This window comes from Buteo buteo, chromosome 22, assembly GCF_964188355.1.
Source record: "Buteo buteo chromosome 22, bButBut1.hap1.1, whole genome shotgun sequence".
NCBI classification, from domain to species: Eukaryota; Metazoa; Chordata; class Aves; order Accipitriformes; family Accipitridae; genus Buteo; species Buteo buteo.
The window spans coordinates 22,485,005-22,606,900 of record NC_134192.1 but is presented as its reverse complement, the minus strand read 5'-3'; the positions used below and the strand labels follow the sequence as shown (position 1 = coordinate 22,606,900).

At 38.5% G+C, this 121,896-nt stretch overlaps 3 protein-coding genes across 10 annotated transcripts; 2 read left to right on the top strand and 1 right to left on the bottom strand.

Moving 5' to 3' along the window:
- Positions 1-801: 801 nt before the first annotated feature.
- Positions 802-40,285, top strand: APOOL (apolipoprotein O like). Of its 2 annotated transcripts, XM_075054346.1 has the most exons (18): positions 802-845; positions 7,108-7,212; positions 7,823-7,942; positions 9,504-9,558; positions 10,478-10,576; positions 11,737-11,828; positions 14,108-14,194; positions 15,844-16,000; positions 17,711-19,964; positions 22,330-22,454; positions 23,974-24,149; positions 27,187-27,346; positions 28,780-33,955; positions 35,034-35,173; positions 37,202-37,320; positions 37,686-37,779; positions 39,676-39,821; positions 39,917-40,285. In XM_075054346.1, exons 1-9 carry the CDS (start codon positions 834-836, stop codon positions 17,806-17,808), a joined length of 825 nt encoding a protein of 274 aa, XP_074910447.1. In that variant the 5' UTR covers positions 802-833; the 3' UTR covers positions 17,809-19,964; positions 22,330-22,454; positions 23,974-24,149; positions 27,187-27,346; positions 28,780-33,955; positions 35,034-35,173; positions 37,202-37,320; positions 37,686-37,779; positions 39,676-39,821; positions 39,917-40,285. The 2 variants fall into 2 exon arrangements, with proteins under 2 accessions (XP_074910447.1, XP_074910446.1); XM_075054345.1 differs by having other exon boundaries at positions 39,676-40,285.
- Positions 39,688-69,905, top strand: ZNF711 (zinc finger protein 711). Of its 7 annotated transcripts, none has more exons than XM_075054336.1 (9): positions 39,688-39,821; positions 50,597-50,701; positions 52,262-52,792; positions 60,007-60,165; positions 63,560-63,706; positions 64,309-64,446; positions 65,849-65,896; positions 66,474-66,617; positions 67,084-69,905. In XM_075054336.1, exons 2-9 carry the CDS (start codon positions 50,623-50,625, stop codon positions 68,259-68,261), a joined length of 2,424 nt encoding a protein of 807 aa, XP_074910437.1. In that variant the 5' UTR covers positions 39,688-39,821; positions 50,597-50,622; the 3' UTR covers positions 68,262-69,905. The 7 variants fall into 7 exon arrangements, with proteins under 7 accessions (XP_074910437.1, XP_074910439.1, XP_074910438.1 ...); XM_075054338.1 differs by lacking the exon at positions 39,688-39,821 and adding an exon at positions 42,701-42,919; XM_075054337.1 differs by lacking the exon at positions 39,688-39,821 and adding an exon at positions 47,101-47,683.
- A 5,930-nt stretch (positions 69,906-75,835) lies between these two features.
- POF1B (POF1B actin binding protein) lies at positions 75,836-97,591 on the bottom strand. The gene is made up of 15 exons (XM_075054343.1): positions 97,109-97,591; positions 91,123-91,161; positions 90,541-90,642; positions 88,472-88,687; positions 87,017-87,147; positions 85,917-85,944; positions 84,839-84,913; positions 82,081-82,173; positions 80,974-81,087; positions 80,647-80,799; positions 80,421-80,531; positions 79,642-79,770; positions 79,304-79,377; positions 78,850-78,964; positions 75,836-77,034 (listed from the first exon to the last, which is right to left on the bottom strand). Exons 1-15 carry the CDS (start codon positions 97,589-97,591, stop codon positions 77,029-77,031), a joined length of 1,869 nt encoding a protein of 622 aa, XP_074910444.1. The 3' UTR covers positions 75,836-77,028.
- Positions 97,592-121,896: the final 24,305 nt, after the last annotated feature.

The following is a 121,896-nucleotide window of genomic DNA, read 5'->3' as shown; positions in this document are numbered from 1 at the left end:
TAGGCAATGAACATTAGGTTTCTTTTTTTCCCCTCTTTTCAGATGAGTTCTGTGTGAATTACTGTAACCGGCTGCGTTTTTTCTATCACAGATTAACTTGTTAACTTTTTGTGTGTCTACAACGAAAATTTATGAATGGAAAACTTCACTGTGTGTTGCTCACTGGGCATATACCTCATGGTACATTGCACAGACGTGTAAGTTGTAAGTTGCACTGCAACATTAAAAAAGGAACATATTGCTCTTTTTTCAAAGATACTAACTTATTTAAGAGATATAGTCTGTACATTATTAAAAAGAACATTTATTCTTCCTAAATTCAAACAAAGCTTTTGTTTTGGGGGAAAAAAAAAAAAAAAGTCGTAAACTTCAGTTGTAAATTTGGACTTCAATAAACGAGTTACCTGCACTTAAATTTTGCCTACGTTCTCTCATCCCCGTAATTACGAAGCGCGGCGAGTGCCGGCCGCCGATCTCCCCCGGCCCAAGCGGAGGCAGGTCGCGGGGGATTCTCCCTCCGTTCCACCTTTTAAAATGGCGACACTTGGGATTTGCGCTTTTCTGACTGAAAACAGAGCGGGTACTCCGGTATTCTGGAGGAGGTGTCGGGGGGGGGGGACGACGACGAGACGGCGTTCCCTGAGAGCTAAAAGGAAGACAAATAAACGGAGAACCAGACGTGAGCTCGCCACAGGACCGAGGACTCCGCCGCTGACCCGGGCTGTCCCTGTCCCCGTCCCGGGCCCCTCCGCCCTGAGGGCCCCGCCGGGCCCGCCCCCCGCGCCGGCCGCTCGTCCCTTCCCTCTCGCCGTCGGCGCGGGGCGGTCGCTAACATGGCGGCGAAGGTGAGTGAGTGCCGCCTTGCGTGAGGGAGGGCGGTGCCGCGGCGGCTCCCTCGGCTTTGGGTTTCCCCCTCCCGCTGACAGCCACCCACGGTCTCGGGGGGGGGGAAGCCGGGAGACGCCCCGTGGGGTCTCTCGCGGCTCCGCCAGCCCCCGCGGGAGCTCCCAGAAGAGCGCGGCCCGCCCGGCAGGCTCGCGTCCTGTCAGAGCCGCACTGCCGGGCCGGCAGCTCCGCGCCTCGCCGGGCACCCCGCCGGCTGAGGAGAGGGAAGGAGCCCCTTCTGCCGGCGGGTCACACGCGGAACTGGCCGGTCGGGGGGGTCGGGAGGCGGGCTGGGAGTGCGCGGGGTCCGCAGGGCGGGAAGCGGGTAGGCCCGCCGGGCTCTTCGGGGTGGTGTTGCCCCGGCCCGCGCTGGTGGTCACCCCGCACGGCCCTTCCCCGGGGCTGGACTCGGTGTTGGTTCCGCAACTGCTCTACTCCGGCGTGGGAGGGGGATTGACTAGATGGTCGTAGTTCCTCGGAGCGGGGACGTCCCTTCAGCCTGTAACCGAGGGCTCAGTTGAAGGGGGAGTAGGAAAGTAAGAGGTCTCAGAACTGCTTTCTCCGTTGCAGAACTTGAGGTAGAAAGGGCTGGTCCAAGACGGTGGTTAAGTCGTACAGCAGGGAATAAAAGAAGTATTTCTCTTCTGGTTGTTCTTCATCTGATTACAGCTTCTGAAACGCCTTCTGCTCCTTACTCGGGAGATGAGATAGCAAGATACTCGTTCGGTAGTAGCATTGTGAAGTGTGGTGATGTTATAAAGCAGTAAAACAAGGGTGTTAAAATAATGCTCTTGGAGACCAACGGGGTCATAAGTATCAAAAATATCTTTAATTGTAGAGGTACTACAGTGTCTTTAAACAGGGAAGAAAAGTGTGCCTGTAAAGAGTTAGGCTTTCTCTCAAATACTTAGGTTTTCCAGTTTTTGTAGTCAAATCGATGAATAGGTTGCTCTCACATGAATCTTCATTTAAAATATGTACATATCTGCAAAGAAAAAGATGATGCAAATGAGGACAGCCAAAGGAATGAAAATGGAGCATTTTATCTTAGTTATGAGACAAGTACATGAAAAAAGAAACCTTATTTGGCTTCACTGTATGCCTAGGTGATCGTGAAGTAGTGTATAGTTTAGTACATAAATTTGAGTAATTCAGTACCTTTAGTGAAGTGACAGAAGTTTGTGCAAGTTTTACTCTTCTTAAGTTTTCACTCTCTGTGGGTTACCATCTGGCAGACAAAGATGAAAAACAAATCTGTGGGGTGTCAGTAAGTTGAGGTGAAGTGGAAGGATGCTCTGTTCCACTTGTGTGCCGTTTTTTTGTAGTTGTCACTAGAGATTTATAAAGAAATACATATCCAAATTAAAGTACTGGATTTGGCCTAGAAACTTCTGACAATTGTCACATCTCATGTAACTTCTGGGAAAAATAAAAGAGTCTGAGACAGTTTTCTGTTCTACCTCAAGACATGTAAGCGGTAGCAGGAAACCATAAACCCATGCCTCTTATTCCTTGAGGAACAGCTCTCCACTGAAAATATGACATGCAGTAGCTGCTAAAATTTTAATCTTATTTTAATCTGGCTAGTAGATTCTGATTTTGTGGTAGAGAAGGCATGGCATATATATATACACACACATACATGCATCAGGTTTTTGCATATAGCCTACTCCTTTGATTACCTGTTTTTGTTTTGAGGCTTGTTCCTACCTTCAAGGCAAGTTTCCTTATTTGTGCTCCAATTCTTGAAGCAAGTATCCAGAATTTACAGAGTTTCAGTTAGAAACAATACTTAATGTCTTGGAGATTAGCATAAATTAAATATATGTTGTTATTATGCTTTAGTTTGTATTCTGCATCTTTTGAGTTGAAGATAGTGAATTCTTTTTAGTGATGTAGCTTTTAATTTTTTTTTATAGAATCTGTATTTTTGATCTTTGATAAGATTCTAACGCTTTGACGTAGATTGTTTGAAATGCAAAGACTTAAAGCCAAAATTATCTGGGTACATGTGACAGTTTTATATTTTGATTAGTTTTACTCTAGCTCTACTAATAAAAGGCATAGCTGTAACAATTTTCTGCTAGAGAGCATATAATACGTTTCTTCAGCAAATAATTGCTGTTCAGTCTTCCCATCAAAAATAATGCCGTATCTGTTAGTCCGCACTATTTAGTGCTTTGAAATAACCAGGGTGCTTTTTATGCCTGTGAGAAGAACCAGCGTATGCGTGGTACATATTGCAGCGTGATGCCAGTGTCAGTAGCATGGCACTGGTATTAGTGGATATCTTCTCTTACCATTGACCTCCACTCCCTGTCCAGAGCATTGCGGCTGATAATGTCTAATATCTGTAATTCTGGTGATGTTTAGATCTATGTTCATGTTGAATTTGTCTCCAGAACATGTCATCTGGGCTCACGGCTTTATGGCTGCTGGTATTTACGTCTGTTGCCATTAGGGATTGAGTGATTTTTCTTTTGTTAGTTTCATAGGGCTTAGGTCAGAGCATTAATTCAGATAAAAGCAGAACTAGTAGTAAAATGCAGAGCAGCTGTTGAACTATTTCAATTAAAAAAAAAAAAGTAAAATATTTCCTGAATTCATTAAAGAACATTTTTGGTTTTGAATCAGTTACTGACTGATGTTCTGGAGTCATTCTACTGGTTGACCATGCAATTCTGGCATTTTTTACAGCTCAAGCTTGTTGCAGATGTTTTTCTCTGTACTTCTCTCTTAGTCTTTGATATAATTACATGATCCTGCCATTTCTTAATTCTCAATAACTTCTTTTAGAAGACTTCATAGGTAAAATATCTTTTAATTTCTTTAACTAAACAGTGGATGATTTTCCTTGTTTTAATATGTAATATCCTTTGAAGTAATTTTAATAAAAAATTTTAATAATAAGAAACAACTTAGTTAATTGAGGTATTTTTAATATACCTAGTCATTAGATAAAGGAAGAGGATAGGCAACTCAATGTAGTGAAGCCTCTTTTTATGTAGTCAAGGTGATGTTGCTTTTCCTTCACCCCAGTTCTTTGTGATTTCAGTGGAAAAGAGTGAAACCTTCTTGGAATAATTGTGCCAGCATAAATGTTAGATAGTACAGCTGTTCACTTGGATTTTAAAATATTTATGCATTTGTCTTCAGGCATCCAAAAGTAAAGCAATTACTGTCAGTCAGGAATTGGACCACTTTCATTGTTCCTGGTATAACTTTCTCTTTTACATTTAGCACAATATACTCCGTTGTGACTCTTTAAAACAAATTAATCAAATTTGTTAAGTGAACAATATAACATTTTCATGCTTTCTCACTTCTCCCTTTTAAATTTTATTTTCCTTCTGGTATCTACTGAAAATTGGTATGTTGTCGTGGTAGCATCTTGTGCTGAAATAAGCCATCTGAATTACAATACGTTTTAAACAGTTTTCTTTAATAATTCTTCAAAAATGCAGGCTTTTTTTGAGGTTGGATGTCCCTTTGTAGATAATCTCCTGTAGCTCAGACTGTGGCATTTTGCTCTAAGCACCGCTATCAGAAAGACAGTTACTGTCTTAATTGGTTCATATTTTGATTAGTGCCATCCTCTCTCACCTATTTTCTGTGTCCTGGGGCTGTTCAGTGCTAGGACAGCTGCTCTCCTGTGCTGGGCACAGCTGAGACAACAGAGCCTCTTGGTGACTTTTTCTGCTGAGGTGGTCATGTTAGGCACTGAAAAGCCAAATGGCAAGTAGTCCTCTGTATAGCAGTTGTAACCTAAGTTGTACTAAGTGTGTTAGATCATTGATGTTTAATGTTAAATAACATTATATGTTAAACCTTTTGTCAACATGTGACTAACTGAATTTTTTCACAATGCTGGTCAACACACATGATATCCACGTGGCTGTATTTTCACATCTGTAGGACTTTTCTCTCTAGGTTTCTGGAAGTGGTACCACCTTCCATCTTCCTTCTGACTGTGTCCGCGCTTGCCAGAATAGCTAGGTCAACGTGGGAAAAACACGGTTCTTTAGTAACATAATTTTTGGTATCTCCCCCTCTGCCCCACTCCAAATCCAGACATGGTGTTAACTTGCAGGGTGTCTGCTCTTGCACCTGTGTGCGTGTAAACCCTCCCTCCGTCCCCAGGTGAGGAAATGGGCGACAGCTATCCCAAGTTCTTGCCTTTGAGTCACTGCCCTGCCTGTCAGCCTCTGTGGGAAAAGGAGCTCGCTCAGCCTCTGCTTTTGTGCTGTCCTCGTCTCCCCTGGCTGGGACTCCCAATGCAGCAAGTTCCTCGGAGTTGTATCCCCAGCTTTCATCTAGTGGCCATGTCTAGCAGTTCTGTATCAGTGCCCCCCGGGCCTCTTATACTTCATCTGCAAAGGTAAAGTAGTTTGGGGTGTCACTGTTGTAAATTAAGAGAATAGTACATGCTGGTCAGCATGGTTGCGTTTACAGTGATGGCTTTGCCAGCTGAGGGTTGCCAGCCTAGCTGTGCTGGAGTCGCGGGGGTTTTTGACGCTTCCAGCTGACATAGCTGTGTTACAAAAATGTTGTAATGTCAGCCTGGCCTGAAGAGAAAAAGAGGTGGGGTTCTGTTTCTCGAAGCAAAATGAGCTCAGTCCTATGCATTTTCCTACTGTTTCTATATTGAAGAAAAGCGTGAAATAAATAGTAGCCACTAGCAGACTTTTAGGACGGTGCTGTAATTACGCTGACAGGAAGGTTTTATGCTCCAAGAAGAGGGAAGGGGCACATTGGCTGTATGTTAAGAGCAGGAAAACTATATATTAATAGACCGTTACTGTAGAGAAACCTTAAGTAACCCTTCTTCCCCTTAGCCCCCCATGCGAAAAAATGCAAGTGAAGAATCATTTTTAGCTTTATCCTACAGCTTTCAGCTCTGGCATTGTCGGCTTGCCCCTTCTTTCATAACAGTCCTCTCTCTCTTCATAGCAGTGTCCTCCTTTGTTCTCCTATGGCTTTGTGTTTCGTTGTGATTGTATGATCTGAAGGTTTTGCTATGATGATAGCATGGTTTAGAAGTGATAGTGTTTTGCTGTCTTGAGTAGTTTAATCTGCATGTGATTGATGTCTGATGAACCTGAGCTAATTCAGGGTGGTGCTTTTGCCTTTATTCATGTTTATTTTGTTTTCACTATTATAACTAAACACTATGGAGCAAATCCTGCTCTTTTGACAGGGTATTTCCAATTGAAAGCTGAGGTAACAATGAGGATATAGTGGAGTTTTATACTAGGGATTTAAGGTATTTCCCCAAATCAAGTTGTTTTTTCCCTGCTTTTCTATTTTTCTGACACTCTACCACCATCATCTCTATGCAGATCCTGGGAACATTTTTCATACTTTAAAAATAAGTTTCAAAAATGTTTCAGGTGAAGAACATAACAGAAAAGTCTTTATTGATATAGAAGAAACTATAATCTACCAAAGTCGCAGATGCTTTAACATGTTGTGGCAAGTTTTTTTAATATATGGCATGCCAGCACGCTTAATGCCACTTCTGATTGGAATCTTAAAGCAGTAATTTACAGAAGTTCACGTATTTGAGTTTAAACTTCGTGTCATATACGATGTTTTCTTTCCAAACTAATGTTCTAAGTAGACATCAAGCTATCATGACTAAACCCGTATTCCTGTAGTTTACTTTGTAACATATGTGATCCCAAAGGTTAAGCAGGTGATTCTTAATTCCAGTTATTGCTATGTATTTTCATTTATTGTTGACATGCAGTTATTCCAAACAGACAGTAGTTGAACCATTCTATGAATTGGACAGGAGATGGTGTTTTTCTGATGTCATGTTAGTCATAAATGTAAATAAAATAGAGGTGCTTTTTGCTGAAACAAGAAAGTCATTCATTGACTTGGACTACCTGTATGTTGAATAGATTAGAACTTAAATTTACCTTAAGGGATGACGGAAGCATCAACATGGCTTTGGACACAAAATTCTTCCTGATATTTTAGTCATAACCGCTGGTAGTGGTGATCTCTAGCTTTTTCTTTACCATTGTAATTTGAGAAAATCTTTGTCTAAGACAGAAGAGGTTTCTGAAAAGTATGCTATTTTAAAAAAGTTTTTACAAGTGACATGTTTAATTCCATATTTGATCAAGCATAACACAAAAGTAAAATCCAGATTTTACTGGAGTGAATTTTTTATATCTGCATTAAGACTCCCTTTTTTTCATCTGTCTGGCCCAGGTGGCAAAGCTGGCAGCTGTTTCTTCTGGTCTGCCATTTGCATGTATTACTGTATATGCAGCAACAGAAAAGGAATCAAAAGGTCAGCTGGTGAAGCCAAATCAGGTAAGAATCTTGCTGTTTGTCAGTCTTTAAAATAATACTAGAAGAATCTGCAGAATACCATCTCTTTCCATTGAATTATATTACCCAGTAAAATACATAGCTAAGTAATATGTGATAATAAAAATTACCTCCTAAATAACTGAGCACTATGGCACAAATAAAACACGAATTGTTACACTAGTTAGTAAAGTTTTATCTCATTTTCATAATTACATTATGTCCAGACCAAAGCCAGAAAAGGTAAAGAGTATAGTACTTACTGATAATAATAGTCTTTTTCTATTGTACAATTTCTAGTAATACATTTGTGCATCTTCCAACTATTCTTGCTCATGCTTTTTCAGAATGCAAGATATTTTTATCATACTTAGTAATTCTACTTCTTAGAACCTATATGATACTTTCAGTTTTCATTTCTAAAGAATTAACCTGTAGTCACACTTGTGTAAAGTAATTTTGTTAATATAAAAGAGCGTAATTCAGTACAGAGGTTTTATTTGCTGTAACGGGAACACTAAGGATTTGCAGTCTTGAAAAACACTATTCAGTGTAAATACTAATCAGTATACAAAGCTATCTCCCCACAGTACAGTTATGCTTTTCTTTCCAGCTTCCAATTTACTGTCCACCACCTCTGAAATCAAAATACATTGAAGAACAGCCTGGTCACTTGCAGAAGCAATTTTCTTCAGTAAGACAGGCAACCGGCCGCTATATTGGATGGTGCAAGGTAAGAAATACCTGCATCCAAAGTTTCCTGCAATTCCTGACAGCACTAGACCAAAACATTTTAAAACCAGCATGCTTCACCCTGGAGTTGTTTTTTTGCAGTTCCTTCTATTAGCAGACACCTATAATTAAAGATGCAAAAATGAACCCTTCTCTGCTGTGCTTGTAACAGGGAACCTGTGCATTCTCCCTGTTTTCCATATCAAAAGGCAGTGAGATCAAAGAGGTCCATTTCGGTCAATGCTGAACTGGATCTAGGCCAACCCACAATGTCAGGTTCAGAAGTATCTCTTGGTTAACTTCTACAGCAAGAGTTATGTAGGTAAATTCTTGCTAGCAGAACTTGACGGCATTTAGGAGTCTGAAATTCCAGGTACAGTTCACAGAGAGAGCAGGCTGCTTCCAAAGGGCGGGTTAAAAGACCTGATGTAGGTACTTTAGGAAAGACAAACTGAGTGCATCCAATGTAACTGTTAAAGCAGGCTGTTACTAACCAGTCATCAAAAATACCTTGCAACTCTGTTACTGAATACTCTAAGCATAGAAGAAAACGCCATGCCTGTCACCATTCTCTTTAACTGCTGGTAAAGGACAACTTTTTACTCTCGTTGTTAGTATAAGGCATTTTATGCTTGTACTTTTCTCTTACAAACAAAATAGATCCTATTATTTCAAAAAGGCAAGGAAATCAAAATATCTTCCTGTATTTTCTGTAAATTTTGATTCCACTGGTCTGTGAAAATTTTGTCAGTGACTGCGTTAACTGAAATAGTTGAGTTATAAATCTGTATCAAACTTTTCCATGCCCTTAATCAAGTGAGTGTTTCGGAGATTGACTAGCAGTGACCTCTGGTGGTACAAATTCTGTGTTACTGCAAACAAATGATTTCGGTGGCATGACTCAAGATGACATTCTTTTTCATTAATCTTCTAAAGAATGTGTATTTACTCAGTTTGCTTAGCTATCTGAGGACAATGATACCAATAATAGGCTAGTAGATTTTCTTCTGGATGAAGAAAAACTTGTGATTAAATAAATTGACTGATTTGAGGGGAGTAAAGCAAACTAGTTGAGCACACATCTTAAGCCAAATCAGTATTGCTTATCTTTAGCGAAACTGAGCACCATTTTTACAAATTAAAAGACAAAGTCAGTTTTACTGGGTAAGTCTCTCTAGGGAAGAGGAGATAGTATTTTATAGTTGAATTTTCTTCTGTTACACAGTTGTCATCCAGATGTTTTGCTACCCTGCAGTTTTGTTTCTGAGATGTCAATTCTGAAAGTGATCTTACTATATTAAAGAGATTTTTTAAAAATTAAATATGGATGGAAATTTTGAAAATATAAATATAGTAGTCAAAAAGGGGATGGATCTTAGCACAGCCTCTGTAGAAGTTCACCGATCTGGTTTGTGTGGTTTTAAAGTTACATAATACTTCCTTGTCTGACTGTGCTGAGCCATATGTATCAACCGAGTAGTTTTGTACTGAAAACATCTACTTTTGCAAAGATATGACATTTATTTTGCTGAGGATTTTTTTGTTTTGTTTTGTTTTTGTAGGATGCTTTTGTATTTGTTAAAAATGGAATAATGGATTCAATTCAATTTGGAAAAGGTAGGCGAGTCAAGTGCTTCTGAATTGAGCATTTTCTGTTGTTTCTCCTTGCAACTTAGAAAGGTGGTTGAAACAGCAAATTCTGTTTAGAGGGGGAAAGGGTGGAAGGGGAGTGCACCGGAATACTTTCCGCAAGTGTGGGGGGAAAAAAAACCTGGGACCACTGTTAATTCACTGTGGAGTTTCATTTCCATTCTCAAATGAGAGAAATGGCCAATTAAATAGTATTTTTCATTCCTTTGATTTTTAGCTTTGTTCTTAAGATCATAGTATCACAAAATCATTGAAGTTGGAATCTCTATAGATCCACAGATCATCTAGTCCAGTCACCTGCTAAAAGCAGGTCCAAGGCAGGTTGCTTACGTCTCTGTCCAGTCAGGTCTTGAACATCTCCAGGGATGGAAATTCCACAACCTGTCTTAATTATAACAATGGCTTCTTAATTCTAGCATAAGTTACAAGCAGGATTTGCATTCAAGCTCAGTATCAGAAACTATATCTAGAAGTTATTTTCCTTAAAAATAGTATATTGGGAGATACCAAAATATGCATTGTCTCATTTAATCTATGTTAACTCACAGTAAAATCAAAAGTTAAAACTATGCTTTCCTTTTCCTTTATTAAAGGACTAATATTTTACAAAACATAAAAAAGTACCTAAGGAGAAAAATTGTTAGCTTTGCTGCTGTGTTTTGAGGACCGTGATTCTCGTTCTATCTAACACAGGCTGCAGAGTGTGCACCTGGAAAATAAGGCATCTTCATTCATTAACAAAACAATCCAGTCTTGGACTGTTTTGAGTTTTGGATATTCGTAGTATTACTTTCATCTTTATTTCTCAAGTGGGAAATAAAATAAAAGGATTAATATTGAATTCCTATGCTTCTTTTTTTTCTTCCTCTTTTTTTTTAATTCTAAGATGCTTATGTTTACCTGAAGAATCCACCACCAGAATTTCTTCCCAAAGTTGGTGTAATTACAATATCAGGCTTAGCTGGCGTAGTGCTGGCAAGAAAAGGTAGGGGTTTTTTCCTTATTTTCATTACTGATGTGTTGAATATGTAGCATGTAGTAATTTTAGTGGTCAAAAGATTTTTCTGAAACATAGGCAAAAACCTATGCAACGAATATTATAAAAAAAATAAATCTTTCCTGATAAATTTAAGGGACGTTAATAAATATTTCTTTTAGAAGCTGGCTAAGACCTAATAGAGCAGGATTATATTGTCATTTTTAATGGTGGAATCAACAGAAGTTCAAAGGAGGACACTTGTTTTGAGTTTGTTCATTATTGGTTTTCAAAAACAGTGTGCGTATGGGAGGAAACTGGAGACAAATGGACAGGTAAGGTTACTGAATATAGCAAATACTAAGGGAATTTAGAGGAAAGAAGCTAAAGAATGTTGGCATTTGGCTAACAGGTACAAAAGAATACACATTGAAAGGCATGGTTTTGGCAGCTTTGAAGCCAAAATGGTAATTTAATAGATACAGCTGCCTCTCCTTTCCAGATAAATATTAGAGGGATAATACTTCACCTGCTAGAAAATATTGTACAGAAAATGTTTATCTATAACACCTGAGTGTGTGTCTATCTGAATATTTCACAAAGCAAATGGGTGAATCAAAATATTGGCAGATTTATAATAAAAACATTCTTATATCCCTGTTACTTTTGGTGGACAGATTTAAAAAAAAAAAAAGAAAAAAAAAAAAAGACTCAGGCTTGAGAATCTGTCATCAGGGCTCTTTGTCAACAAACAGGAACCTGAGCCTGGCCCAGCCGTTCTCGCGTTTGAACAAAGAGGTCCCAGTTTCCTGGCTCCTGGTGGCTCCAAATTCTGCCATCTCTGTCCTCAATAGAGCACGCATGGAGCTAGTAAAGAACCACAGCAGCTCCGAAGTGACACAGACGTTCTTCTCATTTTTCACAGTACTGGAAAATCTAATTTGGGATTATTTCTCATTCAAGAAACCAATATTCAGAATATCAGTATCTCCTGCAAACGTGACTGCACTGAAGTGTAATCACACCATGTATTTTTTCCTCCAGCCGTTATGGGGATAAGTTTGATGTAAACAATGGTTAAGTGTTAAACAATTGCTTTTAATTGATCCAACTGCTTAGCCTTACATTTCGTTAGTGTCTAATTATTTGAAATATTTGGCTTTATACAGATTCTAGATTTAAGAAAATTGCTTATCCTTTGGGACTTACTACTTTAGGAATTTCTGTTTGTTACCCAGCTCAATCAGTGGTAATCGCTAAGGTAAGTTTACTTGTCTATTAATATTAACAATGAATTTAGTCATAGCATTCCCATTTCACTTGAATTAAGTGTCATGGGACTGGGAGTCAGAATTCACATGCATATTCATTAAAACATATAATCCATCACAGGTGTTAATTGCATAACTATAAAAAATTAATAAACTGACTGAATTTAAAAATGCAGTTGTATAGCCTTTCAAATTTTAATCCTCATTTCTCAAATAAACGAAGATCATTGCTGAAATAAAAGTAAATAATAAATAAAGCTTTGCTGAACTTGATAGATGTGCAGTTTGAGATACTGTACAACTGCATCTCTTTTTAGAATTCCTTGTTTTCCAGTTACTGTCATCTTGCAGTTATTTACCTGATTAGAATTTGTCTTAGTTCTTTATGTAGAAAAAGAGAGCTATACTTAATATTTTGCATGCAAGAACTGTTTACATACAGTACTTTTCTACACAAAAAGTGAATTGAAAAGCAGGATATATAGTCTATATATCTGTTGTGGTTTCAGCTGGGATAGAGTTAATTGTCTTCCTAGTAGCTGGTATAGTGTTTTGAGTTCGGTATGACAAGAATGTTGACAACACACTGATGTTTTCAGTTGTTGCTAAGTAATGGTTAGACTAAGTCAAGGATTTTTCAGCTTCTGATGCCCAGCCAGCCAGAAGGCTGGAGGGGCACAAGGAGTTGGGAGGGGACACAGCCAGGGCAGCTGACCCAAACTGGCCAAAGGGCTATTCCACGCCATGTGACGTCATGCCCAGTATATAAACTGGGGGGAGTTGGCCTTAGGGGCATCACTGCTCGGGAACTAACTGGGCATTGGTTAGCGGGTGGTGAGCAATTGTATCGTGCATCGCTTGTTTTGTATGTTCCAATCCTTTTATTACTACTACTGTCATTTTATTATTGTTATTATTATTATCATTATTAGTTTATTCCTTTCTGTTCTAATAAGCCGTTCTTATCTCAACCCACGAGTTTCACTTTTTTTCTCAATTCTCTCCCCCATCCCACTGGGTGGGGGGGAAGTGTGCGAGCAGCTGCGTGGTGCTTAGTTGCTGGCTGCGGTTAAACTATGACAATATCTCTTCTTTCTCTATAGTTTTCCAGTGTTTCCCTGTTTAGAAAAGCACATACTGCTTTGTAAGAATTCTTTGTAGTTCCCTGACGAACTTTGCATTTATAGTTTCAAAACTGCCCTTCTATGTTAATCTGATGAGATAGGAAAATTAGTTTAGTTAGTTGTGTTTCGTTCTAGGACTTGCCAATCTTTAAGTTAAATGATCAGGTTTAAGTTTTGACAGAAAAACTTGTGCGACATTAACCTAAAATCTGATTGAAAAAATTACTATTTAAGGTCTAACTTTCCATTATGATGAATCAGTTGCTATTGTTATTAATTTTAGTGAGGTGGTTTTGTTTGGTATTTTTATACTTCCAGAGTACTTGGGAAGATATCACAAAGACCTACACTGTGGTTAAAATCTTTGGGCAATCTTATATTGCTAAACTGATATGTTGGTTTTTTTCTTATAGGCAAATCAGTGAGGATTACTGTTTCTCAAGAGGCAGTGGAATTTTTGGCTTATTGTCATAAAACTTAAATGTCAGGGTTGGAAGATGGAGAAATTAATAGGAATGCTACACTGTACGTTATGACCTATCTCAGGAAGCTAAATCCTTGTTTCCTATCTACTTACATTCTGTATCACCTTTTGCACAGTTTTTTGTAGTTGCAACTCTGAAGTATTCTGTTTCTACAGAGCATTTGTAAAGGTACTCCATAGTTACTGCAGTATTATAAAATTACTTTTCAAAAATAGACTGAAGGATTTGGCCATTTGTAAAGCAAAGCACTGCTCACTAACATGGGCCAGGTCATCTTTTGGGGCTTTTTCCTTTTGTGTTACTGTCTTTGATCATTTCCAACATAGTGAGACAAGTTTGGATCCTTTAAAGCTGCTGCTCCAGTCTGTTGTGCTAACACTGCCAAAACACTGTTTGCTGATCAGGTTTTGATTTCATTTTGAGTAGGTGGATGTAGCATGTGAATGCTACCTGTGGATTTCTAATACCAATTTAAACATTATTTAGGATTCGTTTGATGTAAGAGAAACATGCACTAGATCTTGAAAAGTAGATGATTAAAATGTCTTAGCATGGGGTCAAGCATGTTCTCATGCAAATAAGATGCATTTCATTTGAATAGTCTGTGTATCTTAGTATTTTTAAAGCTGTTGTTAAATTATGTTTTTTCTAAAAAAATAGGTAACAGGGAAAAAGTTATTTTCTGCAAGCCATCAAATCTATGAAGCTGTGCGATCACTATGGGCAAAAAAGGAAGATGGCACCAAGGTAGGCTTTCTGAAGTAATGACTGTAACTCATAAATTCAAAGGGAGAAAAAAGGAAATTAGAAGGCCAAGTACTATTCTGCTGATACTGTTTAAGATTACTAATTGTGTTAAGTGAGGCACAGACCCCGCCCTCTGATATTTTTGTAACTTCAGTGTTTAATTTATGTCTTATTTGTTATGCCTTTCAGACCAGTAGATCGCGAGATCCCCTGTGTAGTCCCACAATACATGCAAGATGCACAAGACTGACTTTCTCTTACAATTCATTTTTGATCTTGACAAAAATAATCCATTCTGATTCAAGCTTGGGTCCTAAGCAGACCACTGTATTTAAGATAAAGACACACAGAATGACAGTGGGTATGACTAGCTTAGTCTTAAACAGATCAGTGAAAGAAATTCCACAACCCTTCCAGGTAGCCTGTTTTAATTACCCTGTGATATAGATTGTCCTTGTCTGATTTTTTATTTTTTTTTTCCTTGTCCTGTCCTCATTGCAGCCATAGTGAATACATGGTCAGTAACCTCTTCATATTGACCTATTACGTATGGAAAATTTATCCTGGTTTTTGACATTATCTTCTCCCTAGTATAATCTTTTCTTATAGAGCAGGCTTTCCAACTCCTACGTAATTCTTGTTCTCCTCTGAGCTTTCTGTAGTTTCTCTCTCTCCTTTCTCTGTTTTTAGGGTTTTTTGTGTGTGGCTTGTGTTGTTTGGTTTTTTTAAGTGGTCAAAATAGAACATAGGAAACCAGCTGAGGCCTTGCCAGCCCTAAGTAAAGAGGAATATTAACAGCCTGTAAATTACATACGGAATTTGGGCTAGTACATCCCAGAGTTAAGCCTGGTTTTTCTGCAACCTGAAGGGGTTTTTCTCCAGTGGAAATTTTAAACCCTTGACAAAAGTAGTACTTCCCTGCATAAAATTCAGCTTTTCACAGTGATTGTTTGGGGTTTTTTTTCTCTTTTCAAAAGAAAATTAAAGTTTCCCAGTTATATTAACATTTAGAAGTATTTTGCTTTGACTTTATGGTGTTCATTTGTATGCAGTCCTCATCTTTGATTTCCACTGAGGTGCACAAATGGAATTCTGAGTTTTGAAAATGAGGTTCAGATAAATGTCATTAAATTGATAGTGAAACAAGAACTGATGTGGTAAAGATGGTTTCTATTAGCTTTATTTTTTTCTCTGAGTGAAGCCTGTTACCAAACCAATATACTATTTTTCATTACTAGGGTGTTACCATGATTTATCTTTCCATCTTCTGTTAACTAAGGGTAGTAAGTGTTCTGTAAAAATGAAATACTATTTCAGTCTGAAAATGAACAGTGACTTCCTTGTGAAGTACTTTGAGGGTCTCAGGTAAAAGCATAGTATCGCTTAAGTATATACTTGTGGCAAAATAAATTTCCTTACATGTGAATTTGAAGTTATTGTATCTGAACTGTGGGGTTCTTTCATGCATTTTATTTTTTCCAGCTGTGTCCCTTGAGTGCAGCTGACTTTACTCGTTGAATATCATTATATGATGTCATATCTGAAAATAATTTCATAAAAGATAAGCTTTCAGACTTGAAAGGTTTATTTCGCAATAATGTATTAAGCATATACCCATGTGCATTTTTTTATTAATGTTTGGTTCACAGCTGCAGCAAGAGTCAAAATCAGTTACGCAAGAAGATAAGAAAAAGAAAGAAATTTCTAGTACAAAACCTGAGTCTGCTATTGAGTCAAGATCATTTAACAGAACAGAATCTTCTCCAGTAGAGTCTTGGAGTAATACAGATCCAGTGCCTTTATCAGGTGAATTAAACATTTCAAGTGTAATCTTAGGGCAACTTGCAAATCCAATTACTTGACTTAATTTTGGAGTTACCCTTGCTTTAAAATGGAGCAGGCTGTCATAGCGTATTCTTGAGAATATATTGTACACACTGTCAGTTAATATATACTTCAGAGCCTCAGGGAGGTGATAATTTTCTCACTGTGGACCCTGTCACAGTATCAGAATTCTTATATATTTGTTGTTCTCTCTCAATAATGTTTTCTTTCATTCCATATAGTGTGGACCATATCCCATATTGTTAGCAATGAGATGATATCATCAAGTACTTCTGTTAAATGCCTACTTTAAATTACCCTTCTGTTGTTGGAATACTATAAGTGTAGTTTAAAGGATGACTGCTGGATTTTTGTGAAAACAGCTGATTTGAATTACTGTTCATTTTGCTGTACAGGTTCTGTATCTTCAGATATGTTAAAAGAGGAATGCGTAATTGACAAATGAAGCATTGGATTTATTTTGCTACTTTTTTTGCAGTGGTACTCTTTGTGCTTAAGTGGTTGAGCTAGTCAACTAGATCATGTAGCAGCATATTTAATGTACAAATATTTTGATAGGCCAATGTCTAAGAGAAATAGTAGAATTACCTGTTAAATGAGAACTAAATTTGTTTTAAAATATTGTTACCTTTGTAGGGGCAGTTTTCAGATTTTACTCGTCACTTAAACTTGCTTACTTTTTATTGTGTTCTTTACCAGAATATTTTTTTTTTCTGGAAAGCAAGCAGAACATATTTGGATGGGTTTTTAATTTTTTTTCCTTTATTTTCACTATAATACACATTCACACCTTCCTTTGCTTTGCACCTGTATTTTTTCTGATTTAGTTTGTGTAATGCTTTGATCTGTTTTTACATTCGCTTCAGGCCAGACTGTCTTTAATGGTTTTATATATCTTCTGTCTTTGCTTTCATGGTTGGAATTAGTTCATGTCCCTAATGCAGCCAAAAATATCCATGCCCTAAATTAATCTGTGTTTTCAGAGATGTTTATTTTCACTAATCCAAAAGGGGCAAAGCTTTCAGGAGAACATAGCACCCTTTGTTAAACCAACTGATGTAGCTGGAAAAGAAGCAGACTAGTAATCAGAGGCACAGTCCTAAAAAACCTGCCTTTATATTCTCTTCGATCCTCTGGAATTAAAGTATCATTAAAGTGTGAGGGCTCAACGTTTTAGTAAACTTAGTTCATTGTTTTTGGAAGTCATGAAGTGAAACTATGTAAGAGTGTTTGTCTTAATTTGGATTTCCTACCATCTGGCAGCAGCTTCAGGGAAGATACTGATGCAGTTGGTTTTGGGAGACAGCTGTGCTCCTGGGAGCAGTGGGGGAAGAAGGACTGGAGATTTTTTTTCCACATCCCAAACTTTCCCTTCCTTTCCATGTGTAGGGCAAAGCATCACTATTTCTTCTCTCACCCTGCTGTGTTCGGGAAGTAGTATTATAGAGAGTAGGAGGAAGACCTGCTCTCCATCCACTGCTGTAAGCTAATAATTACAACATGCCTTCATCGTCCTGTATCACTTACACAGTTTGAACTAGAACATATGTATTTTGATCTTTAGTAAGTGTTTGGTAATACAGTAATTCTCAAAATGTGTCAATAAGCTTTTTTTTTCTACAGCTCAAATGTGTATTTTTTTTAATTAAACTACTTTAATATCTCCCACAGGAACAGCGAAGAAACCAAAATTTAAGCCTGATCCAAAACTTATGGACCATGGTCAGTCCAGCCCAGAAGATGTGGATATGTACAGTACTAGAAGCTAAGACAAATCTGCTTACAAATCTTTACAAAGTATTACAGATGGGGGCGGGGGGAAGAAGGGAAGGAATAATCCTTACAATACATACTCCATGACGTATAATTTAATCAGGTATTTTCTTATATCCCAGTTTGTATTACTGACTTAGATGATTCTGTTCAGTGAATATTTCGTTTGTCACTTCTTGGAAGTAGTGAGAATTCACTTATTGTCAGTGTCATTAGTGAGACACTGAGAAAATGAGGTTTGTCAGTGTCTTCTCACAATGAGGTTTCTCTGTGCCAAGCTTGTTAATAAATGTCACTTTACAAAGGATATTTGAAAATGTAAAGATATCTCTATACCTCAGCTCAGATGTTCATTGATCTAAAAGAACAATGTGATGGGTGGGGTTGGCAGAGGCTTCTTTGTCTTTTTTCTTTCAGCTCTGGACTGAAGTGCAACTTCTTATTGGTCTGAGTACCTTTAAAAAGTCGGTTGTTAACATGATACAAATAGCGTTATCTTTAATGCTTCTATAAACAAGTCACTTTTTTTTTCATCACAAAGTCATTTGTTGTTTGCCTCTTTCACAAAGGTGAATGGAAACAACTTGTCCTGCATACTTCTTGTGTCTTTAAATATTATTTAAGTTGGGAAAAAACACACAACTGACCTCTAAAACATCCTTTATAGACTATGCATTAGTTTTCATGTATTTCTAATACTTTGAAGAACTGTATGCAAATTGCTTAACCCATGAAACTGATACTGTTTGAATTTATGTAGAATGCATTAGCAATGTTTAGGAAGATGGAAACCTTCTGTAGTTTTGAGGTTTAAAATGTTGACAAGTAATAGGCAAAAGTAATAGGCAGCCAACTTTTCTTTGCAGAAGTTTGTATGCAATACCCATTGATCTTGGTAGGATTTCTGTGAAATTCTGTCTTTTTTTCATAAGAATGAAATCAGAAATTGATTAAGTTTCCTAGGATGAAACTTTCAAACGCTGCTTTTATCACTGTTTGAATCACTATACTTCTGTTCATCCTCCATTTCTCTTCAAAACACTCTTGTAATGGTTGGAATAGATCTGGTGGTCTTCGAAGTGCAACTCATTATCAGTACACAGTGATAATCAGCCTGCTGCCTAGAGGTAATCTCATCTGCATCTGCTGTGGCACTTTCCTAGTACACAGACTGCAAATGGACACTGTGCTGGTAGTTTGTCCTTCGATCTGTTGAATTCAGTTACCTTTCAATTAATGAAAATATGTGCTTTGTTGTAAAGTTGAGGTGGGGAAGCAAGAACAAATTATACAAATAGGTAGTTTGGTTGGAAGACTTAAACCTGAAAAGAAATGCTGCTTCCTATTAATGTATTCTCAGCACGGGGATGTGAAGGGATATTTGCTCCTGTTCTCCATAAGAAGAGATTCATAACCTGATTCCTTCTTCTAAGGCTGCTGATGCAAAGGCAAATGACTAGTGAAATACAGGCAAACAGTATTTCTAGTGTCACTGTGGGGCTAGCAGAAGTTGTGAGGAGATACTGCACTATGGAATGTGCACAAGGCACAAATGATGAATGAGCAAAAGAATAAGTAAAGCTTTTATGATAGTTCCAAAACAGATAAGTATTGATGTTTTGGAATCCAAATTTCAGGCAAACTGTTGGACTTTGTTATACAGAGTCCAATGGAAGGTGAAGTCAGTAAATGTGAAGTTTAAAGAAGAAGAATTCTATTAGTTAAACTTGCTTGGGACAGCTGACTTGGAATTTAATGTGTTTTGTTTCTTTAATCATCTCTTAAGGCCCAGGAAGCTGTCAGAATTCAGGCAGCAATCAGAGGATATTAAAACAATCTTCACAGAGCTCCTGGACAAAACACATTTAGTGTTCCACCACAGAGAGAGGAGTAGAAAAATTAGATGGCTGGGCTTCATATACCATTTCCAGGGAAACAGATGAAGACATAAAGCAGGAAGTGAAAATGGTGAAGGAATAATCGTTTTCAAGTGCAAGACTGGGTGGCAGAAATTGTATTATCTATCTCCCTTTGATCAGATTCTGGATAAAAAATATAAAGGAAAAACCATCTGCTCTACTTCCTAGATTCTATTTAAATTCTGACTTATGTCCTTTGAGTGATAAGCTACCACAACAAGTCAGCAAGAAAGGTAAGATGATGCAGGTTTGCATGGATTTTGTAGGGATTTACTGTGGTGACGTTTTTTAGTACATGGTGGAAAACTATGCACAGGAATTAGTCTTCTGGGAGCAGGGAGAGAGGCTGCCTTGGATAGTGTTGTGGTTTAACCTCAGCTGGCAACTAAGCACAACGCAGCTGCTCACTCACTTACCCCCCCACCCAGTGGGATGGGGAAGAGAATTGGGGAAAAAAAGTAAAACTCGTTAAGGAACAAGCATGTCTGCGCTTTCCAGGCAAGAGTAGGCCTTAATGTCCTCTATCTGCAGTGCCAAAAGCTACTCTGGTCCTTTCCAAACTTTAAGGGTGTTACCACTCAAATCTCTTGATAGAAATGAAAGTGTCTGGTCTGCAAAAGGTACATTGGACTCCTTGGTGGTTAGGCAGTCAAGAATTAGATGTTTCATGCAAGCAGTTCGTATTACAACCCCTGATTTTACAAGAAGTTCGTGCTGTAGATAGACATGATACAGAAAGCTTTCCTTAGCTTGTATTTCGGTCTCAAATTACTTGTTGGGGCAAAATTGTAATAGAACTATACCTCAGAGTTAAATTGTTATTCAGAAGTCTTAGATACATTTTCTGGGACATAATTTAAAATTATTACTCCTACCCACTTTGATGAATGAACAGGATGAGGAATACAGTTCTAGAGTTCATAAAATGGTATCCCTGTGCTGTGTTGTTTCTTCTTGGTGGATGAGAGGAGTGAGCCAGCACAGGTTTATTCCAGTACAGGGTTTGCCTACTGCTGTCACTTCTTAGTTTAGTTTTTTTGTCGGTTGAGATTTCTCTTTCTCCTTCTTCTCTACAAGACAGAGTAGGGTTTTTTAGTTTGTTTTCTATCGACAGTTTTTGTTTAGTATCCCCATGCAGTTGAAAAGCTGGGACTAAAATTGGAGGCTTGAGGTTTGGCACTGAAACAGATACAGCTAAAGGTGACTGTTTCCCTATCTGCAGCCAAAGAAAATAGGACAAAAAAGTATGAAAACTTTCATATCCTGTCCTGGTATGTTCTTTGCTTTCAGAAAGACCATAATCAATCTCTCAGTATTTCTTTGTCCTGGAGCATAGATTTATTAGTAGTGGGAAGGAATTTTTTAGTAAAACCTGGAATATGATATATTATAATAGTTCTTTGCTAACATAAATTTCTATTAGAGTCAGTCATTGTCTTCTCCACCTGTGTGAGACACATGGTGGGAGAAATTTCTAGAGGTACCAAAAAAGATGCAGGTTATTATAGAGAAGTTTGGAATGTATTTGCTGAAATCAAGGCAGCCCAAATCACATTACTGATCTGCTCTCATACAAATATTGGAATGGTGACTGTGAATCTTTATTACTCAGCTGCCATTTTGTGAAGTGTTTCTCTGTCAAATCTAAAAAGGTGCCTGCCCTCTTCAGTTCAGACATCTGAACCTCCACGTTTTATATAATACTCTACAGATAGCTTGTTCTATTCTAGATAACTACAAGGAACTGTAGCCACATCTCTGTATTAATAATTTATAGTAAAGGTGCTATGCAATGGCTTTAAAAAAGCAAATTCAAATCTATGTTATGCCATGCTTGCGAGTCCTCATTGTAAATATATGTGCCTGACTTGATCTCTTGAAGATTTCAGACCCAGTATGCAAACCTGTTAAGCAATGAAAAATTAACATAAGTACACAGGAAAAATTGCATTGCAAGACATGGTTTTATTAATTTATAGTGAAACACTTTGAAATGCCTCTCAAATGTATCATTAATAGTCACTTAAAGTTTCTTTCATAATGCAATAATACAGTAACATAATAAAAGTAAGAATGTATACTGTAATTTTTATATGATGTAAGTTATATATTTGTGAAAAATCCAATGTCTTAAAGAACTGGGTCACATGATATTTTATAATATAGAAATAGTTATAATTTAATGCATGTTTTTTATTTATGATTGATTGTATTCGATATATAGAGATTTGGAACTTGTTGATACTAATTTTTTATTTGCATAAAACTGATTGTGATACTTTTATTTTGTCATATCGTTGTGAAGCACCTGAAAATAAAGGGTGATAAGATACTTTTAAAAAATTAAGTTTAACTTTTGTATGTTGTCTCATGCAAAATAGTTTGTTTGAAAAGTTAATTGGTAAACATGACTAAGTCACACCTGTTTCACTAATATTGGGGAAAAAAACTTCATGCCTGAAGTACTGAAACATACATTCCCAGAAGAAATCACTGAAGTAACGTGCAGGACATATTAATGCTTGGCATTCCATTGTTTATGCATCTTAAATTTTGAGAAGTGCTTCCATTTTCATTTCTTGGTAATTTCTTCTAAAGGTTGCTGTAGCTCAGAACTTGGAAAATGGCTTTTATCCGTACTGGAGGAATGACACACATTGTTAAAAGAATGAGGCAGATAGCAAATATGTTTACCTCAGTATGACTCCATGATAATCTTCCAGGTAAAGTAATTTGCCAGTCCAAGGGTCATAAATAATGTAACACCTGGTGTAACCTACAGTGTAACTACTTGAAAGAAGAGAAATCGTGTGAATAAGTAATGTGGCTATTGTAATGGCAGATTATCATTATGATTCTTGAATAAGTTAGGAAATATTGTAAAGATTTTTTTAATGCATCGTATAGTTATCTTTTAGTGAAAGTTTGGAGTATTTCTGAATTGCATTCAAATACAGAAAATGTGTTTTAAATCTAAAAAGAAAGTGGGGTCCTACAAAGCCTATACTTTTTAAAAAAGGAGCATTAGTATGCCCTAGATTGTGTGTAGTTTTTATTTTAAATTGCAGGGATTCTAAGAAGCAAAGCTCAGATATGTGCTGATGGTAAGCTACAGTCAAGAAAGACTGTAATTGAAACCATTGTAGAAGCTATCATCTTATTTATATTACCACAGTATTGCTGTGCTTGTCTTGTAGACCAGAGCAAGTGTACAAACCAAAATGAAATGCTAAGGAGAAGAAAAACTAAAAGTTGGAAAAATCTTGTCATTACAATAATTTTTTATTTGAAGAGACTTCTTTACATTTTAAAGTCTAATGTCCAAATCTATTTTGTGTTGCAAAAAAAATGAGTCTATCAGTACATACAAACAAATTGTAGGAGGAGAAGAGAAAGAAGAGGGAAATGGAAGTTTTATCGCTGACTCAAAAGTGGTGAAAGGGACATGTGTTTGGGAGTTCTGAGTTTACTGTGGGGCAGAGTCAGAACACCATTATTCAAGGTACAATTAGTTCTTTGCCCTTTCGTTTACGTGCTGTAGGAGATAGCTTTTACTGAAACAACTGAAATAAATTCCATGTGTTTCCCTTGCTGTGATCAGGTAATGGGTCTAAACTGAGTCTGTCATGGTTTTAAGTGTTGGTAATTTTTTTTGTGCTTTATTTGTAGCAGTCCTAATATCAATATTTGAGAAATACGTAGCTTGCTTTCTGTTTGCACCTCCCTCAGAACCTCTGCAACGTAAGGGGTAGTAGAAAGAGTGTTCTCCAAAGCCACCTTGAAGCAGATCTGAAATTAATTAAGATTAAAGATAATGAGCAGTTGACCAGCTTCCACTATTAATTTTCATCAGTAACTTTGCTTTAGTTATAGCTCTCTCTTTGAGGAAATAAAATTAGTCTAGGTGTAGTCTACCTAGACTGCAGTTGTAGAATGTATAACTTTGCACTTGATTTTGCTGTGTTCCAGAAACTAAGACAGTAAGAGAAAGAAATGGGTATGCTGTGAAATATAAAGCTAACAGCTGTTTAGGCCTATTGGCATTGGTTTTATTTGTTGTTACCTAAGTAGGCACTAAAAAGAGAAACCTACTGATGGCCTCTGCAGCTCTTCCATGGGCCATGCCAACAATGTAACAGAAAGTCAATAATTTGGGTTTTGTATCCACTTCGTTAAAACATCTCACCCAAGTAAAAACTGCAAATTACATTTTTGCATCTTTGTCTTAATCAAATTTAAAAGCCCTAGGTAAAGGTGTTTGTTTATCACACCCCCTGAAGTATGGGCACTCAGCAGCTGAGAGCTGGAACCAGAGGGGAAGTTCCCAGTCAACTAGAAGAACAAAGCATGTGTATGAACTGGTACTTCACGCTTCTGCCTTACATCTGAAGAAGGATCATGCAATTACCTTTACTGAGGTATATGTTAATTTCTCTGTTCTTGTTTAGTGTGATTCTGGGATGTGTTGTAAAGCAATCTTCTGGCAGGGCTGAGAATCAGTCTTATCCCCTGCTGTATAATTAAGTGCTGTTGGGCTTTCAGCCAAAGCAGTATTCTTTCAAGAATTTGCTAGGCATTGATTTTTAGAGATCGTTATTTATCCTTTGAAAAGTAAAGGATGAAGTTTACCTTTAGCTGTTAATGTAACTGTGTTTGGCATGTTTTCATAAGCAGCTAGTTCCTGTCAAATAAAGAAACCCATGTTGGGACTTTAACAGTTATGGAGAAATTGCAAGGGCACCATCCTAAAAACCAATGCTTGTGCTAACTTAAAAATCAACACAGTTATATTTCACCAACTTTGGGTGTATCCCCATTTCTTCCTGTAAGATTCTTCAGGATGATGAATCATTTGCGTAGAGGCCATCACATATTCAGGATCTTGTTGTGCAGTGAATATTGAGAATTTTTGAAGACTTTTTAAATAATAAAAAATCAAGATGACAGTTTGGGAGTGTGCTAAGATGTCAGTTTTTGTTGCCATTCATCCTTGCCAGAGGGGTATTTTCTGTTCTTTTCTCAGAAAGGAAACACAATTGCAAAAGAGAAAGGTTAACCAACAAAACTTAATGGTAGGGGCATACGATTACAGGATTCCTTCTTAGCTCCTGTCTCATACCTGTTAGTTAGCTTCAGGACCAGCGTGCCCTGCACACCCTTCTGAGGCTACATTCAGTCTCAAAGGGATGGAGAAACCCTTCTTTCCCTTTCTGTCTTTTGTAACTTGGCTGGGGCTGATGGTCAGAGAACATGTAGCAGCTGAGGCTACTTGCCCCACCCAGAGTCTTCTGAGTTTGTATTCCTCCTGTGCCCTACAACCTTCCTCCTAGGTTTACAGGCTTCCTGCTCATCAGACTGTATTTAAGACTGTTAAAACACTTTAAAAACTAAGTGTTCATTTCACAGTATGCCTTACCAAACTCCTGATGTCTAGCTTATTCATAGCTTTATAGAAATTGCCCAGGAAATAAATAATAGCAAATATTTTAATAATAAAAGAGATTAAATAATAGAGATTTGGTGTTCAACACCTTGTTCAGATCTCCATTTCTTCCTCCTACTCTCTTCTCCCTTAGTCCCGCAGTTTCTGAAGTCATTGGCATGGAGGAATAGGCTTGTCTCACCACTTACAAAAAATAATGGTTGTGTAAGGAGTAGAAAAGTAGCAGGAGTTTCCTTTGTGGGAGTTAGATAAACAGAGAAATACTGCGATGCCAGTCATCTGCAGGTAAACTTGCATAGATGCTTTTATATTGGAAAAACAATTCAGCAATGTGAGTATAAAATTGAGTACTGTGTGGGAGGTCCTGAGGGCAGATCAGCTCTGAAATTGCATAAACAAACATTTTAGGGAAAAAAAAGCCCTAACAAATACATCCCTTCCAGCCCAGAAGAGAGGAAGAATAGCAAAGAAATGCTGCTGTCATGGCACTTGCTGTTTTGTGTTTTCTATCTGTTCATCTTAAGACTGTAATGTTAGTGTGCACATTCCCTTTGTGTGGGTTTTCCTCATGTTTGGTGCTACTTTAGAGCTATTGCAAATGGGTAAAGGATATAGAGTAATTGGAGAAATAAATTCCTCCTTAGCTGTATTTGTTAAACTCTTCCTTCCTTGGAGGAGTTTTGCACTCAAGGTAGATGTATTTAATTTGTAAAATGAAGTAGTTATTGTACGCTTTTGCTGTTACTTATTTTGCATTCATCGGTAATGTTTATAATGGAATAAGGGTGTTTTCTCAATTTTTCTCCTCTTTTTTTTTCTTCTTCTTTGACCAAAACAATACTAAGTAATACTTCAAAGGGGTTAACTTTGATTAATTGAGGCAATCAGTGGGCTGTTGATATAATCCTCTGACACCAATGGTGTGCATTTGGAATCTTTCCTGTGCAATAAGGTTTCTAGTATGAACTATCACAAATAACTTAATTAGCTATCACTACTGTGTATTGTAATTGATAACGCTTGCTAAGATGAGTTTGAGTAAAGCTGGTTTTAAGTCAATCATTCTTGATTGAACCAAGGTCAAAATAACAGCTCAGCACAATGTGGTGAGTTTATGTTACAAACCCCTTTACTGTGGACTTAGATTTCTGCATGTAGTACATCAGTGGAAAGAACTTCCAAGGAGAGGGATAGGAGAATCCCTTTAGAATTTCATCTTTCTCAAGTCCCAGGGAAACAGAATAGCCAGTAAGTGTTGATGCAAAAAACAGCTGTTGCTACAAAGCGGGACAGTTTCTCTACTATTATACAAAATTACACACAAATACTCTATTCACAGTCTACATATGACTACATAGTCAGTGATCTAGAACTCGCATATAGGCATCACGCATAAATAGTAGTGCTGTCAACTAAAAACCAAAATAGCGTAGAAGTGTGCTTAACTACTTTTAAGTATACAGTTCAGTTCTAACACCAAATATTTGCATCACTGGATTGTGTTTATGTTTATAATATGCAAGCTGTATGTGGACCCGTAGAAACCGAAGTTTAAAAAATGCGGTGTAGGTCAACAAAACAGTCTTTATCCTGCCAGCTGAGTACAATTTCTTGTGTTACATACTCTGCTGTTTTTCTCTATTTTTTCCATGCAAAAGTCTCAAACTAATAGAGCTTTCATTACTTTTTTAGAAGATTGTTGCAAGTGATAGGTCAGAAAATCATGGGTTTCAGAGGTAAGAAGAGTTTAATTACTGTGAACATCAGGAGATTTCCTGGTTTTTAATTTAGCCATCTTAATTCATTCCAGTATTTACACATTACAAACAGCATTTTATGGCTTGAGATAAAAGTTTTTGTATTTAAGAGATTACCAAGACACAGCTTTCTAATATAGATAGGGGAAGGCTGCATTGAAGAGTAGTTTGAGAGAGTTTAGGATGACATTTGAAGCATATGTTTACATTTTTGATAGCTATCTACATTTTATGTGCTTATTTTCCCTGATACAGTTACTTGCATTTGGATTCTTGGCACTTCTGGAAGAAAAAAAAAGATCTTGAGAAGATTAAAAGTATTGCAGACCACAGAGAGGAGGACAGTCAAGGAGGAAAGGTGGGAAACAACAGTGTGAGGGACTCATGGAGGAAACTGATACCAACTTTTCCTGGGGTAGGTGAAAAGGGGAAATAAATTGGTAGTATGAAAAGAAGCCTTGGATTGCTGTGTGCGAGCTGTGAGCACATCTTACATTCCTAACTAACATTGTGGATTGTTTTAATAGTATAAATGACAACAAAATACTTTATCAGTAGCTGGGATAGCTGCTCACTTTGGTAATGGTGAACATGGAAGATTCTAGTAAGCCTTTAAAAAGTGATCTAGGGAAGGCAATATCATGGGAGAAGATGTCACATTCCTGCCTAGGATGTTTTCCTCCCTGTCATTCTTTGATGAGACACAGAAATTCAAGACAGCCCTGAGGTGTTACTGGGCAAATTTGAAAACAGCTTGTGGTGCAAACATCAAAGCCAGGCTTGGAAGAAAATGCTGTCAGCAAAGAATCAGAAACTTCCTGGTAGAAAGATAAACCTCTGGGATGTCACTTGGGATATTGACTTTCTCATTCCCTTCTCATTTTCACCTCATGATGTAGGGAAGAAAATGACCAGCAAGCACAGTTTAATATCTTCTCTGAAGTGTAGTCTAATAAAGCAATCCTTCTTTTTTAGTCTTCAAAATATGTTTGTGCGTGTTTTCCTATCTGGCTGCTTTTACCCAGAATTCATGTCCCCATTTTATGCAGTCAGATTTTTACCTTCTATCCTTTCTCTTTCTACAGGGATATATATACAGAAGGTATACTCTTTAAATGAAACTTGGAGAATTGGGTTTTTTGCCTATCAAAGCTTCTCCATCTGGTTCTGATCATTTCTTCCCTACCTGCCTTGGGGAATTTTATATTTAAAAAAAAAAAAAAATCTGAAAGAGAACTACAACTTTCATTTGTGTTATGTTTAGATATCACAAATTAAATGGCGCTGAGTTGAGTCAGTAGCAAAATCTTAATAAGAATTATCATTAAGTTGCAAGTAGTGGTCTTGATATAGTCAACACTATATGATTTGAAATACTTATTTCTCCTAGTTATAAACAAATGTTCTGGCTTGGTGCTAGAATATACTGAACTCCTTGTCCTGCTTGATACAAGGCTCCACTTAGCTTTTAACTTATGAATTACCTTCTCCAAAAATAGTAAGGTATATTCATTAAAGTGGGTATTTAGATCTTTTGCCTTTAAAATTTTTTAATCTAGGGGAAAAAAAACATGCTATGAAGTAAGTTTTTGTTTCAGTTACAGCAGTAGTAAATTGATCTGTTGTGCAATTATTTGTGGGGAACAGGCATCTTTTTACCTTTATATATGCAGATAAAAATATCTAAATAAAGCTGCACTTTGGACTGAAATGAATCTCAGTGTAATTCCACATTTGCAAAAAGAAAACAGGTTCAGGGAAGTTGGGACAGTGTAAGAATTACTTTTTTGATATTACTTATTTTTCATTCAAAATAATGTTGCTAAAAATTAATGTTTTCATTTGCAGATGTGATTACTTCAGAGTGGACTGGAAGGAGTATTGGTACATGGGCCCCAAATGTAACCACCATTGGAACACTCTAGATTTGATTTTAGTAACTATTCTTCCTGCAGTAGCACTGGTTATCATAGTTGTTGTAATATTTTACTGCGTCTACTATTGTAAAAATGAAAAAGCTGGGTAAGTTACTCTGGATGCAGTTAAAAAGTTTTTTATAATCAAAATGGAAGGAAAGCAAAAGAAGTCTGGTATTCTGATTATTTTTTAACCTCTGGATATTTAAATCAACAAGCTTGCCATATAGCATCCTCTGCCAAACTACTGTTTACGCAGTTTAAAACTAAATCAAAGCATCTTACCAGAGCACTTAACAGCTTTTTACTGCTGCGTGCAGAACGTCACTCTTAAGTCATTGCTTGTCTTCTTTAGGGCTAACCAGGCAAGCTTTAAAGATTGATAAGTACATTTACTACTTTAACTCTAGACTACCAAATCTGTCTTGCTGATTTGTTTGCTATTAAGGGTTGGCTTGCTTTCCACAAGTTTAAAAAAAAAAAAAAAAAAGGAAATAAGACCGATAAACTGACAAGAGTCTTGGCAATTAAACACTATGTCTCCCATTCTTTGGTGCTAGGCATTGGCAATTTGAGCTGGTTTTTTGCTTTCAACACTTTATCTTTTTTTTTTTTTTTTTCAATGATACCTGTCCCAAGTACATAGACAATATGTTTTTTTTTCTTCTTTCATTGAGGCCCATTAGTGTGTATCACTGGTACATCCTCTGTCGTAGAAAAATTGTATGATATGGCTGTTGAACCAATCTGCAGTACAAAAAGATTTGTCAAAACTATTGCTAATGCTCTAAATTCATGTTGTTCCCCCAACCAGGAACCAGACAAATCCTCCGTACCATGAAACACAACATAACCTCGCATTTACTGCTGAAATGGCTGGTAACTTGGGGCACATTTATCAGTAGTCGCCAAGGGTAAGAGATGTTGGCATGTGAGACGTATCACATGTTCCTAATTCTAGTGGAAGTCAGACATGATTTTGTGATTCAACAGAATGGTATACGAATAGCAAAAAAAAGGTAATCTGGTAAAATTAAAGGTAATCTGAGTTTAAAATCTTCTTTTTATTTGCCCAGTATTTGATTTCCAGGATCATCTAAATGCATGTGAGAAGGTGAAACTCTCCATCAAGGATGAAGTGAATCTAATTTGTATAGGAGAAAACAAAGAACTAGGGTTATTTTAAAAGGATGTTCAAATATTTCTTTTTAGGCCAGTTAGAAGACCAACATTAAGAAGAGAGGTAATTTGGATATGAGGTCAAGCCACATGCTATAACCTCTTCCCTTGTATCATCATTGTGCTGTTCCAGCTGCTGCGTGAGCTAGTTTCAGCCTGATCAGCTCATCAACTAGGTTGCTGAATGCTATTACTGGTACTAGTGCCTGTGCCAGGAAAGGGACGGGAGTACATAGCCAGAGGGCAAGAGTTTGGTATGCTGTTCAGACTTCAACCAATTTCAGCTTCGGAAAAGCCCTGCCTACAATTTCATTTGACTGTTTATTTGTTATACTTCACCAGAGGAAGGGTTGGCTATTTGTCTTGAAGGTTTTTTGTTTGTATGAGGATTGTCAGCAAAGTTCCAGGAGGATTTGTGTAGTGTTCATGTAAGAACAGGTAAAAGGTAGTGCTAGTAAGGTGACATGTTTTGCTGATGATACCATAGTACTTGGACTAGTCAAGAATAAGCCTTACTATGAGGAAGTACAGGAGGAGGATATTACAATGATTGACTGGACAAGAAAATGACAAATGAAATGTATTGTTTATAAATGCAAACTAATGCATGTAGAAAAGAAGTTTTAGCTTTGTGTACCTGGCAGTCATCTCTAAATGAGAAATTAGAACTTAGAAGGGGTGTATGGAGTATTGTTCTGTGAAAAAGTTTGTTTTGCTAGGGATTTTTGGGAGAAACTGAAAACAATACGAGGAACATTGTAATTATGCCTACATTTTGACTACTGAAAGTAATTTTGAGCACCCACCTCAGTGAGCAATGTAGTACGTCTAGAATTTCAGGGTCATCAGTACTGATTTCTGCATAAGGAAAGGTTGTGTGAGAAATTACTGTTCTCTGCTTTTAATGTAAGAACTAGGCAACGTCAAATAAAATCAGGCAGAAGTTTTAAACAAACAAACAGTGCTTTTTGATAAAGTGCATAATCCAGCAGTATGTGCTGACAGTGTAAATTAGCTTTTAAAAAGTAAGACATCTATTCAGGGAGGCAGAGGCGTTCAGATTGGATGTGTGCTTTCAGGTGGGTAACATCCTGGCTGTTCCACTTACTGGGCTGTGGTTCACACCTTGGAGCAGCCTGGGAGTGCACCAGTGGATTCCCTTCAGATTAACCAGAATATAAGCTTCAATCTCCAATGAACATTCAGTGCCCAGGCCAAACTAGACATATTCTGAAAAGCAAACCCTTCTGAAGCGCGTAGTGTCAGTGTGGGGTCCCACTTGTATTAGTCTACTTTATTTGCTGCTGCAAATGCAGCCACAGACTCCACTCCAGCTCAGTCAGTTAATGACTTTGATGCTGCTGGCTAGAAGTTGTTGATGTACTGGCAGTACTTCGGGTACTTACACTGTTTGCGTATTTTTTCTTTATGCTTCCATTACTGGCTGTTCTCGGTGTGTTAGGTGGCCTGACCCAGTCTCTTCCTATATTCTATTTCTATTTGTGCAAAAGTAAATTTTGCAAGTACGAGATGTGTCAGAGTACAGGTAGAGAGGCCTAGTAAAGATTTGATCCATGTTGGTTGCTTTGAAGACAAGAAATGGGGCTTATTTTTGTAATGAAGTTGTATGTAGTCACCAGCTGGTGCAAAGCAGCATAATTGCACAAATCAATTAAGACAAACCAGGTGGTACTAGCTGAGAATCTGACCCTTTGTGAATAAACACCACACAGTTCTGCAGGCCCAGAGTCTAAGGTTAAAACTTTATGAAAATGAGTAACGTTTCTTTCAAAGATATTTTATTCAATTGGAAGTGGAATGAAAAATCACGGAACAGGTTAAGTTGCAATAATGTGACCCTTCTTTCCTTTTCATGGTGTGAGCGATGCTGTTGAATGATGTTTTTGGAGCCTGGGGGGGGGATCAGTGTAGATGTCCAGAAGGATAGGGCTGTACCAAATGCATTGTTTATCTTTGTCATCTCTCAGCTGCATAATCTATGAATGATAGTACATAACTGCTTGTAGTACGTAACATCAGCATTGTTGGCAGAGTTCTAGCCCTATTTGTTTAAAATTTACTGCCTACAACTGTGTTAGGTTTGGGGCTAGAATATTTAACCATTTCCTGGTATATTATTTTTTTCTAGAAAGAAGAAACTCCCTAAATCAAATATGAAATTAATTTACCTGCATCACCTTTGTAATAGAATATTACACTGTGACCTTTACAACATTCCTGTGAGACAGAGTGTAGACAGAGGCATTTATAGGATTACAAAAGTAATCTGTGATGCAGCTGGGATTTGAGCTTTGGTCCCCAAAGGGCCAGATGCTGCCTTTTTGGCTAGGCTAATGCCCTGCCATGCCAATTTTTCTCCATTAGGCAAGATGCTCTTTATAGTAGAGATCACTGCTTGAACTAGTGGGTATCACAAAAAAAGATGGATAAATGCATTTCAAAAACAGAACGGGAAATGTGAAATACAGAGAAACATGAAAGGGATATATATTTGTGTGTGTGTGTGTGTGTTCGCTTCCTCATTCGGTACCTTAAGTGATTATTTTACATATTAAGGAGTGTATAGTGTCTGAGAAGAAGACATTGTAGGCTGTCACAGAAAAGAAAAGCAATTAATGTAGCCAGATACGTTATTTCCTGTTAAATATATTTGTAAAGTACTAGTATCTTGGAAATGCAGTGGGGAAAAAAAATGAGGCATGAGCCCACCTTCACCAGGAGATGGTGCTGTTTAATTTTTCACTAATTCTGAATTTCGTTCAACTGATGCTGTCATTTTCAAGGTGTGAATTACACCAAATCCTGCACACTTTGCTAGGGAAGAAAACCTACTGTAAAAGGAACTGCTCTGGGTAAGGGCTACAGTACTTACTACTTTGTCATGCTCCAGACTGCAAGTTGCAGCCCAGAGGCAGTCCGTGGGACGTTTCTGCCTGCCTCATCTCCTCACTAGATGCGGTGGTTGTGAAAACGTGAGCTTGTAAAAAGCCCGTTGTTAATTGTCTGAGCTTTTGCTTTCATGCCAACAAGGCAGGCCACTGCACATCTTTGCTCTGCACTCTGCAGAGCCCTCGCCAAAGCTCTCTGAGAGAGGCAGGAGAGGAAACTGAAATCTGCATCTGATCGCATCAGCTCCTGCAGATGAACTACCCTGAACGTTGCTTCTCTCCTGAGGGTACCTCGTTCTGAAAATTACTTCAGGTCATTATATGTTTAAACAAAGATACCTTTAGCAAATGAACGCCAATTGCTAGTTTTATGAACAATACAGAATATTTATTTTGTTTCTTCATTTTGTTTTGCTTCTTCCTCTATCATTATGTTTGGCAAGGCAGCAGCCTGTCTTTAAACCACAATATTCAGTTGATCTTAATTGTTGATCACTGTATTTAGTTTAATTTTTGACTGAGTTTTGCGTAAATCAGAGGTAAATCCACTGTTTTTATGGAGTGGCATCTTTCTGAAATGTTTAATCATAAAAGACTGAACAAAACTTCCAGGCCTTGATAAGACCCTTAATACCTGGTTTACTTAATTGTGCAGATGTACCTGGGTGGCTGTTTCTCTGTTATATCTTAGAGGTATATTTTATGCATTATCCAAATATGTAAAGACCTTGCTTCTACTGAGTCTTTTAGATAAATCAAATTTCTACATTTGAAAAAGTGTCTATAACAAACAATATATTTTGTAACTGATAAATCAGTTTATACAATTTCTTTACACCGAAGACAATTGCTAACATACTGTACCTGGTGAGCTATTTTTGTAATTTGTTGTTATTTTGCTCTGTGTAACCACCTGATCCCGTACGTATAGGGTGACTGGGTTGGACAAATTCCAAAAGCTGTACTGAGAAGACAAGACTTTGATGATGTCCCAACCCCATGTCAATTAGAGAATTACAGGTGTGCTGCTGTTTTTCTGTCTTTTTTTTTTTTTTGCTTATTTCCACTTTATACTCTGGTTTGGAGACTAAGAATTACTTTGTAGCTTTGCCAGTGGCATGGCAACTGACAAAGATCCAGTAAATGGCTAAGCTTTTGACTGGATTATTCATGTACATTTTGTGGCTTGAGTCTATAGAAAGGGGTTATTTTTCTGAATTTTTTTCTTTATTCTCCTCTACCTTGCATAACTCTAACTGCATTGCTGCAAGAATTCTAGGACTATTTTGTACATTATTACTAAATGTGAACTAGTACACAGGACTAAATTTATCAGCTTCCTATCTAAGACTTAGTCTCTTCCTAATGTATAACCAAAATAAAAAAGTCAGTGTGTGTTTCTCTTGTTTCTGAAGCTAAATCCTAAAATAACTGATTTATCCAAAGGCTTGTATGGTTTTCCTCTAATAATTACAAATTTTATTTATATTAATTTTCATTACTTTTTAGAAACGCAGTTTCTTTAGTTGTGCTTCCTCACTTTAATCCTCCTCACTAACACTAGCCAACTGTTGCAGCTCCTACCCGCAACTTCTGCAGAGAACTTGTTTACCATGAGGCAACTAAATGATAGCAGAACATTTTCCTCATAAGTAGCAGACTTCTACTGCAGAAACAGACTGGAACTTCCTGATATTTCAGTCCATCAGGAAGGTCTGATTATTTTTTTTTTTAAATATAAACATTGAAAATGCTGAAGGTATATCTATCATGAATTTAAAACATTTTCAGAGTAATCACAGGAATATAGAAAATGAGGTAGTATGACACTGTTCAGTGTACAGTGGGGGGAAAAAAAGCTCAAAGAATATGTTGCTTCTTTAAATTCACTTTTATCTGTGTTTGCAGGATGAGGGTTTCACAGTAAAATGAACTTGAAAGACAGAAAATTTAGATGTCTTAATGTTATTGCCTCAATGTCATGCTTGCAGTTGTGAGTTTTATTATTTTTATATTTCAGTTTAAGCTAACACTTTATGTAATTTGCAGTATATTATTATGCATATTTTTAATAACCTCTTTTCTCTCTTTTGCACAGTCCCAAGCATCCTCAGCCATTAAGGAGACCAGATACAGCAACAGACCATTTTTCTAACCAGCGACCTCAATATGAGAAATTTGGCTATCCAAGCAATAATTTTGCCTTATGCAGGTTATGCAGAGGGGAGACAGTATCAGGTATGTATTAATAACATACCTAGGTATATATATTCTATAATCATTTGTCTTCGTACTGAGTACAAATTATGATAATTCAAATTGGTAGTATTTATGTCACTAAGTAAAGACGTGAGCTAATAAAAAGCCTAAAACCACGTTTTACTATACAGGCAATCTCTTCAGCAATATTACATACCTGCTAATTCCATTCTAGACTGGAAAAATTTTGCAATGTTTTAATCATTTTCTGAGTCATTTACACTTAGATACTACAACTCATATAAACAGGATTTTCACCAAATTGAGGGATGGTTGCCTAAGACAGCCCCTTAAGAACAGATGAGATATCCCTGCAGCTCTGGCAGAGGAATTACTGGAATTCTACGCTCTTACTTGCTGTACAGCGAAGGGAATTCATATGGCTGACATTAAAAAATAAATGCCTAAAAGCTGTGTGCCCATTTCACCAATACTGTTTTTTCATGCCAGCATGTCTTGTGATTTCACTGGGATACTGTGAAAGATCAAGCTATCAGTTTCCAGCTGAAAACTTCTGTAATGGCAATGTAGAAGAGTGCTAACTCCCATGTAACAACTGTCTTGTTACATTTACTGACAATGTAAACTTTTTTAAAATTATAATAATTTTCCAAACTCTATCCTGAATGATGATACAACCAAATTTCCAGTGATGCATGAAAAATATGACTGTTAATAGTTCTATTAGTATTTTCCTCTTACAAATCAGCTTTCCTTTCGGACTCTGAGGTTCCTGTTCCCCTCCCTCCACCGCTTTGTAATTCAAACTTACTAAAGCTTCATGGAAAGTTGCTATTATACATTTCATGTACAAATAGTATGATGTACAGAGAAACTAAATTATTTATTCCAGAACTTTTGAAATCATTTGAAATCACTTATATAACTAAATGTTCTAGCAGGCTTTTCTTCCCCTGCCTGGTCTTTCTGGCCCAGATGTTGATAGATCAGTATTTTGTGATTACAGTTGGTTTATGTAAATGAGCCTTTCAGGTTATTTCTGTACAGGAGGTACCAGTATAAATTATCAGTAAAAACCAGGCATTTCTCTTCATAATGGAGTTTAAAAAAGACAAAATGGATAAAGTTTATTGTGAAAAGAAAAATGTTAACATTTTACAAAAAGAAAACTCAAGTCAGAAAACTTCAGAAAGGCATATGTTTCAACTGCAGAAAAATACTAAAAAGGTAGGGCCTTTAGCGTAAGTGGAAAAATAATTAAATAAAAAGGAGTTGTGATGTGCTTTGACTGTCCTTAAGATGAGAATATTACCTCTGTATTTTATTGTACATTTGTTGTTAGTCATGCATTATATCAGAGCCTGTAACCTAATTTACCCATCTGAAGTGTTCTCCCCCCCACACCCCCCCCATGTCATGTAATATCTGCAAAAATAATTTTATGGGTAGAAAAATCTGGTAAGTATTCCAAGAAGTATGTGTGTGCATGTGCATTTTAAGAGTCCTGCATTCCTAATTGTTTGCCGTTAACCCAGTGGAAGAATGATGAAGGAAGGAAAAACAACAGGATTTTCTTTCCAGAGTAGTAGCTTTGGTCTATGGATTACTTGCAAAGGATCACTACAGGGTCAAGAGAAATGTACGTAGCCATGTCTGGCCATGTTTTGTCTTCCACAATAGCCCTGTGATTTCTTTGACCCTCCTTTTTAGGCCACAGAAACTTCCTTCAGTTTTTTTTAAAAAAAACACCTCAATAGCAATAAAATGTTCTGCTGTTGCGGCTTTTTAGTTGGCCCTGCTGAAATGCTTTTAAATACTGCAAAACCTGTTTCAGTTTGTGTGCACAAAGTCTTAATACATTCAGTTATTTGCATGAGAATCATCTCCTAAAGTTATCGGTGAGTACACATTCGGAAGCAGTGCATATATTCAGATACTAATAAAAGAAATATAAAAATGTAGTTTGATTAGATACAGATTATTTTAATAACAAGCATACTGGAGAGCATATGTCATGCTACTGATTTAATTCTAATCTCTTTACAGAAATACTAAGTACTAGTGTTTCCTATATCTGAAACGTCTTGGAATGCTGCGTGATCAATGGACGATCCAAATGCTGAGAGATCAGTAAGACCTTGTGGGCTGGGACACAGAGGAAATAGGTATAACTATTAGAAAGCACTAAAAGTTATTGCAAAGAAAAGGTATAGAAGATAATTATAAACCAAAATATGATATTAGCATCTGATTTGTTTACTGTGTAATTGATGACAACTTTTCGTGACTACCTGATTTTACAGTTTACATAGCTGCTTCTCAGTATTGCTTAAATTGTTGCACGTTTATCGGGACACAGGGTTCTTTTGTGATTAAGCATATGTCCTATGCCTAAATGACAAGAAGTACCTATCACAAAAAGCTGCCCTTCCTCAGAAGAAACTCATGAGAAAGGAAAAAGTCTTCTCAAATTTCAGCATGAGAAATTACAAATATGCATGCTAATCATTCTTCCTTTTTTGCTTGCCAGAATGGTTTGAATCCCACATCAAAGGGAAAAGGGGGCAAGGGGTTGCATCTTTTCATATTTCTCAGGAAGGCTTGTCAGAGACAACTTTTGCCAGGTACAGTTTTTGTTTCTCAGTGTCCATTTGGCTCACCCATTTATTCGTGATGTTTGCTCCAGTCGGTGTCATGACCTTCCTTCACATGCTGGTGAGCTGTGGTTCCGAATCTGATGCTGTTAGTAAGGCCATGAATTTCTCGTAACAATAATTATGAAGATTAAGATTCTTCAGAGTGTTGTAGCATGTAGAGCCTGTTGTGCCCTGACTGACATTGCTTTGGTTTTCCCCTTAAAGAGCCAATATTTAAAGAAAGAAAACAACAAATTACATACAATTTGGAACTGTGTAGTAAGAATCCGTATTCTTGTTCCACCCATTATCTGCAGAATGAGGTAGAAGGGAAGGCTCTGTTCTCAGGCATAGCCACTTAGTCTCACTGACACTGGCAGTGTTGTACAAACATAACCAAGGCACTAGGGTGCCCACTATCCTAAGATGTATCAAATACTGAAGTATTTATTGACTGATGTAGCAACCTCAGCTTATGAGCCCATTCTGTTGTCCCTTGTTGCTTTTTCACTTTGTCTTCCATTGTCATCTTGTTGATCCTATCAGCTGAAATGGTTTGCCTTTAAAAATGCAGTGGCTTTCTTTGTAACTTGTTTTGGAAATAATGAAAATAAACGAAGCCATGGAAAATTGACTACCTTGCCACTGACTAACAAATTAAATGAAGTCCTGGATATATTTCCCATTTTCCAAAAAGTCTCAAGCACATTACTTAATATTTACACTAAATGATTCTTTTTCCTTAGTATTAGGTAATACGTGAAACTATGAGACAAAACCAGAATCTTAACGTTTTTAAAAGATGAAAATACTGGCATTTCTTTAATATAAATTGGATTGCTCTCCTTGTAACAGCTCCATGCCTTAACTCCTTAACTGCATCCTGGCACTTCCGATGCTCTCCACAACTCTGTTATTGCCCAGACTGTATTGGCTTTCCTATTACATTGGTACATTAGTAGAGAAGCCAGAAACCTATTCAGACCCCTTAATTTTGCTTCCTGTTCCTTGCAAGTATTGAGTGAATAGGTATGGCTTCCTGCTGGGGGAAAAAGGAAGGGTGGCTCCAAAGCTGGCAGTTTTTCTTGGCTCTGTAACTTAGCTGCCACCCTAGCTGGTATCCTCTAATCTTCAGCCACAATTGCCTTTGTTTGTTTGTTTGTTTGTTTCTCCCCCAACGTAACAAATACCCAAAGTGGCTAAGTCTCACTGGTTTTACTTCTACTGCTGTGAGATACCTCTGGGCATTTAAGTCTGGACCTAGCACGTACTGAGGGCAGATTTGCCAACTGTTAAATCATCTAATCCTGGCAGAGGAATTACTCATGGATAGTTGAAATCACAGGCACCAAAATTCATTAAAAAGAATCCAAAGATTTTCTGAATGTGGACTCTTTGCAAACTTGCACTACAATGTCTTCTGAGACTGCAGACAGCCTAGGACAATGCTTGTACATATCAGTGTTAAGAATTTTATTGCCGATTAAAGCACAAAGCAGCTAAATGTGCATATTAGTAACATCTGCACAGCCAGCTTGAAGCAGCACCTTGACCAGGGAATGAAACATGGAAGAATGCCATTGCTGTTACTTGTCTCACCCACTGTTCTTTCAACGGACAAGTTCAGTAAAAGCATCCTACTATCATCCAGTTATTTTTCAATTTCTCTCAGAAACAAGAGAAGTGAAAATGGTTCTCTGTTATCTTCAGAAACATACAGAAATGGTGTTAGCACATCTGTTTAGATCCTAGGCTATCAGTTTAAACTACTTTGACCCCAGAAAGTCAGATCCTAATGTGTCAAGTGAATTGCTTTTTTTCTGTCACTTCTTAACCTCCAGTAGTGCCATAATTTAACAATCTCTGCTTGTTGTTGACCTCTAGGTCTGTTTACCAACCTGAAAGCGATCACAGAATTTGAGTGTGTTCAATTTGATATTCTACCGCTCCTTTGAAAAGGAACAGGAGAAAGAGATAAGGCAATCCTGTCAAATATATGTGGTGCTGGCAAGAGAAGAGCTATCTGGAAGGTATGCACTCATGCTATTTAAATTGAAATGCATAAAGTTTCACGGAGAATGAAGCTTTCCTCATCGGACTTTTGCTGTCTGCCCTTTAATCTCAGGCAGATCAAGAGTTGCAGGACATCAGCCACACGGATAGGCACTGCTCCTGATACACTTAACCACTCATGGTCAGGTCATCCGTATTAACATCTGGCAGTTGTATGTGAAAGAAAACTGTAAAGAAACTGCTTGAAATACTCTCGTGTCACTTCTAACAGCAATAATAATATTAAGGAATACCTTTTTGAATATGCCATCTGCCAAGCATTGTGCTTTGGTTGTTTGCCTCTTACCTGGAAAGCAGAGAAGCTCTGTAATTCTTTGAAATCTGTGTTCTGAACTGAAGGGTAAGGAGCATTTCTGGTCGTCTGCTAGGTATCATGGTTATGATGTGCTACTTCCCCGTCAAGTATAAACAGTTTAAATTTATACAGAGAGTGGTGTTTTGGCTTTTGTGCATTCTTTGTGATTCACTGCTGCACTTTTTGATACTTGGATCCCCGTGATCTCAGTGTCTTGGTGGGTTTTTGTTCTCTGATTCTGACCAATGCTTTGAATAGATTTCCCCTATCATTGCTGCCTCCCTCTGCAAATTTACATGTGGGGTCTGATTTTGAATGTTTTTGCCACACTGTTGGCAATAGCCTTGTTGTTGCTTGTTGCTATTTTATGCTCGTTTTGCTTTTGAGATTTCCCTTGGTATTACTCTGGAAGACAGAATCCAGCATAGATGGGATTTTGTTAAAGAAAGGGTTAATTAATCTCCCTGTCGTTCTGCTTTTCTGATTGTATCACCTTGTGAGATTCTCTCTCACCATTTTCCCAAGTATTCAGTTTTGTGATTACCTTTTTCAGGTATTTTTCCTCTCATAACGTAATTGTGTTGATCAGTTTGAAATTACTTTCCCATTAGAATGCCTATCTTTTGCTAAAGCTGGAAGAACCAACTAGAATGTTCTTCATGCTATATTTACTTCGGTGTGTGGCATGTTACAGACAGCTTTACCCCACTATTCTGTTCCTTACCCCTTAAGAGGAAAAAGAAGGGGAGGGGAGTCAAATGTAGGAGAGTGCTAGGGTTCTGTGCTGAGGACTTTGAAGTCCAGGAGTAAGAATCTTTTAAGAATCACAGAAGAAACCCTTGTAACTCTGTATTTAACTGCAATTTATAATTGTGTAGTGCAAAATGAGATTTACTTGCATGATTTCAGTACCTAAACATAGCTGCCTGGTGCCATTTTTGACACTCTGTGGCATTCCATCTGATGTCCCACTGCTGTTTTAGAAGAGGGTGAGTCTTCTGTATGTCATCGTATCTGCTATATCCATTTTGGACATCCTACTAGACATTCAAGCAACTGAATACCACTGTCCATAAAATTAATTTCAAATGTAAGGCAAAACTTTATAAAACAAACACTCATGAGTTATCTATATTTCAACCAGAAAGAGAAAACAATTGCTTGTGTTTGGCTAATGGTGTTTGAAATTTGACCGTTACAGTAAACAATCTATTCAACACAGTTCGTGCGCCAATTTAACAAGTCAGTTTCTAAACTACAGGTGTGTGCACCCTAAAAATACTCTTAGCTTCAAGCAGGTTTAGGAAACTTAACAGTTACAACCCATTTAGTTAAACCAGAGAACAGACCTTATGGGCTTCTCTAGCCCAAATTTTTTGCATATCGACACTTGTAAGTGTATGCTATTTTTAGGTGTTGAGCAATGCAGTTACTAAGGTGTATGCATGCTAATTCTTTAGAAGACTTTTGTTGAAAATTTTTTTTCTTCCTTTTTTTTTTTGCTAGACCTGTATTAAGAGAACTACTTGGCTATAGATGCTGGTATTCACATAGACATACCCAAATGATGGAAAAAACCAAAAGGTGAAGAAAATACTGTGACTTACACCAGCACTTTCTTCCAAGTTACTATTGATGTCGGGGTTTTCTTTTGTTAACTGTATTCTTGAGACAAGTAATGCAGGCAAGGTATTCTAAATACCCCAACCCATGTCTTTAATGTACAATAACGAAGCCAAGCCAGTCGCAGCTGCCTGGTTGAGGCACCTTCAGCTTTCTTGGGAAACTAAAGGCAGATGGGAGGACAGCGACGCTGTACTGGTTCATGTGGGACATCCAGTAACCTTTTTTTGAAACCCTCGACAGTCACATGTGCTTTTGCGTTCTCTCCGAAGCCTCTGTCTGTAGAAATATGTGAAATTGGGTACAGAACACAGAAATAGGGCTGGAGCTGACCCTTGTTTGGGTAAAGAATTTCTGAAACGCATCCCCTTGAGCCGGGGCAGAGCGGGTGTATGGAAAACGCACGGCTTGTCGCTTCTGGTTGCTTCCCGCTGCTCGTGGAGCGACTGTAGGCGTTTGTAGGGGGGAATCGGGCCCGGGGTCCCTCCTCACGCCACCCGCCGGCACCTTCCGTGCTGGTCGGGGGATCGGCTGCAGGCTCCGTCCCGCCTGCAAAGCCGCGGCAGAGCCCACCGGCCCCTCTTCCCCCTGAGGAGAAGGAGGAGGCGGGGAGGGGGACGACGACCTGCCCTTTCCTCAGTGTTTCCCGGCGGGGGCCCGAGGCAGACCACCTCACGGTCGTCCCTCAATAAGCGGTGGCGGCGAGGGACGGGACGGGAGGGGTAGGGGGTCCCGGTTCGGCTCGATTCGGCTCAGTTCGGCTGGGCTCGGCTCCCCCCCCCTACCGCGGGTAGAGTGAGGGCGCAGCGGCCTCGGCGCGGCGGGTGCGCCTGCTCGCTCGGCGCGCGCGTGCAGTGACGTGCGGCGGCCGCGGCGAGGCCGGCGGCGGGAGAAGGGAAGGGGGGGGGAGGGGGGGGGGGAAGGCAGGCCGCGCGCGCTCGCGCCCCGCCGCCCGGCCCAGCCTGTGATTGGTGCAGGCCCGGACCCGGCGGACCCGAATGCCAGGCCGCGGCGGCGGCGGCGGCGGCGGCGGCGGAGTCCTGCGGCCCCGGCCCCCCCCCCTTCCCTTCCCCCCCCACCCCTACCCCCCCCACCCCACCCCCGGGGCCCAGCCGCCCGGCGCGGGGACCCGCACAGGTGAGCCGAGGCGTCGGAGCCGGGCCGGCGGGGGACGGGGGACAATGGAGGCGGCTAGGCCGCACCGCAGGCCGCGCCCGAGGCCTGACAGGGCCGCCGCCGCCGCCGGGACCGGCCGCTGCCGCCGCCGTCCTCCCGTCGTCGTTCCCCCACACACACACACACACTCCCTCGGCGGGGGCCGGCGAGTCTCGGCCGCCGCGGGCGCGGGGCGGGCGGTGCCGGCGGGCCCCGCGGCCGAGGGGGGCCTTTTCGGGCGGCCAGAAAATGGCGGAAAACAAGATGTCGGCCGGCGGGGCGGGGAAGGCTGCGGGCTCCCCGGCAGCCGGGACGCGGGGGGTTATCCCCGCCTCCCCCTTTTCCCGGGACGGCCGGCTCCGGCGGTCGCGGGGCAGGAGCCCGGCGGCGGGCCGGGACGCGCGGGCGGAGGCCGCCGAGCCGAGGGGAGGCCGCGGAGCGCGGCGGGCCCTTCCCTGCGCCCCCGCCGCGGGGCGGCCCCCCCCTTCTCCGGCCGCTCCGCGGGCTCCTATTGTCTCCGCGCTCCTCCTCCTCATCCCCCCCCGGCGCGGCGGCACCGCCGGCCGCTTCTCCCCGGGACCGGGAGCGGCTGGCGGCCGCTTTGACGGTTGAGTCAAGGGGTTCCGCGGGGTGCGGGCGGGGGAAAAGGCTCCGCTCCGGGTTTGCCCGGCCGGCACGGCGGGTTCGCCCGCCCCGCCGACAGCCGCGTTCCCGATCCCGCCGCCCGGCGGCGCGCCCGATCCGCGAGCACGCGCGGGAGGGCTCCTCCGCGGCCGCGCAGCCCCGTCGCCGCCGGCGGCGGCAGCCGTGTGGGGAGCGGTGGGATGGCGGGTCTGGCAGCCCCGGGAGCCGGCAGCCCCGGCTGCGCGGTGGGTTGAGGCGGCTTGTCGCCCCTTCGCCGCCCGTGGGTTTTTTTTTTTTTTGTTGCGGGAGGTTTGGTTTCTGCTGGGGATGTGACACGCGGGTGGAAATTCATCTCTTCCGTTAATTTCTCGAAGAGCCTCGAGCGCCTGTCGGGCTGTCGGACGAAAACTCGTTTCACGGGTTTTTTGTCCTTGTCGTTTTAAACGGATTTAGAGTGTAAGTTTTCGTGGATGCTTTAGAGGCGAACACAATAAAGGACTTTAAAATGGATACGTCAGGTTTTCATACCCAGTCTTTTTTTCTGCCAGGGGCTTGTGTTGACCTGCACGCTGTTTTATGAATTGCGTTTTTCTGCTTAAGATTTCTGCGTAAGCAGGATGGTTTTCGTTGCGTTTCTATTGGTGGCTGCATTAAAAATTGGGGGGGAAAAAAACCCCAAAACCCTGAAGCGTCTGCAGGGGAGGATAATTCTCTTCTTTTCTTCTTGAACCTGAATGTTAAGAGATAAGATAATTAGAGAGCATCTGCTTTTGATTTTTCAACTACATACAAGTTTATCTGTTGTGTTACATTGCTCTGCGTCTGAGCTCCGTCCTTTTGGTTTAATCGAAATGTCATATGCAGCTTACGAATATCTGAAACACCTGAGGAAGTATGACCGTTGTGTTTTACTTTATTGTACATAAACAAGACTTAAATATTATTGGGAAGAAATTCACTATTTTAAAGGCGTCCTTAAGGGCTGGCCATGCAAATATGCTTTATGTGAAAATGTATCGCCTGAACATGTTGGGAATAATCGTATGTAAACTGGGGAGATGCTTAGCATTTGCAGGACCACACTGTCTAGGATATAACAAAATGTATTAAATACAGGCTCTTTATTTATGTAGATTTATTAAGTTATGATTGGCATTCTGTAGAAATATTTGTTATGTTCTAAAAATTTTAAATATGGCAACAATGCCTGGAAGCCAGCATATTGATTGGGAGCATCATTGTACCTCTGGGTACAGGAGTGACACCCTTTTTTTCCTGGGAAGGGTGGAAGTGCTGAAGCATTCATTTTTTTTTCCCCTCCTTAAAATACTTTGCTGTAGATCTCTCAATTTAGGGTGTTTTCTGAAAGCATTCTCAAAAAAAAATTAAAATGTAATACTTACCTTATGATATTTTTATGGGAAAAGTGAGCTAAGAATAAATCAGTGTGCATACTAAGAGCAGTGTTTATAAGGGCTTGGGCCTTTAACAGTTTTTCAGCTGAGTGTTGCTATTATGTGTTCCCAGGTAGCCCCAAACTGGCAACCATTATCTTTGGTTTTAAAAAATACCATTTACAGTGGTAGTTTATAGTAGTGTTCTTGCTGGTAGACGGAGCGGTTGTACATCCCCTTTTTTTTTGACTCTAAAATTCATTGCCTGGTCTCAGCTGAGCCTTGTCTGAGGAAGAGCTTTGGTATGAAGGACTGAAATAGGTTAAAATCAGCCTTATCCTGAAGCTAGTTAGAAAGAGAACTATATTTTTCAAAAAGACCAAACCAATTTCAGATACATACATATTTTAAAAATTTAGCCTTGAGACACTGCTCTGGGACTCTCAGTTTAGATTTCATGAAATTCTTCATTTTGGGATCTGATGGTAATGTACTCCTTCCTGGTGCAAGATAGTGTGCTATAATTAAAAAAAAAACACAAAACAGTGAGAATATTAACGGAATGTTGTAAAGTTATATAATTGTATTGGCTGATGCTAATAAAGCATTTTCACAGTATTTTCTTCTAAATACATAGAGGAGAAGGGGAATTGAGAGGAAAAAAACTGAGATCTTAATAGTTAGAGGCAAGAGGAGTATGGATAAGCGTAGGATTATGATGGTATACAGAAATGCGGCTTTCTGCCTTATTTCTCAGTCCATTTTTAAAACATACGATTGGACCAATTCTGTGATCATGTGGGTATATAACATGGCGTACTACAGAAAAAAGCTGTGAAGAACCACAGTTAATCACTGTTTGCCATTTCCAGTAATAAGATTTGCATGCATATGTAGTGCGCGCAACGAAATCATTTGCACTACTGAAATCTGTGAGCAAAAATACTCAGTTGTAGCAGAATTGGGGGCCTTATCTGTTGTTAATTGTTCCAGTGTTAGCACTAAGGGGTTTTTCTGCTGTCGCTGCATTCCTTTAAGATCCGAAAGTATATATTAAAAAAGACCAAATCTGCGATTGCATAGTTGGTGCAACTCTGTCCTTTGTCTGCACTGTGGGTTTAGAAGAATATACTTAGGTAATGGTTGGATACCAGCTGCATCAACCAAGGTACAGCTTCAGCATGTTTATTGCTAGCGTGTCATCGTCCATCTCTGGTTTTAGTGGAAGTTTGAGGTACTCATAGTGCTATGTGCACAGAAGGTGCCACCCCATAACTTTAGTAGTTTTTATAGTCCTGTTAGCTACCGGGAAAATACTCCTTTTAGTGATAATTTGCTTTGCTTGCAGAAATTTTAATTTAAATTAAAATTACAGTCTTATTTTGTATTGAATTTTCAGTGTAGCACAGTAGGTAATATATTTGGGCATCTAATTATATAATCTGAAAAGAAATGAAGTTGGAATTTGAGATGGAAGAAAAGCCTAGCATATTCTTCCTGTAATCTCAGATTGATATAATTTAAGATAATTTTTCATATCCATTTACATTAAAAAAGAAGGATTATCCAAGTGTAAAGGCAGTGGTCAGGAAATTGTAGAGTATTGCATTAATTCTGAAATGGCTATATTAAATTAGCTGTTTATGGTCTAGAGCTGTGTCTTATTTTGTAATAGCAAGTGTTTGTTAGCTACCATAAGAATTTGATGGCTGTGACTATAATTCAGGAGTGATAGAGCATTGCACTAGGATTCTGAAGCTGCTTTGTAATTCCTACAGTGGTGAAAGAATTTGATTTTGGAGCTAAAACTTAAAGCTACATTGAAATTTGATTGTACGCGCGGAATTGTTAGTTAAATCCTTGACTACTTTCCTCATTGATAATGTTTGACTTGTATTTTTATAATACTAGCTGGTTTGTGGAACTAACTTGCTCTGTTATGGCACCATCAAGAAATTACATCAGGGAATTCTTGTAGGTCTGTAAGAAGAATGCTATGTCATTGTCGTTGCCAAGAATTAGTATTGTAGATTTAAAGACAATTTGAGAGAATTAGATTTGAGCAAATAATATGGGGAGAAAGTGTTGAAAGGGTGATAGTGACACTAGGTGATACAAGTTCTTTGGTTCTTTTGTATTCTCAGTTGAGTTGAAACCTCCTTGGGGTGGATCGGTGACTTTTTCTTGAAATTGCCATCATTGCGGACTGCTTGCTGCTTCCTTCGCTTGAGGATTTCAAGAGTGTAAGAGAAGGAATCTCTGCTCAGTTCCTTCCTTGACAATGAAGATGCAGTAAGCATGGATTGTCTTTTCCACACACTACTTCTTTCTCTCGTTACTCTGTTTTGTATTTTTCCATATTAAAAAAACCCAAAGACAAAATTGTACCCACCTGGCGTGTGTGTTGTGGCCTGCACAGTGTAGCCATTCTGCATCACCCGCTGAAGTGAAGGCATTTAACACAATCATAAAAAAGGAGGCAAAGCAGTGTAGCACCAAAATTGACTTTTCACATCATCTCACTTTGGTGGCTTTCTGCTTGGCTTGAATGACATCTGGAGCATCAGTTTCCACGTGCAGACCGAGCCTGGTGCCTGACGCAGTAGAGACTGCCTGATTCTGTGGGTCAGCCCAGTGCAGCGTGGCCCTTGGCACTGACAGAGTGCCAGCATCTCCCTTCTCGATGGCGACTTGGTTTGGTACCAAGGATCCAGCGCTGTCAGTTCTGGTGAGCCGCAAGTGGTACAGTAAACTTAGTAACTGGCATTAAGATGCTTTGATCTGTTTGGTTTTTAGGGTCCTTTACTGTGGACTCTAGTGCCTGTTATTGATAGAGCTTCATGTTTTAAGGAAATTAACGCCATGTCTACTGCAAAGTTTAGTTTACTTTGGATTAGTGCGATAGTGTGAGTTGCATTAGGTCCTGGCTCTTTCTGGGTGCCTTGATTCTGTCTTAGAGGTATCTCAGCAATTTCAGGCGCTTAAGCCATTTATTCTTACAGCTTGGCTTATTTTATTATTTGCCTTGCTTGGCTATGTTACCTCTTAACGCTGCTTGGTATGTTTCATTGCAGTAGGGTTGTCAAATATGTTGTATCACAAAGTACTTGAAGTTTCTGTCATATTTTGGATTTAAGTGCACAGACCTAAACAAATTCTTGCGGTAGGGTAGGGGTCAACTTTTTATGAGATTCAGAAGGGCAAAATCAAGGTTGGTACTACAACAGAAAAAGTACCGTCTTTCTGAGACTTGCTCTTAAAAGCATTTGTGCTTCCTATTCATCTTGCACTGACCTGAGCTCTTATTCTGCATTCCCTTTCCACAACTCCTAAAACTCTTCATTTTCTGTATGATACTGTCACTTATTTGCAATTCTTGGATATGAGGGGGCAAAAAAGTACAAGATTTTAGTCTTGTGCAACAGAGATTTTTCACCTGTGAAAGCCTTGATCTCTGTATACTCCTGTGGCTGCTTCTATGGAGTTGCTTCATCTGCGCTGAGATCTTGTGTAAAAGTCTTTTGGGTTGCAGCAAATTGCAAAATAATTTAAAATCCCTACACTTTAATGCTTAGTAGCAGTGCAAATAGCATGGAGGAGTGCTAATTTATCCTTCTCTCTTGTATTTTATGGAAACGCTGTCAAAGAAACGTTACATGCTTTCTTCTTCTCTGAAAGCAAGCTTGTGTAGCTGTACCTTGTGAAGGAGATTCAGCATCCTCAAGACAGATAAGATACCAGAAATGGAGATCTTGGTAAAACTGAGTTTAGTAAGAATCTCAACGTTTACTCTCCATGTGTGAAAATTCTTGGATGTAATTGGAATTGCATTTTAAGGAACGCGAGAATCTCAGAAGTAAAACTCAAGAGTAAAACTGGCATGGCTGTGTGGCAAGGTTTGAGGAGCTGGTGTAATTTGAAAAGATTGAGGAAAATAGGCAAGTCTGACAAAAGAGAACTCGGGGAAACAGAAGCCCCTAAGCATTAAGGGGAATTAGAAGAGCCAAAGCAAGAAAGCAGTTGTCAAAAATACAAGAAAAGAAAGAAAATGAAGCTAAAGAAGTAACACTGAAGGATAACGGTGGGGAGTTGACAAAAAGTTCGCGGGTCTGTTCTATCAGAAGCTTTAAAGGATCAGTTTTCTATTAGAGGGATATGGCAGATAGCTGCCTAGGACCAGCTTTTCTCTGGCAGCGGAAATGAGGCAGCACAGAAGGGACAGTGTTGGAAGATGAGATTTCTAGAATAAGCTGACAGTTTTGAAATAAAATGTCAACCAATATGCATAATACAGTCCTAACGCTGGAATGGTAAACAGAGGTGTCAGCACAGAAGTCTGTTGAGCACTGTTGCTTCTTCAGTAAGTATCATGGCAATGGAGATGTTGAAATAAGCTGGCCTTTCTTATGCTTAGCTGTTGCCTGTTACAATGGTTAGTTCTGCACTATGCAGGCAAATCTAACTGAGGGCTCATTAAATGTTGTACCAGGCCTTTTGTCAGACTTTTTTTAATGATATAGAGGGGTTCGTACATAACCGCTGGAAGAGAAAATCAGGTTCAGCACTTTTGTTCTTGTAAGTTTAGTGCACTATGCAACTTTTTCAAAACTTACCTATAATTAAACAATGTTGAATTAAATTTACACATTAAAATTTGTTTTGAAATGTCTGATAGATACAAAATTATGAAAGAATCTGGAAAATTGATACTCCCAATGCAGTTCTCATCTTTCTTCGATGCAGCTCCACACATCCATAATCACCAGTCTTGATAATTAGTTAAATAGCATATACAGACAGGGATAGACCAAAGGTGACTTCTTCGTGCATAGTTGCTAATATGTGTTATTATGGTGTTTATGTGAGATATATATATTATGTAGTTAGTAATAGCATGTTTGCGCCCTTGATGTCTGACTTGTATTTCTTGCTTCTACAGACAGCTACAGTTTGTTTAAGACAAAGTTAACTTGCTTCTGGACAAAGTTTCTGCTTCTAGATAATAAGTTACCTGTAACTAGGTTCAGTTGCTTACTAACATGTTACATTGTTTTGTTACTATGGCCTGATGCTACTGCTGGTATTGCAGGTGAGATTATGTCAGTTGGTGAACTGTCACCCTATGGAGATAGTCTCATGAAACTGCAAAACTATTTTAATGTTCAGTTTGCAGTGGCGAAATTGAAGGTTTAGGCATTTTTTGCGCTTACTGCTCCTAGAAATAATGTAATGTTGAAGTCTGTACCTCTGCATGCTGAAGGTAACTAGAAAGCACTTTCCAGTTAAATTCTACAGAATATAAACAGAACTCTTCTAGGCTAAGCAGTAACCAAAGACTTACGTAAAAACCCCTTTTAAGTCCTGACCAAGAGTTACTGACTCGTTTGGTTTCACTTGCATGTGTAATTCTTGATTACTGGAGGGCTACTTATGGATGGAAACATTTTCAGGATTTTAGGTCCAAAAAAATACAAAAACAAAAGAATAAAGCAAAGCAAATTGTATGAAGTACTGCATGCTTTTTTCTTGAATTTTTGAATAAATACTTTTCTGTGTTTGTCAGTGTGACACATTAATCCAGTAAAGCTAATCAATGCAATAACACTGTTCAATATAAATTATGATTTTGCTTTTATTGCAGTTATTTGTGAATGAACTTAGCTGAATATGGATCCAGGTGGTGGAAGTCTTGGACTGCAAACACAAGAATCCAAAATGCCTCACACTATGATTATGCAGGATTTTGGTAAACATTTTAACTATTAAAAATAATGAATAAAATCAAACTGTTTTTTCTGGGTTTTGCTATATGTTTATAAATTTTATCAAGATGTAGAGTTGACCAACATAACAATGCTACTTGCATGACTTTTTTTGAGGAAATTCAAAATTTAAGGTGGTGTGTATGTCTTTATATACTTTAGTTGCTGATCTTGAAATAGTCACTTATTCTAAAATATTGAAGTAATTCTGGAAGAAAAAAAAAAAGGAAGTACAGTCTGTAGCCCAAAGTGCTCTAGATGAGATAGAAAATGTTTTCGGGAGTTCAGGAGTTTTGTGGTGCATGTGCTTCTTGAAATCACATTGACTGGTTGTTCCATCTCCCAACATACAGGAGATGTAAATAACATCCAGTACAGGATACAAACAACATCTGAGCTCTTATGTGCTTACCTTGATCACTGTCTCCAGTTCTCCTTCAGGGTATTTCAGTATATGTGGTAGGAAATAGTATTTTTGTCTGTGTGACAGCAGATAACTTACTATGTAGGCAACAATTTACAGATTTAGTTGAATCTGCATGTTCACATGTGCTTAGAAGTCTTCTGTCAGGAACATCAGTCCTGGGACTGCACTGATGTAAGAAAACTTGTTTCTAAATTGGACTTTTTTTTAAAATGAATGCTGTTTCTTTTGGTGGCAGTGCTAAATAACCTCAGCAATTTTGAAAGTTTAGAGAAAGGACAGCAAGAGATCTCCAGTCTCTTCTTTGTGGGTCTCCATTTCTGCATTATGACAGGAGGTGACCTTCTCAAGTATTGGGAAGGAGCATGTCTTTGTTCTAACGTGAATTAGTACTCTTCAGAGTGTACCAAAATAATGGCATTTGCAATACAATGCTGAATAATTTTAATTTTTTTTTTCATTCTGTTAAGAACCATTTTCTTCAGTGTTTTATTCATTAAAACTGCTATTATGTGTGCATTCTTTTTTATGTATAGAAAAGTAGTCTGCAAATATGACTCGCCAGTCAAGTCTGTTAATGAAAAACAAGTTTCTGCTTCTAGTCATTCCTTGCAACGTGGCAAGTTGTTGGAAATTGTTCTATAAATATTGCATACAACTGAGTGTTTATTTTTATCAAGGCCCATGCAGTCTAAAGGATGAGAATCCTTTTATTGTAACAGCAATTAATGTATTATTGCCATACTTCCAGTATCATGCAAGAATTCTGTGAAGGTTCAAACTGCTACTGTAGTCAAACGTTTTCTAACTGGACTTCAAAAAAAGGTGAAATTGCAAACTGGCCTGTAGTTTTTAACGTATTGGCATTGTAAAACCTAAATTGGGGGCATACTCCACATTGTGTCTTAAAGAAGTGGCATGTTTTGTTTTTCTTAATTTAAAGAATACAGGCTGCTTTGGGTAGTCTTTATTGGGTGAAATGCAAAATGTGAATTGTTGAAAAGTAACAGATTTGTACATCTGTGTTTAACTTATCTATAAAATTATTCCGTTCCTTATCTAAACTAATTGCTAATGCAATAATTTTAACGTTTTTCTCCTCATTATAATTGTTTCATAGTGGCTGGAATGGCTGGCACTGCTCATATTGATGGAGACCATATTGTTGTATCAGTCCCCGAAGCTGTCCTAGTTTCTGATGTTGTTACCGATGATGGAATAACTCTTGATCATGGCTTAGCTGCTGAAGTCGTCCAAGGACCTGACATCATCACTGAAACTGATGTTGTAACAGAAGGTGTAATTGTTCCCGATTCTGTTTTGGAAGCTGATGTTGCTATTGAAGAAGCTTTAGATACCAGTGATCATGTTTTGACTTCTGATCTAATAACAGAAACCGTTAGAGTTCCTGATCAGGTTTTTGTGGCTGACCTTGTCACGGGTCCTGATGGACATTTGGAGCATGTGGTGCAAGACTCTGTGTCAGGAGCCAACTCTCCTACAATGGTTTCAGAAGAAGTTCTTGTAACAAACTCAGATTCTGAAGCAGTCATTCAAGCAGCTGGTACTGTTCCTGGCTCCACAGTGACTATAAAAACAGAAGATGATGATGATGGCAAGAGTACATCTGAAGACTACTTAATGATATCTTGTAAGTTAAACAAAGGTAGATATAAACAGGAGATTATCTGAAGTAGAAGTGGTCTGGTGGGGAGAAGGTACTATAACTTGACTCTTGCTGCATTCTGTACTGGAAGTCTCAAATAGTAGTCTGTTGCCCAGTTAATTTTTGGTGTCTGGATTTGGGTTTTGTTGATGAAAAATCCATTATTGCTGATACAGGAAGGAGAATGACATTCATGCTGTTGAGTGAATGAGTGTGTATGTTTGTGTTTCTTAAAGTAGATATTCCTGAAAATTGAGAAAAACACATTGGGAAGTTAAACATTCCACATATTTTGAGTATAATACTTTTTTTAAAAAAAATACACAGGTATATTATTATGTAGATTACTACATTACATATGTAGATTCATGTAAAAATAATGTGCTGGGTTTAGTCAATAGAATCCAACAAAGAAATAGGTTTTTAAGGTATCTTGACTCGTAAAGTTTTATGTGTCCACAAAATATTGTTTGTTTAGCTGTATTAAAAATTATAATAGGCATTTTATTGTATGTTGTGCTGTTCTGGACTGAACTTGACATTAAGGCATTGTGTGCATTAATTGATTGGCTCTCTAACACTGGAAAGTGGCTGCCCATTTCAAGTTTCCACACAGCGTTCAACTGTGAGGAAAACTGTATGGTCCTATACTACTTGTTGAGTGAGAGCTACTGAAAGGACCTTAGGTATATTATGTATCTTCAGTGGTTAAATTATACTTAAGATACCAGTTTTTATTGTTACACGTATTTGATAAAATGTATGGTAATTCATTTTAGATTTTTGACTTCCCCAAATTAGTTAATGAAATGTGAGTAGGTCAAAACAGATTTTATTTAGTCAGAAGCAGTATGTTAAAAAAAAAGGCAATGCCAAGTGTGTCAAAGTGTCAATCTGTTCACAGCAAGCTGCATTTATTAAAAATTCCAAGACAGAGGACATGACTGATTAGTGATTATAAAGATCTCAATATTTCATAGCATTTATGTCCCTTATGCAAAATATATATTTTTTTATTTGTTTTTTGTTCAGTATAGGATGGACAGCAATGATTATTTTTTTAATTTTTTTTATCATTCTGTCATTACTGTAATGCCATATGTCACTAACAGGAGTCAAAAAAGTTTTTTTGGAAGAAGAACCAAAAAGCCCTCAGTCTAAAAGCAAATTAGACCTACAACAGAAGAATTTCTGTGTGTTTGTAAATAAAGGAACACCATTTTTGCAGTCAGTTGTTTCATTGAACAAATTCCTCCTTTCTGACAGAGTACTTATGATGAGTTGTATTCTGTAACTGCGGTATTTCCAACTGCACCTTTGTAATTGTAAGTAAAGTCATCTTTCGAATTCCTTCTAAGATAGATAAGTGTGGTTGATAATGATGATCACTGCACTTAGACCAGAGTATCTTAAACTTTCAGGAACAGTTACTTGATGACCCCAGCTGTGTCTGATAAGTTTACAGTTTTGTCAGGTGTTCTCAAGCTTACCAATGGCTTTTGCAATGTTTCGAAGCCACTTTGAGACATAGTTTTCGGCAAATTAGATTTTATATATATGTATAACCATGATATGCCTGAATAGTCACTGTTGGAAGCTACATATTAATCTAGAATTTTGTTTTAAGTAATCATTTTAGATAAATTAAGGCAGTCATAGAGTCATTTAGATTGGACAGGACCTTTAAGATGATCAAGTCCAACCGTTAACCTAGCACTGCCAAGTCCACCACTAAACCATGTCCCTAAGTGCCACATCCACACGTTTTTAAATACCTCCAGGGATGGTGACTCCACCACTTCCCTGGGCAGCCTCTTCCAGTGCTTGACAAACCTTTACATGAAGATATTTTTCCTAATATCCAATCTAAACATCCTCTGGCACAACTTGAGGCCACTTCCTCTTGTCCTATTGCTTGTCACTTGGGAGAAGAGACCGACCCCCACCTCGCTACAACCTCCTTACAGGTAGTTGTAGAGAGCGATGAGGTCTCCCCTCAGCCCCCTTTTCTCCAGACAACCCCAGTTCCCTCAGCCGCTCCTCATCAGACTTGTGCTCTAGACCCTTCACCAGCTTCGTTGCCCTTCTCTGGACACGCTCCAGCACCTCCATGTCTGTCATGTAGTGAGGGGCCCAAAACTGAACACAGTATTCGAGGTGTGGTATTGTGTAGAATAGTTAAATGCTTCAGTTTATCAAGCAGTTTAAAACCCTTTTTATTTACTTAAAATGTTCAGTAAATATTGTAGAAAATTAATTTTATGATACTTCTTTTGGGGTGTATATGTAGGACTTGGACTTTTTTATAATGTAAATCACATCAAAATGATAGTTTTAAAGATTCTCAAAATAATTAGCTGTCTTTTAATTAAATTTAGCATTGAAAAAGGGGGGACTTTACATAAAATGACAGATAATGTCCTTAGGGAATACCACTAGCCGTTCTGTGGAACACATTTTGGGAACTTCTAAAATACTACATTTTAGGGTGTGAAGCTGAGCTGAGTGTGGAATTGTAACTTATCTTACTCTTTTATTGGGAGTTACAGGTTAAATATACTGAAAGGTGATTTTTCACCGTTTTAAGATTACGTTCCCATGTAGATATTTTATATGCTATTGGTAATTATATTTTTGTGTAAATACTATTTGGAAAATACTAAGTTTGTCTTGATAGTTCTGTAAACTAGCTGCATATGATTTTGTAATGGGAAATTTTCTCTAGAAGATTATCACCACTCTGCTATCTCAGTGCAGATGAATTCAGCTTTTTAAAATCAGTCTTGTAAGACTTAAAAATCTTTTTCTTGATATGTTCACAACGTATGCCATGGGATATGCATGATCCCTTGTTCTAAATCTCCAGAATACCTGTTTAAGAGGGACTTGTTAAAAAGGAGATTAATACAAAATGAATATGGTGTGATCATGAACCCAATCCATCTCATACTGAGGTGGGAAAATTATGAACAGTACATCCCATTTTGCCAGGGAGGAGTTAGCACACGTGTAGCTTAAAGCGTACCCTTTTTTGTTTTTCAGGTTTGCGATATTCAGACCCACAGCGGATTGCCAGCTCCCGATCTGTGTGTTGGCCCTGCATGCACTATGTTGGTGACCTCATACCCACCAAAGAACAACACTGGAGCTGGCCTTTAGGGGTAAGGTACTGTTCCACCACCACCTCCTTTTTAGTATATTACAATACAGTGTTACGTAATTTGCTAAACATTTTAATATTAATATTCCTATATTGTAACCTATGGGATATAAAATAAGTATATCGGACATTAGAAAAATATGAAAAATTGTAAAACCACGGGACTTATCTTGCCCTCATGTTATCCCTATGGGCTCCTATGGTGGGTGTGATATCACCAGCATAGTGCATGCTGAGGCATCACATGAATTGGGAGCTGGCAATCCACGGTGAATCTGGACATCACACACCTGAAAACAGCGAAGTAAGGTAAGTTCGAAGTTGGAAGTGTGCTGAGTTTTCCTTTAAACCTTGTTTATTCAGGAGGATTCAGCATATATTTATAAAGGTTCTCTGTTGTGTTTTTTCAGTTAATTTTAAGTGACGAGATAATAATATGTAGTGCTTCTGGTGGATGAGTCAGATCTGGAAGACACTTTCATATGCCATTGACATAAAGTAAGCATTCCTGTTCCTGAGAACTATCACTGGGAAAAGTCATCAGATAATTTAGCACTGATGGGTTAGCAGTCTGTGATTGAAGTCATATTACTTAGACAATAGAATATTTTCATGATCTGTTTTTTAAAAAAAGTCATAAAATTTTGAAACTTGACAAAGATTATATGTCCTGCTGTGTTGATTGTTGTCCCCTTATCTAAATGTGTTTAAAAAATAGATTGAAAACATGAAATTTACTTCATATAAGAGAGCAATTTAAGCAATAGCAATTGTTGATTCAGTGTCTTTTGTTGAAGTATTTGAAACAAAAGGCAACATCTTACAAATGACAGTCTATATCAGTATCATTTTCTCAGTCCAGTTTATATTTTTCAAATTTTGTTATATTACACTTTTGCTTTTTTAGAAAAGTGATTCCAGAAGCCCTGAATACACAGGCTTCCTGATATGTTTCCATTACTTTATCTTAAATTGTAGACACTGAAGATCTCTGAAAACACACAGGATGGTTGATGGTGGGGGAGTAACCACTAATTTTAAAAATAGTGTTGTAAGTTTGCCCCTTTAAGACAGGGCTGCCTATTTTTTAAAGGATATTAAAGATTCGGGGGCTTTACTTGAAATGGTAAAGCACAGCATGTGAGTGTACATGCTATATCCATGTATTTTACTTTATATTTTTGGCTGAAAATACTTATTCTTATAAAATTTGTAAACTTCAAAAATGGCTTTTTTTTTTTCTTCTTTGTGTAATCTTTGTTGTATTGCAATCGATGTCCTGGTAAGGCAACTATCTAAATTCTGTGGGTTTTTTCTTTTGTTGTTTCACCAGATACATAGTGGTGTACAGTCATTGTCACCCAATATTAGTTGAGTAGTTGGAAATTTTTGGCATAAAGAAAACTTCTCATCACATGCATGTGCTTACTCCACTGTTCAGTTGGAAGTTGCTGTTGTTAAATAACCTTCCAGTACGGAAATATTTATTTTCTACGTTAAACTGATAATGTGTTATGTTTATAAAATTTATGAGTTTAGAAGAAGTTGGTGTTGCTTGAGTTGCAGATCTGAAAATAATTTTACTACCACCTACCAATTCTAAAATTACAGTAACAGCTTACAGTTAGTGATTTCTTCCACCCAGCCTTTAAATATTCTTTCTGCATTTTGGCAGCATGTCTAGTCATACAGCGATATATATAATCACTCCTGCCTTGTACTATTAGTTACCTCCAGTACTTCAAAGACTCATACATGCAGTGGAAATGTTCATTGTACTAAAATTAAACGTATGTGTATCATTTTGAAGAATATGGATGAGAAACTTCTATAAATGTTAAAAACCATGCAGAAAAGAAAATGGTCTTTAATAAATTCAAACATAGTAAATGTATGGAAATACTTTTTCCAAGATAAGTATCTTTTAGCATCTTACCTTTTCATGTTAGTAGAGGATGCATAATCCTCTCTTCTAATAACTCCGTGCTGGCAGCATAAAAAATTTCCATTAGCAGATGCAGTAACACTCCCATACTGGATATAAAGATGTACTAATAACCTGATGCTGGTAAACTTAAGTGTCAAAGGAATATGCCAAGTTCTCTGTTGTGGCTTTCTCATCTGTGGTGTTCATACTTTTAGTGTTCTAATTGTCCTGCAAGGTAACGTCAATGCCATGCAGTACATCAGATTCTAACAGATTAAGGTGATGTTGTTGCTGGCGTCGATGTTATTAGAGATGTAGAATGGTTTTTATTAAAAAAACAAAAACTCTTTTCCTGAGGAAATTTTAATTTTTTTTCTACTGATCCAAGTTTGATATTTTTTCAGCAATGCAATTAATCTCTTATTTGCAAAAAGAAACAGCTAAAACATAGCATTTTTTTAATGTTTTCTGTTTAATTTTCATCAAAATATATAACTTTCAGAGGTTCTAAAATGAAATCAAATACTTACTTGTACTTACCTACATGATATCTAATTCTGTCCTCAATAACTTCTATACTCTTCTGATGCAGTCCAAGATTTCTGAAATAGAAATAAGGTTCCTCAATGTGGGGATGAAAAACGGTGTTAGTTGGATAGGTGTTTCCGTGGAATCCTGTCTGTGAGCGGGAAGAGCTTAGTTTGGGATTGCTGTGGTGGATTCCCACCCTGCTGCGGGAAAGGCATCTGCTCCTTTTCCAGCACGTTCTGAACCACTTCGCATGACTGCCTGGAGTATTAAGAAAAGCTTAAACTAACTCCAGTTTACCTCAGTACACCAGGCTGTAGCCTGAAGTAGTTAAAAGCAGCTCTTAAGAGCAGTCATCACTGCACTGAGGGCAGGAAACTTAGAGGGGGATTGGGAACCGCTGCAGCCATCCCGAGGTAAGCCATCCTTTCCTCAGTAATCAGAGCCCTCCGTGTCCGCATTGAGCAGACTCTGTTCTTAGTCATGAAACGCTACTGTCACTTTAATATTAATTTCAAAGATTTTTTTTTTTAATCTCATATGCACATATTTTAATGTTATGTATGCAGTAAATTGCTGTATCCCTGCAATGTATTTAATTCAGATTTTGTCTACATTTTGTGGAGTTCTTCTCTATTTAGAGGACTTCAGTGGGTGTTGAGCATTGCACAGGTTTGTGTTGGCCATCTGCACAGGAGCTAATTTTATCCACTGAGGGAAGTGTGTTGGCAATATATATGTTAGAAAGATGCTTAGTTCAGTGGCCTTCGTATTGGCAATTTGGGGTATGTATATGGATATCTATGTGAATACCCTTTTTACCAAAATAGTGTTACTTCTACACTTTTAATAGTTTGAATGTAATTTTTGTTGTATAAATAAAATGAGCATTTTGAATATACAGACCAAATAATCGGAGTGACTAAGTTGCATACATAAAGAATGAAGTCAATTTCACGTAATAGTATTTAGATTTATTGTCACTGCATCTTTTAATGCTGTATACTATACAATAATCTTCATTAATTTATATGTTTTCAAGTGATAAAGTGGATAAAATCATAATTTCTTTTAGGGTGAAGATGTCAAATTTTTGATGCACACTTCTTTCATTGGGAATATACTCTGAGTTATCACTCTTCATAAAAGCTTCAGCTACTAAATTTTAAGTCACTAGTATCTTAAAGTAGTGAAACTTTTGGGGACTCTTAGGCTGCAGCAGGCAATTCTGTTTTAATTTATAACACTTCTGGATAGATGTTTAATTTTACTTACTGATACATTTTTGCTTTCTAAGTGTAATAGTTTCAGAAGTAACCAATTCCCATGTTCTCTTTGATGACAAGCTCCCTCTTGTGTTCTTCATTCTGTAATTCTTGCTGTGTTTCCTGAGTTGCAATAAAATGAGTACTGAACTTCTGGAATCTCTTTTAAGTATCTTGAGATGAACTGTTTCGTAAAGGCCATTTATGAATACAGACCTTTACTATGCATGGGGATAATAGTGGAGAAAATCATGCTACTGATTACTTTGACTTTTAAAAAGCGTGTTTGAACCTCATTATTACTCTCTTATCTTTACAGTGGATGATGTTGGAGAAAAATTGGACCATATAGGAAGCACTCCCTTGAAAATCAGTACTGAGGTGACAAATGATGATGTTGCTAAAGATGACGGTTTTGGTTCAGAAGTTATCAAAGTGTACATATTTAAAGCTGAAGCTGAAGATGATGTCGAAATAGGTACCTTTTAAGTTCTGTGTATTCTTCCAGTAGCATGAAGTATTTCAGGGTCTTTTTGTTTGTTGTTCTTAATTTCATTTAATCCACTGGCTGGAATGTTTTTTAGAATGTGACATTTGTGGAGGCTGCCCATATGCAGTAAATACTGGGTGTGTATTAGTCTCAAGTTCTTTTCTGATTAGCAGTAATTATTTTCAGACAACCAAAGCCCAAATGCAGAAGTGTTTGAGTGTCAGCTGCTGCTTTTCTCTGATGTTGCAAGATTGTGTCAGCACAGAAAAGCCTTTAGAGTGGATTCCGCTCATTGAACAGTCTTTGGTGGCCTTGATGCAGAGAGAGGGGAAGATTTCTGGGGCTTTAGGCATACAGTCATTTCCAAACCTAATCAAGAAACTCAGAACTGCTCTGCAGTTCTCTTTTGCAAGGGATAGACCAGCACTTCCAGGTGCTTTGCAAGTGGACGTACAACTAACCCATGTTCTGTTCTTCATAACCTGTAAAAGCAGAGTTCCCCTTACAGTTGTTTTCTGAGCTGAAACTTTTGGCTCATTCCACTTTACCCTTTGAATTTAGGCACTGAAACTCTGCCTCACTGGAACATATCTGGCCTGGAGCCCTAGGGCCATTCACAGGGCAAATCAGCCTGACTCAGTTCTGAGTTTATCTCCCATAGACAGGTAGCATTGGCCTGGCTATGCTGTGAAAATCTGAAACTTTAGACCGGACTATGGATTAGATCAGCCAAGTCCTTCAATTAGTAACAATCCTGGTGCTGTTTTTCAAGTGGCTTGAACTGCTACTTCAGGAAATTTTCAGCTGTATGATGCCTTTATTTTTCTTCTCTGAGGAACAAGTCATTTTTTCAGCTCAAGTTAATGGCAGAAAAGGATTGTTCCAGGGATGATCAGACTGCTAGCTAACAGGGCAGTTGTCTTTGGTTTTCTCTCTCAGGGTAGGTTCAGTATTAGTTCAGACTGTCTTATGAGTTGCTTTGTATCTTTTGCAGGACGATACAGTGTAGATTTTGGAGCCTATTAATCAAGTCCTTCACAAGGTTGCCAAAGTAACTTTACATGTTTTGCTGTCCTTTTTGGAATAGACAGTATCTGATTCGGCTGAAGGTTAGTGAGTATTTCTGTGAGGCCCTGGGATTTTCAGTATTTGATCTTTAATTCCTTTCAAGTATGAGAAGGAGGTTGTGAAGACCATGTGCTTCCTAAGACTATGGGGAAAGGATCTAGAGAAGCACAATCTTGACATCCCTTATCTATTGTGACATCTGTTTCATCTGCCAGTTCCTACATGAATTGCCAGGCCCTGTTCTTGAAATATGGTTTCTTCCTCTGGGAGAAAGTCTTGATGGACAGACCGCTCATGCAGCAGCAGGAAGAATCAAAATCTCTTATGGCTGAAAACTAATTTACAGCAGGGATGTTCTCGTGAGCTACTCCCAGTGCTTCTGATATAGCCGTGAGGTAGTCATGCAGATTACCCCATTCATTACTGGTGAGTGCTTCTGCTTGGAAAGAGCTGACTGGATTGGTAGTGTACATTTGCTGCTCAGCATTAAGGAATACAGAAACTGAGATCACAGTCTTCACAAAGAATATCCGAGATTCAAGTTTACCCATTAGCAGTAGTCTCTTGATCTTTTTGTACATGGGGGTGGGGTGGAGGGCTGTTCTTAAGTGTCACCCATTTGCATTGCAGTCTAGTTACTCTGATAAATGTCCTAGCGAAGCCACTTTTGACAAAAATTACAAAAATAGGCTTGGGTGACAAAATCACTTTTCTTTTGTCATAAATGTGGAAGAGTAAAACTTAAAGTATAAAAATAAGTATTAAAAAATACCTGTAGTTTTGGCATACACACATACGTATACCAACTATAAACTTGAGAATCAATGACTAAAAGGAAAGTTTGTTTTTGACTGTCGATATGGAAGAGATATCCTGTGCGGGCATTCAGGCAGCATCTTCTGCCATTTTACATGATACATATAATTGCAGGTTATGTACCTTGCAGTGGAGCTTATTTCTCTTTCAATTCTTCAGAATTACCTTACCTGTTGCAAACTGTCATAACGACCAAATTTCTAAATTTCTGAAGTCTTTCTCCTTGCTTCCTTGTGATCTGTTTTGTGTTGTCTGGCTCATAGGGGTACCTGCTATCTTAGTTGGCCATTTTGGCCACCATTGCCTTCAAAAGCCTGAAGGTCTCTGTACACTGTATTCCATAGACATCACCCGTCCCAGGCATTTTAATATTATCTCTATTTTGTCTAGCTTGGGAAAAAGAAATTCCACATTTTGATTGCAGTGGGAGAGCTGCTTCTATTTGGTTGGAAGAAGGATGTTTGGCAAAATCTCCTATTTACAAAACACTTAACAGGGAGTGATGGATCAATGTATTTGATTTGGACTCAACCGCCTAGCTGAGTATTTTCCTTCAGGACCATTCAAAGTAGCAAACAAGGACTCTTGTTATATCAGGTGTTAGCTTGTTCTGCCATAATCTGCAGCTTCTGTACTCACTGTTCAGTCCCTGAGGTGCGTGGAAGACTAAGCATCAGTATTTATCTGCTACCTCTTTCTGACTCAAGCATCAGTATCACGTTCCAGGTTGGAACTTGTTCTTTTGCCTCCGTTCAAGTAAGTCAGTGGGTCAAAGCTTGCCAGTCACCTGGAGCAGGACTGTGTGGGCAGTTGTTCTAATTTCCATCTTTCCAACTGTTACTCTTCAGATTGTGTTGTCTCCAGGGATTCGGTGTGGCACCTTCCATCCCTGCTAGCCTTTCTTTCTAGATAATGTTCTTCTTGTTAAAGTAATTGGCAGTAACATTTGCGCTCTCATGGTTTGAGAAGTGTAACCCCAGTGTAAATTACTACTCAGTCCTGTGTAATGACTGTGGGACATACACATTAGAATCTTTGTAGGAAAAATTACCTAAGAATCAGTTTTTGCAAGGTGAGTAAATAGGATTTGGGGAGAGAAAAAGGGATAAGAATTAGGTGTTCACATCTCGAGAGAATTTAAAGGCTGTGTTCGGAGCAAGATTAGAATTACAGTCATTGTTTTGGTGGGCATGGGCAGGTGTCTGTTTCCAGTCGCACCCGAGTTCACTGCTAGCATTCATGAAAGGCTCTTGATCCTTCTTGGTAGTGATTGTTCAGCCTTGAATTTATCAGGACATGCTGAGAGACCTTTTTCCTTATCTGCTCCAGAGTATTAAACTTGCATGATTTTGTAACCGACATGGATGTAAAAACATTTAATTAGAGTTTTATTAAATACCTTTGTTGCAAATAAGAAAGAAAATACTTAGATCTGAATTAATCTTAACAGTGGCTTTGTTTACACATACTTTATGCGTTTAACTTCTTTTTGTTAAAGGTGGGACAGAAATTGTCACAGAGAGTGACTTTCACAATGGACATTCTGTAGCTGGAGTAATTGAACAAGGAGGTGTTGGTAGAATGCAGCGAGAAAAAATGGTTTACATGGCTGTTAAGGACTCTTCTCAGGAAGATGAAGATATTAGTAAGCATAATAAGAAACATTTTTGTTTCTCATGCTGTTTTGTACAACAATATAAACATCATGCTCAAGGACTTCCTTAATTTTTCTGAAGGATTCTTCAGCCTGAAGTGGTAGAAAACTAAGCTCATCTTCTCTAAAAATAAAAAGCAGGCTATAATTATTTAAAAGTGATGTGGATAAATGCACTTTGTGCATACTGTATGCAATCATTTCATTATTTATATTAAATTTAATATGTCCATGGATGAAGTTAATGAGGTTAGTCAAATTTCTCATTTTTCTGTTTTCCTACTGTGAATTGCCTTGTTTAATCAGCTTTCTGGCAAAGTGGCAAATGAATGTCATCAGTTACAAGTTTATAAGTTTGTATATTTGAATTTATGTTGGTATTTGGTTTGGATTTATATTTATTGATATGTGTTTTCTCTCTTCAAGGAATGTCTGAATAAACAATGATCCCCTAAGGGAAGGGGTGGTTCTAAATGCCAGAGGAAGAAAAGTAATTTATAGCGGGTATCAATCAGAGTGAGAGCAAATTAAACGAAGGAAGATTTAGGATGAGCAGAATAAAATTAAAGATTCATTCTTCTCCTTTAATCCAGGCTGTGCTGAAATAGCAGATGAAGTTTATATGGAAGTTATTGTAGGTGAAGAAGAAGCTACATCACTTCCAGACACACAGCTTGAAGACTCTGGCGTGAATAAAACTTTTGTCCCTGTTGCTTGGGCTGCTGCTTATGGTAGGAATCTGTATACTTATTTTCTGAAAATACCTTCCATTATTTTCTCCCTAATCTAGCTTTCAGAATTTCTGTGCAAAGGTGATGATCTCTCACCTTGTCCTAGGGGTTTGGAAACAGCTCCTTCTGATCTTTTAGCAGTGTCAGTTAGTGGAGTTGATGAAATGATGTGAAAAATTATTTTGACATCATTCATGACCTTTTTACACATAAGGTCTGTAGGCTTTTTTCAGTTCAATATGAAGAAAACAATTCCATTTTTACATTGGTGGGTTTTTTCCAATGCTGGCTTGTCAAACAGTTACAGATTACTTTAGTAGTTGATTGTCTTGCATACAATGGATTGCTATATGTTGAGTTTTGTGAAGTAGAAAGGAAAGCTTTTAGAACTTGATTGCAGCTCAGATGTACAGAACGCATGGGTTTTAATGGTTATTTAGGTTGGCCGTTGAAGATCTTGCAAAAATAGCCTTAAGTATTTTACATAAGCTAGGAGGAAGGGGAAAAAACTTTAAAAAGGGAATAGTAGCAATAAATTTGTAAACATGTTCCTAATAATTTTAGTTTATATACCTGGTTTAAGCCTGTTAGTGCTTCAGGTTAGAAACAAAAAGAAAAAAAGTAATTTGTTCTCTGCAGCCATGCTTCAAATACTAGAAGTGTCTTATCAGCATATATTGCAAATTCTGAATATTCTTGCATTTCATATTATTGTTTTGGATTTTGGCATACTATGTGTATATTAAGAGGGTATCAGGTCATCCGTGGTTTATGTTGTAATTAAGTAAGCAAGTTAGTTAAAATTCATTGGTGTAATGTTTCTGAGCACAGTAGTTGGGCTGATAAAATGGTTTAGAACCATGGAGCCTTGTTACGTAGCAGTAAACACTTTCAGTCCAAAATGAGGAATATACTCTTAAGGTATTACTTCCACGTCTGCCAGAACTTTGTAGTGCCTCATATAGATGAGTGCTGAGCAGCTGATAAGGTGCAAGTCTTCTTATCTGCCTAGTTCTACTCCAGAAAGATAAAGTACTTTGATTTCAAGAACAAATTCTGGATTTCAGATAACCTCGTTTCTGGATCGGTATCTGAGGTTAAATATAAGGTTAAAGGTTTGCAGAAACAAGCACATTAATTATGAAAAGCAGGAAAGACAGTCAGCGTGGTAAGCATGCAAACACAACTTTAGTGGATATTAACTGTTCACAAAGATGTGACTTTATTTTCTGGGGCTCATAGTTAACAAAATACTGAACTGATTGGGAACTGCACATCTCAGTATGGATAGAGTTAAGCTGTTACTTATTAGCTAAGTTAGCTTTCTCTCTATCAGACTTTCAAAGCCATAGTCTTTAAAAAGAATTGTAATTTATAATGACTAAAATACCATTTTCTGCAGGAGATGAAAGAAGGCTACCCAGAAGATATGAAGATGGTCAAGCGGCAGGTAAGAACATGTAACTGTGCTTGGTACAGCATTAAAACTAACTTGCTGTCTCTGAAAATACATACATTCATGTGTCAGTTCTCCTAATCAGTGAATGCAAAAAATTATCCATAAAGTATGTGTTGAAGGACTCCACAGTCTTTCTCTACTATTTTGAAATGAGAACAATCCTAGATACATTGTAGGCCTTCAGAGTGGGTGGGGGAGTTGGGAGGATCTGCCAGGGCTTTTAGTATAGTTTTGTAGTCAGAAAAGAGATAATGCAGTTGTTAAGAAGTAAAACCAAGTTAAATAAAAGGAAACAATCAGCATAACTGATAAGAAATTTATGTCTTGAGAATTATGAGAAATCAAGGAATATATTTGAGAATTAGTCAATGTTTAAACAATTATATTCTTTACTTTTGCCAGCAAAGATAGGTAGTGCTTTATATATCTTTTTTATATATGTTCATTGTAGAGGAATGGGCAATATTTTTTTTTTAAAAAGTAGATATGCTGCTGTGCAATTCCAGTCATCAGTCCCAAAGAAAAAAGTTGTTTAAGATTTTTTATGGTGTCTAATTTTTGTTTCTAGGAAATAACTTGGATACACGATTAGAAAACAAAAACGGTAATGCAACACAATACCTGCAGATTTGTGATAGCATTAGCACTAATAGAGTGCTAAAACAAAAAACCAAGAAAAGGAGGAGAGGAGAGGCCAGGCAATGGCAAACAGGTAAACACTGTATGGTTATGCGTATTGTCATGGAGTGGCACTTACTCCTGTACTATTCCCTTTTTTTTTTTTTAAGCTGGTGCAGAATTAAAAAATATAAATTATGATTTGCATATTTCCTGTGTCCTTCCCCCTCCAATTCTGTGCATAGAAAATGTAATAGTTTTTGCCATTCAAAGTCAGTACATGTAGGGCTGATGCAATTCATTTGAAGTTTGCAAGCTACTAAAAAGTAATCGTGGATATATTCACTGCACATATGATATTACTGATCTGTTTGAGCAGTTTCTAAAACAAAACTATATAAACTATAGGTGCTGTGGATTGGTTGTTTTTAAACTACTGAACCATTCTCTGTCTGCTGCAAGTGTAAGTGCATGAATCTGAACAGCAGTTGGCTGATTTAAAACTTCTTAATCAGTAAATTTGTTTCCTTCATAACTTGTTTTTGTTTGTTTAAAAACAGCTGTTATAATAGGTCCTGATGGACAGCCCTTAACAGTTTACCCTTGTCATATTTGTGGGAAAAAATTTAAATCCAGAGGATTCTTGAAAAGGCATATGAAGAATCATCCAGATCATATGATTAAGAAGAAATACCAGTGTACAGACTGTGACTTTACAACTAACAAAAAAGTAAGTTTCCACAATCATCTGGAAAGCCATAAACTTATAAATAAAGTTGATAAAACCCATGAGTTTACAGAATATACAAGAAGATACAGAGAAGCGAGCCCGTTGAGTTCTAATAAACTAATATTGAGGGACAAGGAGCCTAAGCTACACAAGTGCAAATATTGTGACTATGAAACTGCAGAGCAGGGACTACTCAATAGACATCTACTTGCAGTTCATAGTAAGAACTTCCCTCATGTCTGTGTGGAGTGTGGGAAAGGATTCCGTCATCCATCAGAGCTGAAAAAGCATATGAGGACCCACACTGGGGAAAAGCCATACCAGTGTCAGCACTGTGTCTTCAGGTGTGCTGATCAGTCCAATCTGAAAACTCACATCAAAACCAAACACGGGACTGATTTGCCATTTAAATGTGAGCACTGTCCCCAGGCGTTTACAGATGAAAAAGAACTGCAGCAGCACACAGAATTATTTCAAGGGCATAAGACTCATCAGTGTCCACACTGTGACCATAAGAGCACCAATTCAAGTGACCTGAAGCGACACATTATTTCAGTTCACACAAAGGATTTTCCCCACAAATGCGAGGTATGTGAAAAAGGCTTCCATCGTCCATCTGAGCTCAAAAAGCATAGTGAAACCCATAAAGGTAAAAAGATACATCAGTGTAGACACTGTGACTTTAAAACATCAGATCCTTTTGTACTTAGTGGGCATATCCTCTCAGTTCACACCAAGGACCTGCCTTTTAAATGCAAAAGATGTAAAAGAGGATTTAGGCAGCAAAATGAACTTAAGAAGCACATGAAGACCCACAGTGGAAGAAAAGTTTATCAATGCCAGTATTGTGAATATAGCACTACGGATGCGTCAGGCTTTAAGCGACATGTAATATCAATACACACAAAAGACTATCCACATAGGTGTGAGTATTGCAAAAAGGGATTCCGTAGACCATCTGAAAAAAATCAGCATATAATGAGGCACCACAAAGAGGCCATAATGTAATATATGATCTCAAGAAGGAAGCAATTTAGAAACTGTGATATGCTAATTGGGGAAAAAAAAAATCTCATGAACTGTTTCTCCTGGTTTCAAAGCTTGATATTAAATCATAACTTTACATTCTTTGTATTAAAAGTCTTAAAAGTATTAGGGTTGACAGGGGATCTCATAGCCCTATGATTGTTGCTTATCAGAACCTAAAGAGCACTATAGAATGCAGAAAGATGGATGAATGTCTTCAAATTAATAGTGTTACACATTGTTAAGCTATAGAAGACAAAACAAAGATGGTTGTGTTACCCATTTTGTCAGTAACAGCATTTGTCTCCAATATGAAAACAGTTCAGATATATGGTGGGGTTATTTACAAATTGTTTGCAAAGGCAACTGAGTCTAACTTCCTGTGCAGTTTTGAAAGGAGAGTGTTAGTCAGTCACTTGATCATAATGTTTTTAAATCGTGCCTGGAAATTAAATTCCAGAACTGGTCAAATTTGGGGGGGTCTGTCCCTTTTTTTTTGTTGTTTTTTTTGTTTTAACATTTCATATGGGAAACTTTTTCGTTTCCTTTATTAGTTTAGGTCCAACAAGTAATTTTTTAATGGTTTTCAAAGCTGCTAACCTATTTTATTGCAGGATATGATGTTTAAAATATAGCATTATGTTATGATCTCAAAGGTGGTGTTCTGGTGCTAGGGTTAAAGATGTATATGTATATAATTTCCCTTTTTTATCTGAAACTACAATTGAATGTTGTTCAGTATGGCACATACGACAAAATTAACTTTGACCTTTTTTTTTAAGGATAAAATGGATGCAGCTCGTAGTGTTGTGACTCAACACTCATTTTTTTTCTTGCTACTTTAAAATGTTCTTTAAAAAGAATATTAAAAACAAAGTTGGAAAATGTAGGGTTTTTTAATTAAAATTCAAAGTACTTAGAAGTTATTTAGGGCAGTGTTCTTAAAAGGTATGACTATTATTGTCCTACCTCCTAATATGAAATTTTCAATATAGACATAAAATTGCACCTTTTAATCAATTCTTTAAAAAAAAATCTATACCATACTATAAACATGCATTTTCAATCTGTAAGAAAGTATATATGCAGTATTTAACCAGAAAAATATGCTGCCACTAGAGTTTGGAGGTGGATCTTCAGTTTACAGTGTATACATTTAAAATATGCATCCCTTTAAACAATGCTTTGTGTTAGCATGCTGCAAATCAAATGGCGCTTAATATAACAAGCTGGTCTAGGGCTATTTAATGAAAAACCTGTTCATAAATGTTATGCATATAATGTGTATTTTTTACTTTTTTAGTTGCTTCATGTTTGCACACAGCTGTTCACATGATAAATTGTAACTTCATGCTATATTGTGGCTTTGTGTTTCAGATAATGTTCATGTTTTGTTTTTGCACCAGATGAGAATCAGTTCCTTGAGAATAAATTTTTTTTATATTTCTAAACTTCAGAAAGTTAAATTTGGGAAATCTCTTAGAAAAATACGTGTTTTATGTGGCTGTAAAAAATGATGTACACGCTGTAAAATAAGATTGTCACTGTTATGTGGGATTATTATTTCTAAATGTGTTACTCATCGTAACGGGCATACAATAAAACGCATCTCTTGCACTCCAAATATTTTGGAGTTTGCTTTTCATTTATGGTGTTTAGGAAAGTCTCATTCTGTGTAAATTTGCCTAATATTTTTAATTACATTATTCACCGATTAATATGTAATTACATTTCAAGTAAACAGGTTGCTTGAGGTATATGTATCAGACTATTGAAGGGAGAGTGTTGCAAGTGTATTTGACTAACTCTTTTAAGTTACAGGTAATGTATTTGTGCTTACTTCTAAAATAATTATCAAATGTGATACTGACATTCCTTTGAAATTTTTTCCTTTAAGTAAAGAGAACATAAAACTTCTCACATGTTTTGGGAAAAGCCAGGTAGGTTTAGTCTTATTTATCTGTGTAATAAGAACAGCTGCAAAATGAAATACTAAAAATATTACTATCTTAATTTCCCTCTCTTTCTAGAATGCTTGAATTATTAAATCAGTAATAGATTAAAAACTTTTAAGAAGAGAGTGCGATATTAAATGAACTCTTCATCAAGGTTTTCCAACAGGCTTTTAGCCAGCGAACTCAGAGGTTTTGTACTAAAAACTAGAAATGATGCAGACATGAACCTATTCATCTGTTTGTTTACACTACTTTTTTGTATGCCCAGCAATCAAAGGAGGAGGCCGTAGCATTCCAAAAAATCTTAGAGATTAAAGTTGTGCTTTTTTTGACAATTTTAATGCTTTATTCCTGACCGTTATATTGAATACATAGACTGAAGGAGTTTCTTCATAGCAGACTGAAGATGATCATTCTGACTCTGTGACAAAGCACACATCGGTGCTGGCTCATTTTTCCACCTTACAGATGGACGGAATAATCAGGTACTTTATTATGAGTATTTTAAACATTTTCTATAGCCAGCTTTGTAGAAAGACTTGTCTATGAGTCCCTCACAGTTCGAGGGGTACAGAACAGGACGTGGGGGCTTGAAATGGCAGAAGTTAAACTTCTGAAGAGCCAGCATTTTAGACAGCGGTATGAAATCTGGACATGATGCTTTTAAGCATTGCATTCAGATCATGTTTTGATACCTTTTATTATTCATACTTGGTATTTACTGGTGAACTATATTAACGTTTACATTTTACAATGTATATTTGAGGATAACAGTAGTGTTTCTTCCAAGAAGTGCAGTGAAAGGCTTTGACCTTTACGTATCATGATAGCTTAAAATAACATGTGTGGGCTAATTCTTTCTGTGATGAACAGTTGTTTGGAGTAAGACTATTGTTTAGTTTGGTTGTTTAGTTCAGAGTCGTTGAGTGGTACCTACTGTTCTGAAGAGCGGCGTACGCTGTGGGGCATCAGTTTTGTTACCTTGATTTTCTATTGCATCTGGTTTTTTTCTTGCCCTAAAACTACATACCATAAAGGGCACAAAAGTTTTTTTAACATATTCAGTGATAGCAGAAAGTGTATGGTGGATGCTGGATAAAAGTTTAATTCATTTACAGCTTCATCATTCTATTAAATAGAATGATTAAGTTTTGTAACTTTGTATTACAGAAGTTGAAATTGGTGCTGAGGTTTAACACTCTGTAAGCCCACCTAATGAGATTTCTTTTTAATGAGGGGAAAAAAGGACATACCATTTGAAACATTAAAATCTGTGAGGACCATGTTTTTCAAAAAATGAGGGAGAGAATAGTGGTTGGAAAAACAGCAACCGTATTTGGTTATTATCTAAGGTACAAACATGGGAAGGCGTGTAGGGCTTGAAGCAGGTGCAGACTGGTACCATCTTCTGTCCGTGAGCCCTGCTTTTTGTGATGGCTGGGTGGAGAAACTTGAGGGTTCGAACTTGGCAGGATGGTTACAGGCAGCATTGTCCAATGTGAAGTCTCAAGATGAGGTACCACTCTTCTTTAGTTGGCTTACTGCATTAGCATTTTGAATGGTTCTTTCTTTATATTAATTGTTTGTCTCTTCTCTTGGCAGCATATGGACAATGAAACCTAGCTAAGAAGAAAAGACTGTGGAAACGGGGTCTGTCAAAGAGAGGAAAAGCCTTGAGACTTAACCCACACAGTGTTAAGGTTAATGGTTTACTACCCATATGCTGTTAAATTTCAAACAGTTTAAAAAAATAAGTTTGTCAGACTTTTTGCTTGAGCATTGGTTTTAAAATTCAGTAGCTTATGATACCACTGGGAGAGTGTGTTCTTCTACTTGGCCCTTTGCTGGTTCTGTCCAGTGCTGCTTAGATGTTTATGACTGAGGCTGGACTTACGTGGTGTTGGGTAGTTCAAAATTCCCACCAGTGCTTCTGCTCCTTCTTCCAGTACTGACATCTTTCTGTGTAGGTGCAGATGTCGAGGCTTCTTGTAACTGTGTGCCCAAGCTGGATGATGAATAGGCAAAGGAGGGGGTTGAACATGTTAGGAGGGCTCTGGTGGTTTAAAAAAAAAAAAAAAAAAAAAAAAAGGAATCTTGTGATGGATGGAAGGAGGAAGGAATCAACAAGAAAAGGCCTGTGCAATGTGTTGCAGGTGTGACATTGGCATTGTGGAGGAAAGGATGTAAAAGTTGGAGTTAGGGAAAGGAAAATAAAAGAATGTGCATGCTAGGCAAAGAGGAATCTGAGAGGAAGTGGTATTATATGCAGTGCTCTTTGTATATGTTTGAGTAATTCAGGATCTTTTTATATACATCTTGTGTATGTATTCATCCAAAAGAAGATAAGACTGGTAGAACCTTTTTTTTCCTTTTTTTTTTTTTTCCCCTTCCAACCATGTTTCCCCAGTAACTGAAATTCTGTATTAAAGCAAGTGGTCAGCTGGTATTCTTAACAAAAGATTTTACTAGAAAGTAGCATTTTTACTTTTCTGAAATGTAAGAATAAAACTTCACCTGAATCCTCAGCAATTTGAGGCACAGTTCCTAGATTCTTTTCAGTGCACTTTCCCAGTAAATATTTAAGAGAATTTGTGAAGGCTGTTGTATTATTACCATGGAGGTGTCATGATTTTAAAAATGCTTCATGCCAAACGACAGTAAAATTTGTATCTCAGTACTTCCACAGATCCCTGCTTTGTGTAGTCTGTACTTCTGCCCTGCCTGGCTCCCTCCCCTGAGCTGGCAGCAAACCGCCTTCTGTTACCCAAACTGATGAAGCCTTTAGGATGGGATGAAGTGCTCTACAGGCAGGTCCTGCTTATTCATTTTCAAAGTGATGGTAGGAAGCAAGTGAAGGAGAGACACTACCACCTGTAAGCCTTGCAAGTGTTCTGACTTAAATGTTGAATTGAATGATAAAAGTTCATGGTATCGTATTTTATTACTTGTCCTGAAAATTCTGACTGGTATCTCCCATCGTTGTTGTGAAGTTGCATGATCTCTGTTCTTTTAAAGGTACTCTTTAGTAGGCATGATCATCTTTCATGCATACATACTTTCCTTAGTGAAGTTTACATGTGTCCTGTCTTTTGCCATTTTTAGTAAGGGCTTTGAGCTGTTTTGCTGAAACTAAAAACCAGTCCTTGCTTGTCAAATTGTTCCAAATCTGTCCCTGCAGCAACACTGACAGGGTCAGTTTTCCAGCGTTCGTGGTAGGATGCCATCCTGCAATACCAGGAGTAGGAAAGGTGACGTGTGCTGTAAAGCTGTTCACTACCTGGGCGCACAGCACTGAGGAAGTTCAGCTGTTCTTCACTGTGTTTGGGTTTCTCCTCTGCCTGCTCCCACAGTGCTGTGTGGGATGTACGACACATCGTGGTTGCTTGAGCAAGCAGTGAGTTTCACAAACGTGTGGAAGGGTTGCTCTAAAACATCGGATTTGTTTACTGCATTTTTTTTGTTGTTTGAATGACAGACTAAGAACTCCCAAAAGCCAGGAGCAGTTGAAGGTGATTCATGTCTTGATCGTCATCTGTATTTTCCTTTCCTCAGGTTTCAAATGCCCACAATTAAAAGTAATGAAATTGAGAGAGAAAATACGGAAGAACAGCAGCAGAGTACCCTCAATGTAAAGGTAAGTTACCTTGATGTAGTATTCAAAGTCTGTGTCGACCCTTCAGACAGAATGTCAGAGGCGTCAGTAACTTGAACCAGGGCTCTCTTTGGCTTTTATTTAACAGCTGAGGCAGAGAAACTGTTCCACATTGCGTACCAAGTTGTGTGATAGAGTCAGGAATAGAAACCAGAAGAGAATTTTCTCCTGCTTTTCAGTGTCAGAACAAGAAACTCTGCATGCTATCAGCTCTGTGCAGGCAGTGAGGGTTTGTTTAATAACACTATTGATAAAGACAGTCTGTTGTTGTAAATATATGAAGTAAATGCTGTCTTTGCTTTTTCTAATTTGTTTCTGAAAAAATGTAGAAGTCTAGCAGACCTACCCTGAAATGGAGGTGAAAAATTATCTAAAGTATACTTTCTATAACTAGAGTGATATCTGGCATTTACAGAGATGAGTAAATGAGAAAAATATGTTTCTGTAAACTCCAGCAGAAACAATGTTAGGTAAATCAGTTTCAGTTCAACAGAAAAGAGGCAATAGCTGAGACTACAGCAAGTAAGATGTACTTTTATAATAAAAAATACTAAATTTGCTTTTTAAATAAATCTGGTTTGAAAACAAAACCAGCCCCAAATGGCCATCATGTTTCATTTACTAGTCTAATTCAGCTTTTTGACAGGTATCTATTGCTTCATGTTATCTGTGAGTAAAATGTGTTGTTACGACCATCAGCTCTGTAGCATTTACAGTGTATGGAAGCCTTAAAATACTCTGACAAGCCTTAGAGAAGCTGATCCTTGCTACACAATACAGTGTTGACATCTGTCTTTCCCGATGAGCGAACTGGGCTTTTTCTAAATAGGTTGTATGTCACCCATCTCTTCAACTATGAGGAACAATCATGGCGTTTTCAAATTTATCATAATGCCAGCTGTATATGCAAAGCAGTTCATTTGCCTAATCACAGCCTTTGTTATGAAATTATAACACCATGCCCAACAGCTCTGTGTTCAGAGCCTTCATGTTTCTGTCCTTTAAGGGCGTTCACTGCTTGCGTTACGCTATTACGTGGTCTTAAGTCATGCAGAGTTAAAGAAACAGTGGTTGGTGTTACTGGATGGAGTAGTGGTTAGTAAATGCACTGTACAACGCTTGCAATGGCTGATGTGAGTGCACAGTAAGAGTATGTCCACTAATAACCAGTTCCTGCTTCTACTGTTTGTAGCTTCTTCCAAGCTCTTTGTGCAATGCTTCCAACTAGTCGAGCCCAGCTGAGACCATGGCCAAGACCACAGTAAGTCAGCAAATTACTTTGTGTCCTTCGATCGGGATAACTGCACAGATAACAGTGTGGTGGCATTAAACAAATGTGGTGGTCTTCCTCTTTTCTTTTTATCGTTTAGGTCACCAAAGGTGAAAAGTCATTAGACAACAGTGTAACTAAATTATTTCTCGGGATCGAATACACTTTGACACCATTTTGTGTCATTAGTGTGTTAACTCTGTGTGTATGTGTACCTTGTATCTAACTGCTGTACAGAAATGAGGGGATTATTTTAGAATCTAGTTATTATTGATTTCAGAGGGGCAAGGCACTCCTCATTCAGACAAGGATATTTAATTAAAACCTCTTTCTACAGAGCTAGGCTAAAGTGATTGTCATTTGATGGTGCAGACTCTTTACTAGGCTTCTGAAACTGCAGGCCTGTCTTAGGCTGGACATACTCACAGAGCAACAGGTTTTACACTTGGCTCTTCCTCCCCGTTACGAAGAGCCAGAGGTCATCTTTTACATCCCAGCATTATCTGAGTGGAGGACTGGCATCAGCAGCAAGAAAAGCGACCTAACACTATTACTTTACTTGTAAAGCTTGATTTAGAGGAACAAGTTGTCTAGAAAAAAGGCAGTTACCAGACCACCTAAAACCAACCCCCCTCCAGCCTTTCACGTAGACGTGAGATGTTTCCAGTACAGACAGACATGATTCAGAAAGTTACACTTTTAGGTTTATTTCATAGTTACACGTAGCCTACAGCGTTCTCTCACCAGTAAATGTTGTCTATGATACCTATTATTTGTGAGTAGAAATACATGTCTGCAGAAATAAAGCAAAGCAAGAACCCCATGGTAAAGACTGAGCACCTTTTGATTGCATAGTTTTTAAAATTTCTCCTATGGTTCTCTGCACTGTGTTGCTTAGATAACTATTTAATTATTAATACCAAATTGTTTTCAGAGAATTTCTGTGGTCCTGTAAGGAGCAATAATTGTAAATGGAAGGTTGGTCTGATAATGAAACTTAGTCTCTAAGCTATTTTCACACTAAGTTTTTCTATATAAAAATATACATAGTTCTTGAAATTTTCAAGCACGGCAAAGTAAATACTTACGGCTGGTTTGGGAGCTTATAAAAGTTCAGCTAAAAACACGTCAAATCTGAGGTCAGCAACATTCTTTAAAATTAGCATTTGCCCAATCACCTCACTGAACTAGGTAACTGGTATTTGCCAATTCAGTAGCTAAGTTTGAGGAGTTGTATATCTATCTGGAGTAAGTTCAGTAATTTTCCCTTGTGTTTTAGCTTCCCATAAAAGTTTTCAGTGAAGCATTTTTCAAGCTCCCCATGAAGGGTGTTTCTGGGGTTTGTTTCATCTTCACAAGGCAGCTGTAGATAAAACAGCAATCTGAATCAGACAGCTTGGAACCAGCCATTCAGCATGTATGGGACTGGAATGTGTGTCATTCTCACTTCTCAGCATGAGTAGATAGGACAGAAAAACATAACTAATAGTGCAAAGAGGAAAAGGTTTCAGATGTCTTCCTTTTGTCTCTTAAGATTGCTTCAGGACTGGCTGAAGAATAGTCATGTCAAGAAAAACTGAAGTCCACAACAGAGCGGCATACCACTCTCGCCTGAGCAAAAAGTAAGTGCATGAAAAAGTACAAACATTTGTACACAGATGTTAGTGGCAGATTATGGACACAGGTAACAGAATTCTTTATGATGAGGATGAGACAGTGTTTTCCATCATCTTCGTGCTTCCCTGTCCTTGTGTGTTCCCCAGCCTTTCCCACTATCAGACTGAACCTTTTTCAGATGCAAAATAGCAGAAAGTAAAGCAATTTTAGTCATTGTGACTCCTTTGAGCAGCTCTGATGGCTTAGAGATTTCTTTCATTCCTGAAAGAAAAAAGCAGCTTGTTAGAAGAAAATACACAAACTTATTTCTGTATACAGAACTGAACTGCCTGGTCTATAAAGCACATCTCCTTTAATTAGGTATTTATTTTCTCTAATAGCCTGACTTTTGAAGCGTCTCAAGTGGCCAGTGAGCCTTTCCTCCTTAACAAACGCTCAGCATGTCAGGGCTTACAGGGGCCAGGGCTGGCAAGGTCAAAGCCGTATCATTAGGCTCTAAACGGTTTTGTTCAGCAAGAGGCAGATGTCAGAACTGGTGTGATTCACTGCCTCCAGTAAACACCGCAACAAGGAAAATAGCACTTTTTTGTACTTAGGAAAAGAACAGGCAGTTATCAGATACCTAAATAGTAAGTAATATATCTGAGATCAGCATGATAAAGAACATCTAACTTAAAGGACTGAGCGTGGTAACTAGTCCCTGCTTGAAAGACTGTTACCATGGGCAGGCTACTTGCTTTCCAGTAGAAAACCCACGCTGTCGAGAATACCTATATCAATCAGCATTACTATTCAAGAATGAATGCAGATATAAAGATTTGGCTGACAGTACATACACACAGAAAAAGCACTTGCAAAGCTTGGAATAAAGGTGAAATTGGCACTTCTCCAACTTACCAAGTTTATCTTGCAGCAAAGTAATTTTGTTTCAGCTGGAAATTGCAGTAGTGATTGAGGGAGACCTTGGGAAACTTTAAATACACACAGTTCTCACTTATTTAATGATACTGATCTCTTCAAATGCAGCGTATACTCATCTTTTCCATTTTTTGTAATGGAAAGTATGCCTGACTTTTCAAGTAAGCTGGGGAGGGTTTGGCTTTATCAGTGTAATTTCTTTATTACTGTTCAATTCCTTGACATTTCACTAGGTTGTAATGCAACTGGAGGAGTTTTATGAGATCAGTAATAAAACTCTGCTGTTTGCCAGCGACCTCTAACTTTTATTTTCTTAATCCTGCTCCAGGTAACATATCCTTTTAGAACATGCCAGATGTTTTACCATTCCTCTACTTGGGCTGCTCAAGTAATTGTTTTCTGGGTCGCATCCCCCACAAAGCTCCTCTCTTGTTTATTTGTGCTGCTCTGCCATACTCTGCCTGCAGACAGCGTCATCAGATTCCATTGCTCAGAACACGCGGTGGCCAACTGGCCGTGTTGCTCTTCCTCAAGCCTTTGCCTTGTATTCAGACTTGGCAACGTTACCTCGTGCCCTGTAACATTAATAGCTTCTGCAGCCCTCTTTGTTTCCATTTTGAGTCATTCCTTAGAAGGTCACCACACTTCTGCACCTCCTGGGTTAGTCACTGCCCTGTCTCAAGGTAAGTTTCAGGGACATGGTGCTTAATGTTTTAGTAATAGTTTGGAGTCATTAGTAGTGATGATTCAGAGGAGCTGCCCATCTGAAACACTCCTTCACCCGAGAGCACAACACGGAAGAAGCTGCTGCCTGACTTAACTCCCCAGTACAGGGGTGCCCGGAAGACCGCCTTGTGCATGAGGGCAGGCGTGGGTGTTTGCTAGAGCAATGTCAGTTCTTTCGTTAAAGGTAATTATGTACCAGAGAAAACAAGGAAAGGTTAATTTGTTTATACTCCACCCAACAATTACTGCCATCTTGCAATAGACAGTACAGTTCCTTGACTTTCATCAGTCACTTTCGTGCTTTTTGCAGCCAAGTTAAAGGAACACTATGGCTTTCTCTCAGATGTCAATTTTGGCTAATACTTGCTTTGAAGTTAAATTGAATACTTTGGAATTTCAGAGACTGAATAGTTGATCTCTAGGTAAACTTACGTGTTTCCAGATCTCTCCAGTCCTCTCAATTACAATAGTGTTTGATTTATTGACAGGCGGTGTAACCTTGTAGTCATCAGACAAGAGACCCAGAATAGGATACTGATTCCTGTACCTGTATTAAAGAGAGTTGCAACCTGTAAACTGAAATCTGCGTACCCGTGTCCAGATCACTAGCTCTGATCTTGCCACACGTTAATCCCCAAAGATTTTCACTAGTAACTAAAAAGTTACAGTCATTTCAGTGTCACTTTAATGTGCTGGCCACCCCTCCAATTGCTGTTACAATGCTTAGTATTGAATCCTCCCTGGATAGGAAAACCTATCTCGACTTTCTCCCCTTGAAGTTGAACAGGCAGCATTAAGACATTTGCAGGAGTAACTTAGTTAATAGAGGCTATACAATGGAAAATCAAAAGGATGTATTTTTAAGAAAGGTGAATAACTACATTACTTCTTAGTGATGATAGCTGTTACACCAGGGGACTGACTGCCTGATAATTTCTCATGCTTCAGGCGGAAGAGGTCCTGAGAAAACCAAAAGTAAACATTCAAATGAAATAACATTTTCTGAATTATTAATTCACTAAAGTCACAACAAAATATTTGCAGAAATTCCTCTCAAAGTCTGTCCTTCCAGAAGACTGGTAGAGGAACAGTATTGAGTTAAAAAAATCCTTAACCCCGATTCTGAACCAGGAGAGTATAAGTGAATTCCGAGCAAGTTTCCACCTACACTGTAAGTGGAGGTTTAAATATGAAAATTCTTAGAAGTAAGTTGTATTATTTTACCTCTTGCTGTTGTTTAATAAAAGCATCTTTCTCCTCCAACATCGATGTCAGTTCGTGCAACCTTATTTGCAAGTCACTGTTACTTCCTTCTCTCTTTGATATATCTTGCTGGAATTGGCATAACTGAGACTACAAAACACACGTTAAGGAATAGTCAGGTGTTTGGTGCTCCTTGCAGGTGACCCTTCAGTACTTATTTAGGACTCCAGAGGTATTTTTTTCATTAAAATCACTAACAGTAAGACCCAGTGATTTTCAAATAAGAATGTTGAGCAGCACAGCAAATTCAGAAGTGCTAACTGGACTGAGTTGTACCAGTATCAATTTAGTAGTTTTATAACTCAATAAAGTTAATACAACACTGAACAAGTTGAACTGGCTTCCAGGGTGGTAAAATATTACTACAATGATTTAAATGAGAGATGTTTCCTACATACAGTCTTGACTGGGATTTATTTTTGTTTTCTGTTGGGTGTCTTTTGGCTAGTTTCTTACTTTATCAGGACACACAAAATAGCCCTTTAGGAGAAGACTGCTAATCTGATTACTCCCTAATTTCTATATCTAAGGAATTGTATTTTTTTAAAAATCACAGTTTTATGTTCTACCACAAGGGTTTCTAAGCCATCATTAGCGTCTATGTATAAAGTAATGGCAAAACCAAAAGATAGTTAAAAAGTATGTAAGGTAATCTTTTCTGTTTGTTAATTAAAAAAGCAGCTGTTTCCCTGCAGTCATACAAGGTGAGGAATACACACATGCCAAGTTAATCAACTTACCCTAAGACTTCGGATCTCACGATCTTTATCCTCTCTCAAGTTATTGATCATCTCTACATAACGGCTAGAGAGTTCATCTGTGGTGGTCTGTAGTGTTGGATTAGAGCAGGCCTACAGAAAATGAAGTAATTTTTTATTTTAGAAGGAGAGTTTTCATCATTTATTTTCATATGTTAATGTATCTGTGAATAACAGCTACTGAAAACAGAACAAGTGAGCCTGTTACCTGTAGTTTAAGGCTCTGGATCTCTTGCTCCAAGGCACGCTTGCAGTACTCCAGTTCCTTTAGCTGACACTCCTTTTCTCCCTCGCTGAGCCGCAGAGAGAGGAGCTGTTCTTCCAGAGAGCGACATTTTGCAGTGCTCTCTCTGAGTCCTTGCTGGAAAGCACAGAAGTGGAATGAACGCGTGGTGTTCCTCAAGGAAGTCACAGGGTCACACACATACCACAAACATATACCAGGCAGCAATTACTCCCAATACTCAAAAGTCAGCATAGTGGCTAGTTTTGGCTGACTGTAATAAACAAACTGAAAATAGGTTTTTAGATTTACCTGCTGCTGACGATTATTCTCTCTCAGAGAAGCCAACATAGTTTCATATTCTTTTACTTGAGAATCTTTAAAAGCCAAATCCTTCTTAAGTAAGACACTGTCGGTTTCTAACTTCTGTAAGACAAAGTGTTTACAGTCAAGAGCTGCAGTTTTTCAGTAAACTTTTCCAAGATAGAGTGAAAGTGCAACATACAGACTAATTAGTAAGTGATGTTTTTAGAACTGAGAAAATACTCAATTTTCTTGAAACAATGGGTTTTTAACTAGCACACAGTTGCCCATCACTGTAGTATCTGTGGCTTTGTGTTGTGTGGTAAGCACTGGGATCCTGCACACTGCTGTCTGTCCCAGAAAGAGTTATTCATAGTTATTAAACAGAAACCAACAAAACCCCTGTAACTAAGACCATTTCACTGCACAGACTCCTTGTTCTATGTTAAAGATAACAGTTAAAACTCCCCCTCCCCTCCCTGAACTTTGCATTTTACAGGAGAAAACTGAAGTTTCCAGTGGTGCCGAGTACTTGGGCTGGTGTGGGAAACATCTCTGCTTTCCTAACAGCAATCAATCATCTACTGTCTGTAGCAGTAGCTGTAGAGCTCCAGCTTCCGAACTGGGATGCCTGTACGCTGGAGAACCACTGCAGTTGTTAAAGCCAGCAGCTGACAACAGCTTTCAGGAGTGAATGGAACTGAGGTCTCCCAATTCCTGGAACAGCGTTAGTAAGCGTACTTGGTGTACACTCCTTGTCCATGTTCAAAGTAAAAACACCATTCCATATGTCTACACCAGTGTAGATTACATATGCAGTGTATATAGTGTATATACCAATTCAGAGCTTTAATTTCACTCAGCAGGGTCTTTTCTTCCTTTGAAAGGATTTGGGTTTTTTTTAGGCTTCCACAAATTGAACACTTGAAAACCACTGCTAGAAAGAAATCTAACTTCATCCACTATACGAGTCTTGCAAGTCCATTAATAAACCAGCCATTTCCATTAAAGCAACTATAGCCTGGACTTCACAGTTTAAATTTCATTCTAACAGACTTCCTACTGACAGGCAAAAACAAATGGATGAGGCCCCCGGAACTGAAAACCATGGCTTACCCCCAAGTCATCCTGCAAATGGCAAAGCTCTTCACGTAAATTTTTGAAAGTGGAAAGCACAAGTCTCAAAGATTTATCTGATGTCACTCTCATCTAGGAGGGGAAAAAGATGAAAATATTTATTTCTGACTCATTAGTAAGCTTTGTTCACAATATGCTTGACAATAGCTAGAACAGAAAACTGCTATACAGCTGAAAATAATTTTAAGAACTACTGCACATCATTCTTTGATATGCACACAGTTTCTACAAAGAAACGCATTTTCAGGCACTTTGTTCTGCAAATGGCACAGTTTTTAAATTACTGCCTTGTAACACAGGGTAGCGTTTTTAAAATGGAATGAACAAGAGAGTAAAGAAAGAACTGCATTTGTACACCAATAAAGGGAAAAATAAATAAATGTGTTAATATTGCACAGTCATTTTTTGAGCATTTAGAGCTTTGTGACTTAACACTGATTTAAAAAAATTACTACCTTACTTGAGAAGTCACAGAGGAATAAGTCATCGTCTTTGAGATCTGGCAAAGCACGCTTTCAGCCCAAGGGCAAGAGAATTTAATTAAAATTTTTTAAAATTTAAATAAAAGCCATACAACCAACTCCTCCCTTCAAAAGGAAAAAGATTCCGAAGATTAAAGGAGTCAACTGGGTGAAAAACAAAGGCAGTAGTGCCCAATAGCCCAACAGTGTTCCCTTTTTTTCTTTTAATGCATGTTAACAGCTGTGTATTGATTGATGTTAAAACACAAATTGCTGCATTTTGTGATAGTTTTCTAGTATTTGAAAGAGGAAAAACAGATTTTGAAAGAACACACCAAGTAATTCCTCAAGTTTTGACTCATCTGGAAGGGCTGAATATTCTGTGCAAAAGATGTTTGTTTTGTTTTTTTTTTATTACTATCTGGACAAAAGTGAAATCCTTCTGTCTGTTTCTCTTCCTCTGATACTTTCCCTTAAATTTAGTTGTTGCTAATAAGATCTCCATCAATATGGCGATAAGCCCTTGTCCTATTTTTTTATCCCCACTGTGGTGCTACTATGTAACTGAGGATTCAAAAATAACACTTCTAGTGTAACTAACTCACCTGTTCATTTGTTTTTTTCATTGAAGTGGAATTTCAGTTTTGACTTACGGTTTTGTTGGTTTTATTACAAAATAATATACTACAAGAGTAAACTAAAAGAAGGAATTAAGTTAAAATGGTTGAATTTAGACTAAAAACGTAAAATCCCCACTCAGCAATTACTTAGTGCTAGAGGTTGCTCAATTCCAGAGGTGTCATGTACTTCCCCAGTGAAATGCTTGATGCCCTTAGACCTGAGCCTCTGGGTATACCCAGCAGAGTGTTTATCTGAGCAGCGTGAGAGCTGGCTCAGAGTCATTCTCGGGTGTAAAAACATACCGGACCTAACTCTCCGAGAGGTTTGTAGTTGGCGAGCACGCTTTGTATGTATGCTGACAAAATCTGGTTCCCCAAAAGACATTATAGCTGCATTTTTTAAAGCATAAGTGTGAGAATGTAAAACCAGCTGGACATGCAGAAAACGGGTAATACATGTTTCAGCTCTTTCACACAGAGGTGAGCTGAACCAGCTTCCTGGGATGGTGGTCTAACATGAGGTCATGAACTATTTCGGTGTCAATGTCCACCTTCGTTGTAAAAGAAGCACAGATAATTCAAGTTGGGAGGTTGCTTTGTCCAACCCCCCTGCCTGAAGCAGGATCAGCTGTGAAGTCAGACCAGGTTGCTCGTTCACAACTTTATTCAAATGGATTTTTTTTTTACCAGGAAGTGAATCTAAGCTGCAGCTTCCAGGTAGGATCACCTTAGCCCTACCCCGGAGAGCCCAGATCCAGACACACCTGCTGAGCAGTGCAGGTGGTTTGGGATCCTGTTCTAACATACCTACATGTCAAATGGTTCGGGAGTCGACAGTGGGATTCATGCTACAGCACTGGTTTTAATGTTTTATCAAAGGCAGGGGCCAATTCCAACTAGCTATCTTCAAAGCACTTTATAAAGAGGTCAAGTGTTTTTCTAAAAAACACATTGCAGAGTATTACAGTGCTGGGAAGCAACAGCATGAACAGCCATTATCAGAACCTTGCATTCGTGTCCGACTGCCTTACAGCCAAACCCACGTGGCTGGCGAGTGAAAAGGCAGGTCGAGATGATGAGGTAGCTGAAGAACAAGAGCAGAAGAAACACAAAAGCCTTTATAAATGGAACCAGAACAGAAATGGTTACGTTCTGTTATCCAATGTCATAAGCATGCCTCAGAACTCAGTGCTAGGTAGAGGGTTTTAACCGGAACATTTCTAAAAGTTGAGACCTAAGTAATAAGCATTATGTGTAGTTGGCAATTGATAGCCAATTCAAAATTCAGTAAAGCACCTAGTATTTGCCTTTTGCTTTTGAAGTGAAGCATTAATATACAACACAAACAAATAAAAAGATGAAAGATCTGTGTTCTCCTATAATTGGTCAAAAGCCAAGATGGTTTCCAGTGAAACTGCAAGAAAGCACCAGTAAAGCTCAGTTTAAAATACACAAGTAGTCTGTGGAACCAACTGCCACAACACGTCACTCCGAGCCACCTGTATGATTCCATACCCTTTACTCTAGAAAAAACGGAATAAGCAGAATATGGAGCGAAGTATGTGATGTACAAAGCCCCTGGTACGCGTAAGCCAACTTCCATTTTTTCAAGTTACTGTAGGCTTCCACACCCCCCCCTCCACCCCACTCACATACCTGGAGAAGATAACGAATCTGCTGCTTTGTTGCCTCAGACAGTCCTTTAGGAATTAAATCTTCAATATCTTCAGTCTAAGCAAAGAAGGGAGGAAAGGGCAGACATCTTGATTAAGAATTTTGCCTGGTAGATCATAATGTGGTTTATTCATTAATTACACAAGTCTACTATGAAAAACGCCTTTAGTACAAGGCAAATAAGAATGAAAATAGATCAAAGTGTATCCAGAAAATTTCCAAAGTCTTATATATGTGTGCCATATAAAAACTGAGATGAAGTGATACGTGAAGCATATATTCAAATCATTGAGTTTATTTTAAAAGCAGTATTCAAAACAATCCTCTCTCAAGAAAATAACAGCTGACGCTAAAGCAGAACTCCCAGCAGTTTATGATAGGAGCAAATCTCGTGTTTTTGAACAAAGAACAGACTGTCAATAAACTAAAAGTGACCAATGTGTCACAGGAGATACTGCCAGTGATTAAGTGGCATCGCTTCATGTAATTTAATCCTAGGCAAATATTTCTGCCATATACACAATGCCTTTAAAGGTCACAGAGGTGCTGATGATTCTGTCCTGGCCCAATTCATAAAAGTGAACTTTCTGTAGACATAGGAAGTCTGTTCTGTCAGCTTAGGTTCCTCTCATTTCTGCGAGAGGCAGTATTCTTCAATTCTTGCAGCGCATGGCAGCACATGTTGCTGAACAGCAGCTTTATTGGTAAGAGAGTGAAAGGTCCTTTGTAAAAAAAGCATAGTGAAAATATATGTAGCTGTGTAAGTCTGTTTTACAATGAAACCATTATTGGCACAACAGGAAAGACTTTCAAAATTTGACTCTCATACTGGAATAATGCAAATTATTAAAGTTTCCTTTCAATATTATCACGTTTGCAAATGCATGCCTAGCAGTAGGTTTCAGGCTCTGAAAGTTACTAACAAGCAGGAATCGTTAACTAACAAAGACCAGCATCCTTCATTTAAACTGGCTTGGCTTAATTTGCTTGAAAACCCAGACCATTGTTAACTAGCACTACATGTCAGGGAACAGCTTGGTAAGAGCACGCTGATGCTTACCTGACACGTAAATTCAATGTCATGGTTCCTGTAAAACAGACAAAATCCAAGGGACTGATTAACAGAAAGTTTCTTGAGAACTTTAAGAATTCATGCCCGCATTCGCAACTATAAGAAGATTATCTTTAAAATACAGAGCAAGGAAGGATCTTTTATCAGATTAAGAGCTGTTACCTTCCTTTTAAGGTGCTAGGCAACACGAGTTGTTAGATGTGGCTCTGTGTAGAAATATCTGAGACTGGAATCCTAATAGCAGTACAGTTAACGCAGGCTAACTATCTCTGTTTCTTTGGGCAGTTATCCCCATTATGTTCAGTTAACCCAATTACATTCTTAATTGGCTGGGTAAAGGTTTACCCAGAACTATGCTGCAATATATTGACATGCCTGAAGTGTTTACTTTGCAGTGTCAGGTTTTTCGTGGTGCTTCAATTCCACTTTTCCCCTGCTATGGGACCACTTTTCTTCTTTCAGTGAACTTGGAAAGCACCGAACGAGACTGGGAGCGAGGGGGTTAGAATGAAGTAATGGTGATGGTGAGGGAGGGCTAAGAACATTGTGAAGACTCAGATTATTGGCTGCTGTGATTCTGCATTTCTTTTCAAAGACAATCTGTAGGGCTCTGCAGAATACATGCTTAACATTAATTTGCATGTAGATACCGAGCTTTATGCCTTACGGTGGCCATCTTTTAATCCATGACATAACACCATGACAGAACAAAGGAAGTGGCAATTTGGACATTTGGGTTGTTTCTCCAGGATGTAATATCAGAATTTATCATTAAATATATGTCAGGGCATGCTGTAAGTACACTTGTTTGCTCTATGTGCAAACAAGCATGGGATACATAATTGTTATTGTATATTAGTCCAAACAAATTTGAAAAAGCATCAAATTCAATACATTTACTTGGCTTACAGCATTTTTATGTCCTCAGTTACTCAGCAAATTAGACGAATGCGTAAAATACACAGTCAATTCTAGTTGTCAGGGAAGAAAAAATAAAAAAACAACTTGGAAACAATACTGTCCTCTCAACTGTGCAATGCCAGGATTTCTGGAATACAGAAATGATGGAACAGGTATAATGCCAATACCTTCCTCCTATCTTTTCCACATGCTGTAGTAAACAACTGTGCAAGTCGTTGGTCTTGCGGTGTAGTTCAGCAAGGAGCTCACCAAAGTAGCGGCAGTCCAGCTGGTCATTATTTTCCTGAGAGCAATTCACCTAGCAGAAAATATGCAAAATGATCATAATTGAGTTCCCTTCTTCGGGATGAAAGCTGAACATGAAAATACTACAAGTATGATGGATTCGGTTTTGATTGCTTTTACTAATTTTGCAATTTGTTTACACTGTTCTTTTCACTGCTGTTGAGTCTTCCACGTCTTCTGGTTTTCAGTAAACTATAGAGAAATAAATGACTTCCTTTACAACAGGAATACACAAAGTAGTATCTTCTACAGCAGTGTTGTCATCATCATCATCATGCTAACATGGAAAGTGTTGAGAACTAGGAAGTCTCATTACTATACATGTTTCCATAGCTGTAGTGGATAAGCGCCTGTGGGCACCACCCAGACAAAACCAGCCGGGTGCAAGATTTCCCACTGCAAAAATGGTATTTGTATTGCCATAGTTCAAATGCTTACATATGTGAACAATAAAAGAATTGCAACAGCAACCCAAACTGTACTTAAGTTGGTTATGGGAGTATCTGGCTATGGAAGATTCCACGTAGGTCTGACCAAGCATGTTTGTCTTGCCACCTACATACTGAACAGATGGATGGGCAGGACTGCTACACTCCCCCCCCAACAGAAATAACAGTATACATGTATAGCAAGCCTCCTGCAGCCCTTCGAAACTCCAGAACTTGCAACCTGCTGTAAAATGAAGAGCAAAGGAAGCTAGTTTTGTGCTTCCAGTGAATCTATGTCAAGTACTTCTTCATCAAAATGAAATATATTTGAAGGCCTTATTGATCAGTTTAGGTAGAAAGCAATCCTGAATTGATGTATGTTGAGTTTATAAAATAACATATCTTTTCTCCAAAACTAGAGGCATAAGCCTTACATTACTCCATCTTTGTTGTACAAAGACTGACAGATGAAACCTGACTCAGTCGATGGGTAACACTCCCAGATAAAGAAAAAAACCAAACAAACCAGCAAGACTTAACACATTTAAAGGACAACAGAATGATGATCAGTCAGTACACCTAAGCACAGGTCTATGCCAACAAAAAATAGGATACAACACCTAAAACAGATTTTTTTTTTCTTTTTTTCTTTACAGCATGCAACAAAGTCTTGGACAGTTCTAGACAATGTCTGCAATCACAGCACACAAAGTAGTTACCTGCAACAGACACACAAACTCTGCTGTTTACTTACAACAGGTGTATGGTGCTTAATTATCCTACTGTGAGTTTGAACAAAAAGTTTTGAAATGGGAGATTAGCAATTTTATATATCTGTAAAGTTTTGTACTCTGCATACAAAACAAAAATACACTGTGAATAGTAAAACATTCAGCAAATGATTCTTACCGGTTCACAGGTTTGAACTGTTACCCTCCTCACTGTATTTCCTCCACAGTCATCGTTCACAGAGACTGGAATTATTTCACAGGGGCTACTGGTCTGTGTCTGTTGGCACTGGTGAGTGACTTGCGACTGCTCAGAGTGCTGGAAGGGCTGGGCAACATGGCACTGATCAGCTTGCTGGGGAATCTGACACTGGTGTGAAAACTGATACTGCTTCTCCTAGAAACAAGAATGGATTGTTTTTTTAAGCTGCTGGACACATCTTAATGAGATGGAAGCTTAATATGACTATATAAATGAATGAAATGTGTTTTTGCATAGAATGACTGATGACAGTTTCAGATATTTTAATAATCCTAATAAAATGGCTTTTTTTTCCCTAACTGGACATGAGTTTGCCTCACACTTTCACCAACTCCTCAAATTTTAGTAGCTATAAATGAAAAGCACAGAAGAGACTCCTTTCCCAAGTTGTATGTTTCATTATGATGTTACTCTTAACATACTCAGGCAATGGGGACCTCCATTATTTAATTTAAAACACATGCATATCCTATTTCATTAAGTAGAGATTAAAAAAGAGCTCCAATTGAACTACTTACTGAGTTTTTGTTACATCAGGAAAAAATTAGTATAGGAAATGGCTCAAGACATTTTCCTCTATAAATACGTTCAGCAATTCAGATTCAGAGTGTACAATACATAAGGGACACATGCGTCTTGTTTTTATAATTTGGGAAAAGTGCTGTTTACAAAACCACCCACCAAAACAATAAACTAGAAACTAGTTTATGTTCCAGTCAAAACACTGCAATTTACCGATTTCAGCAAACTTCATTGTTTATCTAGATCATGGCTTTTACAAGTTTACTTCAAAAATTACTTGTTTTGTATTCTACGTAGAAGTATATAAATGTAAATCATCAGGTAATTTTGACTTAAAACTCACAATGCAGTTACATTTTAAAGGTTGAACCAACATCTAATTCTGCACCAACATCAGAGCAGAGACTACATTACATCCACATTACACAGTGGCACAAGAGGAGCAGAGTGAGGACGCAACACCGACATTCTACAGGTCTCAGGAGGTTTTACATAGGTTTTGAAAGGGCTACACGCCCATCAGCAGCCGTAGCACACTGGGTGCACTCTTTCAACACGTTTTAATTTCACCTGAAAGAAACCTAGTATGCATGGTCCAATACCATAGTGCAATGTAAACCAAGGAGTGATATGTGGTGGGAGACCAGGAAATTTTCTTCAAAACTACACTCCTGATTTGACTTAAATCTACATACACCCTGGGTAACAAAAAACAGAATCAGAAATATGGTTTCCAGGACTAGACTCCACACTTTTTACATTATTTTCTTTGTACACCATCTGTGGAAAGAAAGAAGCTATTATTCATAATTATCTCTACTTTCTCCCCTTTCCACTTCAGAGAATGGTATCACACCTGATTTCTCTATCTAAAATCCAGAATGGCATGAAAACCTCAGTTTTAAAAAACGAAACAAAAAACAGGTAAGACAAATCACTCTGAAATACCCTTCAATTCTTTTCCTGTTGAAAACAGCAGTGTTTCAGAGCAATAAAAAAGGAATAATAGTTTTGCTATTGACAAAACACTAATTCTAAGATGAAATTTCAGATAGCTTTGCCAAATATATTTTTTCAAGAATGATTTTTAAAAAAAAAAGAAGTCTTTTCAATTCATTTTTTGTAAAAATTTATATTGGTCATTCTGTTGTGGAGCTACTGCAAGACACTAATTCTCAGTCAATATTCAGATAAAGACTGACAGTGCTAGGGATGCAACAGCAGTTTTCATTGTTAGTCTGAAATAATAAATTCTTAGTAAAAATACAGCAGATGTTCCAACTTCTGCTCTCCTTACATACAGAAATTGTTTCCTTTACTTTGAGAATGTGTCCTATAGCTCAACAAGGCAATTCTCAGGTTGGCAGTAGCTCACAACAACAACAACAAAACCCACCCAGAAACATAACTTTTCTGCTACCACCTCCATTTTCTTTTGCAATAGGTTATATAAACAACCAACTTACTTGGTGAGGATTTAATAGCTCGTATTTTCTTATTGTCTTTTCATAGATGACATTATTTCCAGGACAGAAATTCCCCCCTCTAAGAAATGGGGATAACGGCTCCTGTAAAATATTTTAATAAAAACATTCATAAATGCTGTCAAACAGCAAATTCAGAATTAGTGTAATTTTGACTAAAAAATGATACAGGTTTTTTGTAATTTGAAGACATATATACTTTGAGATCATTCTTTTAAGATATGTATATTTCAGTTTATGTCCATGTGGAAACAAAGTGACTGTGCTTCTACCTAGACAATATTTGAAATAAACACAGTAGAAACAGAAATTAATCTCCACTAGCAGTACTACTGAAGCATATTAATAGAGACTTAACTGCTGAGAGGTGGGAAGCCTGACTGGTGATTTTATAGCATTTTCAATCCTGAACAATTTCACCTCTCACCATCAGAGGTATGGGCCATGGGATTTCAAAATATTTAGCATACTCCAATGCAAGTAGCTGAGCACGTCACTGAATCAGGATAATTAAGGGAGGAAGAGTTACGCAAGCAGAACTCCAGCACTAAACAGTTTTCCTACCTGATCAGGATTCTCAATAATAATCCTTCGAACAGTGCCCTGCAAGGAAGAAAATAAGCAAAGATTCAGTGATTACTGCACTTTAATCTCTAAAACATTTTATGCTCAGAGCTTAGGCTTACGTGGATTCCCAAAGTAATCTGAATATGGTCATCAGCTATGAACATATTTCTAAGTGATTTTGCCCAGTGGATCTCAATGTTTTAGAGCCAGGGCCTTTCCACCCCAAAGGAAATAACCTATGTACGCAATCTGCTACTCTCAGTTTTAAGTTTGTTTTTTCTCAATCACCTCTTTGCAGGCCTGAGGGAATTAGTCCTTGTTTTCTGTAAGTGCCAACAGAATAGGATACAAATCAAAGCCGACATACTGAACTAGGTCTTCAAGGATCCCGTGTCCCCTTTCCACAGACACCGTCTTTTATTTACAGTCATTCATGTTACATATGAAGGTCTGCTGGTGTAAATGGATGTACATCTTCAACGCTTTTTGTTTCACCAAGGGAAGAAAATTTCTGTTTTGCTCAAACACCGAAATGAAAGGGTAGAGGAACGGCCAACAAACCACTTCTGGTCACTATCCAATGCACCAAGCAGTGGCAATTGTTTCAAAAAGTGGTCACAAAACTCTGTAATTGACACTTATGAAAAAAGATGCCCACATGGAACATCTGCACATTCTTGAAGGAAAACTGAAATATGCCTTTTTAAATTACAGAAATCTGCGAGTGACAGCAGTTTTCTTTGTTTTCAAATAGATTTTTTCACTTTTTTCCCAGCACTGTCTACAAGCAATTGCAGACATTGTCTTCCATTTTGCGGACCACCACCAATTATAACAAATCATACACATTGCTTGAAGTCTCCACATCCAGTTCTTTACCCAAGTAAGCAAAATTCCCACTGAATCTTATCTAAGGATTGGACAGTTTGTTAATTTACAGCATACTATTTATTCTTTCTCACAGTACAAACTTCCAATTTTCATAATAAATCATTTTCTCACTTAACCCGTGGGCAGTGCTTGGGAAGTTTATATTGCTGCAGTTCAGTCTTGGAGACATTCTTCACTGGGTAAGAGCAGCTCTGAAGTAGGTCAGATTTCCAGTTGTGAACTGTTGCATAAGTTTAGGAAGCCTGAAGCAGTTTTCCAAATCTCCCAAGAGTGAATCATAACAGCACCAGGAAAGAGAAATCAAAGTAGAAAAGAAACTGTTTTAGCAGCAATCATAGTAATTAAGAAATGTCAAAATTGTAATTGCTGCAGAAAACTTAGAAAGCTGCTTACTCCTCCTCCCACATGCCGTGTACTTGAGGTAGGTCCGTCAAGGAAGGGAACCCACCGACGCCAACAGAACTCTCTGTATCGGGACACGAAAAGAGACAGTACGGAGGTCTAGAACACACAGCCCAATTCCTACATCACTCTTGACACCTACACAATTTCAACTAAAAAGTAAAATACTTAAAAAATGAATGCCCGCTGGTACTTCCTTCACACCAGTTTCACAGCAGGCATACCCCTGACTCCCAGTACCTCCTCTGAGCCAGGCAAGGCAGCTCCGGGCTCCGCACCACTGGCTCTGTCCGTCAACAATATGAGTACCGTGGGAGGGCAGTAACTGTTCTCATTCAGAGTTGACTACCATCGTATGGCACCATGACAACAAGGTAAGCACTGCGCGTGAAATTATAAGACACATTTTCAATTTACTGAAAAGTTGGACGAACCTGCCTGAACTAAATCATGCTGCCACAGGGCTTTGGAATACATAACTCACTCTCTCTCGTTTAGAGAGGATAACGTGTAAAATTATTTTATCTAGTTACCTATGTGTTCTCAGAGGAATACATTCAGAACTGAGAAGACTAGAGCATTTTAAGTTGAAATATACTTTTATAATATTCAAAAGACGGTCTAATCATATGTGGAACATCATATAGAACCTAAGAACGTTTTGCTTGGATGAAATTATGCTTATTTTTAAGATACCCAAACTCTTTCATTTCCAAAGAACTTTGATGCAGATACATCTTCCTTGCTCCTTTACAGACAGGGATTTGCCTGCCCTTCCTCCCATACCAGCCGAGCAGGCTGGACTTGCACAGGCTGGGAGGGAACCGAGAAGCCAGAAACCCTGCGACTCTGTGCCAGCCTGAGCTACCCACACGCGGTTCCTCGCTCTGCACAAGGAGATGCCATCTCCAAGGCCTCTGGAGCCGTTCCCTCGGCAGCGCAAGTGTGCTGCGGGAGGTACTGCTGCCATGGCAGATGACCTCGGGCTATTTCCATTTTTCCATCATTCCCAAGGGGCATAGCTCAGCTACTCTCCAATTTTCCTACAATGCTTTGGAGAGGCAACATTGTGTAACTGGGAGAAGGAAGGGGAGGGTGGGATTCTAACAGGGAGGGCCCAGTGCTGTTGCGGATTTCAGTGGCACGACTGGGCTTGGGATTTGTAGCGACCTGATGAGTCATTCTGGGTCTACGTTTATAAAGATAATTTCAAAAGGTATATGCTAACACTTCGAAAATGATTTCTGCTAGTCTTGAAGGTTTTTAAGTAAGATTTTTAAATTTTAAAATAAAGCATTAGATAGATTTATCCAGTCATCATGTGCAAATCTTATGCAAAAACAATCAGTACACTACCTTTTATTTCAACAAGCTTCCCTTTTCTTCAGACAAACCAGCGATTAAGGTGAGAACTTCATCTGTGTCAAAACCTTTTATCCATACCATATTGTCTTGTTAATTACAAGCAATCCAGTCATCTAATCAGAATTTATGAGTTACATTCGGTAGCTGAAATATGGAAATGGCAGGCTACATTTGAGGGCTGTTTCAAACAATACAGGCAAATCTTACAAGCTGGTTAATATTATACCATTTTCACAACGGGAGGCGAGAGCCCTAAGCACTTTGCAGAACCGAGGCCAGCTGTGAAAAGATCTCACTCACAATATTTCTCACATGGATAGACAACTCCTACAAACACTTTCAGAATTTGTCCTGCTGCACTGACAGCAGACATCTTGTCTGTGCCATTTCATGTATTATTTTTTCATGACCATGGTGAAAGGGTTCATACATGTAAACCATACTGGAAAAGAATTTATTCTAAACAACATTCTTCATTTAGATCAAGCAGATGAGAGCAAAATTTGCCATGAATTACTCCAGATGAAGCTTGCCATGGCTGGGAGTAGCATTTGGATTCTACATCAAGGATACAAAAAACATTAGACTAAAAAAGTAAACTGAATCCTGAACTACAAAAAATACAATCACGTGTACTCTATGCACACCCCAGTTTCAAATTTTCCCTCCCTCTAGCTTATTAAAAATGTGCATAAACACAACAGAACACACCAACCATGTGACTAATAATAAGACAGCGTATCAACAGTGACATAGACATTTGTTATCATCAATCTACAAAGCTCTGCAGAAGTAAATTAAATATTACTCAAAGATAGCCCTTTGCCTTGACAACAGTAAGAAGCTTGAACTACATACAGCTCTAGGCTGCCATTAACTGAAAATTCTAGTGTTAAGTTAAAACAGCTATGTGAGTTAGGTATCATTACATTATTCAGTTTATGCAGTTATATGTGACCTGCTCAAAGGGCAACTGAATCAACTCTTGGCAACTCCCTACACTCTTCCCAGCACTTCTGACAACTCCCATTCAGCCCCAAGTATGCAACTTCTGTCCACTCCCAGCTGACTTCCCTATTTGTTACTGTTTTCTTCTTTAATAACTTCCTAATAATCTTTATTAAGCACCTTCCCTCTCCACCATTAACACTGCAACCCACACAAAGCCCGATCTGAACTACACCCTCTTTTGTCTTTAAAGTCTAATCCAGCAAAACAGTTCAGCAAAAATTATTTTTCATCAGCATGACTTAATGAATTCAGTGACTAAAACAGATGTTGAAAATTAAAAATACTTTGTAGAGCAGAGACAACATTTGAGTCTATAATCAAACTGTTCACATACTTATCTGAGTAGAGGAAGCCTGGGACTGCACAGTATTTATTCTAATGAATATTTAATTAATTGAATGCAATTCAGACTATCATCTAGCCTAGTTGAGCAGATCACTTATCTGGGAGGTGAGAGACCAGTGTTTACGCTCCTGCCCCACATCTTGCACAAGAGGGATTCACAGCTTTGATGCAACAGGAATCTGTCTGTCCTATCCAAGTCATATAAAGCTGTTAGTGAAGCGGCTCACTTTCCAGAATTTACAGAAGCCATCTGCAGAGGAAGGCAGCCCTTAGACTATGCAAATATGGCTTCGAAAGGAAACCAGATTTTCTATCAGTCTTAATTGCTATTCTTTTTCATAGTTAAATATTTTTATACTACAGGAAAGAAAATTAAGTAAGAGTTCAGCTTGAAAGAAATATACGTTGCCATATCGCGTATAGCATACCAATCCTACTTCTATGGACATTAACGACAATCTGATGTATCAGAAAAAAAATGGTTTAAGAATAAATTCTGATCTCCTTTTCTGTTTTTATAGTCAAAGCTGTTCTTAAGTGATTGGTTTCTAGTTTTATTTTTAAGATTTAACTAAGATCTCAATTGCATATGTTAAAATCATACTAAATTCCATCCATACCTTCAAGCCATTCCCTGAACATACACACAGCAGCAAACCTGCTAAACTACATTGTGAAGACTGAAAGCAAAGCTAAATGAACTCCATTACTTCTTTATCCGCTTAGTTGCATACGTTATTAGAGCATCATCGATTCAGACAGAACTATTAAGCACACACACCTTTGTATTACATTTACATGAGGAGTAAGCAGAGAAGTGGTTTTGTGTACATCCCATCAGTGGGAACGGGAGCACCCAGCCTGCAGAAGCAGCAGCACGGGGCTCCTGCTCCGGCTGGATTTTTATGGTCCGTCGACAAAACAAGCAAAAATACTGCAACAGAATAAGGTATTTAGAAGTTCAAGTTTCAAAAAAAACCCCAAAAAACAGAACACAAAAGCAAACTGGACTTGCCAAACAGGAAGCAAACTGACTGATCCATTCAAAATCGAATGAAAAGGAAAAACTTAAAGGGGAGTTCATTTTACGAGTTCTCGATTCAAGCGGGTTTCGGAGGTGCGAAGCCGTCCTCTCCCGCCCGAGACAGGGGTTACTCCGTTAGCTGCCGACTTCACAGCTCAGCTCTTTTCCCTGCCCCGCACCGTGAGCCCGGCCCGGCGGGGATGGCTGCCCACGCTCTCCCGCGGGCTCGTAACCCACCCACCACTACCCGGCTGAGCGAGTCACGGGTCCGGGGAACACACGCCGCCGAAGCAGCAGCCCCAGCGGGGTGTGAAGACCGCCCGTCCCGCTCCCGGGGGTGGCGGGTGCTCGCAGGGAGCGGCCGGGCCGGGCCGGTCCCCTCAGGGCAGCGGCGAGGCGGTGAGCGGCCCAAGGCCGGCCCTCCCCGCCACAGCCCCCCGCCCCGGCGACCCCTCCGCCGCGACGGAGGAGCCGTGGGTGGGTTTTTTCCCCCCCCAAGACGGGTGTTTTGTGGAAGGGCCGAGTGTTTTTCAAGGCGGTCGGGCGCACGGACGGGTCTCTGCGCTCAGCGTGAGGTAAACCGACTTTTTCAAAAGGAAAACCCGCGGGGCGGGCGCCGAAGGGCTCGGCCGGGCTCACCCCGCGGCAGGCCGCGGCCCGGGGCTCTCCTTCCCCCCCTTCCCCGCCCCGACCCTCCTCTCCGCCGAGTCCCGCGGCCTCCCCGCCCCGCCGTGCCCGGCGGCCCCAGGGCGTCTGGCTCACGGCCCGGCGCCGCCTTTGCACCCCGGGGCGGCCTTTGCCTTCGACGCCGCCTCAGCGCGGGCGGCAGCGGGAAGAGCCGCGGAGCCGGCCGGGCGCGGAGCCGGGGAGAGGGGGGGGAAGCAGCGGCCGCGGGAGAGAGGGCGAGGAGCCGGGCAGGAGACCCGGCGGCGGCGCCCGCCGTACCTGTTGCGGCGGGTCGCAGCCGGAGATGACTTGCTGGTAGCCGTGCGAGCATTCCAGCGGCGAGGCCGCCCGGGAGGAGCAGGACGTGCTCACCCGCCGGCAGCCGGGGCCGTAGGTCCGCACCCGGTCGTACGCCACGCTGCTTTCCTGCTGGTGGTGGGCCGCGGGCTCGAAGCACGGCGGGGGCCGCGGCGGCTCAGGGCAGGGCGGCGGATCCCGGCACGGCGGCGGCGGCGGCGGCGGGGGGGGGTCCGGGCAGGGCGGCGGATCCCGGCAGGGCAGGGGCCGGGGCCGGGGCAGCGGCTCGGGCTCCCGGCAGGGCAGGGGCCGGGGCAGCGGCGGCTCCGGGCAGGACGGGGTCCGCCGGCCGGCGGGGAGCGTGCTGTAGTGCTGCTGGCGGCGGTAGTAGTGGTGCTGCTGCTGCTGCTGTTGGAGGTGCGGGGGCAGCGTGAGGGGCTGCAGCTGCTGCTGGCCCCCGTACATGCCGGCCGGGGACCGCTTGGCTCCAGGGGGAGCGGGGCGGCAAATGCAGAAAGGAGCCGGGGCAGGACGGCGATTAGTACCTGCGAGAGAGCCGCGCCTAGGGCGGGACACACCTTCGGGTGGCGGGCAGAGCCCCGCGGCCGCCTCCCCCTCTCCGGGCGGGCGGCCAGCCAGCAGCGGGCCCGCCGCTACCAGTGCGCAGGGCCGGCCCGGGCCCGGGAGCGGAGCGGAGCCGGGGGGGGGTGAACCGCCTCTCGCCCCTCCGTCGGCGGGAGGGCGCGACATGGCGGGCCGGACCCCGGGCGGGGGGTGGCAGACGGCCCCGGCTGGCTTTGCAGCAGATTGACCTTCCTCTCTCGCCTTCGGGTCCTGCCCGGCGAAGGACTTGCAGTAGCGGATACCGCCCTGGGTGCCGGGCTGGTGATAACAGCACCGTCATGCAGCCTCGCTGATGGGAAAAGTAGAGAAAAATACGGCAGAATAAAGCCCTGTGTTATTAGCCTATTTACAGCCTGTGTAGGGGCAGCGTACAGACATAGTTATCTGCTGCTCAGTTAAATGACTCAATGCTTTTCGCAGGAGGTTATGAACTTTCCCGCAGAGCACTTCGCATCTGCAGGAGCCGTCGCCTTCTCCCCCATGCAGCAAACTCTGCCCGTAGCAGCGGTTGTCTGGGAAATGAGTACGTTTTCTCAACGCGTGCAGTCCTGCATCTGCGTCGCAGAGGACAGGCTGCCTTAGGTAACTGGATTGATCGTTACAGGTGGACTACTACACGGCGCTTATCCCGAAAGGATGGAGTCAGTTACTTATTCAAAAATCTCACTCCGTAGAGAAGAATGTGAACTTCAGTTAGTTTCTCAATCCAGCATATTTTCATTTGTGTTCCTTTGGCTGCAGCAGGCAAGCCCTAACTGAGAACTTAACTTTGTTCTGCAAGGTAATGTAGCAATTATATAATTGTAGAATCTTGTGTAATAAATATTATCCTTAATAATAAACCTCACATTCTTAATTTTGTCAATTTGTTTCCCCTACATGCTTGCTATGCTTTAAGGTCACACAATACAGTCACACAGAACAAAAATTAGTTTCTATAGTACCATATTACGGCAAAACATCTTTGATGTAATGGAGCAATACCAGCTGTGTTATTCTACATGGCGTTACATTGGCCATTCACTGAAAGCTCTGTCTCAGAAATTAAAAATGTGCTCACAAAATCAGCTCAACAGGTGGTTGGGAAGCTATGAATTTTAGGATGAGGTCCTACAACAGTTCAGTATTTTAAGGTACTGTGACATCTGGAGACACATTCATCAAACATTGAAAGTTTCACTTTTCCTTCAGGTGTGAAACCAAAACAGACATCTAGTTTACATATGAGTGTCTATAAAAAGCATTTGAGGTAAGTTCTAACCCACTGGTTTCAAAGGAACTATATGCAAAGAAAACCTATGTTCTCTTAAAACCTCGTTCTTGGTTCACCAGCTTGGAAAAGCTATTGATGGCTTCTCACAAAACAATTTTAAAAAGACCCATCTCTTGGAAAGCAACGAAATATAGTTACAACAGCCCAGTCTACATTTTACACAAACCATAAGAAATAGTTTTATGATTCAGTAGGAAGCTACAGAAACTACAGTAATACTCCTCAGGGGAAAAAAAGTGCTGTAATGTAAAATGTGGAAAACACTGTTGGTTAGCCAGCTCAAGAATCTTAGTGTGCAGTATACTGCCCTGTTTTAATAAAGAGTGTCTTGGAAATTTCTTACAAGGGTCAGCAGAAAGCAAGCCCTAAGTCATCCTATTGTAATGGAAATACAAAATAACTTCCGGAAAACTCTGTACATGTGGCGAGGGTTATTGGAGTCATAAATAATAACAGTAAGTAATATATGCATGGTGATCTGTACCAGTTAATGAAAAGAGCCTCAAACAAAGCATTTGAATTTTAATGTGACCGAAGTTTTATGTACATCTAAAACCAAGAATGATACTGCATTCTGTATCTTAAAGGGTGTTACCTGTTCAGTATGAGTTCTTGCTGTGACAGCTGTGGCTAGGAGGAATAACACTGTATTTTGATATAAAAAAGGAGAGAAAAATACTCACTTGAGAAGACCACTACAAGAAACCTTGTATTCTGATGTCTACACCTAAATTATTTCAATTATTTGTCATACAGGGTCAGGAAACTGTCTGAAAGGTTTGAGGAAAACAGGGTTAAGAAACCAGCAAACTGGCAGGCAGTTGCACCCCATAAGCAACTTGATGAAGTAGAGATAAAAATCTGCTTTCAGCTGAAAGGAAGGCTTTAGAGATTGAAGGGGAAGTCAGAACCAGCTGGTAAACTGAGGCTTCTGTTTTCTGATTCTCCCTTTGAAGGAAGAGCCCTAATGCACTTGAGGTTCAGTGGAAAGTGCTTGTCTGCAGACACCGATCCAGATAGCCCAGTGCAGCCACTTTGTTCCTATTAACCTCTTAACCCTGGGCTACCTGGATCAGACTGCGCTGATAGTGGGACAACACCTGGCAGGGAAAGGAATCTAAGCAAGACGATATCTCTCTCCTCATTCCAAATAGCTGGGACAACCTGGCTACAGAGCTCTGCTCTTGTTTAACCAACATAAGTGTAATGCCATTAATTGCCTATAAAGCTGAAGCAAGGTATTTTCAGACAAGACAGCAAGTGTCTAGAACTTGCTGTTTAAATCACAGGTAGATCATTGTCTTTTAAAAAGACGAGATCTGTTAAATCAGAAGTGTGTTGATAGCAAAAATTACTTGGTGATGGTCATAGCCTATTTTATGCAGGTCAAGCTGCATGATCTTGCCTTTTGTGAAACGGCTTGTATAAGCAGACTGCACTTTCTGATCTGAGTGTCTTTTAACCCAAAGCTTTTGCTTCTCAACTGCCTTTTTGCCCTTAATTCTGTATGGCTATGGATGTAACATTTGTCATTAGGCAGAATACAGAGTAATACTTTACTGGAAGTACAGAGGCAGAATGACTTGGACAGAGACTTTGTTTATAATAAACATATATAAGGATGGAGAAATGACTGGTCAGGGGGAGGGGGGAGAATGTAAATGCTTTAAGCAGTGAAGTTAAATCTACTCTTCTACAAACACAAGTGGCAGCCTGACACCTGGGAAAACAGAAAATTTGATCTTTGACTACAAAGCTGGTACACTGTGTAATAAAACAGCATTTACCTGTTCTAGAGTATCTTTTGTCCTCTAATTCCTCTTTCCTTCATTAAACAACAACAGATGCTCTGCATACAGAAACCTCCGGAACATCAGGATCTCCCATCTCCTGCTTGAATCCCCTGATACATAGGTGCATTTGTGCATATGTATCATGCCAACACACTGGGGTAGAGGGGGTTATAGAAGAGCCACTAGGAGATGAGTGGGGAAGGGTAAACAACGGACGAGTATTGAGCAGAGGTCTGACTGGGGAAAACCTAGCTCATGTAGACAGAGTATTGGCTTTGTGGCACCTGGAGCCCCATCTGCCGCATTTCAACAGCAATTTCAGGATAGAGAATACTGAGAGAAAGGGTGACGGGTTGCTCTTTGTACTGCCTGATCTTTGCCCTTCTGGTTCATGGCTCTGCAATCACAACACACTCTATTTCCCACAAGAGAAAAAAAAAAAAAGCACCTCTTAGGAAATACCTTGATATTGTTTTAGGACAGCACTAGTTGGCTATTTATATTTTAATTAAGAACAACTATACCAGTTCAGATCAAGATGCCATCTCAATCTCAAGCAGTAGCGGATGCAGATGCTAAAGAACCATCAGTATATTCCAAAAAGTGTTTGAAGAGGACAAGCCAGCTTAACACTTCTCTCTCAGTACTTTCCCACTCACCAACTATTTTCAACTCAGGGTATTTCATAAGCACAATGTGTATTTTTCTCACCAGTAACCTCCAATCTCACATACTTGGACTTGCTCAGTACGCCCCTTGAATTCATACTTCTTGCACCCACAAAGTCCTCTGGAACTTCAGCAGATCTGCTACTGCTGCATGAAGAACCTCCTTCTGATTCTTACTCCCAGTGCAGCAGCCCCTAGTTCTTCAGTACAACTTTTATCATTCCTCCATTAAGCCCTCTCTCTTCCAGGCTAGAAAAAAACCAGCCCTATTCAGTCTTCTTCACAGAGATGTTGTTCCATATAATGGGTGATTAATGCCATTTTCATGACCCTTTTCCAGTTCTAATAGATCACTGCACAGTATTCCAGATGTGGAAAAATCATGGCTTTATACAATGGTGCAATTATGTTTACTTTTTGTTCTCTGTTATTCTCCTCATAGCTTCTAAAGTTTGATTTGCTTTTTTTGACTGCCACTAAGCTGAAGTTTTCTTGGAGTCACCTGTCATGACCACAGGGTCTTGCACTAGAGCAGTAATAGGCTGCTCAGAGCCCACCATTTCATATGTTCCACATAGGCATTACTGTATAGTCACCCACAGTGACTTTTTATCTGCCGTATTATTTATTTAATTTAGAAATGTATTCTAACAAGGTATCTTGCAATGCATAGCTAGCAAGATTGGATCTGAAATGCTTATGTGATTTCAGAAATTTAATTCTCTTTATGCTTTAAGAGTGTTTCAGTGGTAAGAAAAATTCAGCAAGCAGAAAGGGTTAAACAGAGTTTGGGGTATGTTTTAAAGACTATCATTTGCTGTGCTGGCATTAACTAACGATCAGACTATAAAGTGACTGTTGCAAGTTTGAAGGAAAACTCTCTTATCCCATTAGTATGTTCCTTGGAATATACCATAAAATGTAGACTTAAAAATTGCACCTGATGATTAACAGCTAGGATGATTTATAATCTAAAGTTGTCAAGGAACACGCAAATACACTCCTCCTACTTTTGCTATACGAGCAAAGCGGAAAATAATCTTTCTATTATAGATTAACAGTACACGGAGTGACAACTGAATAAAATTACTTTGTTTATAAGGACACTGGTTTTGTGATGGCTGTCAGTATCTTCAACAACTCAAAAGATTATATTTTATTCTATAAGGTGAAATACTACAGTACTGACCCCTTAAGCAGAAGTCACTCTTTTGTTCTAACCATTTTCCTGTTTGAATTGCTGAGGTTATTTAACAGTCAATTTACTTTGTTGCAGATAATTAATACTATGCATGAGATTGGTGATCAAACAAAAAAACCCAACACGTTGAGCAACTTTTCTCCTATCCATTAAAGACCTTATTCAGCATGCTAAAGAGTGAATGCCTCATTGTAATGAAACACTACCAGCCATCAATTACCAAATACCGACCACAAAAAATATAACATTGTATGCTAAATACAGAATTTTATCCAACAATAAGCCTTAGTACAAAAATAAGTAGGAAAAGATTATGCTAAACTTTCCTCTCTTCATCATACTGCAAAAGTCCTCTGAGCACCTATCAGTGATATCTATATTATACTGCCAGTTCTAATTTACAGTTCAGTGATGCTCTAAGAAAACTGATAAAGGAAAAGGGCCTGCAGTCATGCGGAACATAGTAAGGAAGAGCTGATCTGTGGAGCTTGATACTTCTAACTTTCACGCCAAGGAAAGATATTACATTCATTATGACCAAAGAGCAGGAAATGAGTTCAATTCCAAAGCAACAATTTGCATTTCCCTCTCCTGGACAGACTGCCTAAGGAACAATCCTCTTTATTAAAGGAGATAAAGGAGCTGCAATTGTGACATACTTTAATGTTGGTACCTTGGATTTTTAGGGAGAAAAAAATAGGTGTTTATTAATCTTTGCTTTTACTTGTACATGACTGTGTCATAGAAACAGCTGGTCTATCTTTAAAGAAAATCTGCAAATAACACAGAAAAGTGTTTAGAATTTGTCTAAAAATTTAAAAACTGTACAAAACTACTAAAAGCAAGGGCATAAGTTCTTAAGATCTGTAAATAAAATCTGCTGTAGCTTGTATAGACTCTTTTTCCACCCAGTAACCTCTCAAGAGGAAAGAATGGTTTCAGATACACTTAATTTCAGATGCATTATTATCTCCACATTATTCAACTGCTACGAAATTTCTATCGCCAAGTATGAAGAATGATAGGAATTTAAAATAACAAGTGTAATTAATAGACAGTTCTTTGGTCAATGTATGTCATAGCTATACATATATTAGAACAAAATATCTAAATAGCTCAGGCAATCTGGTCACAGAAACTGGAATAGAGGCAATTTAACCTGCTTCATGCTACTGTGGCCACACTGTTCTAGTATCCAAACAGGCTAACTGAAATATGTTTTCTCCACATTGTGACCCATATATTTTCTCTTTTATACCATATTATTTGGCTAAATATATTTAAACAGTTATAAGCATATATCTTTCTGTCATGAAATTTAGGGGTTTTTTTCCCCATAGTTCCTCTCCCTTGGAGTGATCTAAATTTTGCTGTATTCCTCTAATTTATACCTGAAATTTCAACTGTTTCTGTAAGTACAGAGTTTATGCTGTTTTGTCTTTTATGTGACATGAAAGATTTTCCAGGTTACGGACCCATTTAGCAAGCTTTTGGTTTTGCTTAAGTAAAACATTGTGCAGATTTTCATTTAGAAAGATTATTCAATTTGAGCCCTTAAATTAGGACTTTCTCTTTTGACAAAGCTTACATTTCTAATTTGTCTCTTACTGGTCAGGTAGAAAGTAAGAAACCAACTTGATAGTTTGGGGTTTTTTTTCCATAGATCTGTAGGTGCTTCTCTTGGATTTCAGAAACAGAGCTCATGACAATCCTCCCACATCTGTTTCATCAGCTGATTAAAATGTAGATCTCCTACAAGGTAACACATTTTTGGATGATGGGCGTTACTCTAACCAACTCATTATTAAGAGAACAACTTTATGCACGATCAGCAACTTGGCAGTGTAAACAACATGAAACAGTTCTTTTAAATAGGACTTGATTTTTTGTTTATGAGAGCTTTCATTTACTGGAAGGCTTTTTGGCTTTTATAACCCATTTAACCATACAAGGTTTCGTTCTCTTTTAAAACCTTTTTGCAGTAAAAAGACTGTTTATCTGGCACAAGAAAGAATTCAGATAGGAGCCTTATGTAAAGCAATGAATATTTGGTTTTCTGATTGTGTTGTATGATTTGTGGTGTGTACTGGAATACATTGAAGGCCAACATTTCTTTCTTTCTTTCTTTTTTTTTTAAGCCCACAGGACACCTGACAAGTTTTAACTTATTCTTCAAAAAGTAAGACTTTTGCTGATAGGGACTGAGTGTGCTGTTATGCTTAGTTTTTTATTTACATTTAAAGTTGGAAAAAAGTCAAAATCAAAACATTTCAGTGAAATGTATATTTTAATTTTAATTTCAAAATTAGAAAGATTGCATTTTAAAAACACAACTGCTGGGCTTGAGGAAGGCATTTTTATTTTCACCCAGTTCCACTAACTGTCTACACTCAGACTTGCTTTACTCGTGCCCACTGGAAACATAGCAGCTGGCCAATCTGCTTTGCCCCTCTACCCAAACTAGAATTACAAGAATTAGTTGTGCCAAGGTAAAGCTAATCCCATACCATGCTGCTAGTAAAACCAGCAACTGCCCCGAGCCAGTAAAATGTACCCAGTGCTAGAAATGGGCTTTAGGAAGCACAAACATTCATCCTGCAACTTTTTTACTTCAGTATCTCAACCTTATTTAGGTACAGTATAAGTCTGTGAAAATGAAAGAGGAACGATTAGTGATCCGTGCATCAGTGATGTGCATCAGCCAAGTGAACAGAGCATTCCTGACAGAAAAAGGAGGGGCTCGGTCATCCTGTGCTACCAGCTAGCAGAGTTCGTTTTACTTCTAGTTCTCCAAGAGGAGTACTAGCTTCAGAATTTGAAACATCACACCGGGCTGTCAAACTTCTTTGATTTTAACAACATTTCAGGAATCGTGTAGCTACACGGTAGGGTAACATACAACTCACCATTTTGGTAAGTATTGTAACTCTGAAAGCATTCAGAAGTGCTCAGAAATGTAGCACTTGGAAAACATTTTCTAGTTTTAACCTCTCAATATGATTACTCTTTCCTCAACTTCTGTAAATTTCCTTCTGGGTCAGAGACTCAAAGAGGTCATACAAAATTATGAAGATTTTAATTCTGTAAGTGCAATCCCCCCCATATACTTTCTCCTAGACAACCACATTCAGTTGGGTTGTAAACAGTGTTTTAAAACAACCTATCACGATATGGAGGATTACTCTTTTATTATGAATAATGTTATATGTTGCACCTTCCTCCAAGGTAGGTCTTTATACACACGTATTCTGTATAAGGCTAGATACAGAGTAAGAACAAAGTCCATTGAGCACTGAGAGATTAAAGAGCTTTGTCTTTCACTAACTGCCTTCTGTTTCCTCATTTAAAGAAGCTTAACAAATTAGTAGTTTCCTATCATGTCTGGATATTGGTTATTCTACGCAAGCAGCACTCTGAGGAGGTTCCCTGTTGTGGGAATACTGATGATTGACCTAGGTATATGAGTTTACGTGTGTGCAATACCAAAAAATCATGCTGTTATTTCAACCTATATTAGCTGGTGCTTTTATGTCTATATCAGATTATTTACTTTTTTCCTCAAACATTTTTCCATTTTACAGAGATGCATTTAAATATTACCAGATTCTGTTTTCTACGTTAACTTATTCATACATAGGTAATACTTCAGCTTTCCTGCCCTGCTTTCTGCTATCTGGTTCACACACAATTGTTCTTTTACAACTATTTTTATTTGTGCATTACTACGTTTGTCAAGAAAAGTCTTTACTTGCATAACTTGTCAGGTACACACATACTAAAAAGCAAGCATACCTACACAGACACATTAAAACAAGCCTATGCGTGATATGTAATATCGCTGCATTAGTTAAGTTCTAAAGAATCTGCTTTAACACTCAGTTTCTTTTGTCCTTTAACAATGGCATAACATAAACCCTTCCTAAAAACTTCTCAGAAATTAGCAGCTTCTGGGGTGTATTGTGTGAAATGGTAGTTCCATTCTGCCTGAAGTGCATTTTCAGTATTCACAAAGACAAAACTTTGCAATCTCAATTTATCTGTTGCATAGGCAATTTATTAACCAAGTGTTAAACTACTTCTGTTACATGAAGAGTCAGGTGGTTAGACCCTTGTTCTTTCAATACTGGCATTCTGAACAGTGCTGAAAGAAGTGACTACATATCCAAAGGTGTGTGCATGGCCCTAACCTTAAGGCAGCTGAAGTTAGCAGCAACATTTTCACTTACATTTAGTCACCTTAGCCAGTAACCTACATGAATTGATACAAATACCTTTTGTCAACATGGTCACTTCCCTACCTTCTATTGCTGTTAGACCAGTGAACAAGCTAGAATCTTCAGTCATGAACTGGTTCAGGCTTTAAGCCAAATTACAAGAGGCTTAAAAACTTAAAGTTGAAAAAGACTGTTTTAAGACTACCCTGTTTTCATAAAATCTTAAAGGCAACATGAGATATTTTGTAATACCCATAATAAGAGCGGTCCTTACTTGAGAGGCTATTGAAGATAGTCAACTTGAGAAATTTTTACTTCCTTTGCAAGGGAGATATTGGTCTTCTATGCTAATTTATACCATCTGAAAAACAACATTTACTATTTTAAGATAAGAATATTGGATTTTTTTTTCCTAAAGTAAAAATGGATAAATAAGACGTGGCAATTTTCAGGTCTTTGTGTGCACGGTCTATGCCATACCTGGCTTCGTTCATTTATCAGCTATTCTTATCAGCCATTAAAGCTACTGGTAAAATTCTCACCTCATAATAATAATAATAATAATAATGATAACAATAACAACAATAAAAACCACCACTGCCACCATGATCTTAACTCTATCAGAAAAGATGTTGCCCCATTTCTAGCAGCCCAACTTCTCTAAGGAAGATTACCCACAAAGTAGAATGAAAGCATTTCACACCAAAAACCCCATGGCTAAAATACTCAGTGTAGTAGAAAGAGGCATGTGCTTTGCAGAGAGTGAAGAGAGAGGATAACTCTGTTCTCCCCCACAAGCTACTAATTCACAAACTACTAATTCTGTGGTCAGTGCAATTTAGACTATCACTTCCAGAACTCCTGACTTAATAATTGCCTTATTATTTTAGTTGCAAGTCAGCTGATAACCCAACTGATCAGTCAGAAAGACACAGAAGAAGGTAATCATCAGAAACCTTTCGTAAGTGATCCATCAGTCCCCTATCTATCCACCTATCAATGCTGTTTCAGAGACATGGCTGGTCTGTGAGCATCCAGTTTGTAGTTTTATGAACTGGGAAGAGTACTGGAAAATCATCAACTATCAATAATGGGTTTTTCCAACAACAGGAACAGAAGAAAGAATATCCTTTAAGCAGGAGTGACTAGTTCAAACCAGTTCTGCAGGAAGCTTCACACACCAAAGATCAAGAAGAATGCTAATGTGCAATCATTGAACAGAATAAGAGCCAAAACTTGATATAAGGCACGTAATGAATAATGCTATACAATCAGCTTCTATACACCCACAATGTATCTAAATTTATAAACCGTACACGCCATTGGATAAAATTTAAATGCATTTCCCATCATTGAAGTGTACTATCCAATCTGCTCTAACACAGGACCATATTGGGATTGAGTAGACCATTCTGTTTGTTAGAAAGTTACCAGAATGTGCTGGTATTTATATCTCATAAAAGCTGTTCAGTAAACACAGTACAAAGACCTCTGATTTCACCGAATGCATAAACACGTGCAAAGAATTTCATTCTAGGATTTCGGACGTGAGAGAGCTCTCTGTCAAATGAGCTTAACTACCGTACCCCCATCCCAATAAATTAAACATCTTTCCACCTGGAAAAACTGTCCTGGCTTCACAGGTAAGAATTTCAGAGTTCTAATGACAAACTCTGAATTTGCGTATGACATATACTTTAAGGGAAAATGCAGTATAGCTTCCTAGAGTCAACAGTTTGGTTTTTTTTCCCCAACTAATCAGAGTTTGAAGGGACAGGATTTTGAAGATGCAAAACTGTTCCCGTTACATTTCTGTGTAGACTTACATATGTTGGTGTATTTTTTATGGATATGACAGTTCAAGCCTGTAAGAATGACTGTTATAATGTCATTCATATTGTAAAGATCCTTTGTCAGTCTTAGAAGAAAAGTGAAAGAGAACTGCAAAGCACCATGATTATCTTTGTTGCATACAATTGCAAAACCTGCTTCTCCAAGCCACACAAACTGAACAGGTAATAAACCGATAAACCAACAGAATAAAAGTATATCAGGGTCATCAATTCTGCCTTGTCAAGGAAAGGAAAGGAATCTAATTCAGCCTCTGCTGAGGCTGAAGAGGAATGAGGCATGCTTTATTTCTTTTCTTGATTCATCGACAATGGAAGGTGGAAGGGACCTTGAGAGGTCACTTCATATACATTCGCTTGTGCCAAGGCAGGATCAGCTATACCTAATGCTTCTTAAAGTTTGTCAGTCCCTTTCTAGCAACAGCATAACCTCTGTAGACAATCTATTCCTGTGCTTACCTGTTGTCATCGGAGTATTTTCCTCAAGTTTAGTTTAAATTTCCCTTGCTGCTACCTAAGACCATTATTTCTAGAACAGTTTGTGGTGAACACATTTCCTTTCACAGGTTAAAGAATGTAAGACAATAAAGTTAATAATCTCAAGGAAATATCCACTTTAAAACAAAACAAAACAAAACAGAGACTCTCTCTAGAAATACCTGAAAGAGTACCAAAAGGAGAAATCAACTATCTTGGTAGGCTATCGCTGTTTGGGCAAACCAAACATGCTCACTTAGAATTAGTCAAGGCTTGCAAAACTACTCAGAAGAACCCCGAAATCTCTACACTTAGCCTGGAAGCTTGTTTGGGTTTGCTCAAGAAGTTACAAACCGCCCTTAGGCCAGACAGGATGTTTGAGAGCTGATTGCACGGGGATAGGTTATCTGGTTACATGTGATGTTCCCTTCCTGCTGGGAGTGACCCTTCCCTTCTCTGGGAGCGACCTACAAGGGACTGTTAAATCTGGAACTATAATATTTTGTTATAAAAAAAAACAGCAAGAGCCCCACTGCTCTATTTAAGAAGAGTGCTTTATTCCAACTTGATGTCTTCAAAATGGGAAAGAGGATAACATTTCATTTCAGATTTAAGATTCAAAACCTTTATGTCGTGGTTTAACCCCAGCCAGCAACTAAGCACCACGCAGCCGCTCACTCACTCCCCCCCCCCCATCCAGTGGGATGGGGGAGAAAATCGGTAAAAGAAGTAGAACTCATGGGTTGAGATAAGAACGGTTTAATAGAACAGAAAAGAAGAAACTAATAATGATAACACTAATAAAATGACAACAGTAATAGTAAAAAGATTGGAATGTACAAATGATGCGCAGTGCAATTGCTCATCACCCGCCGATCGACGCCCAGTTAGTCCCCGAGCGGTGACCCCCCCATCCCCACTCCCCCCAGTTCCTATACTAGATGTGACGTCCCATGGTATGGAATACCCTGTTGGCCAGTTTGGGTCAGGTGCCCTGGCTGTGTCCTGTGCCAACTCCTTGTGCCCCCCCAGCTTTCTTGCTGGCTGGGCTTGAGAAGCTGAAAAATCCTTGACTTTAGACTAAACACTACTTAGCAACAACTGAAAACATCAGTGTGTTATCAACATTCTTCGCATACTGAACTCAAAACATAGCACGTACCAGCTACTAGGAGGACAATTACCTCTATCCCAGCTGAAACCAGGACACTTTATATGCAAAATAAAGGTCAGCACGGTGCTGTAATTCCTTTTCTAAATTCTTTCACAAGAATTTAGAACTTGTTGCAGAATGCTGAGTTCATTACCTCCAAAAGTTGTGAGCACTAATAGAGTCTTACACAGTAACTCAAACTTACAACATCATTGTAATTATGATAGTTTGTTTGTGTAGTATTGAAGGCAAACAATAAAATGCAATGTTGAGAATCTTCAATGTTTTTCTAAACTTCACAAATTATGCATTATGTTTTATGTCCTGCACCTAACTTCTCTCACTGAGATCAATTTTGTATTATAATTTATGGAAGTTACCTGGTTCTGGGATTCTTAAAATATGAACAAAATTTGAAAACAAATCTTGAAGTGGCTTCCTCACTACTGATTGGGCTAATGACTGAACAAAATACAGTGCAAAGGGAAAGTGAACAAGCTGACAGAAATTACCTTAAAGGTATTTATATAGAAAATATATAAAATAAAGTAATACAGCACATAAGTGATCTGGCTAATTTTAACAAACTATTTCTGTGTAATTTAGTTTCATAATTCAAATGTTTATAGTCAGGTAACACTAGAACTATAGAATGGACCGTGCTATAACTTTTATTGTAGACTAGAGCAGAAACATAAGTATTTCAGAATTATCTTAGCCCAATGCATTGGGAAAGATAAGTGACTAGGCAATTTTACTGTGACTCAGATTCAAACAGTTTTGATTTGCAACCCTGATGTTGTTTTGAATGGAGAGCAATACACATCGATCTTGTGCAAGCATTTTACAGAGAGAATTATGGGTATAAATCAGGAAGAAGGTGCTTTGTAGGGTGGAGTTAAACTTCAAAGACAGTGAAATAAAGAACAGTCATCGCTACACCTAACAGCTGTCCTTCTATTATAATTAAATAGAACATTAATTTCCAAGTGTTATGACATTTAAACAGCTATATAAAAATAACAAGAAGAATGATAAGCATCATCATCAAAGTTATGAGAGCAAGCCAAGATCACATGCCCAATGTTTCTAAAAGTTGTTATAGACAAGGTGTTCTAGACTCTGAGTACTGTCCAAAATATTTTCTTGGAACAAATATATCCTGATAAATTTCTTTCTTTAAAGAGAAACTTTGCAAAGAATCCCACAGTTCCTACTCATTAAATGAAACAAGTATACGCTGTCATTGTATTGCATCTATGTATCCTTATAAAGATGTGAAATAATTTTTTTCTTTTTAGTCAGTACACATTCATGAAAAATTGTCATTTTGTACCATATTACAGAAGGCAGACTAAGTAAAGGGATGTTAAATGATTTATCACAAAGCATAATATTGTAGCTGCAGACCCAGAATAAGAATCTTGACTTTTATTCTCTGATTTTTACACCATTTTCCTTTCCTGCATAAGAAACCAGATTAGATATATACATTCCTGTCTTCTGTAAGTATGGTAATTACAAAATAAACTGTCCTTAAATAAATGGGTGTTTTAAACCCCATTCCCCAGACCTTTTGAATAAAACACTAAAACAATGAAAAGATGACAGGAATGTAAATGAATACATTCGATCTGTTTTGCCATAATTCATGTTCCAGAAAACAACAAAAAAAGTGCAGGTTTTGAAATACTTGGGGTGGAAAAGAAAGAATGAGTTGATGGACCTTAGCAGTTCCTACTGGAGGTTTTGTATCTGCTCTTAAGTGGCTTTCTGGGCAATCAAGCACTGACATCATGCTGGAACCTCTCCAGCTCTTCCCGAGCCGTATGGCTCATAGAAAAGGGTCAGCACAGTCCACTTGAGCTACACTAAAACTATATCCACAAGCAACAAGTCCTGTTCCTGTTATGACAAAGCTGACAGGGTGAGACATTCTTTTCTTTGTGCATTATCAATTCCTTACAGCATATGTAATAGCTAGTTATTTGAAGTGTATTTCTTTTGTTGTGAGGTTTTGTATGTTTTTCAGTGAGCCACTTTCAACAAGCACAAAACCCACCAGTGATATCCTTAGTACTGGTTAGGAAATCCTTCTTAGACTATTATGAAGAGTTCTTGGAAAAGAAAGGTATCTGTTATGTTCCAATCAGATTTCATAAGGATAGAAACAGTAATAGAGAAGAATCATTAGAAGAAACCATCATGTATTTTTTATTTTTGAATGCAGAGATACAACATAAACTAATGCCTGAATTCCAGGAGCCACTTGCTGTAGAGAAAATTCACGCTCAGAATAAAAAAAAGGAATGTAGGCACAAAGGGCTGCTAGTATCTCCCAGCTTGGTCCATATAATCAACCAAAAAACATTTCTGCCTATTCTGCATATATGTCCCATCACTCCCTTTGATATAAGACATCAACTAGTTCAGTAGCTGGAAATTAGGCAAGGAATAGTGACTGGTAGGAAGGAGGTGCTTTCTCAAAAAAAAGGCTTTTTTTCAATTATCTTAAAGAACAGCTGATTAACCTCCCTTTCATATATTCTTGCCAAATAGTGACAGTAGGAATTTTCTAGTGAACTTGGTCTTATCTTCAAGACTACTAATTTGGCAAAACAATTACTTCCAACCCCTTCCTAACAATCTCCAATTAATTAAATTTTTCTTGTATTCTTATGTGTGTAACAGCCAAATGATAGTCCTACCAGCATGAGCATTTTTACTGGATGTCATGCACTGTTTCCCACACTTTGCAGTGGTGTTATATTTGTTATTTAGAACAAACCCAGATTGTTCCTGGAACTGTGCCTATAGAAACTACTGCTGTAATGTGTTTATATGATATATAATTATAGGCATGCTGTAACCTGTCCACAGCCACTGCAGAACAAGTTGCATTATCAAAAACATAAACCAGTCCCTGGATTAACTATTCAATCTGATATATTCCCTTTCTTCAGTACCTAATGTCAAAGAAATTAAATGAACACAGGTTATATTTCTGAGCTTCAGTAGAAAAGCCAGTAGTAATATGACATTCAAAACTACTGAATACTCCCTAATGCAATATGGATTTCAAGCCACTACGTCTGAAGATTAGGCCACTTGGTTAATGTCAGGCATTTGCATTTGGAAATACTCACCAAAAAACACAAACAAGATGTAGGAAGAAAGATGGTACTCACCTACCAATGGAGTGAGTCACAGTATTCAAGCAGTTGAGTGTATGTATGCAAATAGAAATAGTAAAATTTGGTTATAAACCTAGCAAACAACAGATTATTATACATTTTAATCTAACTACTGTGTCAGGATAAATAATTAGGACTGTCTTTAGTACATATTACCTGTAGGGAGAAAAATCTTTCTAGAAATAACATTTTATTAGTACATATTACCTGCAGGGAGAAAAATCTTTGTAGAAATAACATTTTAGTTAAACAGAATAGTGGAGTATGTGAAAGTTTAATTATTAGAAGAATTACTTTGACGTACTTCGCATGTAGACTTTAATACCATTTCATACCCAGTATGTTATATTTTTCTGACATCAAACATCTAAACAACTATTTTCTTGATACAAATTGTAAACACATACCAATAATTTTCTGTTCATGCATCCTTTTTACCTTGTGCTTTTATTCAAGCCAACAAGTTATCAAGAACAATTTTTAAATCACTGTAATACTTACAAATACTTTTTATCCCATATATTAAATATCTTTCTTATGTGATGTCTAAGACAGATTTATAAAACCTCGCTTCAATAATATCTAATGAACTTTCTTTTATATGTTATTGTATAACCTGCTGCTATATATATACCACAACACCACAGTTAAAAAGCGCTTCTGATGGTATTCTTGTATATGCATTCACATTTACAGATGAGTCAAGCCAGAATACAAAGTAGAAGCGTCACTGCATTCAAAGTGGAGAGAGGGATAGGCACAGTAGGATCTGGTGTCTCAGTTTGTCATTTTATTTTTGCTTTACAAATTTTATTTTGGATCAAGTCCAAACCTAAAAGAGATGTATTTTCCAATTATGAAATGGATGTGGTCAAAATAACACCAGAACAGCTGGTCTCACTAAAATGAGTTACAGATGGCAGAAACCTTGCAATAGCTATCTTACAAAATTTGGTAGAAAAAATTGTACGATCTGCCTTATCAATTCCCTGAGTGCATTCCTGCAGATGTGGGGAAAACAACTTCTGATCTCTCATATCTGAAAATTTCTATTTTGTTACTCCAGTAATATTTTTTGTGTGTGAATTAAATATGATTTTTTTATTTAGACTTGCTCCACGCTTATAATCAAGTGCAAGAAATAATTATACAGCATTTTCATATGGAGTTCCCATAGTTTTTTCTGGGACATATAATATTATTACATCATGACATTATTAAAGATTATACAATAAGTTAATGCAAGCTGGTATCTTGTACTGAGTGATGAAGTGGAAGGAGGAGGAAGTAAAGAAATACACTGAAAAAATACCTTACTGAGGTAACTGCCATTAAAAGGGCATTACAAGACATGTTTGAAATTTATTCTTCCACCAAGAAATTCCAAAAGAATTGCCCAGTGGTACCTCAATTCAGTGCTCTTACAGCTCCAGCTCTTCCTTCCAAATTCTATGCAGGTTTTTATAATACCCAAAGCTACATGATGTTTTAGTCAGGAAAATAACTCCATCTTTTAACTTGTTTTTAAAAATTAAAGTTTTGTACAACTGCATGTTGTTCTTTTGAAGGATGTCTGTCTTGCATTTTAATATTAATGACATGTGAACCAATATAGGAAGTATAACGCATGTAATTTCACTTCAGAATGTTACTTAATTACAAATATATACAATTATCTCTTAATGACATTAATTTCTGTTTACAGACATGGATAATGCTTTATATTTAATACGTCTAGGTTTATTCTAAACATTAATAACATCTCAATATGTAGAGTATTATAAGCCATTTCTACTCAAAAAAACAAAAACCAAACCAAAACAATCTGAGTCTGCCAGCTGGTAGGCATGATAGATCCATCATTAGAATGGTAAGACAGTGAAGATTCTTAGCTGATAGGAAAATATGTGTGTATATGGGATAATCCTTTTTTCTCTCAAGTTCTGTTACTAATTTCAGGTTACTCGAGGTAAAACCTTTATATCTACTGCCTGCACTTTATTAAGAAATGCAGAATATAATTTCATATAGACCTAATAGTAAGCTATCGTTTTTTACATAACATGCTCTAGGCAAAGCTGATCCCAGCTCATCACAGTGCCTTGAATTGGATGACTTCTGTTGACCCTTTTTCTATGATGTGTAAATATGTAAATATAAATGTATGTATGTGTAAATATGAATTTATAAAATAAGTAGGTAAATTATCTTCTGAAATATTCCTTTCTCTCCATTACAATCTTCTGCAGCATGATGTTCTCACAACTATTTTCTGAGTGTTTTCAAATCTGAGGGGGTACATTCTGAACTCAGTTACATGGCAGTAAATACTAAGTAACTGCCCTGAAGTTAATGAAATTACTCCCGTCAGAACAGTGAAGAGTGAAAAATTTGTCCGTTCACCATTACAGAGGCAACTGAATTTTAGCAATCAAGTGAAGACAGGGAACTCTTTCTAATTACATTTTATACCATGAATACAAATGCTGTGTTCTCCTGGTGTATCCAGAGTATTTAACAGTAAAGTACATTTGTTATATGTACTACAGGAACAAAGAAAGAAACAAAAAAGCCCACCTCCCACGTTTTTACATGCAAGTAGCTCAGCAGTGCTAAAGCTATCCTGACTCTGTAAACCTGCCCTTTGAATAATTCTGCTGACATGCTCAGAGGGTTCACATGAACAGGGATAGCAAGTGTTGGCCCTTTGTGTGAAGGCGTATTTGGATAGAAGGTCATTCAAGATAATTCTGCTTATGAAGAAGCCTGTTTGAGTCAACCAATTTTATAATTACGTGTTACTCTTAAAGTGGAATTTTGGATGTTATTTTCTTTGATATCTTTATGACTCATACTTCAGTTGAGCAAAGCAAGCTACAATTTGCTAATGCAAGTGTGTACAAATTTGAAACTGGTTAGGTTGGGTGTGTCTGCCTATAGAAACATACATTTTCTTATAGTTTTCAATAAATGTTACTGGTGCAAAATTATCTGGCTACATCTTAGTTGAATTTAAATATTTCATAGTTTGAATACAATTCTTTAAAAGTTAACTCAACTCGGTAATTGCTGAGGTTCAGAACAGGAAAACTGCATTAATTATGAAAAAAACAGTAACTGAGTAAGAAGTTGCCTATCTTGATCAGGTCACATAGGTTATATAACCAGTTGGCATCATTTTACATCTTTTGTACATGCAGGCCCGCTTCCCTCACACATCCTGTGGAAAGCAGGGGGCAACTGGTTTTCATTTGAGAGAATGAAGAAATTACTCTTTTCGTTTTCCTTCAGCTGTAGCTCATAGTTTGGAAAGCTTGGAGCAAACATGCTGCCTTTTTACCATTTTGCAAACACGAAGGAGAGCACAGCCCATAGCTCATTTCTATTGCTATGTGGAATGTTGCCAACATCATTTGCAGGGATTCATAGTCCATTTTATGTAGATATTATAGTACAAGTTAGACAAACTCACCAGATACAGCAAAGAGTAGTAGCATGTAGGCACTTATGGCTCTGCTCTCACATTCTGTGTGTGTAGGGTTTGGCTCAGGTGCTGGAGGAATAGACAGGGCACTCCTAATCTGGAGGGCACTGCATCTCTGGAGCATAGGTAACCTGTATAATGCCAGAGAGTCTGTAAACTGCTTTGGTTATGCTAACAGCCAAACGAGTCATCAGCAGTCCCCAGAAGAAGGGAAATAAATAGTTTGAACCAAGTCTGTTACATCCAAGTAGCTGTCTTCTAGCTGAAAACTTGGTCTTTAAAATCTTTCTATCCTGTTTAAACTAGTAGAGCTGGGGACTATTATCAATTCAGAGGTGGAACGCCACTGTAGTCATCACAGTACAAAAAACAAATCCAAGACTTTTTGAGGATTTTACCAACAGACTGGGACTTTTGGGAAAAAATATAAAAATATAGTTTGTGTTTAAACACAGGTAACTATCCCCAGTGCATTTACTGGTACTATCTGAAATCCCTATTTATCAGTCATACACTTGCAATATATTGTATGAGAAAAATAAGGCTTACAAATCAATACTTCAGCTTACTAATTCACTGCATTGCAATATAGTTTGTTCATTATTTGTAAATTTGTAAATATGTGGAAAATAATTGTATCATTTGCTTTCTCAAAATAAATATGTTTTTTTCATCTACCAATCCAAATGTTTCAGAAAAACCAAGCAATTAATATCGTACCTAAAACTGTGATTATTTTAATAAACATAAAGCAAGATATTGGACTAAGTATGACTCCAACTGTGAGTGATTTATAGTGATAAAAATACACAGATGCCATCTGTACCAACAGAAGAACACTCATCACAAATTTGTCTTATGGTAACACTTCCCTTTCATTTATACTGAAATGAGCGCCATTTCCTTGAAAATGATACTGACAGTAAAATATGGCCACTTTTAAAATGAGTAACCTAACAGTAGGAGAAATACACTGAAAACTATGAATTAAAATACTCATTTGACTTGCTCAAGCCCTCCATGATCTATCATCGAATGTTCACCAAATATTAAGCTAAGTTTGCCAGACTAGCTATGCTAGCTTAGTAGCTGCTTCCATACTAAGAGTTTTTTTTGGGTGTAACACCCCTTACCCCTCCCAAAGAAAATCAAAACAAAAAAATACCTCAACCAAAATGGCAAAAGCTTTAAGTTCAGAACCCAGCCTAAGTCATTAGACTGACTTCATCAGCTTGTCTATGATACGTTTGCCAGCATCTTTGCCAGTTCAGCATTAAGCAAGAGGGCCATGGGGTATGCACCAGGGAAACTAGGGCAGGTAATGAGAACACAGTGATAAATATCAGTCAACTTCAAATACTAACAGCAAGATCAAAAGAAAAGTGGAATTTAAATAAAATCTGCACACAGAGAACTTCATTAGCAGCAGTTGCAGAAACAAAGATATGATACCCAAAGCATTATTAATTTATAACCATGCACCAGATACTAACAGTTTTGAGAATGGTAAGGATTAACCATCACCCATATCAGTGTAATAAACCAATGGCAAGTCCAGTGTGCAGGATAGGTTCTAGCCTGGTCCCCCTGGTGAGGATGCACAGCCACCGCTGTGCTATCTTTGCCTTGCATTCTCAATTCTGCGTTGACTCTGAACTTCACTGGATGTAGTAAGGAAAGTAGATTACATACTCCCACAGCCTTTTCAAAATATTTTTTACTAGCAGTGGCCTTAAAGTACCCCTATTCTGCTTTGGGTTCTCAAATATGGCAAGAATGTAAATTAAAGTGCAAAGTAAATCCGTATTTATTTCTGATTTTTGTTCTGCAACTGTGCTTCCACCCCCACTTCTGTTAGTGCTCCAGCCCTTCATAATTTCCTTTGTATCAAAAAGCTGCCAGATTTAGCTCCTGAAAACTTCAAGCTAGTTTTCTTGTTGAAATTTAGGAAAACAGAACAGCTGTCATTCAAACATACTTCAGCAAGTGGCAAGCCTGTTCACTTTCAAATGTTTATTCCCCAAAAATCAACACTTAAATGACATGTCCTACTGACATGTCATAAAAAACACATTGCGATCTGACAGACATGTGGAACAAACATGTGCCAGAGTCTGAGGTTCCAGAGCTCCTACACATCTGACGTTTGGGATATTTTTAATATCTCTTTCTTTACTGTTTTAAACTGTGCAGAGTTTTTTGGTCCAGTGGTTATTGTTAGTCAGGTTATGAATTTACCTTCTTGGAGTGAGACTTGACAATAATTCCACCTGAAGCAATTCACCACATGCAGGCACAGCCAACAGTAATGGATAAGCAGCAACCGTTGCCACAAGCTGAATCACTGAAGCTGCTTCTTTCATGCAGATTTTGTGATTCTGGTGTCCAAACAGGACCATACTAGTATGCTACACTCAAATCAAAGATCTTTTTCCTCCTTAACCAAATTGTGAGATTAAGAAGCCTTCGCTTACCAGCTGGCCAGTAAGCATTTGTTCATGAGCCCATTCGTTCATAATTGACATTACTGTGAAGGTCCTCATTAAATCTTCTAAAATGACGTGCAAAAAATGCAACACAAAATCCAATTTATCAAGGACTAGGGAAAGACATAGTTAAAACTCAGCTCTTGATAGCTTTTCCTGTAAGAAACAAAAAAACTTTTAGACTCCATACAAATATAACAGAAATTAAAAGTAAGTTTGCTGTACTACATACAAGACAAAACCCAACAGTTTAGTTTCCATCATTTAAGCCTTGCTACTCATTCTAGGGGGTGGATTTTTAATTCAAACTTTGATGCTGCTATGTTCATTATCAGATGTTCCACACTAGTCAAATGCCACTTATGTGCCAGGAAGACATGCAAAAATAGCTGATCTGAAATTATTTTCCCTAATGACATTTTCTTTCTGGATGCAAATAAAAATTGTGTATAAAGGTGTATCTGTATAATGCAGTTACATGACTTGTATCAAGTAAACATTATAAGTACAATCCTAAATTAAGTAACTGCACACGAAAACTCTATGAAAATGTAGTCCTGGTCTTTAATAATCCTCGTTCACCTGTCAGTTAGCAACCAAGCATTATGGACATTTCTCTGCTGGTTTTTCAAAGTCAAAATCATGCAATATTTTTTTCTAAAGTAGTAAGCATTCACTCTTAGCAAGGTTGACGGTTGATTTTTTTACTAATGTTAATGGGAAAAAACCCAGCAAGCAGTAGACACTTTTCTATAAAAGGTGCCTCTATATATACTTTCTACTGATTAAGTAAAAGTTGCATAAATCTTTATGCTGTCCATGCGGCAAAATGCTTTCATCTGAACTTTTTTCTCTTCTGAAAAGTGATGGAAGATTGCTTCAGGTGTCTGCACTCAACAATACCCCCATACTGAAAACAATACAGCAGAAATAATTTAAAAATGTGATTGAAGACTGAAAGAAAAATTCTAATTTTACATTCTTTGCTGTAAATTTACAGACATGAATGGCATCCATGTACCAACAGTTGTCATACTTTCATACCCCCAAATTAATAGAACAGGTGTAAATAGGTGTAAAAACATCTGTACAGCACAGAACAGACACTTGAAAATAAATGTCACATTACAATTCGCATATAAAACAACTCATAGCTTGAAGAATAAACAAGGCTAATGAATAGTTTGTTTCTATCTTCTGAAAAAGCAAAACAAAGGTAATAATTTGCTAATCTATAAAATTCCATTATAGTACTCATTATGGGTATGTAATTCTGTGCTATTATCAAAAGTTATACTTCTCAGAAATACTGCTGGGTCTCAAATTTTGTACTCATTTTATGTAAACTTGTACTGCTTGCTTACTTCACAGCTCCTACAGACTTCACCTTTTATCTACAAATGGACGCTCTTAATACTTCTGTTTAAAATCTGACAATTTTCATTTAATTGAAAGAAAAATGCCTAATCAAAGCCACTGAACATAAGCAATTGCGACATATGGCTCCCCAGCTGGGAAAGTGACTGACCAACGTATCAGCAATTTGAGAGACAGAGACAAACAGCCCCATCAAATACCCTTTCACCAAGGGACAGGTGCACTGGGATGGAAGCCAAAAGACCATGCTTCAAAGAACCAATTATGGAGCAAAACCATACGAAGGCAGCAGGTACTGTTCCCCCATTTTACAAATGAGGTTACTGAGAGGTTGGACAAGAACCCTTTTGGAAATAGCTGGGAAGGGATCCATATGTCTGTTCTGACAAAACCTATTTTCATCCACTTAAATGACACTCAGAAAAAAACTCATCCAAATGTATGTTTCTGGTTACACAAGGTGTGCAGACACACTTTTATCACCGGCCTCCATGTAAATATTTAGCTTATCACAATCTATTACAGTTTTTCTGTGAACATTTCACTCCGGATGGCTAGACTCTGTCCTCCTATTTTCATTGGGATTGAGACCACGCACCTTTCAACAATGTGATGCTATTTCCCTCAAGATTCAATGAAAGCAAACCTGTTGTTAGGAAATACGGCAAGGAGGCGGCAGAGAGAAGAACATGAGTCTGAATGGGGAAGTGGTCGATAAAAGACTATCAAATCGAGGGTCCTCGTTTGTGGGAAACTGTGCACAACAGAGGACAGTAAATGAACAGAAACGCACAGAAGGCAGGGACGGGGCAGGTGAGAGAGAATGAGACTGTGACCCCTGAAATAAGGAGCATCTGAAAGACAAAACTATGTGCAGATTAATGCAGGGAGACTATAGGAGAAAACAGAGTGTGGGCAAGATGCGGAGGGGGAAGAATGCACTGGATTGCTGGGACAATGAAAGAAAAAGCAAGCA

Coding starts and splice junctions, on each gene's coding strand:
- APOOL (XM_075054346.1), top strand. Junction 7,213..7,822: donor AGCTGGTGAAGCCAAATCAG/GTAAGAATCTTG, acceptor TTTTCTTTCCAG/CTTCCAATTTACTGTCCACC. Junction 11,829..14,107: donor AATCAGTGGTAATCGCTAAG/GTAAGTTTACTT, acceptor CTAAAAAAATAG/GTAACAGGGAAAAAGTTATT.
- ZNF711 (XM_075054336.1), top strand. CDS start 50,623: ATGGATCCAGGTGGTGGAAGTCTTGGACTGCAAACACAAGAATCCAAA. Junction 64,447..65,848: donor TGCTTGGGCTGCTGCTTATG/GTAGGAATCTGT, acceptor CATTTTCTGCAG/GAGATGAAAGAAGGCTACCC. Junction 65,897..66,473: donor TGAAGATGGTCAAGCGGCAG/GTAAGAACATGT, acceptor TTTTGTTTCTAG/GAAATAACTTGGATACACGA.
- POF1B (XM_075054343.1), bottom strand. CDS start 97,591: ATGTACGGGGGCCAGCAGCAGCTGCAGCCCCTCACGCTGCCCCCGCAC. Junction 87,148..88,471: donor CAGTTCAAACCTGTGAACCG/GTAAGAATCATT, acceptor ATTTTCTGCTAG/GTGAATTGCTCTCAGGAAAA. Junction 79,771..80,420: donor GTGAGATCCGAAGTCTTAGG/GTAAGTTGATTA, acceptor TGTGTTTTGTAG/TCTCAGTTATGCCAATTCCA.